The following is a 121,896-nucleotide window of genomic DNA, read 5'->3' as shown; positions in this document are numbered from 1 at the left end:
CACAAGGGTATTAATCATTAATCGTATTACTGACATCGAAATCAATCTTGCTGTCACGGTCTTACCAGACGCTGACGTAGGTGAAGCAAAACTTGCTCGACTATCGTGAGCCGCAGCTGCCTGCGGCATGAAACGTTTCACCTCGCCTTATCTCGGTGCATTACGACCTGTAAAAACGGGACAACACCACAAGTCGCAAAATGCAGTGATGACCCTTAGGCAAACGACGGCTCTAAAGGGAGCTGTTGAGGAGATGTCTCCGAGAAATTCGTAAACAGAGGGTTCATATCAGAAGAAGGGGATTCGAAAAACGTCTTCTCCTCATTACTCTTCAGAGAATACAACTTCCGCCGGAGATTCTTGATGGCTCGTGTATGACGCCATCTGACTGTAGGAGGGGACGGGGTGTGAAGGTGTGGGGATATAGGAGCCAGCAGCCACTGCGTCCCAGGCTGTAGTCGACATGTGGAACCCCATTGCTGTGCTCGCCATACTGCTGGCGGCTGCTCCTGCGAGCGTACTGTGCACTGGTAAGACTGACAGAACTCTTAGAAACCTGGTTAGCACCAGCGTAGCAAGTGAATGGTCTGATTAGGCGTGAGCCGTTTCAGAACCGTGACGAAATGTCACGGTTGGTTCTCTGAGTTTCCTCCTTTCCTTTTGAAATTCCCGCTTCGCGCTAGGCTGTTTTCTTACCCTAGCCAGAGGGCGCTGTGGCGTTGCTGCGGCCGGCTGCCTGCCGTGTTTGCGGGAGAGTGTCGTTCGGGAGGAGGAACTCTGATTGCGGACGTGTGGGTGCGTACATGAGGCCACGCCGTTTTGTTGATGGTTTGACGTGAATCGTATCGGGTGTGATGCATCGTTAAGGCCGTGACAGCAGCCTATGTTACTGTCTTGGTCGCAGGTGGATCCAAGGGGATGAGGCCTCGTTGTCCATTGGAAGTCCTATCCTACGGATGTCATTGGACTGAAAGTCAGACGTTTTGACCATTATTTGCGTCATTTGCAAGCAACTGGGGAGTCCGGCGTCTGCAGTAATTCGGCGAAGATTATTGGTTCCGTCGGTGTGTAAATGACTGAACAAGGAGCGATTTATTTAATGCTCACCTTATGCTCGTGTTCTGCGTGTGCTGCTTGCGAGTGTAAACTTGACTCTCACTTTTGTCTGTTGGTTTTAAGCGCAACGTCAAATACTGAATCCAAGTAGTGACTTACAGTTAATTAGCTGGATTCTTTTTTTCCTCGTCACGACGCGTGGTAAATGGCAGAGTAGAATTGTAGACCTGAACTTGCTACCTCATTTGTGAGGCATCAGTAACAGGCTAGTGGTAAACAAAGGTATTTAAGTATGTTGTTTTAAAACATTATCAGAAATGTGTCAATGATTTATGTTGCACTAGTTGATTCTAGGTTATGAACGGGAGTGTTGGCACTTCTGCAGTGTAAGGGAATCCTGCTAGTTTTGATTCTTTTGGAAACTTAAATTGAGAGAGAAACTAGTGTGCTTTAGTCCTGCCTTGGATTAAGGCTATATTCGGGTTCTGGCATTTGTGCTGCAAGCTGCAATATCATCCTGTTGTTTCATGGTTGTTTTGTTCTCAAACTAGGTGTTCGCGCTAAACATACTTTGGGCTGGGCGTTTCGCCCCTCAGCATCACACTTGGGGTTCAGCTGAGTGTTCAGTCTATTGACTGTCCATTGTACGCCACATAGGTAATGGTCAACCTGTCATCCGTTGATTTCGATACTGCAGTTAGTTGTAAATTAATACTGGTTCCATTACCTTCTGACCAGGGATCTGGCTCGACGCATGTCTTCAAATACGCAACTAACCTGGTTAGCGTATGTTGTGGCTAGTTTAATCACTGCTCAATAGCCCAACACAGTTTGTCGGCCGTCAGAAGCCGTGAGCCGTGTATGTGTTGTTTATTTCTATATTCTAGTCAATCTATAAGCATTCTATTCTTAATTTTGTTACTCTAGGTAGCCATTAAGTTGCCATCTTTAGGGTGGTTAGAAGGAGTGCGCCTCCTTTGAGTATAGGTTTGTCAATTTCCAATTTAGTGTTTTTCCACCAGTTTTTAATTGTGCTTATGCGCATATATATTATTGCTATTGAGCTGTACTCAATGTCATATTGTAAAGAAAGGAACTTATTGGATGTTAACTGTCGCCGTAAGGTGTTGTGGACGGTGCAGTCAATGTGTAAACTTGCTAGTTATTTTCCCTTTAAATGGAGTCTGGCTGCCATGATGTTATAAGTGACTGTTTCATAATCAGTTCTTTAACGCGTCTACGCGCATATTTATATTTATGGGAGAATTTAAATTGTGTTCGCCTATTGAACTTCAACTAAAGTGCAGAAAACTGAATCAGGTGTCTATTATTGTTCTAGTGCTATTATCTGTCAAGTGTAACACGCGTCATTTCCTTGGCCTGTTATCAAGTGTTACAATAAATGCAAATTGCAGTGAAGTGATACGCTATTTCAGATGTTCCCGCGATTTCCTATCTCCGCATATAATATTAAATTGTTTCATATGACTGATTAAGCCTTTGTAGAAGTATTGAAGTGAGGTGCGCGTGTCTCAGTTTGAAGATCGATGGCGCCACAGGATGTTACAACAGTGGGGATGGAGAAATGGGACATTGACAGCGCACAGGTTGATACATATTGCTGCTCTCAAACCTTTGCATAAGAAATCTGAAAGTAGTAAAGGTGTACTTTTTAGAAGTGATGAATTAATGACATGAGGATGATGACATGAGTTCTTTCGATTCTAATGAAGACTGATGCTCCCGGTGTTCTTGGGCTGTAGGATGGGAGGATTAAATACCATTGTGGAGCTGGAGGGGACCAAAAAGGAAAAATTTCTTACTACATGTGAAAGATATACAATGGATTTTGGGAAAGTAAGGTCCGATTGGGTATGAAATGGAAACCACAATGAAAATCCAATGAAGCTTTGCAGAAATGTGTTGGGCAGTATCTCTAGTATATCCATCGATCGGGTCACGTCGCTCTTTTCAGTTCAGTTTTGGGAAAGTAAGGTCCGATTGGGTATGAAATGGAAACCACAATGAAAATCCAATGAAGCTTTGCAGAAATGTGTTGGGCAGTATCTCTAGCATATCCAACGATCAGGTCACGTCGCTCTTTTCAGTTCAGTTCAAATGGTTCAAATGGCTCTGAGCACTATGGGGCTTAACATCTGTGGTCATCAATCCCCTAGAACTTAGAACTACTTAAACCTAACTAACCTAAGGACTTCACACACATCCATGCCCAAGGCAGGATTCGAACCTGCGACCGTAGCAGTCCCGCGGTTCCGGACTGAGCACCTAGAACCGCTAGATCACCGCGGCCGGCCTTCAGTTCAGTGCCCACAGTGGTGCCTAGAAAGTAGTTTCTCCCACCAAGTATGAAAGTCTGATGAGAAATTTCGCCTGATGTCATGCAGCCCACATAACATAACTGTCATGTGTTTTCTTCCTTATGCAATATTCTCAGCAGCAATCTTCAGCGGCAATGATGACGCTCTTGCAGAGTTTTCGATGGGAAGTGTTTGATCACCAGCAATGCAGCCAGTAATTGGCTCCCACTGAGTACCGTCTCCGCTCACATGACTCACTGGCTAGGAGGAAAACATTTTCGCACAGACAACGAGCTGTAGACCAGCATAGAGTACAGACTTCCTTGCCCGCATCTCGTGGTCGTGCGGTAGCGTTCTCGCTTCCCACGCCCGGGTTCCCGGGTTCGATTCCCGGCGGGGTCAGGGATTTTCTCTGCCTCGTGATGGCTGGGTGTTGTGTGCTGTCCTTAGGTTAGTTAGGTTTAAGTAGTTCTAAGTTCTAGGGGACTGATGACCGTAGCTGTTAAGTCCCATAGTGCTCAGAGCCATTTGAACCATTTTACAGACTTCCTTCTGTGACGAGGGTATGGGGAAGTTGGTGTAACGCTACGACAGATGTCGAATTCGGAGCGGCGACTACGTCAGGAAGTAGCTGGAGGGCTTAGGTAACTGTTGCGAGGTGATTTTCATAGTGATTTCCATTTCGCGACCGATTAGACCTCACATTCCGAACAGCCCTCGTATATGAGATGTAGGTAGGGGCACATAAAATGAGAGGTGGAGCGCCTGTCATTCGAGGATCATGAGGGAACAGTAAAATACGAGAAAAGCGTAGTCTATACTCTATTAGCACAGGCGAGAATGCATCAATTGCCATTTGCTAGTTAGTAGCTTCCGCTGTTTTTGAGTTGGGGTTTATATTATATCGTTACTGCGGTAATTCTATTCTGTATGTAATTGTAATTTACACCTAACTCTTAAGAGACAAATACGAGTGAGTTACTCGGTTGACTGTTAATTTATAACCGCGAAAGCACACGAAGTATGAATATCTCAGAGTGATCTCCTATCCTCACTGCCTCATGCCGATATTGTGAGCAATCCCTATGGTGATGTACTTCACTATGGTAGACAAGGCCTTTAAATACTGTTTACACGGGAAAAAGCTTTTGTTCCCTTCGAGTCGCTTTCAACCTTTTTATGTGCCCTAGAATCATTTGTTGTTTCTTGGGATAGAATAGCTATAATTATTCCCAAAATCATCCTGTGTAACAATTCTGGTTTTCATATATGTTAAAGCCACAAATATTATTAAAGATCATGTCATCTCGGGCGCAACATGCGAAATTCTTTCCTATGCTTCTGTAGGATTCTTTCTCGCGACCTTGGGGTAGTACTTTTTCTCCTCGCTTTCGCATTATGAATAATTCATAACACTTAGTGGCAAAGAGTGCTGAAAATGTTACGCAACGGTCGTTCACGTTAAGATACATGGCATCGTTGAGTTGTTGTCCCAGCGGTGGCAATTTGGCGGCAGTAGAAACCCGTCGTTTATCTTAATCACATGTCTCTAGTACGTCACTACAACACGGGCGCAGTGAATGTGCCAGGCTGGATTTTCAGACACGAAATCGGACATTAAGCCTTCGTCCAGAGTGCGCTAAAAGATAAAACAGATTTTTTATCTCGTCGTACACATACCGTGCCACAGAAAGTAATCAGAAGTCGAAAAAGTCTGATGTTTGGATCTCACAGGTTGTATAAAACATTCTCGGACTTCTTTCTGCGTCGTTTCAGGGTGAAAACTCGAGCTTTTGACGATTACCCACATCGTCTTCGTCGGGAGCAACTGACTGTCAAAACTGCTGCTCTGGTAGCCTTGTACATCCCCTTGACGCCTTCCGATTTGTCGGTAGTTACCCAATGCCACAACAAATGGTGTCAACGCCTGCGGTTTTAGCGCCACGATTCTGGCTGTAGCTGAATATCTCTGGATTTTCATCAAGAGCTCGTTTCCATGCATTGCTAAGATTATATCTGCTGTTACGGTTCAAGTGCTCTTCACAGGTTCATATTTATACAGCCTCATTAATTACAGAATCACAGTTTGTAGAAGCCTTGGACAAAACCTTTGTTTCCTTAAATAATATTTTATGGCTGTTCGTGAGGCTGTGCTAAGCAACAGACGATGTCTCCAGTTTTCGATTTTTTATATGCCGATGATGTTTTGCACAACGGTGGGAAACGGTGCGGATGGACTGACGGATGTAATCGCTTCCACACTCACAAGATACATTGAAAATCTCAGGAATCTTGAAGCGGAGACTATCCTTAACAAGGCGTAGCATCTCCATCGTCTTTTTAGGAGGTCGGTAAACAGGTCTCATCCCTCATCTCCTCAGGACTCTGCCTATTTTGCTGGATGTAGCGCCACAGAAACGAAGGAATGGAATTGGCGACGTTCGACTTGAATGTTTAACATACTCACGTTTCCTTTTCTTGGGGAACGCTGTCTTCATTCCACGTGACCCATAGCCGTTGTTTCGGAACGAATATATCAGGTGATTAATTTCGGAATTCAAGTGATCCCCGTCAGAAGAATTTTTGCTCTGTGTACTAGTGTACTTAAAACTACATGTATGTCTCTACATCTACATCTACGTAGATGCTCCGTAAGCCACAGTATAGCGCGTGGCGGAGGGTACCCTGTTCAAAGTGCCGTCAATGCGAACAAGAGGTGACCGAGACGTGTAACCAATGGTACCCCATACCATCACGCCGGGTGATACGCCAGTATGGCGATGATGAATACACGCTTCCAATGTGTGTTCACCACGATGTCGCAAAACACGGATGCGGCCATGATGATGCTGTAAACAGAACCTGGATTCATTCAGCAGGAGCTCTTGTCTGTGATGCAGCATCAAGGGTAACCGCAGCCATGGTCTCCGAGCTGAAAGTCTATACTGCTGCAAACGTCGTCGAACTGTTCGTGCAGATGGTTGTTGTCTTGCAAACGACCCCATCTGTTGACTCAGGGATCGAGACGTGGCTGCACGGTCCGTTACAGCCATGTGGTAAGATGCCTATCATCTCGACTGCTAGTGATACGAGGCTGTTGGGATCCAGCACGGCGTTCCGTATTACCCTCCTGAACCCACCGAAACCATATTCTGCTAACAGTCATTGGATCTCGACCAACGCGAGCAGCAATGTCGCGATATGATAAACCGCAATCGCGATAGGCTACAATCCGACCTTTATCAAAGTCGGAAACGTGATGGTAAGCATTTCTTCTTCTTACACGAGGCATCACAACAACGTTTCATCAGGCAACGCCGGTCAACTGCTGTTTGTGTATGAGAAATCTGTTGGACACTTTCCTCGTGTCAGCACGTTGTAGGTGTCGCCACCGGCGCCAACCTTGTGTGAATGCTCCGAAAAGCTAATCATTTGCATATCACAGCATCTTCTTCCTGTCGGTTAAATTTCGATTTTGTAGAATGTCATCATCGTGATTTAGCAATTTTAATGGCCAGTAGTGTAAATGCAGCCTCCGGTACTGGTGATCCACATTTTCCCAGATTTCTCCCATTAACCGAAATCGTCCATTTGCCTTCCCTACCACAGTCCGCACATGCTCATTCCATTTCGTATTGCTTCGCAACGTCACGCCGAGATATTTGAACGTCGTGACTGTGTCAATCAGGACACTACTAACTCTGTATCGGAAGATTAAGGGTTTGTTTCTGCTACACTTCCGCATTAACCTATATTTTTCTACATTTAGAGATAGCCGCGATTCGTCACACTAACTAAAAATTTTTTCTAGGTCATCATGTGTACTTCTGCAGTCACTCACCAATGATATCTATCCGAATACCTCAGAGTCATCAGCAAATAGCTGCAAATTGCCGTCTACCGTATCCGCCACACCATTTATTTGTACAGAAAGTACAAAAAATGTTCAAATGTGTGGGAAATCTTATGGGAATTAATTGCTAAGGCCATCAGTCCCTAAGCTTACACACTACTTAACCTAAATTATCCTAAGGACAAACACACACACCCATGCCCGAGGGAGGACTCGAAACTCCACCGGGATCAGCCGCACTACAGAAGGTAATAGCGGATAGAAAATAGGAGCGGTCGTATCACACTTCCCTGAGGCACGCTTGTCTGTCGTGAACATTCACCGCCGAGGACAACATACTGGGGTTTGTAAGCTAAAAGGTCTTCGAGCCACTCACATAACTGAGAACCTATTCCATATGTTCGTACCTTAGTTAATAACCTGCAATGGCGCACCGTGTCAAATGCTTTCCGGAAATAAAAAAGTGAGCAAGATGTATGAGACAGGCGAAATATAATAATTCAAATCCCAAAGAAAGCAGGTGTTGACAGATGTGAAAATTACCGAACTATCAGTTTAATAAGTCACAGCTACAAAATACTAATGCGAATTCTTTACTGACGAATGGAAAAACTGGTAGAAGCCGACCTCGGAGAAGATCAGTTTGGATTCCCTAGAAATATTGGAACACGTGAGGCAATACTGACCCTACGACTTATCTTAGTAGAAAGATTAAGAAAAGGCAAACGTACGTTCCTAGTGTTTGTAGACTTAGAGAAAGCTTTTGAAAATGTTGACTGGAATACTCTCTTTCAAATTCTAAAGTTGGTAGGGGTAAAATACAGGGAGCGAAAGGCTATTTACAATTTGTACAGAAACCAGATGGCAGTTATAAGAGTCGAGGAGCATGACAGGGAGGCAGTGGTTGGGAAGGGAGTGAGACAGGTTTGTAACCTCTCCCAGATGTTATTCAATCTGTATATTGAGCAAGCAGTAAAGGAAACAAAAGAAAAATTCGGAGTAGGTATTAAAATCCGTGGAAAAGAAATAAAAGCTTTGAGGTTCGCCGATGACATTGTAATTCTGTCAGAGACAGCAAATGACTTGGAAGAACAGTTGAACAGAATGGACAGTGTCTTGAACGGAGAATATAAGATGAACATCAACAAAAGCAAAACGAGGATAATGGAATGTAGTCGAGTCAAATCAGGTGATGCTGAGGAAATTAGATTAGGAAATGAGATACTTAAAGTAGTAAATGAGTTTTGCTATTTGGGGAGCAAAATAACTTATGATGGTCGAACTAGAGAGGATATAAAATGTAGACTGGCAATGGCAAGGAAAGCGTTTCTGAAGAAGAGAAATTTGTTAACATCGAGTATAGATTTAAGTGTCAGGAAGTCGTTTCTGAGTGTAGCCATGTATGGAAGTGAAACATGGACGATAAATAGTTTAGACAAGAAGAGAATAGACGCTTTCAAAATGTGGTGCTACAGAAGAATGTTGAAGATTATGTGGGTAGATCACATAACTAAGGAGGAGGTATTGAATAGAATTGGGGAGAAGAGGAGTTTGTGGCACAACTTGACAAGAAGAAGGGATCGGTTTTTAGGACATGTTCTGAGGCATCAAGGGATCACCAATTTAGTATTGGAGGGCAGCGTGGAGGGTAAAAATCGTAGAGGGAGACCAAGAGATGAATGCACTAAGCAGGTTCAGAAGGATATAGGTTGCAGTAGTTGCAGTAGTTACTCAGAGATGAAGAAGCTTGCACAGGATAGAATAGCATGGAGAGCTGCATCCAACCAGTCTCAGGACTGAAGACCACAACTACAACAACAATAACAAATAAAAAATATTTAATCTACTTGTTGCCCTTCATAAGCTTCTGTCTGAAGAAAATTGATTATATTCGAATATTATGCTCAGTTATTCTGTAGCAAACGGAAGTTACGAATATTGCTCTGCAGTTATGCTGGTCCATTCTTTGACCCTTCTTATGTATGGGAGCCACTTGCACTTTTTCCCCAGTCGCTTGAGACTTTGTGGTCGGCGAGAGATTCGCGATCAATGCAAGACATGTAAGGGTGTACTGACGTAGAGTACTCGCTGTACAACCGAACTGGGATTCCATCAGTACCTTGTGACTTATTTGCTTCAAATCTTTCAGTTGTTTCTCTAGGCTAGGGATGATTATTACTTGTCGTCACTACGGAAGTCCGTCCGATGTTCAAATGACGGTATGTTTGTAGAATTCTCCCGCATAGACGATTTTTTGAACGCGAAATTTAAAACATCGGCTTTCGTATTTCTATCTTCCACTGCGACACCAGACTGGTCCACAAGGGGCTGGATGGAAGACTTAGACACGCTTAATCGATTTTACATAGGATCACAATTTTTTCGGATTCTTTGCCAGATCTTTTGCTAAGGTATGACGGTGGTAGTTGCCGTATGCTTAGCGCATAGCTCTTTCGACAGACTCATCTCTAGTAACCTTCGCCTTTCTCGTTTGTGCGTTCTCTTTTGAATCGAGAGTGCAACAGCCTCTGCTAGCTCAGCATTTTCCGAATTTCGTTATTAAACCATGGTGAGACTTTTACATCCCTAATCCACTTACTAGACACATAACACTCCGAACCACGATATATAGTTAGCTTAAATTTCGGCCACCATTCTTCGACGTCCATCTTACTGTAACTAAATGATGCCAGATCCCCGTGTAAGTGAGACCCTAACAAATGCTTATCTGCTCTTTCTAGCAGAAGCACTCTCCTAGCCTTCTTGACTGATTTATTGTATTTAATAACCGTAGTTTCTATAATGACATCATGGTCGCTAATCTCCTTTTCTGTACTGACGTTGCTCTCTTCTGCACTGGATGGTGAAAACTCTGGGCACTGAGATATAAGTCACTGTGCGTCGGCTTGCTCCAAACTGTGTGAGCGAGACGTTCATCCGACTTTCGTTGTACAAAAATATCTAAAAACGGCATCTTTCCCTCTTTATCTGTCTCGAGGGTGGACAGGATATTTGGGTGCATACTGTTCGTACGTTCATGGAAGTCCTAAAGAGCTCCTGCACCGTGTGGCCAGGCTATAAACGTGTCGTCAACATGGCGATAAATTGAAGATTTCCATAGTCAAAATGGGGTGGAGCGCCATCCTGCATAAACATCGTACGTTCCAGCAGGTGTTTATCAGCCAAGCTGGGGATGATGCGATTCTGTAACATATCGACGTACGTCTCACCCGTCACGGTAGCAGTTTTACTTTCCAGCGCCATCTGTCGGACATTTTGTGAACATTGTCTTTTTTTTTTGTAATAAAACCCCATGTCATTCCAAGTATGTGTGTCAATTTTTTCCTCTCTGTCTACGTTATTCCGTGGTTTATTGAGTTTTCAAATTTATACTGACTTTTTGATCAGACGGTATATAAGACGAGAAACAGTTGGAATGTTTGATCCTTGGTGTGTGCGGAGTGAAGTTTGGCCGTCTGCATCTTGAAAGATCTAACAAAGCGTTCCTCTTCGCCGTTTCACTGTGGATGGAGCAGTACTAAAAATAGCTCTGAACACTATGGGACTTAACATCTGAGGTCATCAGTCTCCTAGATTTAGAACTACTTAAACCTAACTAACCTAAGGACATCACACGCATCCATGCCCTAGGCAGCATTCGAACCTGGGGGCGTAGCAGCAGCGCGGTTCCGGGCTGAAGCTCCTAGAACCGCTCGGCCACAGCGGCCGGCGAAACGGTGCACTGGTTAGATGGTGTATGCCATTGCGTTCACAGACTGTTTCAAATTCATTTGACGTGAACTGAGGCCCGTTGTCTGACGCTATTACTTCAGGTAAACCTTCAAGGCAAAAAATCGATGGCCGTCTGCAGTGGCCGAGCGGTTCTAGGCGCTGCAGTCTGGAACCGCGCGACCGCTACTGTCGCAGGTTCGAAACCTGCCTCAGGCATGGATGTGTGTTCTAGGCGCTACAGTCTGGAGCCGCGCGACCGCTACGGTCGCAGGTTCTAATCCCGTCTCGGGCATGGATATGTGTTATGTCCTTAGGTTAATTAGGTTTAAATAGTTCTAAGTTCTAGGCGACTGATGATCTGAGAAGTTAACTCCCATAGTGCTCAGAGCCATTTTTGAACCAAAAAATCAATGACAACACCTGAATTGTGCTACGTTACGTTGTCGAGTTCATTGGCACAGCGAAAGAAACTTGTTATATGAGTCAACCACAATCAACCAAAAAGGTCTGTGTGTACACGTTTCCATGGCGATTGCGACTTAGGCCAAGCAGAGAATTTTTGTGGCGGAGCGGACTGATGCCCGCCACCCATGTGGAGCACGTGTTGGTCTCACCGCGGACTTCTAGACTGAGCCACACACAACTGATTTCATCAAAGTGTACGGGCCTGAAGATGGCGTTGACGCAACGTCGAAACTAGTAGCGAAGTAAATAAAAAAAAGTAAAGCTGGAGGCATTTCATTTTTATTAAAAATTACCGTCTGTGACCCACTTTCATCCAGTGTAAATATGGACGTCCGAAGATTTAAAGTAGCAGACAATTTTTGCTATTTGGACAGTAATAATTCTGAAGAAGAAGAGTTTGTTAACATCGAATATAGGTTTAAGTCTAAGGACGTCTTTTCTGAAAGTATTTTTATGGAGTGTAGCCATATGCCGAAGTGAAACATGGACGACAAACAGTTTAGTCAAGAAGAGAATAGAAGCTTTTGAAATGTGGTCCTACAGAAGAATGCCGAAGATTAGATGGGTAGATGTTAACTAATGAGGAGGTAATGAATTAAATTGGGGAGAAAAGAAACCTGCCTAGAAGATGGGATCAGTTGATAGGATACATTTTGAGAGATCAAGGGATCCCCAATTTAGTATAGGAAGGAAGTGTGGGGGCTAAAAAACGTAGAGAGATACCAAGAGATGGATGCAGTTAGCAGATTCCGCAGGGCGTAGGTTGCAGTAGTTATTCGGAGATGAGGAGGTTTGCGCAGTATGGAGCAGCATGGAGAGCTACATCAAACCAGTCTTCGGACTGAAGTCCGCAACAACAACAGAACTGCCAGCATTTCGCATGCTGGGAGTCTCATAGCAAAATATTATAAAATTGTTTAAATCAAAATATTAGGAGACTGACTCAAGTAACAACATATCTAGCGGAAGAGAGTGTGAAATGTTTGATATGTGGTTTCTTATTGGCGGTGGCTCGAACATTTGATCTGATTGAACATTCGATACCTTCTGGCGGTATTTTCCGCAGATAGCTCAGAAGAACGCCGTTGTAACTTTACTCTTGGGCGTGGCACAACCTTAGTTCGATGTTTTGGATGGGACGAGGAGCTGTAAAATTCAGTCGGTCGCGACGCGGGGCAGTACAGACTCTTGGTCGTGATCTGGGGTGCGGAACCCGTAGGCCCCGTTAGCTTTTATAACACACGTACCGTCTGCAGTTGTTGAGGTTTCTGTCCGCCTTGGTAAGTTCTGGCAGCGGTGCGAGGCGAGATGCCAGTGATGAAGCCGGAATAGGTGTTTTTGGTTAGACATGGGAGATCTCGTCTTAAAAGACGCTCTGGTAGACGATGGCCTAGCCAGGACTCCGATATTTGCTTTCCTGTCCGTATGTACGTAATATCTCCCGAACGACGCAGTCGGTATGTCAGAAAAAGCTGTGCATTTAAATTACTCGAATGCTGCCGTGTGTAAGTTGCCAGATAAAGTTCTTGACCTTTCCGCTGACTTTGCCCCTCGCTTTCTGGCAAATGTGTAGTAGTGCCACGATTTACAAATCCGCAGTGAGTGAGTTCATTGTTACATCGTTTGTAGTGCTCCGATCTCCGTGTGGGATACTTAGTAATGAATCAGAATCACAATTATTTAATCACACTATTGCAAAATTATTTGTTTGTGTCAGTTCCACGTCGGACGTATACGAAAGTAAGACGTTAAAGAGAAAATAATTAAAAATAAATACGTACATCATCAAAAACTTGTGCTTAAGGCTCAGATTGGCCGTAATTATTGTGTCCGTCGAAGAATATCACATGGCTCAAATGGAATTTTTGATGATGGTTCACATGGCTCTAAGCACTATGGGACTTAACATCGGAGGTCATGAGTCCCCTAGACTTAGAACTACTTAAACCTAACCAACCTAAGGACATCACACACATCCATGCCCGAGACAGGATTCGAACCTGCGGCCGTAGCAGCAGCGCGGTTCCGGACTGAAGCGCCTACAACCACTCGGCCACAGCGGCCGGCTTATGACGATATCCCCTGTGAGAACTAATATGATTGTTTGTTTTAGTAGTTATCGCATACGCTAAGGCTTCTGATAATCTGTTTCAGATGCCGCCTGCTCCCCCGAAGAAATGGAGGATCCTCAAATCAAGTGCGCATGTGTCCTGAAAGGGTACGGCTCAGAAGAGGACAAAGCGCAGTGTTTGGGACGCGAAACTGTCGAGGGTAAGTCCGACAGCACGGAGCCGCATGTTGCTCTTTCGGCCTCACGAAATGTGTTTCCTTCAACAACACAGTATTAACACCTACGTTTGTTCTGCTAGAAAGAATAGAATTATTTTTTATGACAGCATATGTGGGCAATAGTTTGTAATACCTCTGACGCCAATATTTTGATTTCGGAGCTGTTCTCGATTTGAGGACGTCGTATAAAGAAGAAAACATCACAGGACTTTGTAGTCTTCCAACTGAGCATTTAAATACTGTCTCTCTACTACAAGAACATAATCTAAACCTGTTCGCATCATAAGATACTTAGTGTCCATTAGTCACTTTTTACTGGACTTGAAATTATCTACCTAGCGTAAAAACTGTCCAGCAACACCTGTAATAGTCGCACGCATCACTTTTAATCGATAGGTGGCAGCAGTTATTGTGTTATCTCTGTTTCTAACACACGCTAAAATGTTCCAACAGCAAGTCAGCCACTGGTTACAGACGATTTGAAAAGCAAATAAATCTTATTTTTGAGATTAATTTCACATTTTGAGTTTTTATCGACATTTTTAGAGGTTACAATTAAGTTGAAGTTAACTTAAATCTAAATCTGAAAAATTCTGGCTGAGGAAAAAAGATTCCAAGGCAGCTATATAGGTTGAAAAGTTAGTAAAAATGAATACACTAACACCTAGAATGGATGTACATACCAAAATAGTGCTGTGAGAATATCCATACAGAAAATGTCAGATTCTCAGTACGTAGGAACCGAGCGAGGTGGTGCAGCGCCTAGCGCGATGGACTCTCACTCGGGAGGACGACGGTTCAAATACGCGACCGACCATCCCTAAATCGATCCCGGCAAGCGTGGGAATGGTTCCTTTGATAGGGCACGACCGCCTTCCTTCTCCATCCTTGACACATTCAGAGTCCGCCTGTTTAGCTTAGTGGTAACGTCTTTGCTTACCATGCAGCGGACCCGGGTTTGATTCCAGCCCGCGTTGGAGATATCCTCCGCCCGGGGACTGGGTGTTGTGCTGTTCTCATCAGCATTTTATCCTCATCAACAGCACGCAAGTCGTCTAATGTGGCGTCGACTGAAATAAGACTTGCAACTCGGCGGCCGGACTTCCCCGGATGGGCCTCCCGGCCAACTAAGCCACATGATCATTCCATTTCATTTCAAAGTCCGAGCTTTTGCTCCGTCTCTAGTGACCTCGATGTCGACGGGACATTAAACCACAATCTTCCTTCCTTCTCAGAATGCAGGCCACAATTTAATATTTGTCAAATATTTGTAAACCATGAAAAGAAAAGAAAACAGTAGATTCTTCCCCAATACAGGAACAATACAAAACACTAGAAGAACAAAACATTTAGAGAAACACCTATAAAAGTCTACGTAACACTGAGATCCAAAATTTGTCGTACGAAAGCGATGCTTCGAGAAAACTGGGAAATTAAAGTGTTGGAGAGGCTTAGAGAGAAACTTCAGGATGATAATGCCTCTGAATAAGAGGAGGGCTTAACGTTCCATATACTATGCTGTTATTAGAGACTGTGTACAAGCTCGGAATGGAGAGTGACGGAGAAGGCAATCGAAAAAATAGTTCAAATGGCTCTGAGCACTATGGGACTTAACATCTGAGGTCATCAGTCCCCTAGAACTTAGAACTACTTAAACCTAACTAACCTAAGGACATCACACACATCCATGCCCGAGGCAGGATTCGAACTTGCGACCGTAGCGGATGCGCGGGTCCAGACTGAAGCGCCTAGAAACGGTCGGCAAGAAGGCGATCGGTCGTATACTTTACTATCGTGTTGATCAGCCGTAAAGTCTAAATTTAGCTGTACAGGGAATTGAACCGCAGTCCTCCAGAACAACAGTCCGGTGCCTCAATGGTGAGCCACCTCGTTTGTTGCGTCTTGTGAACTCGATGTTACACCACCACCTTTCTTCCTTCTCAGTACGTAGACTACTATGTAACATTCGTCAAATATTTGCAGACCATGAAAGAAAAGAGATACTTCAGTCCCAGTACAGGAACAGCGGACAGGTCACTCGCTATGTTTGCCAGGGTCACGTCTGTGATTTGGAATAGGCTCTGTGTATTCTGCTCTTTGGGCGCAGCTGGCTGCAAAACGCGGACCTGTCGACACAGAAAACTGCCTGAATCAGTAAAGACAGTCGCCATCACTAACGCATTGGAAACGCATTTCGTGGTCTGTAGCATTCCACCCTGAAACGACCGCTGGTGGGCTTAAACCAGGGGCTCAGACTTTCCTGCAGCGATCTGGAACACGTATTTATTGACATCTGTTATCTGACGTAGAGTTTTAGGAATCACCCCTCTCCCCAAAGTGACAAGTCACGATCGCTGGTGGGCTTAAACCAGGGCTCAGACTTTTCTGTGGCGATCTAGAATACGTATTTATTGACATCTGTTATCTGACGTAGAGTTGTAGGCATCACCCCTTTCCCCAAAGTGACAAGTCACGAATGTTTACTTGTGCAGAAAAATACGTCTGGTGTACTGACGTAGGATTTTTAGAATGAAAAAACCACTCCATTGATCCCATCAACAATTATTGGAAGAGAAAACTGGATGACTCATATTATTTTCACGGGGCACATTTACTCTGGGAGGTAAGAGAGAAAACGTAAATAAGTTTCTATTTAATTTTCTGGTATCTTTGTGTTGGGTCACTGACAGAAGAAATGTAGATGAGAACAATTGTCTTGTAGATGGAAGACTCGATCATATATAACAATTCCAGGATAATATAAACACATTCCACTCATAGCTAAAATTCATCATAGGAAACGAAACTGATAAAGAGGTAAATCTCTTAGATTTCACAGTAAACAAAGAGAACAACCAACATCATTTTTCAATACAGAAGAAATCCCTCGCCACTAGCACTGCCATTCAAGATCATTGTAACCACATATTGTAACCTCCCCCTAACTAATCACCCTATCCTGCTTGCGATATAAAATATGACCGTGGATCGTGTGTATACCTAATGGAAATTTTCTGATTGGATAAGGCTATCTTTCCCGAAGAAGTAATACCGATAAGAAGGGGGAAATTGTACAACCGATCTTTCTGATAGAAAAAGTCTACTAAAATTAAAAAAAGTAATTAGACTGAACAGGGCTACAATTTGGAAAAATGAAAGTTATTTTGTACATTTACTCACGAACAACACTGACAGATATGGGGTACCACTAATCATGACTCCAAAAGTTACACTAATGAACGAAAAGGAAATAATTACGGTCGCCTGCCGCGGTGGCCGAGCGGTTCTAGGCGCTTCAGCCCGGAACCGCGTGACTGCTACGGTCGCAGGTTCGAATCCTGCCTTGGGCATGGATGTGTGTGATGTCCCTAGGTTGGTTAGGTTTAAGTAGTTCTAAGTTCTAGGGGACTGATGAACTCAGATGTTAAGTCCCATAGTACTCAGAGCCATTTGAACGATTTTTTAATTACGGTCGCCAGCCCACTAGGGCGATTTACATCCAAAGTTCTGTAGAAGATGATGGGAAAGAAAAACATTTATTATTAAACACTGATGTGGCAACTGAAGGTTGTCACGTTTTTTGACACTAATTTTAAGTGATTATGGAATGATAAAGAAAACTGAGAAGTCACTTTTACGTTAAGTTTTTCATTGAATTTTGAAAAAGGCAATCGAGTAATGATTTGAAAATATCGACTTAAACTGTATGTTAGTATTGAACATCGTTACGTGAACAATAACTTTCAGAGAACTCAACATAACGTCATCAAAGAAATTTAGAGAAAGGCAAGTACTTTTTACTTTGCAGTTACTTAATTTTCAAATTGTATTTCATGTTATTGACTGAACCACTGAGCCTGTTTTACTGACTTGAACAGAGTTATATACTAGAATACGTACCAAACCAAACAGCCATGTGCTCCAAGCTATATGTAAAATAAATAAAACTTCAACAGTCTTAATTTGTGCATTTTCTTTAGATTGGGATTTTTTCCAGTGATAGATTCTCAAACTTTGGTCCGCATATAAGGAAAAAAGGGAACATGGACCATGCTTGGTCTGGGGGGGGGGGGGGGGGCAATGAGGACACAATCGCCCTGAATTTAACTGATTATTATTTAAATAACTTTCATTAATCAAATCACATTCAGTTGTGCTGCTGGGTTAGCCGTTAATACTTTCTACCAATGACCAGTCTTACTTCAGTGCTGTGCGTGCGACGAAACTCGGAGCCGACGACGAATCTGTGTCATTGGAACTGCTGCTGTTGTTGAAGACGATAGCATCTTATGGGACCAAGGCTAATTACAGGAACGGGCAATCGTAATTAATACAGCCTCTTCTGCCCGTTCATGGTCCTTCCTCCTGTTACTAGTCACCTGGCCAGCGCGCGTACATGATCCCGCCAAAATGGTACTCTCTACTGCGAGAGCGTTAACACCACAAGTGCGCACACCACAAGCGCTGGAACCAGTCTCTCGCTCCCTCCGCGCGCTCTGCTCTACAACCCCCTACCCAAAGATTTTACAATGCACAAGCACTGCTATTATCGTTGCTAGCCGATGCACATAACAATTCCTTGGTCGTCTTTTTCCCAGAGCTTATAAGTTTCACAGTAAAACACAGATAAATACAATAAAACGTCAACAGACTTCTACCTAAATGTACACATGCAGTGAAGCAATGTACTTACTTATTAAAAGAAAGCATTTAAATTACAAATATTTACATACAATTAAACGAATTATGTATCTGTAGCAGGTGCCATGCATCCTCCATTTTCGGTGTTACAATATGCTTGTAAACAATATGAATAAAATTTTTGGCGATGAGGATAGCAGTAAAAATGTGCTAGAGGCAATAAAAAAAAGAAAAGACAGCATGTGACACTGTTGACGGTTGAAACGTCCCCTTTTGAACAATTATACAAGACTGTGCTTAAACTGACACACAATATTTTTAGCGCAACGCAATCTGACTTTCAAAAAATCCCTACGAAAGAATGGCCCTGACTAACATTAACCTATGCCTTTCACAAATCACTTACCTCACAAAAATCTTCGTTACTGGAGCTACTGCAATACAGCGAGCGCCACTACTGCCAGCTAAATAAAAGATTCAAACTACGGAAGGCACTAACTACTGATAGGCATAGTTAGCAAATGAAAGATTTTAATAGAGAACAAACAATGTATTTACCTTAATAGTCATAATATATATATATATATATATATAGCAGTTCATGACAAATTACAAAACTCCGCCATCTCTCTCCCCACATCCACCACTGCTGGCGGCTCACCTCCAACTGCACAACGCTACGCGCTGTTAACAGCCAACAGCCCAAAACTACAATGGCAGACAACAATGCAAACTAGCCACATACTGCACAAAGCACAGCCAGTGATTTTCAGAGCGCTACGTGGCGTTACCAATATAAGAGCCTAAACAGCCTACTTACACGGTGATTCGTCCGCTGGATGGAGAAGTTAAGCTCTGCGGCCCTCTTGGATATTCGAGAGGAGGAGATTAGGTGCTGGCACCAGGTTTCACTCTCTACCATGTTCACCATCATCATACAACGAAAACATAAGGCCTACACCATACACGCGTCCATGACATTCAACTACACTTTACAATTATGCATATGATACAAACATTACATATCCGCAAGGGAAGGCATCTGTCTGTGCCACGATGATGAACTCATTTTCTCACCCCAAGGGATAACCCAGCCATCAGTGCCATACCACATTTACGCGAAATTTTCGCGGGATGAAAATTCCTGCTGAAAGTAGCAACATGGATTCCGCAGATTGTGATCTTGTGAAAGTCACCTCGCTCCATTCGTCCGTGACACGCAGTGCGCTGTTGATAACAGGGCCCAGGCCGGTACTGTTTTCTTCTTTCGGAAGATGTTCGATAGCTTTCCGAACAGTGTTTAGGAAACAAGTTAAGAAATTAAAAAATTAATGGACAGGATAGGTACCTCGATTCAAGTTCTTCTTGGTATGTGATAGGGCTGTTAGTGTTCACAATACATACAAATGATCAAGTATTCGCCAATTATTTGTTTCACGTATTGAAAAGTTGTTGCTCCCTCTGAGACAATGTTCTCGTTAATTAATTCTCAATAATCTACCACATTTGTTTTCCATAACAGAATGAGGTTTATTTATGAATGTACAGAGGGTGTACAAAAATATGAAAACACCTAAAACACTACACATTACCATGGCCGATGCGGTGTAGGGAAACCGTTACCATTCTAAACACCTTAAAGCCTTCACGGAATGGATAAATAAAGATCTTGTGTCTTTTTCAAGGGAACGTCTTTCCATTCTTCTTGGAAACTAGTGGCAATTTAACGCAGATGGAAGTGAATAGCGACCACGCAATATTCTCTCCAAAGTAGTCCGCAAAGGCTGAATACTGAGAAATGGTGACTGTAACGGACAAGGACACTTTATCTTCACAAAACCAGTTCTCGTCGATGAGAGCTGTGAACAGGGACTCTGCCGTCTTGGAATATAGTAGCATCACGATTGTGGAACAAAAATACTACCATGGGATGGATCTGATCAGACAAAGTTGTCACATACCAGCTGTCCTATTTTTCGTCTCAATCGTATTCAGTGATCATCGGTCACGAACACCCGAGACACTTTTATTTGTGGTGTGACTTAGCCGATAATGTTTTTCTGCTTTACTTGTATGCTGTATAAATTTTCAATTCTGTGCATCTTGGAGAACCGAACAGTTCGGCTACTTTGGTTAAGGACGTACTCACCATTCGAAGACCAATAACCTTCCAATGTTCGAATCAGTTGCCGCTGACCTACCGCACTCATAGCTACAATGAGCACTGTGATGACCACTATTGACGCTTGAAACGTGTTGAGGACATTCAACAGGCACCGTTCGCGGTCAGGTGCATCAGCGAAAAATTCAAGATTGGCTAGCATTTGCACATGTGATCAAGCACCTATTTCACGGAGTTTTTTCTTTTTCTTTTTTCCATTCCTTAAATATACAGAGTGATCAGAAACAGTCAGAAAAGCTTGTCAGTGTGTTACAGGGGAGGTTGTGCTGTGAAATAAGTGTTAGGAAAAAAATTCAATATGCAGCTCCGTTTCCGAACTATGTAGCTTGAAGTTATTCAATCAGGTCGTTGCGGGCGGAAATTCGAAACAATTGCACGCTCTAAAATGCAGTAATTGACAGACATGTGTGGGCCCGTGAGTTACCACTTGTTCAAATTCTTATTACCAGTTAAATTATGCCATATTCGGAAGTGATAAATTTTGGCTAGGTGAGCAAAAGGTACATTTGTTCGGTTTGAGGAATCAAAGGGAGGAAAATCTCTGTTGACACTCTCTCTGGAAAGCTGTCTGAATTTGCACACACGACGACTTGATACGATAACTTCAGTGTCGAATAACGCGGAAAAGACGCAAGATCGAATTTTTTTGTTAGCAATTATATTTCAGCAAACCTTAAAAACTTTTCAGACTGTTTCTGGGGGGCCCGTATACATATATATATATATATATATATATATATATATATATATATATATATATATATATATATATAGTGATCACACCCCGATAGGACCCAACGAGATTACTCTGGGACACCAACATGACCAGGCGTTCCAGACAGCAGTAACTTCTGGGTTAAGTGGATGACTCTCCTTGGATTAGCATCTTTTACGAACTAACTTTTACTAACAGCAAATATCGCTATAAATTCGCCGAATTAGGTTAGATACAGTGTGCCATCGTAATTAAAAGAATTTAAAGGAGTTTTGTTGAACCACGCGGAGTACAGTTAATTTGAGCAAGGTGGACAGTAGGTAAGACATTCCAAGAGGCATTTACTCGCTGTAATGATGAAAATGTGCAATGCGCCATTAGAGGAATGAAATGATGTCTTAGGACGAGCGGTTCTAGGTGCTGCAGTCTGGAACTGCGCGACCGCTACAGTCGCAGGTTCGAATCCTGCCTCGGGCATGGATGTGTGTGATGTCCGTAGGTTACTTAGGTTTAAGTACTTCTATGTTCTAGGAGACTGGTGACCTCAGATGTTGAGTCCAATAGTGCTCAGAGTCATTTGAACCATCTTACGGCGGGCCGAGGTGACCGAGCGGTTCTAGGCGCTACAGTCTGGAGCCGCGCGACCACTACGGTCGCAGGTTCGAATCCCGTCTCGGGCATGGGTATGTGTTATGTCCTTAGGTTAGTTAGGTTTAAATAGTTCTAAGTTCTAGGGGACTGATGACCTCAGATGTTAATTCACATAGTGCTCAGAGCCATGTCTTACATAAGGTACCACTAAATTGAAAATTATCACGTGGAACTGGGGAGACAGGAGCATGCCAGAGACAGTGAAGGAATAAACAAAGAAAATTCATTCACTCAGTAGTTCACATGTGCAGTAAGAGTAAAACAGAATTTTTCATCATGAATAGTAAGTACTCATGTATAGTGAACCCCCGTTCTATGAACAAGCTTGAGTTCGCAGGAAATTAAGTTAAGAGTATTTTTTACTTCGCATTTAGATGAAATGTTTCGTGACTGGATTTATAAAAAATTGAGAAAATGAAGTTGGTTGTTTCAATGCTTCACGTGTTTTGTGTTCTATATAGTCTGGTCCTCCCCCCCCCTCTCGCCCTCCCCTCCCATGCCTCACCATCTTGAGTACTACGCACAGAATGTTCTTAAAACCAAACGAAATTGTCACAGAAGTCGTTGTTTGGGATATCGTTCAACTTTCCCATCACATTGGCTTCAATGTCAGTTATGTCGTCAAAGCATTGACATTTCTTGTGAATTTATAGACATTGTCGTTTTTTGGTAGGTTCGTATTGACAATACGAAGTTTGGTCAGCAGTGATAATTTTTTCCAGGAAAAAAAAAAAAACTTTCCATGTCTCGCAATCCAGTCAGGTCTCGGTAGGGGCCCGTTCACGGGCCAATTTTTTGTTTTTTTTCCGGAATTCGAGGAGTTCGTGACAGAATTTGCACACACTTTTCTCTTCGTAAAACAAATTCCTTCTCAAGCCTAAATTTAAATTTAGCGATGTTTCTTTATTACGATTTGTAGCAGAACCACGTTGACATTTTACGGCCGCACATCTGCCAGGTACCATTGTTTTCTCACAACTGTTGTCAGGCCCGCACACAGGGATGGGGGGGGGGGGGGCAGACGACACGTGCTCTCCCCACCCTCCTCCCACTCCGAAATTTTTGGCGTTATACCACATACAATGGAAATTTTCTAGTACCGCATGTCTTTCTTCATATTATTCATTCTTGATTATGACTGCAAGTCAAGTGGCAGTAGTTTTAGATGTAAAGTAGTTGACGATGAACAGCAAAGGAAGATTCACGAAACTATATGAGGCTGTAACTCTTGTAAAGTAGAGCAGATGGTGATCACTTTCGTTACATTACTAAATCTGTGTTTGCATGAAGGTTTCTGTATAATTGTAAATAGATCACGCAAAGACAGGTTTTAGCTAATTAGTGTCCTTTGTCTGTAGTTTCAGTGCCATACGTAGCTACACAAGGGAAAATTTAGGTGCGACTTGGCTGTGTCTGGACTATTTCGGAACAGAACAGGATTGACTCGAGGTTCGAAAATATGTGCCAAGTACATACATGCCTTTCACGTAGAAAAAAGAAATAGCGAACCTTAGCAGGAAGGGTCACGTGGAATGGAATAGACCTATCACAGAGAGAATGCTCTTCAGGCACCTGTCCAAACATATGAAAGTAAGCACCTCCAACCGCGCAAAGAGGTGAAGACAATAGCTCTGAGCCACTTAACGAGGGATATTTCATCGATTCCTTCGATGACATGACTTTACTTTGTAACTTTCTGTTAGTTTCTATGGATTTTTGGATGTATTTGCTTTTCTACTGCGTACTACGTGACTCTGATCTGCATTTTTCAAAGTTGTTTGTTGGTGTTCATGAACTATCGCCGCTCTCTACATCTACATTACCGAAAATGCGTTCTTACTGCAAAGATTATGCTAATAGGTATTTCCAAATTCTATATCGAAATGGTTCAAATAGCTCTGATCACTATGGGACTTAACATCTGAGGTCATCAGTCCTTTAGAACTTAGAACTACTTAAACCTAACTGACCTAAGGACAGCACGTACATCCATGCCCAAGGGAGGATTCGAACCTGCGACCGTAGCGGTCACGCGGTTCCAGACTGAAGAGCCTAGAACAGCTCGGTCACACCGGCCGGCAATTCTGTATCCTATTTATACATCAGTACCTACTTAAAAAGGACATTGTTAATAAAAGCTACAAAAAATAAATTAATCTGATTTTTTTCTTCTTTCTTGTGGTGGACATGAAGTACCTCTAACCCCATTGATAGTTGGGGGAGCCGCGCGGGATAGCCGCGTGGTCTCAGGCGTCTTGTCACGGTCTCCTTGGCTCCACCCCGTCGGAGGTTCGAATGATCCCTCGGGCTTGTGTGTGTGTGTGTGTGTGTGTGTGTGTGTGTGTGTATGTGTGTGTGTGTGTGTGTGTGTGTGTGTGTGTGTGTTGTCTTAAGCGTAAGTTAGATTAGGTACTGGTTAAGTTTAGTGTCCGATGACCTCAGCAGTTTGGTTCCATAAGACCTTACCACAAATTGCCAAATAGTTGGTGGTACGCGTTACGGAAAATACGTTGGTATTACTGGAGGTAATTTAATTCAGGAACATAGAAAACGTTTAGTTGTTCAACGTATGAATAGAAGCTATTCTGCACTTGCGATCACACATGGTACTCACGAGGAAGCAAAATTCTGTCTTTAGAGAAGAATACAATCGGGAATAAATGTGTTCTTAGACAGACGCAGAAGACAAATGCAAGTCAAATTTTCGGACAAATGTATAGATTAGATCCCATTCAGTACCACGCGGTGAACCATCCACCACCATATTAAGTTTGCCGAGGTACCAGTGGTGCTACAGATTACATTTTCTTACGAACATTTGCAAATAAACCAATCAAACGGTCATGCATCATCGCTTTCATAGACGGACAAAAATATACACATACTAGATGGACATGAACGCTCCTGTCATTTCCAGAGGCATATAACCAGTGGTTTCAGGTAGCTTGGGGCCTACAAAACTGCAGGATCAACGCTTGCTTTATTGGCAGTAGTAACCCGATAGTTAAGGCATTGCACCCAAACACATATACATCCCACACACGTCATTTATAGAGTATGGTTTCTGAAATATTCTCAGCCAGCTCCGTTACCAAATGTTCACACAGGAAGTCATAATACACTGGCTAATAGAAAGCGTTAATCACTGCAAAGAGAAAGAAGAAACGAAATGCAACTTCATGGGTTGAGAGGCTATGTGATGTTACTGCAGTGATACATAGCCAAGTAAAATTTACATAGAACTTGGCAATATGAGCCCACGTATCAGTATGACGGTGCACCCACTGTGGCCTGCAGGCACCCACCGACTCCCTTGAGACAAACTGGGGCCGCGCGGAATTAGCCAAGCGGTCTGAGGCGCTGCAGTCATGGACTGTGCGGCTAATCCCGGCGGAGGTTCGAGTCCTCCCTCGGGCATGGGTGTGTGTGTTTGTCACCTATTCAAGTGATGGCTACGAATATCTTTACTGCACATCTGAAATTTGGAGATAGTGTTGGTCTTATATTGTAGGTATCGTTTAAGAAGAGACTGTTCGAAAGTCCTCTGCTAAATGGGTGAAATAGGAGACGAAAAAGCTTTTTGAAAATATGTCCCTGCTACAATGGCATGTTATCAAGATTTAAGTGAGATTGGACGTGGTATTATAGTCGGGGTACGATCGATGGGACACATCATCTCTGAGGTAGCGATGACGTGGGGACTTTCCCGTACGGTCATTTCACAAGTGTACCGTGAATATCAGGAATCGGGTAAAACATCAAATCTCCGACCGCTGCGGCCGGGGAAAGATCTTGGAAGGACAGGACCAACGGCAACTGAAGAGAATCGTTCAACGTGACAGAGTTGCAACCCATCCGCAAAATGCTGGGCCGTCAACAAGTGTGAGCGTGCGAACCGTTCAACAAAACATCACCGAAACCGGCTTTCGGAGTCAAAGGCCCGCTCGTGTACTCTTCATGACTGCACGACGCAGAGCTTTACGCCTCGCCTGGGCCCGTCAACACCGAGATTGGACTGTTGATGACTGGAAATATTTTGCCTGGTCGGACGAGTCTCGTTTCAAATTGTATCGAGTGGATGGACGTGTACGGCTATGGAGACAACCTCATGAATCCATGGACTCTGCATGTCAGCAGGGGTCTGTTGAAGCCGGTGAGGCTCTGCAGTGGTGTGGTGCATGTGCTGTTGGAGTGATATGCAACCCTGATACGTCTAGATACTACTCTGACAGGTGACACGTACTAAGCATCCAGTCCGATCACCTGCATCCATTCATGTCCATTGCGCGTTCCGACCGACTTGGTCAATTCCAGATGGACAGTGCGACACCCCACACGTCCAGAATTGCTACAGAGTGACTCCAGGAACACTCTTCTGAGTTTAAACACTTCCGCTGGCCACCAAACTCCCCAGACATGAACATTATGGAGCCTATCTGGAATGCCTTGCAATGTGCTGATCAGAAGAGATCTCCACCCCCCTCTTAATCTTACAGATTTATGGACAGCCCTGCAACATTCATGGTGTCAGTTCCCTCCAGCACTACTTCAGACATGCCAAGTCGTGTTGCGGCACTTCTGCGTCCTCGCAGGGGCCCTACACAATATTAGGCAGGTATACCAGTTTCTTTGGCTCTTCAGTGTATTAGCCGTATGGTTCGGTGATCCTTAAACCTGTTTGCTCCTGCCTTCAAAAAAATGTTCAAATTTGTGTGAAATCTTATGGGACTTAACTGCTAAGGTCATCAGACCCTAAGCTTACACACTACTTAACCTAAATTATCATAAGGACAAACACACACACCCATGCCTCCGCCGGGATCACTCTTGCCTTCACTTGAATCGTAAATACTACATTTTGCTTGAGATATTTGGTACTTTCACCTATCTCATATGCCTTGCACCTAGACTGAAAAGTTCTCTCATGGCTACTTCTCCGAAACGTGTCAGTAATTACGGTGGAATGTCTTTTACAACTGCTGGGTTGTTTCGTCTTAAGGTCTTTTTGTGCTTTGTCTAAATGATCATACGGGACGACATGTTAAAACATACATCTCTCTCTGATTCATAATATTGTCTTCAAGTTCATATCCCTTGCATAGAGTTCTATACGTACATTCAATTTGGATCCGTCTCCTCTTGGCGTTTTACATTGTTCAACACTAGACACATATTTTTCTGAAAGTAACCAAGAAGTGAAATATCAATTTTCATAGATTTAGCTTTAAAATTTTTTTAATATAACGAAATATTGTGTTAAAAGTTTTCAGCACCATATTTCACTCCTGAGGGTTTGAATTTCCAATGTGTATTTTTTAATTTCTAGCAAAAATGCCAAATGCCAATTTTCATAGATTTAGATTCAAAAATGCTTGCACAATGAAATATTTCCACAAAGAATTTCGTCTCCTTTCTCATCCCTAGAGGGATAGAATTTCAGTCAATAGTAACACAAGTATATTTATATCCAACCAAGAAGCCAAATGCAAATTTTCATAATGAAATAATTTCAAAAAACTTTACATCCGCTCTTTCTAGCCGTTAGGCGGCTGAATTTCCTAAAAAACTGGAACATGTATTTTTTACTTCCAGACGAGAAGGCAAATACTAAATTCATAGATGTAGCTTTAAGAAAGCTTTAGTAGTTCTTTAATTTTGAATTATTCGTAAAAAGACTTTCACCTACTATTTTACCCCTTTACTCCGTGAATTTCCAAAAATGCTGAAACATGTGCGTTTTTAGTGACTTAGAAACAAAATACCAATAGCTGTACCTTCTAAACTACTGTAATGGGACATATTTTCAAAAAGCTTTTCGTCTCCTATTTCACCCATTTAGCAGTGGACTTTCGAACAGTCTCTTCTTAAACGATACCTACAGTATAAGACCAACACTATCTCCAAATTTCAGATGTGCAGTAACGAAATTCGTTACCATCACTTGAATAGGTGACAGGCCCAAAGATATGTATTATAAGCATGAAATGCAAAGATAATTGCATAAAATTGGGTACACATACGTACATCTACATTCAATAAGCGTAAGACTGAAATGAAGCGCGAAGACGCTGAAGTTCTATTATTTTCATAATATTTAGTCAAAAGTCAAAGATATTAGCATAAAGTGCATATGAACCTCTTAATTTAATATGTGTAATATTGAAAGAAAGCGTAAAAAACTGTGTCAAGTTGCGTTATTTTCGTAAACATTACTTGAAAGTCAAACATATTTTTGTAAAACTATGTACACAAACATACCTGTGTATTTAATCAGCCAAGTTGTAGTATTTCCGAAGCCTTCTCTTGGAAGCCAAAGATATTTACATAAAAGTAGATACTGAATTGTGTACACATACACTCACACAAACACACACACACACACACACACACACACACACACACACACTCACACACACAAATTAATTTTTCCTTATTCTTGGGAAAATTATCGATCTGAATTATTACTGCTAAGTTAAAAAAGAACGTCATACTGGATCTTAGTCGTTAATAACACACACATCTCACAGACGTCAATGTTGAATGTTGCCACTTACTGTCACACACACACACACACACACACACACACACACACACACACACACAGAGGAAGAGAGAGAGGGAGAGAGGACGCATTTCAAGTCACGAATGTTACGTTGTGTGAAGCACAAACAGAATATTACAGTGGGCTAAAATCTCAGCCTGGAAATACTCTAAACGTGAAATTTACTACAACTTTTCTTTTTCATGTACTATATTTTACATACAATGCTTTTACAGTCAGTTCTATCACATACATTGTCTTTTATACCAGAGCATGTACGATGTATCAGCAAATTCGAAATGTATACATGAAAATAACGAGTAAGGAATATGTGAATTCACTTCAGCTACAATTTAATTTTTTTCATACACATTTGATGTGTTTATATTATATTCATTTTTACATGTATCTGAATATTTTTCAATAAAATCACCTGTCATCATTTTTCATGCAGTAATCTTGCCTTCCTTCTCAGGAAGTATCTAAACGTTTGTCATCTTGTGCAGATAAAACACGTTTATGTCATTTAAAAGTGGAAACAGCGTGTTGATAGATTGTTTGCACTTCTTAAACCAATACACATTGTCTTTGACGTCAGTGGTTAATCTATTAACAGAAGATTGCCTTATACCGTTCACTCTGCACGTTATGCGCCCAGACTCAGTCTTGTGAGAATAAATTCTTGCTCTGTGATCGACAAATTTTATAACGTGTAATTACAATGAAATACAGACCCTTAGCAGCGTACAGCCGTTGATAAATATCAACGGGCACAGGTGAAAATTTGTGCCCTAACCGGGACTCAAACCCGGGATATCCTACTGACATGGCAGATGCTCTGTCCATCTGAGCCTTTTTTCTTTGCTATTTTTTATAGCAAACGATCTATCCCACAGAGCCGTTTTTTAATTTTTTGTTTTTTTGTATTTTTTCTTTTTTTGGCTTTGTGAAGACTTTCAGTACCAGGCAAGAGGATCATCGTTATGTTACTTGAAATTGTAACAAATTGTCCCACAATGACAGTCAGTGGGCAGTGATGGTCAGTGGACAATGTTGTTCAGTTAACAGGTTGACCACCATTTCTCTGCACCCAAACGATCATGTTCGACAATCCTCTGGGGTGCATTACTTGTTCGTAATTACTCCATATGAGAGTACGTCCTGCATTGTCGAATATGACCGTGACGTCAGCAGCCCACGACGTATTCGTGACTGAATGCCGTGTGTGGGTGTTTTCCAGGACGCCAGCTGGAGCGAGTGAAGCGGTGGATCTTCCGAATGTCCAACAGCAACAGAGGCCAGTGCGAAAATTTTTTTTTTTTTTTTGTATTTTTTTCTTTTTTTGGCTTTGAGAGAAGTACCAGGCAAGAGGAGGTAAAGAGGGCAGGGGTGGAAGATCCGAGGCCTGTCCACAATGCCTCCCCCATACCTGCCACTGAGTGGCTCCATTATTATCATGTAGTTCCATATATGCGTTAAACCGTAGAACAAAACAGAAGTAATAAGTAACGTAAAATAAATAACAGATTGTCATTTCCAATGGCGTGGGAGTGCGTGCCAGGCAGTTGGCGGCAAAGAGGGAAGGGGTCAAGAATTCTGAGGTCTGGTCACAATGCCGCCCCCATACCTGTCACCCACTCACAATTCTTTTTGTATTTTTTTAAAGTCTGTCAGCACCAGGTAAGCGGAGGCAAAGAGGGCAGGGATCGAAGACCCAAGGCCTGACCACAATGCCTCCCCCATACCTGTACTGAGTAGCTCCATTATTCCCATGTATTCCCATACATGCCTTAAACCATAGCCATCGAGCCATCGAGGACACAGAGAATAGTGTGACTGCAGGGACTTACCTCTGGCACGCTCCTCGTGAGACCCACATTTCCAACTTAGTGTCCACACACTACATTCGTAATACCCCTGCCCACTATACTCATTACTCGCGGCAGTCAGTCGACCTATTCCCGCAAGAGTTCGGGCAATGTGAGTGCATCCGCACTGAAGAAGATCATTGGCTGGTAAGCCTTATCTATATGAAGATAGCACACGTGCTCGTTGAGATCTGAGACAGCGAACAAGCAGGCTTGTTTATTCGCTGAGTATATTCTCATTCCATGAGCTCTTCCACCTGTTATCTTCGATGCGGTCGCACGTTCTCATCCATAAAAGTGATGTCGGGGTCGAAAGGGTTCGAGAAAAGATGCATACAGGGGATGAACATAGTGTCACAATATCATTGGTAACATTGACTGGAGACTGACCGTGTTCAACGGTTTGGATGTCAGTACGCCCACGCAATATGCCTCCCCCAACAATAGCACTTGGACCACCCAAACGATCATGTTCGACAATCATCTGGGGTGCATTACTTGTTCGCAATTACTCCATATGAGAGTACGTCCTGCATTGTCGGATATGACCGTGACGTCAGCAGCCCACGACGTATTCGTGACTGAATGCCGTGTATGGGTGTTTTCCAGGACGCCAGCTGGAACGAGTGAAGCGATGGATCTTCCGAATGTCCAACAGCAACAGAGGCCAGTGCGACAACAACCAGAACAACACGGTGTCCTGCGCGGAGACGTCTGGCAACGATGGTGAGTACCCACAGCCGGGGATGACGAAGACTAGCCACATACTCATTCCCTGTCATTTCCTTCAACAGTGAGTTCTGTGCAAGTCATACATAAACTTTCGCTCCCTGTTACTTTCAAAATGTCAAGAATTGTGTTTTAGTTAATATTTTCAAAAGATTTCACTAAAATTACGCACGCAGCAAATATAGATTAGCTTTTTTCCTTAACCTATTTTCTAAGACACGTCGTAGGGTCAGATGGACGCTCGTTTTCTTATATTCGTCCACAACCAAAAAGCAAACTCCTTGAGTAACTATTTTACAACATTGCGTTATTAAAATCATGGGGCAGTAGTATCACACATGTAAACTTTTGTGTGCAATTTGAACAGAAAATTTTGTATTATTCTTGCAGATTTGGAAAGTGCTTGTGACCTATATAGCTTGCGTTCTGAACAAAACGGTTTTCTCGTGACCAGCTTTACGAAAGTTTTCAATAATTCGAAGGAATGTCTTTTACTGCAGGTGCACTGCTTCTTGCTTTGTCAGATTTTCCATAATATCATCCACGAATTCATATGCCTTGTATAGTCGTCCTATACATGCATTCCGCGTTGCAGCCGTCCTCTTCTTGCACGGTATTACACTACTGGCCATTAAAATTAATACACCAAGAAGAAATGCAAATCATAAACGGGTATTCATTGGACTAATGTATTATACTAGAACTGATATGTGATTAAATTTTCACGCAATTTAGTTGCATAGATCCTGAGAACTCAGTATCCAGAACAACCACCTCTGGCCGTAATAACGGTCTTGATACGCCTGGGCAATGAGTCAAACAGAGCTTGGATGGCGTGTACAGCTACAGCTGCCCATGCAGGTTCAAGACGATACCACAGTTCATCAAGAGTAGTGACTGGCGTATTGTGACAAGCCAGTTGCTCGCCCACCATTGACCAGACGTTTTCAATTGGTGAGAGATCCTGAGAATGTGCTGGCCAGGGCAGCAGTCCAACATTTTCTGTATCCAGAAAGGCCCGTACAGAACCTGCAACATGCGGTCGTGCATTATCCTCCTGAAATGTAGGGTTTCGCAGGGATCGAATGAAGGGTAGAGCCACGGGTCGCAACACACCTGAAATGTAACGCCCACTGTTCAAAGTGCCGCCAATGCGAACAAGAGATGACCGAGATGTGTAACCAAAGACACCCCATAACATCACGCCGGGTGATACGCCACTATGGCGAATACACGCTCCTAATGTGCGTTCACTGCGATGTCGCCAAACACAGATGCGACCATCATGATGCTGTAAACAGAACCTGGATTCATCCGAAAAAATGACGTTTTGCCATTCGTGCACCCAGGTTCGTCGTTGAGTACACCACCCCAGGCGAACGTCGTCGAACTGTTTGTGCATATGGTTGTTGTCTTGCAAACGTCCCCATCTGTTGGCTCAGGGATCGAGACGTGGCTGCACGATCCGTTACAGCCTTGCGGATAAGATGCCTGTCATCTCGACTGCTAGTGATATGAGGCCGTTGGGATCCAACACGGCGTTCCGTATTATCCTCCTGAACCCACCGATTCCATATTCAGTTAACAGTCATTGGATCTCGACCAACGCGAGCAGCATTGTCGCAATACGATAAACTGCAATCGCGATAGGCTACAATCCGACCTTTATCAAAGTCGGAAACCTGATGGTGTTGATTTCTCCTCCTTACACGAGGTATCACAACAATGTTTCACCAGGCAACTCCGGTCAACTGCTGTTTGTGTATGAGAAATCGGTTGGAAACTTTCCTAATGTCAGCACGTTGTAGGTGTCGCCACCGGCGCCAACCTAGTGTGAATGCTCTGAAAAACTAATCATTTGCATATTACAGCATCTTCTTCCCGTCGGTTGAATTTTGCGCCTGTAGCACGTCATCTTCCTGGTGTAGCCAATTTAATGGCCAGTAGTGTATTTTCAGTTTTGAGCTCTTAATACAAAAATAGCTACTTCTCTTTTCTGCAGAGGATTATTTACTTTTGCAGTAGAGGGCATCCATTTTTCACGCAGTCATCCATGTTTCTACAGACATGCATTTCTCCTCTAGCCGTTCCAACTTTAAGACTTTATACTTCCTGCCAATTTCAGTTTTAGGCATGTGTATTTCCTTTGGCCTTTTTTATTTCCTGCATTTTGTACTTAGCTTCTTTGACAATGCAGTTCACTACCTTGCAAGGTATCCAAAGATTCCTACATTGTCTTTGGGCTGGTATGTCCCTCTACTGCCTTCTGTATTTTGACTCATTAGGCTAGCTGTTCGTCTGCCATTTTATTCCTTCAGCTTGTGGTTGCCGACAGTTATCTAATACTCACTTTGAAGACTCTCAGAAACTTATGATCCTTTCAATGTGGCCACGTCCCATCTCTATGGTTTCCTACCATTTTTCAAGCCTTCCCCAGTTTGCAGTTTATTACGAATCGACTATGGTCAGAATCCACACCTACGACTAGAAACGATTTTGCAACTTAAAACCTGATTTCTGAAACTCTGTTTTATCATTCCGTGGTCCATGTGAAACCTTACTGTGTTTGCATATCTCTTTTATGTATATAGCATTTTTTGACGGTTCTTAAACCAAGTATTAGCAATGGTTAAATTATGATCTGTCCGTAATTCCTCTAGATGGTTTCCCTTCACATTTTCTCATCCTTCATTCTTCATCTTCCCGTGATATTTTTTCTTGTCATCCTTTTCCTGATGTCGAATTCCAGTCCCCTATGACAAACTTCGTCTCTCTTAACGAAATGAATAATTAAGGTAAGCAAATAAATTAGAATAAATGTATAGAACAGTTAAATACCTAACTACAAATATCTAACAAATATGAGCATATGAGCATACTGCATAAAAGAGAACTATGAGAAGTTGTGTAGGTTACCAGATAAGAAATTGGAATGGAAGCAGTATGTTTAAGAAGTACACGATATTCATATGGCCCATTCCGGATTTGACACTGAGAAACTAAAGACCTAGTAAAGAATGAAAAGCAAGTACAGTATACTGAAATGGAAAATGTCAGCGATGGAGACATAGACGTCGTTTTATATTAAAGATTGAAAGTCCTCGAAGTCACGATCGCAAATGACTCATTATTTTAATTATTAGTTTCAGATACACGCAAGCCATCTTCAGATCTAAGATATAAAATTACACATCGGAATACAGCAACGTACAATACTTTAAAGGAACCAAAATTACAAGTCCAGAATTGAAACTGCACTTAAAATTACAGCGAAGTTCGCAAGTTTATAGGAGGAAGTAATTATAGTTCACATACCATAAAAACATTCTTCATTGTTGTAATTCACATAACGGCTCAACAAATCGCTAAAATGTCTTTTTTTAATGAAAAATTCCTTACAGATTAATCATCATCAATCAAGTTGGAAAAAGGTCATAAATTTGAAAAATGTACGTTAAGATAAGGAAGTGGTAATGAAGATGAGACTAAATATTTACGTAAGCTAAAACTGTCCACTAGCATGAATATGTATATGGAAGTAATCGTGTCACCTAAGGCATTATGCTGTTAAAACTTAGTGAGTGACACGGTTTAATCAGTATTTGTATCGTCTCAGAGGAAAAATCGTTATGAGTACGTTATTACAACATGGTGCATGAGAGTACTATTGCAGTTGATAACCATTACAAGAATTAAGAAGTAAAACGTTTGAAATACACACCGTGTAAACATGTGTGGCCAGAGCTAAGAGTGAAGGATGGACAGGGCCATTAAGTTCGACAAGCTGTTTCAGGCGATGATCGCTAGATGGCGTTAGCAGTCAACAACAACAAAATTTAAAACGACCACAGGATATAAACGTGTTTATAGCTAAATTATTAACATCGGTACATTTCATCTTATAACTGAATGACCGTGGCTTTAATTGATAATAATGTGACATGATAATAATAGTGTACTAAATTTATAAGAGCCAAGCTATCCAAATTCATATAATATTCTACCAAACCGCAGATTTAAAAAAAAAAAACAAAAAACTGTATATAGCTCAGTAACTAGGTGCTGACCAAGTATTCACTGCCAATGAAAATGAACAGACAAAAAAATCCATCAAAATGATATTGGAAGGAAATACCTTGAAACAAGGAAATTTTTTTAAATATCTCCGAGATTTGGTGATAGAAATAGGAAGCTGTATAGAAGAAATTAGTATTAGAGTACGTACAGGTGAAAGGTTTCTTCAGAATGTGAAAGATCTGTTGGCAGCAGAAGGAATTCTGGTAACCTAAGAAAGGGATTAGGCAAGCGTTTTGTCTGGAGTGTAGCATAATGTTAAAAACAAAGAGGAAAATTACTTGGGCTGTGGTTACGGAGAAAATTACTCGAAGTGAAATCGACCAGCAGAATGACGAATGAAAAAGTACTCATAAGAATAAGAGAGGAACAAAACCTAATGAAAACCACATGGAAGAGGAAAAAACCTTGTTAGGATCATATATTGTGGAGCAACTGCTTCCAACGAAGAGTCATCTATAAAAGGTTGCAGGGAAAAGAGGTAGTGGAAGGAGAAGGCACGCTGGATTATATTGAAAGTGGACGACATTACCAACAGATTAGAGAATGTAGAAAAAATAGTAGGAAAGAGAAAGCTAGCGACATGTGAAATATGCTGCTTGTCAGGAACAAGCGAAAAGTCCGTAAAATTTCATTTTCACGCCAAGTTTTTACAGATATCGAATGGATTTTTTAAGACACCTATGGAAAACGTGCACAAAACTCGTAATACTTTTGAGCAGGGGTTTATCAATACGTTTGATGTCACACCATCCAACATCAGCATAGTGTTTTCGGGCAGACTGTATGCCATATTAGTGCCATTTGACCAGGGAAGGAACACAGGAAGGTTAGTTATTAAGTTTCGACTATCACCTCGAAAAACTTTAACTGCAATCTTGAAATCTGCTGATGGTGTTAACCCATTCTTCATACTCACCGTTCAATGTGACACATTTTTCCCAACGCTATATGAGTTGATGGAGACCTTGGTTGAAGATGTATGCACTTCGGATGTTCAGGAACAGTCTATCTACGCTACCATCTATACGTCACTCAGGAACTGCGTAACATTCAGTTGTTTGTTCACTCGAAGAAAGGAGAAGCAGTTACTGGGTGCCATTTTAGGTTAAAGCTGGGAGTGAAGCTAAATTTGGTTCTCCAAAGAGGCAGGTTGTGTCATCGGGTCAAGTTTCCTTAAACTTCGTCCGGAAATTTTCGTAGTGTGCCCCTGAGACAATTTTCCCGGCACGAACAGCCTGACAGTACTACCTCACGGCACTCCCAAAAACCACTCAGGATCACCTTGCCTTTTCCGCGAAGGTGAATCAACATGTTTCCACCTGTTTTATTCCTTTTTCTCTTCGGCGCCAAAGTGATACACACACCACTCTTGTGTGGTGATTAGGTCACTGTACCCATCATCTGGACAAGGCTGACAGAGGTGCAACATTTCCGGTGTGGACAGCTGTGGAAACAAGTTGGCACCGACCTTTTTCTTGTTCAAAATTTCGTGCACGTTATCGGAGACAGACTGATGACTCATTTACAGTTTTTCCACCACCACCTTGATTGATATACTTCGGTCTTTGAACATCAAGGCCTCCTCTCTGAAACCCTGTTTGTTCAAAGAAATATGCCCTGCCACTTCGTTCCAAGGCATACATACTTGTTTGACCAGTCTGGAAACGTGTGCGCAACCGTACCACTGTGTCTCATATCATAGGCGAGGTGGCCGTAAATTTCCACCAACTCAGTATGGATTGTTGCAGCGTTTTTCTCGTTCTCGTTCAAATACAGAAAACCATTCACTGTGCCGTTATGTTTTCACTGTTCTAGGGGCGAGCCACGGTATATGGCGTGGCAGTTTCAATGTGTTGCAGGATTATAGACATATACATACAAATAAACAGAAAATAAATCAAGCACCTTTATTTTTTCGAGGTGTTAACTGAAACTTGGTAAGTATCCTTAGTATTAGGACCACGAAAATCTTGCTCTACGCGTCTGGATGCTTACCTGTAAGCCCGCCGACAACCGACCTTTGGCTGGGGTGAGGAAGCACGCTTCTGACGTTTGAGCTAATTACAGCTATTGACACGGTGCACACGTACCATTTATTTTACATTTTATGCGAGTCTTTTGCCCTTTTGGGCGTTCTGTATTAATGTTGGACCATGCCTCTTTAGGCAGTTTGTAGTTTTAGTGTGTTCCGAAGAAGGCGTGGCTATCCGCACCGAAACCTAGGTCAACATCCGGTTTCAATTTGCAATCAATGCGGATTCTTTAAAATCATTACATTCATTTTTGAATCGTCAGTTTTCTCGCTGGTTTGATGAGGCCTGGCACGAATTACTCTCTGTGCCACCCTCCTGATATCAGAGTAGCACTTGAAATTTACGTCCTCAATTATTTGCTGGAAGTATTCCAATCTCTGCCTTCCTCTACAGTTTTTGCTCTCTACAGCTCTCTCTGTTACCATGGAAGTCATTCCCGTGTGTCTTAACAGATATCCAATCATCGGTGTCTTCCGCGTATTTCTTTCCTACGCGATTTTACTCAGAACCCCCTCATTACTTACCTTATCAGTCCACCTGATTATCAACATCCATTCATAGCACCCCATCTCAAATGCGTCGATTCTCTTCTGATTCGGTTTTCCCAAAATCCATGTTTCACTAGCATACTGAGCTGTGCTCCAAACCTTTGTTAACAGATGAAACTCGGATGGGACCAAGTCGGGACAGTATTGAGGATGATCGTTGACAGTGAACACAAATTGTCGGATTTCTGCACATGTCGCAGTGCTCAGGTGTGATCCGGAACTGTCATGCTGAAGGAAAGTGCTCTGTGTGTAGACAAACTCTTCCGCGTTTCGAAATTCGATTAGAGCACCCTGTTTCTCACGCACCGACATATTTATGTTACACACCGCCATGTGAACGCACTACAATTCGGAGCTGTGTGGCGGCAGACGGTTGCAACTTGCTTCAGCGAAGTAGAGAAGTCGACTGAGAAATGTTCGTGACATGCAGTACCCCAACTGACCCTAAGAAAGGAATAAAAAATGCGAAGAAATTATCTCCTAGCACGCCTTCACACAACGATTAGGGATGCGGAACACTGAGACTAAGGTGAATCAAAATCAATTACACAGCATAACTGGGAAACTTTAACTATGTTTTGGAAAGTGATTTTTACACCAGGATTATTCAATGGATTTAAATAACTGTAAGTAAAGCTTTCCAGTCGACGTTATGATCTCATTCTAGATACTTCGCAACATTCACTGCTTCACTATTTCGATTCTTACTGTCTTACCACTGCTACCTTCCACAACGCTATAAACAGTCTCTGAGCAATATACATCATATGATGATGAAACTTCCTGGCAGATTAAAACTGTGTGCCCGACCGAGACTCGAACTCGGGACCATTGCCTATCGCGGGCAAGTGCTCTACAAACTGAGCTACCGAAGCAGGACTCACGCCCGGTCCTCTCAGCTTTACTTCTGCCAGTATCTCGTCTCCTATCTTCCAAACTTTACAGAAGCTCTCCTGCGAACCTTGGAGAACTAGCACTCCTGAAAGAAAGGATACTGCGGAGATATGGCTTAGCCACAGCCTGAGGAATGTTTATAGAATGAGATTTTCACTCTGCAGCGGAGTGTGCGCTGATATGAAACTTCCTGGCAGATTAAAACTGTGTGCCAGATCGAGATTCGAACACGGGACCTTTGCCTTTCGCGGGCAAGTGCTCTACCAACAGTTTTAATCTGCCAGGAAGTTTCATATTAGCGCACACTCCGCTGCAGAGAGGAAATCTAATTCTGGGATCATCTGATGATGATTAGCTAGATGATCTGAAACTGGTAATCGTAAAGTAAAAAAAAGTGCACCATCATAAACGATCAGTAGTTCCAATGATGCCTGAAAAACCTTCACTACAGACATTTTATATTAATTTTTCCTTACATTTGTACAGTAAAAGTAAGTTCCTTAGAAAGACTGATTTTTTGTTCGTATGAGGATTGTTCGATTGATTACCAGGACACTGACCCCGATGCCAGCTCACGACGTATTCCTGCCTGAAAGCGGCGTGTTGCTGATTTTCAGGAACACATGAGCAGCGGCCCAGTTTGGTGGACCGGGTTTGCGAACCCGGGAGGATCTTCATGCAGGACTGCAACACGTGCCAGTGCAACACCCAAGGCACCGCAGCTATCTGCACGCAGAAGGTGTGCTACGAAAGTGAGTATCCACGACCTGTCTCTCCGGGAATAAGTAAAGGCAAAAATTACTCCAAAAGGCAGATGCTCTCTAATTCAACGACACGAACACAAAGTGACACCCATTTCCACCGCTGTGGTGTAGGCCGTATCCGGAACGTTAGTAGACCGTTCCGTGCCGTTGCAACGGTAGGTCTGTCGACATTGGCATTCTCCTGCCGCGGGACACTTTCGGAACCAGATTGAGCCGAACTATTTGAAACAGTTAATGCAGAACAGGGAATCAGCGATCATAAAGCAGTTACAGCATCGGTGATTTCAGCCGTAAATAGAAATACACTACCGGCCATTAAAATTGCTACACCACGAAGAAGACGTGCTACAGACGCGAAATTTAACCGACAGGAAGAAGATGCTGTGAAATGCAAATGACTAGCTTTTCGGAGCATTCACACAAGGTTGGCGCCGGTGGCGACACCTACAACGTGCTGACACGAGGAAAGTTTCCAACCGATTTCTCATACACAAGCAGCAGTTGACCGGCGTTGCCTGGTGAAACTTTGTTGTGATGCCTCGTGTAAGGAGGAGAAATGCGTACCATCAGGCTTCCGACTTTGATAAAGGTCGGATTGTAACCTATCGCGATTGCAGTTTATCGTATCGCGACATTGCTGCTCGCGTGGGTCGAGATCCAATGACTATTAGCAGAATATGGAATCGGTGGGTTCAGGAACGCCGTAATACGGAACGCCGTGCTGGATCTCAACGACGTCGTATCACTAGCAGTCGAGATGACAGGCATCTTATCCGCATGGCTGTAACGGATCGTGTAGCCACGTCTCGATCCCTGAGTCAGCAGATGGGGTCGTTTGCAAGACAACAACCATCGGCACGAACAGTTCGACGACGTTTGCAGCAGCATGGACTATCAGCTCGGAGACCATGGGTGCGGTTATCCTTGACGCTGCATCACAGACAGGATCGCCTGCGATGGTGTACTCAACGACGAACCTGGGTGCACGAATGGCAAAACGTCATGTTTTCGGATGAATCCAGGTTCTGTTTACAGCATCATGATGGTCGCATCCGTGTTTGGCGACATCGCGGTGAACGCACATTGGAAGCGTGTATTCGTCATCGCCATTCTGGTGTATCACCAGGAGTGATGGTATGGGTTGCCATTGGTTACACGTCTCGGTTACCTTTTGTTGTCATTGACGGCACTTTGAACTGTGGACATTACATTTCAGATGTGTTACGACCCGTGGCTCTACCCTGCATTCGATCCCTGTGAAACCATACATTTCAGCAGGATAATGCACGAACGCATGTTGCAGGTCCTGTACGTGCCTTTCTGGGTACAGAAAATGTTCAAATGCCGCCCTGGCCAGCACATTCTCCAGATCTCTCACCAATTGAAAACGTCTGGTGAATGGTGGCCGAGCAACTGACTCGTCACAATACGCCAGTCACTACTATTGATGAACTGTGGTATCGTGTTGTAGCTGCATGGGTAGCTGTACCTGTACATGCCATCCAAGCTCTGTTTGACACAATGCCCAGGCATATCAAGGCCGTTATTACGGCCAGAGGTGGTTGTTCTGGGTACTGATTTCTAAGGATCTATGCACTCAAATTACTTGAAAATGTAATCACATGTCAGTAATGGTATAATATATTTGTCCAATGAATACCCGTTTATCATCTGCATTTCTTCTTGGTGTAGCAATTTTAATGGCCAGTAGTGCAGTAAAAATGGTAGGAAGATTTTCCTGTTTAGCAAAAGGGACGAAAAGCTTATTTCAGAGTACTTGACGGCTCAACACAAAAGTTTTATCTCAAGTACAGACAGTGTTGAGGATCAGTGAACAAAGTTCAAAACCATCGTACAATATGCATTAGATGAGTATGTGCCAAGCAAGATCGTAAGAGATGGAAAAGAGCCACCGTGGTTCAACAACTGAGTTAGAAAACGGCTACGGAAGCAAAGGGTACTTCACAGCAAACATAAACATAGCCAAAGCCTTGCAGACAAACAAAAATTACACGAAGCGAAATGTAGTGTGAGGAGGGCTATGCGAGAGGCTTTCAACGATATCGAAAGTAAACCTCTATCTACTGACTTGGCAGAAAATCCTAAGAAACTTTGGTCTTATGTCAAAGCTGTAGGTGGATCAAAACAAAATGTCCAGACACTCTGTGACCAAAATGGTACTGAAACAGAGGATGACAGACTAAAGGCCGAAATACTAAATGTATTTTTCCAAGTTGTTTCACAGGGGAAGACTGCACTGTAGTTCCTTCTCTAGATTGACGCACAGATGACAAAACGGTAGATATCGAAATAAATGACAAGGAATAGAAAAACAATTAAAACCGCTCAAAAGAGGAAAGGCCGCTGGACCTGATGGTCACCAGTTCGATTTTACACAGAGTACGCGAAAGAACTTGCCCGCGCTCTTGCAGCGGTGTGCCGTAGGTCTCTAGAAGAGCGTAGCGTTCCAAAAGATAGGAAAAGGGCACAGGTCATCCCCGGTTTCAAGAAGGGACGTCGAACCAATGTGCAGAACTATAGACCTATATCTCTAACGTCTATCAGATGTAGAATTTTGGAACACGTATTATGTTCGAGTATAATGACTTTCTGGAGACTAGAAATCTACTCTGTAGGAAACAGCATGGTTTTCGAAAAAGACGATCGTGTGGAATCCAGCTCGTGCTATTCGTCCACTAGACTCAGAGGGCCATAGACACGGGTTCCCAGGTAGATGCCGTGATTCTTGACTTCCGCAAGGTGTTTGATACAGTTCCCCACAGTCGTTTAATGAACAAAGTAAGAGCATATGGACTATCAGACCAATTGTTTGATTGGATGGAAGAGCTCATAGATAACAGAAAGCAGCATGTCATTCTCAATGGAGAGAAGTGTTCCGAAGTAAGAGTGATTTCAGGTGTGCCGCAGGGGAGTGTCGTAGGACCATTGCTATTCACACTACATGTAAATGACGTTGTGGATTAGTTCGGAAGTTCACTGTGGCTTTTTGCGGATGATGCTGTAGTATATCGAGAGGTTGTAACAATGGAAAATTGTACTGAAATGCAGGAGGATCTGCAACGAATTGACGCATGGTGCAGGGAATGGCAATCGAATCTCAATGTAGACAAGCGTAATGTGCTGCGAATACACAGAAAGAAAGCTCCTTTATCATTTAGCTACAATATAGCAGGTCAACAACTATAAGCAGTTAATTCCGTAAATTGTCTGATAGTAGGCATTAGAAATGATTTAAAATGGAATGACCATATAAAGTAAATCGTCGGTAAAGCAGATGCTAGACTGAGATTCATTCGAAGAATCCTATGGAAATGCAGCCCGAAAACAAAGGAAGTAGGTTACAGTACACTTGTTCGCCCACTGCATTACTGCTCACCGGTGAGTGATCCGTACTAGATAGGGTTGATAGAAGAGATGGAGAAGATCCAACGGAGAGCAGAGCGCTGCGTTACAGGATCATTTAGTAATCGCGAAAGCGTTACGGAGATGATAGATAAACTCCAGTGGAAGACTCCGCAAGAGAGACAGTCAGTAGCCCGGTACGGGCTTTTGTTAAAGTTTCGAGAACATACCTTCACCAAAGGGTCAAGCAGTATATTGCTCCCTCCTACATATATCTCGCAAAGAGACCATGAGGATAAAATCAGAGAGATTAGAGCCCAACAGAGGCATACCGACAATCTTTATTTCCACGAACAATACGAGACTGGATTATAAGGGAGAACCGATAGAGGTACTCAAGGTACCCTCCGCCACACACCGTCAAGTGGCTTGCAGATTATGGATGTAGATGTAGATGTAGATGTAGAAGAATTTTGTACAGTTTTGCGGTAGGTTGACAGACACAGCAGTCAACTCCAACAAAGCAGGTCAGAATCACAGAAGAATGGCGCCTAGTGCGAATAACGCAAGCGGTATTCGTGTGTATTAAAACGCGCTCATATGCCAGGCGCAACGCGAGCGTGTATGTCCCGTTTTACGTGGTTTTCAGCGTCATTGGTGAGTACTCAGGAGCCACTTCGCAGAACGTGCTCGCCAACACAATTCGTGACCACTGACCTCTCTAGTGGTTACATACACCGCATGAAGCTCATATCTTCCAACAGTTAAAAAGTCTGATATGACTGTGATATCCTCATTAATGAGTGTTGCAGGGCACGGAGAAAATCCCGATGATCGTTGTGTAGGTTGTACTGCCCTTGCGCTATTCAGTTTTATTTCAATAGCGGTTATGGGCTGGTTCAAGCGCCATTTTGAAGGTAACGATGTAATTTGATACCAGAACCCTCTAGCCGGCCGGGGTGGCCGAGCGGTTCTACGCGCTACAGTCTGGAACCGCGCGACCGCTACGGGCATGGGTGTGTGTGGTGTCCTTAGGTTAGTTAGGTTTAAGTAGTTCCAAGTTCTAGGGGAGTGATGACCTTAGAAGTTAAGTCCCATAGTGCTCAGAGCCATTTGAACCAGGAGCCTCTAGGTTAACTGCGTTTGTTAATTCAAGGTCGCTATGTAATCTGAAACTTGTAATGACCTTCCACTCATGCCTCTATGGCAATTACTAGACTAAAAAATAGCGAGAAAATGAAGATTATCATCTATCCCATCCATCCACGAATCCAGGATAAAAGAATGACGTAAAAAAGGCAGGAAACCAAGTCCTCCTTCCCCCTTTCCATTTCCTCTCTAGCACAGTCGTGTGAGACTCCTCATTTGAGGTGTGCATCGTAGTGAAAGGATCAGAGAGATGAGCCACCTGCCCTAGGCCTAATAAAAAGAAACTGGCCAGTGTAATATAAGTACACTGCAGGACAAAGTAGAAAATAGCAACTATGCACTACGAACGAATTATCCAAACGAGACTGAAATCGGAGATGTGATGTACATGTACAAACAAATGTTTACAATTTCAGAAAAATAGGTATGTTATTCAAGAGAGATCCAGAAGCTGATGAAGTCAGTAACACGTTGGTTTACCACTGGCCTCGAGCAACCAGTGGCGCTGGAACGGACTGACGGAGTTGTTTGATGTCCCCCGAGGGACACAGTGCCAAATTCGGCCCGACTGGCGCCGAAGATCGTCAAAATCCTGAGATGGCAGATAGGCCTTGCCAATAATGCTGGAAACGTTCTCAATTGGAGACAGATCTGGCGTCCTAGGTGGCCAAGGTAGGGTTTCGCAAGCTCGAAGACAAGTAGTAGAAACTCTCGCCGTGTCCAGGCGACCGTTATGTTGCTGAAATGTAAGCACAGGATGGTTTGTCATGAAGAGCAACAGAACTGGGCACAGAATATCGTTGATGTACCGCTGTGCTGTAGGTTTCCGCGGAAGACAGCGAAACGGGTCTTGCTATGAACCCAGACCATTATTCCAGATAATCGGGCCGTATGGCAGACAGTAGTTAGGTTGGTATCCCACTGCTCCCTGGGGGATCTCCAGACCCGTCTTCTGCCTGGACTCGGGTGGCCTGGAGTAGCATTGTCTTCACTGATGAGTTTCCATTAGAAATGAGGCCCGACGACCAGTGAAGATATGTCTGGAGTCGCACGGGACACCAGCCTAAATGTCGGTATCTACATCTACATCTACATTTATACACCGCAAGCCACCCAATGGTGTGTGGCGGAGGGCACTTTACGTGCCACTGTCATTATCTCCCCTTCCTGTTCCAGTCGCGTATGGTTCGCGGGAAGAACGACTGCTGGAAAGCCTCCGTGCGCGTTCGAATCTCTCTAATTTGACATTCGTGATCTCCTTGGGAGGTATAAGTAGGGTGAAGCAACATATTCGATACCTCATCCAGAAACGCACCCTTTCTAAACCTGGACAGCAAGCTACACCGCGATGCAGAGCGTCTCTCTTGCAGAATCTGCCACTTTAGTTTGCTAACCATCTCCGAAACGCTATCACGCTTACCAAATAACCCTGTGACGAAACGCGCCGCTCTTCTTTGGATCTTCCTATCTCCTCTGTCAACCCGACCTGGTACGGATCCCACACTGATGAGCAATACTCAAGTATAGGTCGAACGAATGTTTTGTAAGCCATTTCCTTTGTTGATGGACTACATTTTCTAAGGACTCTCCCAATGAATCTCAACCTGGCACCCACCTTACCAACAATTAATTTTATATGGTCATTCCACTTCAAATCATTCCGTACACATACTCCCAGATATTTTCCAGAAGTAACTGCTACCAGTGATTGTTCCGCTATCATATAATCATACAGTAAAGGATCCTTCTTTCTATGTATTCGCAATACATTACATTTGTCTATGTTAAGGGTCAGTTGCCACTCCCTGCACCAAGTGCCTATCCGCTGCAGATCTTCCTGCATTTCGCTGCAATATTCTAATGCATCGTCCGCGAAAAGCCGCATGGAACTTCCGACAGAATCTACAAGGTCATTTATATATATTGTGAAAAGCAATGGTCCCATAACACTCCCCTGTGGCACGCCAGAGGTTAGTTTAACGTCTGTAGACGTCTCTCCATTGAGAACAACATGCTGTGTTCTGTTTGCTAAAAACTCTTCAATCCAGCCACACAGCTGGTCTGATATTCCTTACGCTCTTACTCTGTTTATCAGGTGACAGTGCAGAAATGTATCGAACGCCTTCCGGAAATCGAGGAAAATGGCATCTACCTGGGAGCCGGTATCTAATATTTTCTGGGTCTCATGAACAAATAAAGCGAGTTGGGTCTCACACGATCGCTGTTTCCGGAATCCATGTTGATTCCTACAGAGTAGATTGTGGGTTTCCGTATCGCTCAGGAATACATCCAACAACTCTGGAAAATCAATGCTAAGCGGAATAAGGGCTTGCATAAGGACCAGAGGTGGACAAACGTACAATTGAATTTGTGAAGCTCTTTCTCTTGGATAAATCATCAAAATTTTCTGAAATTGTAATCGTTGGTTTGTCGGTACCTGCACATCACATCTACCGATTTCCGCCTCATTACAATATTTCTTTTGTGGTACGTCATTTCTGTTTTGTCTTCGAGTGTCTTATTAACACCTTAAGTGTCATTAATATGTTTGTTGAAAATGATGGCATTTTCTGTAAGCACTCCTGCATATGTCCGACTGTCATTACTATGTACGATTTTGGTATAATATGCACATCTTCTGACCGATTTTTCCCACTCTTCACGATTGTCAACCAGAAACACATATAAATACTGTTATTTAAAAGCTTAACAGTTACCACAATATTTATTTAAACAAATAAACTATGGCTACATTACAATGTAAGCATCTTGTCCCTGAATTATTGTTGTGTGATGTCATAGTACGTTAAAAACAATAAAAGTATCTGTAAATACTTCAATGTATGACCACCTCCTAATGCTGTTTATAATTTTGGGGTAAATTATTACATTATTTAACCAACTTTTTCCCACATTTCGGGATCATCAACCAAACACCCACCTAAATGCTAACCTTTAAAAGTTTAGTAAATAGCACGATGTGATAACGAATACAGCGATATCTCACGCAAACAGAACAGTGCGATATTTTAACAAATACACCAATTTCCATTTTAAACACTTATCATAGTGCGATATTTTATGAAATACACCAATGTCGTACGTTAAGCAACTAGCACGCAGAAAAAAATGCGGTCTATCTACTACCAAGTCGTCAAGCAGCTTGTCCCTATGTGACGTCACTTTCATGCTACCTTAGACGTTCTGACACTCTAAGACTACAGCAGGAGATGGGCGTAGGAACGTTTCTACAGACAATAAACCGTTAAAATTACGCTGTAAACACTTTGGCACTGGGGAGGAGTGGCGGATAAATGCGTTTATTTATTTTTTTGACGAATCTTCCGTTATCCACTCCATAAATGCGCGTGGCCTCTACACTGCCCGTCTGCGCCTTACGGCCAGGATCGCATTCCTTCTACTACAGTGTTAATTAAGCTACTGGAGTGCAAACTAGACGAGCAGTGGACAACGGCCTACACATGCGACAGGTAGTGAGATGGAGAGACTGAGTGAGATGGAGAGAATGGTCTCTTGGATGCTCTCTGCCACAACGACCAGCAACCATCAAAAAACCACCCACACGTGATAGAATCAGTGATCAGAGATGTTGGAATAACCCAAACAGAATGTCCATTCCACTTGATGTTAAGGCACCCTGCTTTCGGATACCCAAGAAAATCTAAGGATATGGCTGCTTAAAATTCAACTGAAAGCGCCTCAAAAATGACGGACTTCGGTAAGGTGGTAATCATTTTGGCTACAGTAACGTCTTATAGCAAAAGTCAACAGATTATGTTTCATAACGAATGTCAAAGAAACTTGTTCATTTTTGAGAATGTACTAAACCGGTGACCAATTTTGCATAGTGTGATTCCTAATTTAGGATAGGGTTGTTTCAGAACGAAAATTTAAGACTTCAGAACTTACGGAATTTTTTGCTATTACAGAAACTAATTCTGAGAAAACCCCAATTTGATTACAATAGTGATACACTTGCCACTACATTGAAACTTGAAACATTATAGATGATTTTAAGAGCTGCATTTGTTCATTTCCAATGGCTTGCATTGCCTTCCTCATATTTTACTGTGTCGAAACCTTTCTTTCCTCCCCACGGATCTCCTGAACAACAACAAAATGCAAAATCTTTAAAGGGGCCCCCTTCTCTTATGGCCGATGTTACCCTGTCAGCATTCGAAATTAGGCATCTGTACCATTTGACGAATATGGCCGCCCTACCAAAAGATGTATCAATTATTGTATTTAAAAACTGCTCACAAGTTTCGTTAAAGTGATATATCACTAATAAATAAGACTAAAATGTCAAATTACTTACCCTACTACTTTGATGCTTACCTTTTGTCTACAAAACCTTACATTCGAATGCAAAGTATTAAGAAAAAGACAACTGCGAGGGCAGAATACAAATGATGCACTTGACACTAAAATGGCGAAAAAAACAAGGTGATTAACCAGTTTCCGCATTGGCAGTACTTCCCAGGGAGCAAATATACATCTCTTCGGAATTAGGTCACCATCCGAAAATAAGGTGCTTTACGCTAAATGGATTTCTTCTGTTTCCTCGAAATGTATTCTAGCGCTTTTTTGCCAGTTTTCCCCAATATGCTGTTTGATGGCAGTGTATTACTACTGTGTATTGTAAACGGTATATTCGTCATGACACCTTGTCAGTAGTGCGACTGGTCTTTCCCCTATTAAAGTGCAAAAGTACAGATATGCGGCATCATTTCTCTCATATATCCAGTGATTACATTAAAATCCCGTACCTTCTGCCAGAAACAGCAACTACTCCCAGTGTATAATGAGTTTTTCAAGCATATCTGTCTAATCAATGTAATATTGCTAAAGTAAAGCATATGGATCCAGCCAGTGAATTATAACTAATACGTTACGGACAGTTGGTGTGGTGACAGAATGAGGTATACTTCCTTGCAATACATCCCAACACAGCATCAAGTCACAGATTGCTTAGTCAAGTGTATATGTTGACTCTGGAACGCAAAATAGGCCTTCCAGCGTTTTGTATCTAAAAGCGAATTGTACCTAAAAGTGACTGCTACAGGGATCTTGATGCAGGTAAATACAATGTACTGTAAATAAAAAATAAAAAGGTGAAGAGACCACTATTGTTCTATTACATTACTGATGATAACTCATTGATAAACAACAACCTTGTCTTACACCTCTTCCCAGTTCAGTTTCTTTGCTGATCACACCTCCTATTCCTACTCTTGCTCTCTGGTTCAAGTATAAATTTCTAACTAGCCGTCTATCCCTCCATTCAACTCCTTGTTTCCTTACGACTTTCATCAGTTTGTTCCACCTGACATAGTCAAAAGCCTTCTCAAGATCGATGAACATAACATACACCTTCCTTTACTTCTCCATGTACCTCTATCTGAAGGAAATTATTAATGAAAGTTTTGATGGAAGGAGAGGAGTTTGTATAGGGGGTCGGAGTGTTGAATGCATAAGGTTTGCAGACGACATGGTTGTGACGGCAGAGAATGCAAGAGAGATGGAACGAATGTTATATGATCTTAACACAAAATTAGAAGAATATGGAATGAAGATGAATAAGAAGGAAACGAATAGCATGGTAATTGCAGGAAAGAAGAGGAAATGCCGTATGAAAACAGGGGGAGAGGAAATAGAGCAAGTGAATAACTTCAATTACTTGGGAAGTTTAATAATGGATGATATGTATTGCTCAGCAGAAATTAGGAAAAGAATTATAATGGGAAAAGAAGGATTCAAGAGGAAACATAAATTACTTTGTGAACCACTAAACAAAGATCTGAGGAAAAGACGTGCGAAATGTTACATTTGGAGCGTTGAACTGTATGGTGCGGAGACCAGGACGTTGAGGAAGGAAGATGAAAGAAGATTGGAGGCACTAGAGATGTGCATATGGAGAATAATGGAAAAAGTGGATTGGGAAGACCAAGTAAGGAACGAAGAAGCATTAAGAAGAGTTGGAGAAGAAAGAAACATGCTGAAAGTCATCAGAAAGAGAAAACGGAACTGGATTGGACATTGTTTGAGGTGAGACTGTTTATTAAAAGAAGGAATAGGAGGAATGGTGCAGGGAGAAAAGGGAAGATGAAAAAGAAAATATCAAATGCTGGACAATATCAAAGGAGACAAATATTCAGAAATGAAAAGACGCGCTATGGACAGACAAAAGTGGAAGAGGCTTAACCCATGACACGACCTGCTGTAAGGCAGAATACCATACTACTGCTCACTGATAGCTTCTGCTGGGGCTGTGCTAATCATGCTGCACATGCACAGAGCAATTCTCTCTACTCATACCCAAACACCTCTCTATTAACGGAATTCTCGCGGTTAACGTCAGTGTGGCATTCATATGCATTTCGTTTTATGGAATCATTTCACTTTAGATTGTTCAGATGGTTACTTCAAAATATTCGAAGAGCTCATAGGTCTTGGGAAAGTATATCACTGGAATCAGAATCAAGATAAGGAGAATTTGACAAATTACATTCCACAGCCATGAAGCCACTTGAGGAACAACTTTTGTGCCTGTGCTCTTATGTATGGAACTTGAGTTTCAGCACTTTAGCATAGCAAAGAAATAGGTGCCAACCAGTTTACACTGCAGTAGACCACTCACCTTTCTTGTGTCGTTATTCCCCCATTCCACCCCCCACTCCCCGAATGTGGTGACGTAAATTATAATTCAGACTCGAACAGATGCAACATGTGTTATACATAATTATGTCTCACATTAATGCCAGAAAAACACGTTTTTCTGGATTCAGGACGTTATTCTCCATAATATCATAAAATGGAGATATTACCGCATTAGGACTGGTTACTACAAACAATGATATCTCACAGGTCTATGGACAAATAGCAAAGGATTTCGAGAACATAAAGTATATGTACCACCAATGTCACTCTGAAGTTTTTCCACTGACTAAGAAGAACACTTGAAGGGGATATGCATGGAAAAGTTTACCTTCCAGACAATCAGGACCAAGAAGAGGTCATTAAACTATGTTCTGTCTGCCTAGAGATTTAAATTACTAGGTAATATTTCACACATCCGATCCCATTGTTCTACTGGAAAACTCGATATTCGTTGTAAACAAAATGCATTTCAAAATTAGAAGGATAGAAAGTGGGGCTGTATATGATTTAGGAGGTACAGTTTGTTAATGGATGGAGGCAGCAACACACAGTGCTATTCCACTATGATGAAAGAAGTGTTAGTGGGGCTTGTGCTTTGAGGATTTCGTAGAAAAGTTATGTATATAGATAGTTCGTCTCTAGGTTTTGGAGAGTGAGTTTGTATCAAAATAAGTAACGCAAATGGCCATATCTTTTGACTACGTAGACTTAGAAACTTAAATGTTTTGCACTGTCAAGGAACCATAGACTTTAATTTTTGACAAAAATTTCAAATTTTTCTGACAAAACGGGGTCTTAACAGACGGCCAGATCTTTTGATTGCATTAACACAGAAATTTAAGTTTCGTACATCGTCAAGTGACCGTAGATGTTAATATTTGACATAAATTTCAGCTTCGTACCTTTATCCGTTCCTATATTTCACATAAATTTCAGCTTCATTCTTTCATCCGTTCCTTAGAAGAAGGGGTCTTAAAAGATGGACACACAGATAGATGAACAACAACTAGTCAAAGAAATGTTTGTTGTGTGCCATAATTACAGAATAACAATTTTCAGTCTATGTCGTTTAGTTGCACAGTAAACCTTCCTTTCTGCCAAATTTCATGGTTCTAGGTCGTTGAAGTGCCCTACTGGTTCTGATAAATGAATTTGTGGGTATCAAAAACGACCGTTTCTTTTGATTACATTGAATTAGTAGCTTAGATGTTTTTGCGTCGCCAAGGGACTATGGGCTTTAGTAGCTGCATAAGTATCTAGTTGATATTACCCGTTCCTGATAAAAAGTGGTTATAACAGATGGCCAGATAGACGGGTGGACAACAAAGTGATCCTAAATGGTTTCTATTTTTATTGAGTGAGGTATCGAAACAAGAAATGTGGACTGACAGTCCTATTTTAGACTATATCATAGTGTAAATCTGTGTGGTGCATCAGATTCCGTTACTGTGTTGGAGTACTAGCTATTAGTCGTAAATAAAAAAAAAGGTTTTCAAAATTAGGAGGATAGAAGTTGGTTACTTACTCTTATATGTCAGAATACTGCCGTTTTAATGGTACATTTGGTAATGGTTGTGCCAGTATCACACACAAATATTCTACTAAAAGGAGAGCTGACAGCTGTACAGAATGCAAGTTTTAGAATTTGTGAGATACTCTACTAAGAAGTGAGCTGACAGGCGTGATGGAGAAGTTTGTTAACACAGACTCCAACACAGAAGACATAAATATTGTACGTAAATTCTCTATTAATGCTGTTATCTGTCACGTGCAGGTGATTTTTGAGGGTTGGTGGCTGGTGCGACAGAGAGCACACAAGAGGCGTGTGGGCGCTTGGCCATTGCCCATATTATTCGCGTTCGAGCACCACAATTAATACTGTAGCGGGACTGTGACCTCGGCAGTAAGGTGGACAGTGTGCAGAGGCCACACGCACTTGTGAAGTGGATGACGGAAGATTTCTTTTCTTATTTTAAATAAAGTGCATTCCTCTGTCATTCCTATCCAATGATAGCGGTGACAATGGTAGAAGCACAAGGGGGAGGGGTTGTTTATAGTGTAATTTTAACGATGTCCTTCTGTAGAAACGTTTCTACATCTACAGTATTTACTTCTGTTTTTGTACAAATCTAATGTAATCTTATAGTGTCAGAACCTCTAAAGTTGCCAATTAGTGAGTCACACAGAAACAAGGCACTTCTGGACTTGGTAATAGTGGGATATTGGTGCATTTGTTAAAATACTGCACTATGCTAACGATTTAACGTGGCGTATCAGGTTATTGGTGAAAGTATCGTAATGTGCTAATTTTGAGCGTGCGCTTTTGGTGCAGTTATTAAAATATCTTACTGTTATAGTTATAAAATTTTTAAAGTCTATTATTTATGCGTCTCTTTTGTTGATGATATTGGGAAGTGGGACTAAATTAGTCAAATAGCGTAGCAAACTACCCCAATGTTGTAAACAGCATTCGGGAGTGAACATACATTGGAGTATTTACTGAAAATGTCCTTGTTTTAACACACCGCGAAGTTCAAATGGTTCAAATGGCTCTGAGCACTATAGGATTTAACTAATGATGTCATCAGTCCCCTAGCTTAGAACTACTTAAACCTAACTAACCTACGGACATCACAAACATCCATGCCCGAGGCAGGATTCGAACCTGCGACTGTAGCGGTTGCGCGGCTCCAGACTGTAGCGCCTATAACCGCTCGGCCACCTCGGCCGGTCACTGCGATGTCACACATTAATAATCCCTCATACACTTGCCATGTAGCAGTAATTTACTTGTTTAAAAATAACCACTGTTGGTATAGTTAAAGAGGAAACCAGTACAAAATGTGCCATATTATCACAACATTGTAAATAACAATGGGAAATGGTCATATGCAGGAGTGCTTACAGAAAATACCATGGTTTTAAACATATTGTTACAGTAATAAAGGAAGGACTTCATGATACTTAAATTCTGCTGTGCAGTTTCTTTACATTATGCCTGTAAGCTGTAGCTGATCTCTTGGAAGATCCTTTCACAATAGTGCATAGAGCTCGAATGATAGTCACACCATTAGATTAGAAAAAAATGGCGGAGGGGAAATTTCCCGCATTTTTGAGTCTTTCTATTGGCCTAGATCAATTTGGGGAAGGGGGCGGGTTAGAATACAGGATGGAAGGATGACCTTCATTTTCCTGCCACTTTTTGATAACACAATTGCCCTAAAGCGTAGGTAGAAGGTTGTTTTGACACTTGACAGGCATCAGGTTACATAAAAGCCTTGAATTCACAACATGGAATTGACGCAGAGGCGGTTGGCTGGGGGTTGGGGGTGGGGGTGGGAATGTCAGGTTAGACCGTGACTGGAACCACTACTTACTTTTCCCGCACAACAATGCACAGTTTTCGTAAATGGGAAATAAGTAATCTATACTTACAACAACAAGTCCTGCAACCCCCAGTGACGGTATCGTATTGTTAAACTAGAATATTTATGGAGATCTGAATTGAAATTGATCTTTGTCCAATTAGGTCAACTATGTTCTTCATAGGTTTGTGTAAAAGTAAAAGGAAATTATTTGCATCTCAAACGAAACCAGAGCAGCTTGTATCTGCGATTCAGTTAATATAAAATGCATATATTTTGGTTCATACTCTAACCATATCTGTTTAATATCTTATACTATACCATAGTTTAATGTAACAGTACAATTTTCGGTTTTAAAACTGAAATTTACGAAATACTGACATTTATGCTTTCCTTTGTTGCCTCTCAAATTACCATGACAAAGATACACCAACTTGCTGGTGAGATGTACAATGAAAATGAGTGTGATTAACTTCTAAATATATCTTTGATTTATTGTGGAAATGTTATCTATTTTCACGTAATTCAATATTTTTCTTTAGTCGACATGTGTATCTCTCATTTCCTAATAACGTCGTATGTAAGTATCTGACTGAGTTTTACAGTAGTTACACTTATTATCGTGTTTGAAAGTTATCATATCTTTCTATGTGAAATACATGTGTATTCCTTTTCTTTTGACCCCTAATTTTCATGTAGAAAATATTATTCCCTGCTTTCAAAAATATGGATTCTCCATTCTCGGACCACCAGCAGCAGTTAGGTGCACAGACCAAACAGCAGCAGCAGCAGTAGTAGTAGTAGTAGTAGCTTTATTCATCTGTAGATCTCTTGTAACAACGATATAGGACATGTCAAAGTATTTACAAGTTTAGACCAATTTAAAGTAAGCTAATTCGTATACACATACATTTGCAGACTTCCAGTTAGAGACAATCATTAGGTTTACTCCTAGTACACAATACGTTTGTGCAAATAACTCCTTAAATAGTGTAATACCACACTGGTCAGTCATATCTCACTATCAGTCACTGTACACACTATACACACATTGTTTTGTAACACTTCATTCACTACACACAGACACACACACACACACACACACACACACACACACACACACACACACACACACACACTCACGGTGATCTCTGGGTCACTTTCTGTACCACAACTTCCCATTTTGCTATCGAAAAAGCCGAGTCAGCATCCCTCTATAATGAGAGAGATGTTGAACTCAGAAACAGGAAGAGGTGTTAGTGTTGTGCTATGCATAGCTTGGGGTTAAGTATTTATAGAAAAGGAAAAAAAAAGAAGGGAAAAAACATAGTGTGAAGTTGTTATGTGGAAAGTAGGGTGTTTTAAACCATTATTATTATTCATTTGTATAACATTTTTTTTTTACCAAACCCCCACACTGTTTAATCTAAGTAATCCTCGAATGTATAAAATGTGTTGCATAACAGGTACTTTTTAGCTGCCTTTTTAAATAAGTGTATTGTTGCAATTTCTTTAATCTCTTTTGGTAATTTATTGTAGGGTTTTATTCCTTGGTAGAAAATGCACAGTTTTATGTTTATTTTTTCGTAGTAAATGTAAGTTGAGTGTAGCTCTTGTTCCATGGTCATGGACAGAGCTGTTTGTACAATAATTACCAATGTTATTTTTTATGTGTACAACTGATTTGTAAATGTATTCACATGGACCAGTTAAAATCCCTGGTGCTTTGAATAGATTTTTACCATGAGCTCGACTAGTATTTTTGGTAATTATTCTTGTGGCTCTTCTCTGGAGTTTGACAATTGTGTTCATATTTTGTGCATTTGTTCCCCAAAAAAGAATACCATAGCTAATAACTGAGCGTACATATGAATAGTATATAACTAGAAGACACTGATGATAGGATTCTAAGGGAATAACATGCTGATGACATTCTGTTTGCAAGTACATTTGGATGTTCACACCACTTCAACTGAGAATCAACATTCATTCCTAGAAAATTTGCATTTGTGACACAGTCTATGGAGATACCATCTCTATTTAATTTAACATTGTCATTTTCCCTCTTCAAACTGAAATTCATGACATTAGTTTTCTTCATGTTCAATGTCACTTTATTGCTCACTGACCAATCGTAGACTTACTTGATAGTTTCATTTGCTTTCTCTGTGAGGACTTCTCTTGTTTTCTCAGTGGCTATAATATTGCTGTCACCATCGAAGAGAATTTTTTGACCATGAGTAACACTACTATGTTCTACGAGTCGGGGCGTGGAATGTCAGAAGCTTGAACGTGGTAGGGAAACTAGAAAATCTGAAAAGGGAAATGCAAAGGCTAAATCTAGATATAGTAGGGGTCAGTGAAGTGAAGTGGAAGAAAGACAAGGATTTCTGGTCAGATGACTATCAGGTAATATCAACAGCAGCAGAAAATGGTATAACAGGTGTAGGATTCGTTATGAATAGGAAGGTAGGGCAGAGGGTGTGTTACTGTGAACAGTTCAGTGACCGGATTGTTCTAATCAGAATCGACAGCAGACCAACACCGACAACGATAGTTCAGGTATAGACGCCGACGTCACAAGCTGAAGATGAACAGATAGAGAAAGTGTATGAGGATATTGAAAGGGTAACGCAGTATGTAAAGGGGGACGAAAATCTAATAGTCATGGACGACTGGAATGCAGTTGTAGGGGAAGGAGTAGAAGAAAAGGTTACAGGAGAATATGGGCTTGGGACAAGGAATGAAAGAGGAGAAAGACTAATTGAGTTCTGTAACAAGTTTCAGCTAGTAATAGCGAATACCCTGTTCAAGAATCACAAGAGGAGGAGGTATACTTGGAAAAGGCCGGGAGATACGGGAAGATTTCAATTAGATTACATCATGGTCAGACAGAGATTCCGAAATCAGATACTGGATTGTAAGGCGTACCCAGGAGCAGATATAGACTCAGATAACAATATAGTAGTGGTGAAGAGTAGGCTGAAGTTCAAGACATTAGTCAGGAAGAATCAATACGCAAAGAAAGTGGATACGGAAGTACTAAGGAATGACGAGATACGTTTGAAGTTTTCTAACGCTATAGATACAGCAATAAGGAACAGCGCAGTAGGCAGTACAGTTGAAGAGGAATGGACATCTCTAAAAAAGGCCATTACAGAAGCTGGGAAGGAAAACATAGGTACAAAGAAGGTAGCTGCGAAGAAACCATAGGTAACAGAAGAAATACTTCAGTTGATTGATGAAAGGAGGAAGTACAAACACGTTCCGGGAAAATCAGGAATACAGAAATACAAGTCGCTGAGGAATGAAATAAATAGGAAGTGCAGGGAAGCTAAGACGAAATGGGTGCAGGAAAAATGTGAAGACATCGAAAAAGATATGATTGTCGGAAGGACAGACTCAGCATACAGGAAAGTCAAAACAACCTTTGGTGACATTAAAAGCAACGGTGGTAGCATTAAGAGTGCAACGGGAATTCCACTGTTAAATGCAGAGGAGAGAGGAGATAGGTGGAAAGAATACATTGAAAGCCTCTATGAGGGTGAAGATTTGTCTGATGTGATAGAAGAAGAAACAGGAGTCGATTTAGAAGAGATAGGGGATCCAGTATTAGAATCGGAATTTAAAAGAGCTTTGGAGGACTTACGGTCAAATAAGGCAGAAGGGATAGATAACATTCCATCAGAATTTCTGAAATCATTGGGGGAAGTGGCAACAAAACAACTATTCACGTTGGTGTGTAGAATATATGAGTCTGGCGACATATCATCTGACTTTCGGAAAAGCATCATCCACACAATTCCGAAGACGGCAAGAGCTGACAAGTGCGAGAATTATCGCACAATCAGCTTAACAGCTCATGCATCGAAGCTGCTTACAAAAATAATATACAGAAGAATGGAAAAGAAAATTGAGAATGCGCTAGGTAACGATCAGTTTGGCTTTAGGAAAAGTAAAGGGACGAGAGAGGCAATTCTGACGTTACGACTAATAATGGAAGCAAGGCTAAAGAAAAACCAAGACACTTTCATAGGATTTGTCGACCTGGAAAAAGCGTTCGACAATATAAAATGGTGCAAGTTGTTCGAGATTCTGAAAAAAGTAGGGGTAAGCTATAGGGAGAGACGGGTCATATACAATATGTACAACAACCAAGAGGGAAGAATAAGAGTGGACGATCAAGAACGAAGTGCTCGTATTAAGAAGGGTGTAAGACAAGGCTGTAGCCTTTCGTCCCTACTCTTCAATCTGTACATCGAGGAAGCAATGATGGAAATAAAAGAAAGGTTCAGGAGTGGAATTAAAATACAAGGTGAAAGGATTTCAATGATACGATTCGCTGATGACATTGCTATCCTTAGTGAAAGTGAAGAAGAATTAAATGATCTGCTGAACGAAATGAACAGTCTAATGAGTACACAGTATGGTTTGAGAGTAAATCGGAGAAAGACGAAGGTAATGAGAAGTAGTAGAAAAGAGAACAGTGTGAAACTTAACATCAGGATTGATGGTCACGAAGTCAATGAAGTTAAGGAATTCTGCTACCTAGGCAGTAAAATAACCAATGACGGACGGAGCAAGGAGGACATCAAAAGCCGACTCGCTATGGCAAAAAAGGCATTTCTGGCCAAGAGAAGTCTACTAATATCAAATACCGGCCTTAATTTGAGGAAGAAATTTCTGAGGATGTACGTCTGGAGTACAGCATTGTATAGTAGTGAAACATGGACTATGGGAAAACCGGAACAGAAGAGAATCGAAGTATTTGAGATGTGGTGCTATAGACGAATGTTGAAAATTAGGTGAATTGATAAGGTAAGGAATGAGGAAGTTCTACGCAGAATCGGAGAGGAAAGGAATATGTGGAAAACACTGATAAGGAGAAGGGACAGGATGATAGGACATCTGCTAAGACATGAGGGAATGACTTCCATGGTACTAGAGGGAGCTGTAGAGGGCAAAAACTGTAGAGTTACACAGAGATTGGAATACGTCAAGCAAATAATTGAGGACGTAGGTTGCAAGTGTTACTCTGAGATGAAGAGGTTAGCACAGGAAAGGAATTAGTGGCGGGCCGCATCAAACCATTCAGTAGACTGACGACCAAAAAAAAAAAAATACCTAAGGACACCACACACATCCATGCCCAAGGCAGGATTCGAACCTGCGACCGTAGCAGTCGCGGGGTTCCGGACTGAAGCGCCTAGAACCGCTCGGCCACCGGAGTCGGCACTGAATTTGTAGTCACTTGAATTTGATACACTTGCTGATATCGAGTTCCACTGTAAGAGAATCCTACCTAGGCCTCGCTTACGAAAGTCTTTTTTATGCCACCGCACATGATCCCTGCCACTGATACATGAAACAAACCTTCATCACTTGAGGCACTGACTTCTTGTTAGCTACTCATGCAATATTTGTAACAGTTAAAATGGAAATTGGATTTAGGTTATTCTTAAGTGACTAAAAACAGGGTAGGCCGTTCCTTTTAATGGATTCGTACAAGCGCACATAACTTACAGAGAGTTAGATCAAATATAATTTTAGTTTAACTCCCCAATGTTCGGCAGTAGTCCTTGCTACATCAGTAAATGTACTCTGTCTTGAGTACCCACAGCAGTTCCACAAGTGCTTCCCGCAGCAAATGTCAGAAGCCACTGTCTATAGATATGATAGGGCACAGAGCAGCTTCTTCGCACTGGGAATCAATCGGAATTTACTCCTATCATAGTTGCCTATTGTACACTACTAATAATTTAATTCGAGTTGTTACTGACGAATTGATCAGTTTATGACTATCAGCGGCTATTTCGCTCTAACTTCTCTGCTAATACAGGACCTTTATGCAGACAGATAATTCGAATTCCGTTCATCAACTAACTCCTTATTGTAGAATGTTGTTCATTAAGTAGTAAACGAATGGATTCCAATTTACTGAGCCTTTTCCTGGACAAAGTAATGAGGAAATGATAAAATGAACTGAAAATTCAAGGACGCTGGAAGCGAACACGACTAGGGCGATCCCGGGACAAGATAGAAATTTCAAACCAAGCTTTTGCACACGATATGGCCATAATCTTGGATAACGAAGCAATAGCAACAAAAATAGAAATACTAAAAGAATGTGCAGAAAAGGTTGGTCTACAAATCTCTTTCCAGAATCTGAATTCTTCTGCTCGAAATTAAACATACAAATCTTAGACACAAAGTACAGCAAGGTAAACAGAGTTATACATTTCAATTATGTAGGTGTAAACCTCGAACCAATAGGAGAAGAAAACAAATCGCAGGACTGGACTGAAAAAAACGAACAGAGCTTATGGCAGATCTTATGACACATATAATAAGAAATGCATGTATATTGAAACAAAGATCAGACACTGCAACACAGTAATCAAGTCTGAAATGCTGTACACAAGTGAGACACTAGCACTCGATACGAAAAGCAACATGGAAAGCATACTGAAGGAAAAACGCAAAATCATGAAAAAATTCTCGGCCCAAAGCTGACAGAAGAGGGACAGAGATTACTGTCTAGAAAAACCACAGAGAGGATGTCAAACTTAGCAGTAGATATCAGTTCTCTGGGTACATCAGCAGGTTACCAAGAAGACTCACCAATAGAATTCAGACATATATACACGGAATCAAGTCAACAATACCATGGATCACAGTAGTCGAATTTGAGCTAGTAAAAGCAAGAATCGATCCAGTAGAAGGTCAAAATCGAAATGTATACAGAGACAAAATGTACAAGTGGAATGTTGGGTCATGGAATGAAACCCAAAGAAACCAGGAACTAAATTGACTGAGGATGGAGACTTCATGGAGAATAAATAGAGTAGTCGAAGATCAGAAAGAATGCCCAAATGAGGAAATTGAAATAAGAACACCGTGAATTCATTGTCCCAGGAAGGGGAATCTTTATTGACACATTCCTGGGGTCAGATACATCACATGATCACACTGACAGAACCACAGGCACATAGACACAGGCAACATAGCATGCACAATGTCGGCACTAGTACAGTGTATATCCACCTTTCGCAGCAATGCAGGCTGCTATTCTCCCATGGAGACAATCGTAGAGATGCTGGATGTAGTCCTGTGGAACGGCTTGCCATGCCATTTCCACCTGGCGCCTCAGTTGGACCAGCGTTCGTGCTGGACGTACAGACCGCGTGAGACGACGCTTCATCCAGTCCCAAAAATGCTCAATGGGGGACAGATCCGGAGATCTTGCTGGCCAGGGTAGTTGACTTACACCTTCTAGAGCACGTTGGGTGGCACGGGATACATGCGGACGTGCATTGTCCTGTTGGAACAGCAAGTTCCCTTGCCGGTCTAGGAATGGTAGAACGATGGGTTCGATGACGGTTTGGATGTACCGTGCACTATTCAGTGTCCCCTCGACGATCACCAGTGATGTACGGCCAGTGTAGGAGATCGCTCCCCACACCATGATGCCGGGTGTTGGCCCTGTGTGCCTCGGTCGTATGCAGTCCTGATTGTGGCGCTCACCTGCACGGCGCCAAACACGCATACGACCATCATTGGCACCAAGGCAGAAGCGACTCTCATCGCTGAAGACGACACGTCTCCATTCGTCCCTCCATTCACGCCTGTCGCGACACCACTGGAGGCGGGCTGCACGATGTTGGGGCGTGAGCGGAAGATGGCCTAACGGTGTGCGGGACCGTAGTCCAGCTTCATGGAGACGGTTGCGAATGGTCCTCGCCGATACCCCAGGAGCAACAGTGTCCCTAATTTGCTGGGAAGTGGCGGTGCGGTCCCCTACGGCACTGCGTAGGATCCTACGGTCTTGGCGTGCATCCGTGCGTCGCTGCGGTCCGGTCCCAGGTCGACGGGCACGTGCACCTTCCGCCGACCACTGGCGAGAACATCGATGTACTGTGGAGACCTCACGCCCCATGTGTTGAGCAATTCGGCGATACGTCCACTCGGCCTCCTGCATGCCCACTATACGCCTTCGCTCAAAGTCCGTCAACTGCGCATACGGTTCACGTCCACGCTGTCGCGGCATGCTACCAGTGTTAAAGACTGCGATGGAGCTCCGTATGCCACGGCAAACTGGCTGACACTGACGGGGGCGGTGCACAAATGCTGCACAGCTAGCGCCATTCGTCGGCCAACACCGCGGTTCCTGGTGTGTCCGCTGTGCCGTGCGTGTGATCATTGCTTGTACAGCCCTCTCACAGTGTCCGGAGCAAGTATGGTGGGTCTGACACACCGGTGTCAATGTGTTCTTTTTTCCATTTCCAGGAGTGTATATATATATATATATATATATATATATATATATATATATATATATATATATATATATAAAAATCGAGAAAAATACATTAACCTGATCTGATCTTACTCAATTGGTACCCCACAGTACAGCCAACTACCCAAGCGGAACCGTCTTAAGAAATTACTGTCATGCGACTGCCTTACGCAAATTCCAACGTGGAACTGACCTATGCAACGGCCTTATGCAAATAAGATCCCCCAATTGCACTAGCAGGCCTCTCTTAAGTAATTGCCACTAAACACTAAACCGTAATGAATCTCAGGAACCATTAAAATCTGACAAACGAGCGCTGCTACTACTACATTTAAATGATTAGTGAACTTTATTAGAAGCTTGCACCGGTAGGAATTTTTCTCTTAGTATACTCTCGACTGCCACGAGGTTTCAGCATAGCTGACTACCCCAGGCAGTAACTCCTTGCCGCATTTTCTTCCTTTCCCTTTGTTTAGTACATATTTTGTACAAACTTTTAAATCAAGAAAACACGAAGAAGGTTCATAACCATTTAATTCACATGTGTATCTTCCTCCACTCACTATTGGTCAATGAACAAGGTTAGGCGACAGTTTTTCTCGTGACGCCGTCACGCAAATTTTAGCACGTTTCAAGTTGTCGGTGGATTGAAAGCCGCCTGATAATTGTTAATGAGATTATAAAAGAATCTGAATGTGAACCGATTTCGGTAATGGTACGCTTTAAAAGCGGGTCGAACGCCGTTATCGCATACTTTTGTGGACCATCTGCCTCAAGAGCTGTAGTGGCAAAGAGTTTCCGAGGACCTTGGAGAGTATCAGTAATTTTTTTTATCTTTACATTGTAAAAGGGACGTACTTCAGTCTGTTTGCTGCAGAATCGAAGAGTCATGCGATTAAAACTAATGGGAGAAACAGAGATTCGTGTAAAATTGTTTTATAATGTTTTATCTGAAAATTACTTCGTGAAGGTGGTTATAGAACTGACTTGTAAAGGTAATGTCATAGTCTCATAATAAGTAAGAGACCCGAACTTTCCTAATTGGTTAATGCAGAAGAGGACATTTGTGACCATAAATCTGTCACAGCGTCAGGGAAAGGTAGGAAAATAAATTTACTTAGCAAAAGCGATAGGGAATAGATCTGAAAGTAACTGAATGGTCAACACCAAACATTCATCTCTGAAAACGAAGGTATGGAGGAAAAACGCATTAAATACAGAAACATTCCTCAATAAACCGTAGGCAATTGTGTCCTGAGAAAAGTTGTGAAGGATGGTGAGACGTAGATGATACAGGGATACTTTAGACAGGTGTCCAGGACGGATTTAAATCTATACGAAAGAGAATCACGTTCAGCGAAGAATCCTACGAAGGCTGTGCTCTTTTCCATAGGGAGAGGCAATTCCAGCCATCGTGGTTCGTAATAAAACAGAAACATTATATCCTCGGAGTATATGTCCAAGTCAATACTCGAGAAATGGCGTTTTATAACTGGCTTTCAACACTACATCCTGCAGGAGCATTAATCCAAGCAAACCCAACAAGAAACCTGACACTGACAGATAATGTTAAAATAATAAACGCAGTCTCACTGTCTAAATGTTCTTACACACCCCAAATTTTCAACCTGTCCAAAGAAATGGGACGAATCGTAGTATAAGCTAGCCCCTGGATGCAGTGGCGTGGAGGCGTATTTGGCGTTAAATACACAGCATTCACTCTAAAGTCAGCAGGAGACTTCGGCCTGATTGACTTTATCTCAAAGTGCTGGCACAAAGGACGTTCAGAACCCTAGAAAACAGCCCGGGCAGCCACACGGCAGCCTTGCTCGACAAATACCGGTACAGATCAGAGTTCGTGACATGGACCGCACAGTGATTCCATATGCACTCGGATACATGCCACAATACTACATGCTGGACAGCTACTTGACGGCGTCAGACTCAGATGACGGCAACGGAACTACACGACAGTGTCAGAGGCAACGAACAGAAGAATATCACTGAGCCTGAAATATCCGCAGTATCGTTGGAACATTGCATTGGAAAATGTTTCGGCGCTTTTCAAGCCACCAGAAGTTCGCAGAACATGGTACAAGGTTGTAAACAGGACGTTGTGGAACAACGAAAAGCTGTGCAGGCATACAACCAATCTGGACAGACTCCTGCGACACGTGCAGTGAACTAGATACTCTACAACGCAAACTTTTGTGTGGAACTGTGACAGCTTTTGGTAGACAAGTAACAAATATGAATAAAATGTTATGACGTTTGCAGCAGCGTCAACTGATAAAAATTACACGAGTTTTCGGCCGTTGTTCAGATAATAAGCAGACCTAAGAGTGTGCGCTGTTTGCGACTGTGCCTATCGAAGTCTCTTTGAATCGAGTACCCCAGTTTTTTGTGACGTGGTCGAGTTTTTTGGGTAAACTCTTATGTCTTCGTATTTTCTTTGCAACGGCCACTGTTACGACCAGACGGACGGCTTAGCCCGTTAGCTCGTGCTGTTGCAAACCTCTTAATGGAGAATTCTGAGGATAAATCCTATTTGTTTCTTTCGATTAAGTTGACGACAGGTTCGTCATTTGGCCCACGGACGTGACAAACTAGACGAATTCTAGGAATACCTCAGTTGCATGAACAGTAACATCCAGTTGACTGTGGGGTTAGAAAAAAACAGTGCATTGCCCGTCCTTGACGCCCTCCTCTGCCACAGAAGAAATGGATGTCTTTGGCCAGAGCGTCAAAAGAAAGCCCACCCACAGCGTTCTGTACTTGCACGCCATTGGCCATCATCACCCAGCACAGAAGCGCTTTACAAACACTGCTGCATAGTGCGAGAATGATCTCGGACGCTGATAAGGTGCCCCACGAGGTGAGCCACCTACGCAAGGTCTTTAGGAACAACCGCTATGACCGCAATTAAATAAATTGATTGTTCCTAGCAAGAAAAACAGTGAGACCACCGATGAGGAGCAGGAAAGGAAACTGGCTTTCTTGCGTTTCTGTGGCTCCGTGTTGTGCAAGAAAACCCAGCTGCGGAAAGATACAGGATCAAATCTATCTACAGGACTCCGACGAAAATCTGTCAGTTACTCTGAGCAGTTAAAGACCTGGCGTCTACAAGATACCTTGCGAGTGTGACCAGTCTTACGTCGGACAAACAGTATGAGCTGTGGAACAACGCAGGAAAGAGAACAAGAGATTTTATCGCCTAGAGAAATACGCTTTGGCTGAGCTTGCTTCAGAAAATGGCCACCGGATAAAGTTTGACAAAACCACTATCGTAGCTCACTCTAGCGGCTTCTGAGACTGTGTAATTAAAGATTCCATTGAAACAAAAATCACCTGCTGCATAGCACGTCCTGCAATCCAGCGATTGCCCGGTTAAAGCGTGAGCATCCAACGCCAGATCAACGTACGCCCGTATAATCGTAGGCACCAGTGACGTCACAGACGACTGCTAGTACATATGAGGGACATACCAGCAGCTCAGTGGCAGCCGTGCAACTTGACAATGGCCAAGAAGTGCTTGACAAAAAGCTCGTGTAATTTTAATCACTTGGCGAGGCCGAAAACCCGAAAACTTTTTATTCAGAGTCATCGCCGCGAAACGCTATATTCTTGCAAGTAACAAGTACTCATTCTGATCATCATAACCGAACAGAACCCCTTTGACGCAATAATAAGCAAGGCAGATGACTTTAAATCATTCCCTGCATTTGAAGGGACAGCTTACCGAATGAACAGTCGCCCACGGAGCAAACTTCGTCTTCCACTTGGGACCAACTTGAAGAGAAAGCGAAAAAATTGTCAAAAAAATGAATCCTTACGAACCTGATAATCATTGCATTAAACGAAACCTTCTGAATACTATGGTGAGTGTCAGCATTCAAATTCGCCAACGAAATGATTGAACAACAACAAACCGATGGGTTTCTACTAATATCAAGACGCAGCAACACAGCACGTTAAGGCCTGGGGAAGGAGAAAGCTTGAGTAGTCGGACAAACAAGGTGTCATTCTGCAATGAGTCCACTTCCTGGGAACACCAAGGCGCCTACAATGGAACTCCAACTGCGAACTAAATGAACAGACAAGAATCATACATGTGGAGATCGACAGCGTTCTGGATTGGGTTGGGTTTTGTTTGGGGAAGGAGACTAGACAGCAAGGTCATCGGTCTCATCGGATCAGGAAAGGATGGGGAAGGAAGTCGGCAGTGCCCTTCAAAGTAACCATCTCGGCATTTGCCTGGAGAGATTTAGGGAAATCACTGAAAACCTAAATCAGGATGGCTGGACGCGGGATTGAACCGTCGTCCTCCCGAATGCGAGTCCAGTGTTCTAGCCACTACGCCACCTTTCTCGGTGATAGCGTTCTCATAAGTTGTTTTTATAATGCGTATAATGTGTCAAATAAATTTCATTTTAATAAAACATTGAATTACCTATGTAAATTCGTAAGATAATAATAATAATGGAAGTATTTACAACAAGAAATCTCTGTCCACCTGCACCAAAATTCGTCACTACAACACTGTAATCAAACCTGAGGTGCTATACGCCAGTGAGATACTGATGTTACACACAAAGGCCGACCTTGAGAACATTCTCACACAGGAAAGAAAAATCATTACGAATATTGCAACTAACGTTATTGGGCCAAAATTCACGATGGATATAGGCTTCACTCCAGGGACAACACAGAGACGACGAAACATCAGCATGTTATTTAGTTCCATTTCGAAATATAAATTAAATTGTCACCTACACCTAAGCTAATTTCGTCGACCAGTTCTCGCGATTTTCCTGGAGATGAACCACCACCAATTCTACTTGCAGCTAGCGAACTTGGTGTCCATTTTAGTTTAGTTTCATACCTATACATTTGTCAAACTCACAGAAAAAATACTGGATCGATATTGTGCTAACAAAGCCTTAGTACTTAAATTACGTAAGCACTATAAAACTCTTGTGGTGACCAAATCAGATAATGCGCTTTTCCCCAGAACTTACATGGAAATAACACCAGTAATTTTGCAGCACATTCTTTCACAAACAGGCTTCCTGACAAGTAGCGCGAGGTGCTCTCTAGCGGCATATTTGCAAGCAGGTAACTGGCTACTATTAAGTGGAAGAACCCTAAGGAAATACGGGTCATTAACGAAATAACTGTCTTAGAAGTCACTTGTTCGACCGACTCTTGAATATTGTTCGTCACCTTCAGACCGTCACAAGGGTGGATTAATAGAAGAGATAGAGAAGATACACCAAAGAGGAGCGCATTTCGTCAGGAGTTCGTTTGGTTTGCGCGATAGCGTTACTGACAAGCTCTGTGAACTCCAGTTACACAATAATCGTTTTTTGTCACGGAGAGGGACACTGTTGAAATTCCAGGAGCGTAAGCTGGAAGAAGACTCGGCAATATATTATTATCTCCAACGTAGATTAACTGAGCAATAGTATCTGGATACCCACAGTACGGAAACGACCACTACAAGTCACGAGAGGCAACGGGGAGTATTGTGTTGTCTGCAGAGATGCAGTAACAGGAGAATGTGTTAGATAGGAGAGCTCAGTGGCTTTAAACGTGGACTAGTCACTGGATGTCAGCTTTGTAACAAATCCATCAGGGACATTTCAACCCTTTTAAAGCTGCCCGTGATGACTGGGTGTTGTGTGATGTCCTTAGGTTAGTTAGGTTTAAGTAGTTCTAAGTTCTAGGGGACTGATGACCTCAGAAGTTAAGGCCCATAGTGCTCAGAGCCATTTTTTTAAAGGCTGCGTTTTACTGGCACAACACTTAAGAAATGAAACAGATCTACTAAAAACACTACCTACAATAGTCTTGTCCGTCCTCTTTTGGAGTACTACTGCGCGGTCTGGGTTCCTTACCAGATAGGACTAATGGAGTACATTGAGAAAGTTCAAAGAAGGACAGCACGTTTTGTATTATCGAGAAATAGGGGAGAGACTATCACTGACATATTACAGGATTTGGGGTGGACATCATGAAAACAAAGGCGTTTCTCGTTGCCACGCAATTATCTCACTAAATTTCAATCACCAACTTTCAGTTCCGAGTGCGAAAATATTTTGTTGACGCCGGGAGAAAGGATTATAATAATAAAATAAAGGAAATCAGAGCTCGCACGGAAAGGTATAGATGTTCGGTTTTTCAGCGCGCAGTTCGGGATTGGAACAATAGAGAATTATTGTGAAGATGGTTCGAAGAACACTCTGCCAGGCACTTAAGGGGGGTAGGACGTCAGACAGGCCGACTTGGAGCAGGAGAGGCACCACAGGACATTTTGATTTCCACTGTCTATACTTCTACAAGTAAATTCATAAAACTTTGTCAGCATGACCAGGAAGGATTCAGGATTCACACTAGTAGCAGCGGAAGTTCAAAAACATAACAAAAAATTTTTTTTACATGTGAAATTTAATCATTTTTTCACTTACTATTGGCTGCATTTGTTGCTATAGGTACACTTTTCTTCATAAGTAAGAGAGACTGGTTCAAATGGCTTTGAGCGCTATGGGACTTAACATCTTAGGTCATCAGTCCCCTAGAACTAAGAACTACTTAAACCTAACTAACCTAAGGACATCACACACATCCATGCCCGAGGCAGGATTCGAACCTGCGACCGTAGCAGTCCCGCGGTTCCGGACGGCAACGCCTAGAACCACACGACCACCGCGGCCGGCAAGAGAGAGTGTTCGATGAATTTTGCACAGCATACAAACCATACTTAGAGGTGTCTGAAACTCTAGAATCTATTTAATTTATGAAAAAATGAATGAGCTGTTACGTATGAAACTTTATGTTTAGAAAAAAAAGAAATCAATTTTTGTAGTTAATTATCTCAATTTTTACTACCGTTTTTAATAGATTTGGAAAATTCTAGAGTTTCATACACCTGTAAGTATGGTTTGTATGCTGTGCAAAATTCATCAAAGAATCTCTCTTACTTGTGAAGAAAAGTGTGCATATAGCAAGAAATGCAGCCAACAGTAAGTGAAAAAATGATGAAATTTCATATAAAAAAATTATTTTGTTATGTTTCTACAGTTCCACCGCTATGAGTGTGAATCCTGAATCCTTCCTGGTCATACTGACAAAGTTTTATGAATTTATTTGTAAAAGTATAGACAGTAGAAAATAAAATGTCCTGTGGTGTCTCTCCTGCTCCAAGTCGGCCCGTTTGACGTCCTACCCCTCTTAAGTATGATTTGCAGAGTATTCATGTAGATGTAGATGTAGATGTAGATTGTGTACCGCCTTCAGTAGGGGAACAGTTGGGAGTTGATGATTCTTTGTATCATGACAGTCCACCCTATCATAAAACAGAATTTGTGCGGAATGGTTTGTGGACAGAAACGTTTCTCATATGAGCTGGCCTGCCCAACGTTTCACTGTTGGGGGTAAGTTACAGCGGTCGGCTTCGCTCCAGACCCCAGCGTCCAGTATCTCTTCCTCATCTCGTTTAGGAGGAAGAAAGGTCCGTCATATCTTCACGGACATTCAGATGCCTCAGTGTTCCCAGCATGTTCAAGCCGTAGTAAACGCGAAGGGTCGACATGCTCCATATTAATTGGTTCAAATGGCTGTGAGCACTATGGGACTTAACTTCTGAGGTTATCAGTCCCCTAGAACTTAGAACTACTTAAACCTAACTAACCTAAGGACATCACACACATCCATGCCCGAGACAGGATTCGAACCTGCGACCGTAGCGGTCGCGCGGTTCCAGAGTGTAGCACCTAGAACCGCTCGGCCACCTCGGCCGGCCCTAAATTAATGTTCACAGATGGGTGTCCGGATGCTCCTTAAAAGATACTGTACATCTCTCGAAATGACCACGACAACAAAATCTGAGAAATGAGGGGTCATACGAAATCTTATCGACAATCGAGCTGCTCATGAGCTATTAGGAAAATGAAGAGAAAGGGGGAAAGTAGAGAGTGGAAAATAATAGTGTTATTAGAGGTACCCTCCGCCACACGCTGTGAGCTCATGGACACAGATTCAGAAGTAGATTTTGTCGGAGACATGTTGGAAATATCAAAGTATTCAACATCATCATAAAGAAACTGTTATTCACAACATTAGAAGAAGCAACGAACTGATTAACTTTTATGAAGAGTGAAAAAAATTCTACTCACTCAGTTGAATGTAGATCCCGAAATTATGCAATGTTGAAGACGCTGTACACAAACAAGTGACAATGTTCTTGAAAGTATTAATTTTCTGTCATGTTTGTCTCCGTACTTTCGCCTCAGTTTAGTGTAAGAAAACGGTACCATACCATACCATAACGTACGAAAAATCATACCATATTTTCCCCATATTACTAAGAAATCTTACCCTCTCCCCAGATTTAACGAACTCGTACCAAAAAAATTTATATACTGTTTTCAAGTCTCCGAGGCCTCGAAACAGTCTCTTTCCGCATTTTGTAGATTCTAATACAGAATGCACAAAATATACCTATAGCTTTCTGAGCCTTGTGATGGGTGCTGGGTTCGGACTGTGAGTTTGAAATCGATATTGCGTCTTATTGGTTCACACACTGTCTGTGTCGGGTAGGATTTAATGTGCCTTTGAGGGGTGGGAATTTTTGGCAACGTGAAAGCAATGTTGTGACGTCACAAATCCCACCCATGCAAGCTTGCAGGCCTCACGTGTGAGGAAGTCTTGTGAGATCGCTGTGATGTTTTTGTTTCTTTCTGTTTGCAGAGTGCCGTCCTGGAAGCATCAAGTTCGTTAATTGCAACGTCTGCTTGTGCCACCCGTACGACTGGAAGTGCACCAACATGAAGTGTCCGTCAAAGGGAAAACCGACGCTCTGCCCATCGTCAGCTGTCAAGGATCACCCCGCCTGCAGACAAGGTCCTTCATTTAACCCAGCATTAAGTTTATAGTAAAGGGATCGTGAAAGGCAAGCGTGCGTTATTCTGGCGCGAAAGCTCACCGTGTCATACGATCGCCAGTTGCTTAGCTGTAAACTACTGTTGGTTTCCAAACTGGTGAAAAGTTAGAAACCAATGAGTGGAATTCAACCCAAGCGTGTATTTCCGACAGACAGCAATGCCTTAATCACATTTGTAGAAGCCGTGACACGCAACCAGTAGAAGCTGTTTACATACAGAGTGTAACAAAAATCTACGACACAAATTGCGGGATACATTCCTCATACGTAGAACAAGAAATTATGTCATATGAACATGGGCATGGAAACGCTGCGTTTCTACGTTAAAACTCATTTTCTCCAACTCATTAATCATGGGAAACACACGAACAGAACGCACCAGCACGCCACATGAACTCTTTCTCACAGGAGATGTTCAATATCCCTTCTGTGGGCACTGACACATTTATCACCCCGTCGTAGCAGTGAACCTCGGATAAGCTGATGTATCTCTGGAGTATTGCGTATGGTTTCGCAGCCTTCCATAGTGCGGTCCGCCTCGATAGCTGAGTGGTCAGGGTGATGGAATGCTCTGCAAACGGGCCCGGGTTCGACAACCTGCTAGGTCGGAGATTTTCTCCGCTCCGGAACTTGGCGTTGTATTGCCTTCATCATCATATCATCCCCATAGACACGCAAGTCGCCGAAGTGGCGTCAACTAAAAAGACTTGCACCACCAGTTCTTTTATGGCCACAAGATGCAGAGAGGTAACTCCAGCAACATCTCAGAGTGTAGTGTGAAGAGACGTAGAGTACTGGAGACAGGATTACCAAGTGAGTAACTAATTTCTATTTTGAGTGTGAATCTTCATGTTTTTGTTAAATTCACCTTATTAATTCTGTCTCCTCGTTGTAGTACAACTCGCGGATTTTGTCCTCGAGTGTGAGGAGAGAGGGGAGGGGGCTGCACCGCAACAGGCTCTGGAAATCCAGCCTCCTGTGTTGGGTGCACAGTCGGAATTTCCTTGTGAGTATGATTTTCGTTGTAATTTGTTCTTATTCAATAGTAGCCAATCAGAATTTTTTCTAATTTCATAGTCCCTTTTTTTTCTGGATTACCTGAAGCAAATGCAAATTCTGTAGGAGGCAGAGCTACAGGCTGTTCCACGTAGCGTTGCTGCTGCTGCAGTAGATAATTGTTTCCAGCATCAAGCTGTAGATAACCGACAACAGCACTCACGTAAGTGTAGAGAAAAATATCCATGTCTGAGCTTTCAGTGTAGCTTGACATTCAAAGTAAATAAAATTGTCTCATCCTGTTACCGGAACAGCTCTGCAGGACTTGGATTTGCTGGACAGGCAGCTGGAGGCTTTTCATCAGCAGATGCAGCAACACCCTTCAACAAATAATGAGATGTCCAAGCAGCATACTAGTGAGTTAAAAAAAAAAGAAGATTACCTGTCTTTAGTAGTAGTAGTGGTAGTAGTAGTTTTTTGTTGTTGTTGTTCTAGGTGAGGACCTACACGACAATTATAATGATTTTTTGTAGGGTGCGGTGGAGTCACCTGATCAGTTGTTTATGCCCTGCACTCACTCACTCTGCTTATAATCATGTGATTTATTCTTTCACCGCGCCAGCAGCGGTAAACAGTGTACTTCACCATTATTTATTTTATCTCTTCTTCTGCAGCGGTTGCATTTCAATATGGTGTGGCACATACACTGTGGCGGCTGAACCGTCCTCCTCATAAAAGCGGCGTCCGGAAAGGCACGCCTCTCTTATAAGGGCGCCGTTAAGTCACCGCGCGGGAAGCGTCCGACGTCCACCGCTTCCCCGGGCCCCAACCCTGCCCCGGCCGCTGCAGCTGCCACAGCATCATTGTGGCGTCCATGGGCCACCCTCTCACAGTGGACCGATTCCGCAGCGTCTCCTCCTGTGCGGTCACGTGAGTTACAGCGAGATATAGACACTTGTGAGAAGCACAGGGTGTGTCGCAAATGCTGCGCCACTACCTGCTCGGCCACTACCTGCTCGGCCACTACCTGCTGCTGCTTGGTGTGACTGAGCGCTCGGCTTGTGCCGGCCTGGGCAGCTGCCGAGCTGACATTCACACTCCTCCAGTGCAGCCAGGTTACATTACCGCAGGATTTTTTTGGGCAAGGAAGAGTGGCCTTAGTCATATTGGAAATCGGAGCTGATTTTGCCCCCCCCCCCCCTCTCCCCCCCTGATATCATGTCAACCATTAGTTGCAGCACAATTATGCGTAAGACCTTTTTAATTGGAATTTTTGTTCTGGATAATCTTACATACGGCATAATTTTCGCTCAACTCCATACTTAATTACATATTTTACAGAAACTATAGAAGCCGAAAATGTTTTCCATCTTTCAACCCGTCACCTAAAATTTGATATGATAGGAGTGGGCAACCTTTTACCATATATTAAGAGGAGCCAGCCAAGGAATTTGATTCTCGGTAGAAACTTTTATCTTTAATTATTTCGAAATAAATATCAGTTTTCCCGTACCACGCAGGGAAGCTTACTGAGGTGTAATGTCAGTCCTGCTAGCGATTAGCGTTAAGGAATGCAATTTATGTATTGAAATAAGATGTATTCATCGTCCACTCAAACAGACATCGTTTCTAAAATTCTCTACACAAAAATGCTGATTGTGATTGTTAGAAATGCTATGACTTTTCGCAGTTCATTAGTGAATCTTTTACAATTTGCAAGAGACATTTGACCGACTTTGTGTCGTTTCCCGGGAACACCACAAGGAGGTAATTTCTCTTCGTCCCCAATTATATTTATTTACAATATTTACAGGATGATGATCTATTTACAATTTTTACAATAGGATGATCGACGTGAACTGAACCCCTTTTCAATATGTACTAGTGTTGCTGTAGCTTCAGCCATTTCCTTTTCATTGTAATTTCTGTGCACAGGTCATGCAAGTAAGAAATTGTATTATATTGCCGTCAACTAGGAGTGTTGTAATGGCCTTAGAAACTTTCTCATCTGTCTCAATTTCGGACTTCTTTCTTCTTTTCCTACCTAGATTTAAAACTAGTCGGTCAAAGTGGTGCCCATGATATTCTGCGTCCTCTCTGAGAATTTTTACTAAAGAGCAAAAATTTGGATGACCTTCGAAATTAATGTATATATCCTCCGCCTTCCTGCGCACCACCAATAACTTATAGCTTCATTGTTGGTATATATACACTATATACTGGTAACCGTTATCATTAGAGGCTTCCCTTTCGTTGTCGTGGTGAATTCCATCTTTACAACAGCACTACTGAGCTGCGGTGCGCTACATGTTTGGTGTCCACAGCAGTACTGAACTGCGGTGCTCTACTTGTTTGGTGTCCCTGCAGACCGCCCGCTACCTGTTCGGCCGGGTCGCCTCACAAATGTCGGTCCTCACGACTGTCGCTCCTCACAAGTGTCCCAACTCTGAGGTACAGGACGCACCCATGTCTACCTCGCCAACTCCATTGACAATTTCTAGTTATAGTATTAGCATTGGAGCAGATCCTGTTGCTAATGGCAGTTCCTTCCCCTGTCCTTTTAGTGATGGACCCCAGGTCAGTGACACCATACCATAGTTGGGTGTTTGCCGACGCCTGTGAGGAGCGAATCTCGTTCACCAGGATCGACAACCTGGCAGGCGAGCACCGCGACCCTGTTGGATTTCTAAGCACGTGCATTCCTGTCGTGAAAACGGAGCTCCTCAAGGTAGTCAATGATCCGCAGTATCCCACCATTAAATGCAATGCTGTGGATTGCACTGAATTACCACCCCCCCCCCCCCCCAAAGTTGAGTCTTGTGTTGAAGAAACGAGTCTTCATTATCTTTGGCGGGAAAATGGCGTGATAACGCGGAACACATTAATCGCTGAGTGGTTTCCACGTTGAGTACTATATTGGGCTGGTTTTCTGAGATGGAAGTGAGAGGCTCAGCTAAGGCACTCAGCAGAATTCTGTACCTGGGCATCCATAAATATGGTAAATATGGATCCGGTAAATGAAGGATCGAGCTATATCAAGCTCCCTAAAGATACAGCTAACAAGAGGGCATGAATTAATGTAGAAAATAGAAAGGATCAGGATTGTTTTGCATAGTCAATCCTGGCTTGCTAAAGGCAGTACAAGTACAGAGATCATCCTGAGCGTCCCAGTATATGCCATGTAGGTGATAATATTCATTTGTGTTATAACGATGGTATAAAGTTCCCCATCAAGATCCAGGGCATACCTAATTTTGAGGCACAGAATACCGGCATATTAGTTAATGCTTATGGGCTGGAGAAGAAAAGCAAATCAGATGAGCAGGACTAGCATATCGTCGTTGGCCCCCTCCATTTCTCAAAATTAGCAGGTGAGAGTGAGCTGCATGGAAACATGCTGCTCTTCTCCGAAGGTGATAATTATCACTATGTTTGGATCAAAGACATATCCCGACTCCTTTCCATCCAGATAAATAAACATGAACACAAGCAAATTATTTCCTTAATGTGCCTCGGTTATTTTCCCTCAGACAAGTTATTAGCAGCGCATCTAGTAGACTGCACTTCCGCTGTGAAGGTGACCCTACAGCCTCACATACCACCTTTACAGAAAAAACATGTATCATATTTGGCAGTGTACCAAATTGTATCGTCATATGATTCCAGTCTTAACCACTACAAATCTTACATCGGGGACCGTCATGTAGTTTGGTTGTTCACTGAGCTTGAAAACTTTTCACGGGAGGTTGGTAAGCTATACAGCTGCAACGTTCCCATGACCGAATCAGAGGCGAATGAAGATGTGTTTCATAATGCGCTTGATTTTCATATTTGTTGGCTGCCGTTAGACACAATAGAAAAGCGGAAACTTCTCATAGAGACCACTGTCATCTTACGGGGAAGTTCCATGGCGCAGCTCACAACGCGTGCAGTTTGAAGTACCAGCTACCTAGACACATATCCGTTTCCTTCCACAATTTAAGTGGCTATAACGCTCACTCTCTAGTTGAGCACTTGGCTGATTTCGGTTTGGAGAACAATCAGGTCAGTGTCCGACCTGATAGCGTTGAGAAGTGTATTTCATTCTCTAAACGAATGACGCCAAGAATTATGCTCCGCTTCCTTGATACGCTACGTTTTATGCAGGCACCACTCCAGAAACTTGTTGAAACTCTACCTCGGGGGGGGATACGCACATCACTCGAGCTGCACTTCCCGCCAAGGAAAAGTTTCAACTTATCACTAGGAATGAGGTTTTCCCTTATGAGTATGTGCATAGTATGGCGAAACTCAATGAAACAAGGCTACCTGACGTAACTGCTTTCTCCAGCAACCTTACAGGCGATGCCATAATGGATGCAGAGTATGAGCATGCCATGAATGTCTGGCGGGAATTTAATATTTCCACCTTATGAGAGTATGCGTGGCCTTACATGGGCACAGACGTGTGCTTGCTTGCGAAGGTTTTTGAGAAATACCGGAGTCTATGTATGACCACATATTCACTGGATCCCATCTTTTATTACACGGCACCTGGGTTGTCTTGGGATGCAATTCTCAGGCAAATGAACTGCAGCATCGAATAATTGACTGATCTGACATGCTTCTTTTCTTTGAGCGAGGGATCTGTGGGGGACTCTGGCAATGTGTTCATTGGCACGTGAAGGCAAATAACCCACGAATGGGTGACAGGTTCAACACCTAGCTTGATTCAAGTTGTATAATGCCCCTCGACATGAATAATTTATACGGGCACGCCATGCAGCAATCACTGCCGATTGGCGAGTTTCGATGGGTGCCCAAAGACGAATGCAAGGGATTAGGTGGAAAAATCATGGGGGGGGGGGGGGCGATGGTATCTGATTCTGATGTAGGGTATGTGGTGGAGGCAGAACTCACATACCCTATTAGTTCGCACGATGCGCATGCTGATTTGCCGCTGTGTCCCGAGCAACTAGTTCTTAGTTCTGTAAGGAGTCTCCACACCAAAACCGATGACAACGCTGGGGGATAAGCAGCCCCCCCCCTCCCCCCAGCTTGGGTGGGGGCTGATTAGAATCACCCAGGCTGTCTCCTTAGCAGTCACCCTGGTTGAAGGAGTATAGTGATTTGAATATGAGACAGAGAGCTTCTGCGACATGTGACTTTGAGAAAGACTTTTATAAATTAATGAATAATTCAATTTTTGGTAAAACAATGGAGAATTTGAGGGGGCAACGTGAAATTTTTACTAGAACCACATGGGATGGGCGTTATGGCGCACAAAAATGCACTGTCAGACCAAATTTTAAGCAGGTCACCATATTCAATAAGAACTTTGTTGCTGTGGAGATGGGGAAGACTGCAGTAGAGTTTACGAAACCTATTTATGTGGGGATGTGTGTACTAGACCTATCCAAACTCCACATATACCGCTTTCGGTATGAGTTTGCAGAAACTCATTTTGCACCTCCTGAATTACTTTATATGGATACAGATAGCTTCATCTATAGGGTGAAGAACTGCGATCCATATGAAGTAATTAGGTGCCATGGGAGTGAATTCGACACGTCCTCATACACGGCCGATAATTCTTATGCTATCATTCTGCAGAACAAGAAGGTTATCGGTCTTATGAGGGACAAGGCGAATGGATTGCCGATTGTGGAGTTTGGTCTACACTCAAAAATGTATGCGTGTCGGGCGTGTCGGACATTGGAAGGTGCCACCCAGAGGTGGTCTAAGGGTGTGAGTTCTACGGCATCGAGAGCCCTCTCTATGGAAGACTATTTGCGGTGCCTGTGCAGTGGCGTTTCCGGTGCTGCACTGCAACCACTGCATATGGTATGGCAGACCAGTATTAGATCGAGAGGACATGAGGTGTACATTGTGCTGTAGTCTAAAATCGGTCTGTGACATTTTCGATGACGGGATTGAAACACACTACGGCATAACACAACTAGTTCTTAGTTCTGCAAGGAGGCTCCACACGAAAACCACTCACCTGTAGCGAGAGAAGGGTTGGGGGATTCTGACTGAGTGATACTAAGAGAGAGAAAGAGAGAGAGAGAGAGAGAGAGAGAGAGAGAGAGAGAGAGTCTGCAGAGTACTAGTATGACCCTTTTATCGTAGTGTAGGTAATTTTGTGTGTGTGTGTGTGTGTCTGTCATATGATTATTTTTGTGAACTATGTACACATGTTTCATATATATATATATATATATATATATATATATATATATAGAGAGAGAGAGAGAGAGAGAGAGAGAGAGAATGTGTGGAAAAAAAAGAAAAAAATATATTTATATCTGCACCCCATGTGTGTGAAAGAAAGAATGAAGTATAAACTAAAAAAAAATGTTAAAAAAGCAAAAAAATAGAAAAATTTATATGTTGATTTGTTCATATGCAACGTATGTGTAGTGTGGATATATATATATATATATATATATATATATATATATATATATATATGCACCATGTTATATTGTGAATAGAATAGCTTTTAAGTTTTTCACCGTCTGCTGGCCATCCAAGTCAGAATAGTGTTTAAGTTTATATAGCTCACAGTCCATCAGAATTGTTATTGTAAAAACCTTTGCTATAGTGGACTGTTGAAATCAGATTCTAAGTGTGCACAGTCCATCAGAATTATTGTAAAAGCTATGCTACTGGGAATGTGGAATTTAGTTGTAGTAGTAAAGAAAGTATCTCTGCATTAGTTTTTGGCCTATCTTTATAAAAAAATATTCCTACCAGTGTTATTCTTGTAGCGTGTATGTTAAAAAGTATTTCTACATTGGAATAGCACAGTCAATTTGTACCTGAAGGATACTACATTGTACCTCAAGAATACTATATTGTACCTCAAGAATTATATTGTACCTCAGTACCTATATTGTGTTTGTGTGAACTGAATAAACCAACAAAAAATTTAGGTACCATACATCTTTGTAGTTATTTACAGGGAACCCTATCCCATATTGAATTATATATATATATATATATATATATATATATATATATATATATATATATATATAGGCTGTGCATGTCTCAAATGGCATTAGTTTTGCTGAAGTGCTGAAGATGAGTGCGATGAGTGCTATTAAGGATGTGAAGTTTAAGATGGGAGATAATAAAATAAATAGAATGGTTACATGGAATTATGCATATCGAGCAGCAGGGATTGGGTCGTGGGAGCAGGAGGCATACGACTGTGTCTGCTTCCACAGATATATAGCAGACATGTCTAAAATTATATCTCTGGTGCTTAAAGAAAACAGATATCGCATGTGGTTAAAAAACTGTACACTGTCACAGCGGTAACAGGGTTGAGAAAGGTTATTTCTCAACCAACTTAAAAGTTATTTTACATTCTCGTAAGCAGACAAAGCAACACTTTTTTCACACATGTTCTTGAGTCGATAAAGAAGAACACCTGTAGAATTCTAGGTCTTGAATAGCAACAAACTTAATGACTCGACCCATCTATGAGATCTTCTCCTTCCCCTCCATATAGATGATGGTATCCGTGTGACAGAATAACTTAAGCGCCGTCACCACATCTTTATGAGGTATGCCAGGATCATCCCAGTGAATTCCATGGTAGAAATGTGTTAGCCACTTTGCACTCTTCCGTGTCTTAGCACACTTCACATACTTGAAAGTCCTACGTGATGCAATGGTTGTTGAGAACGTCTCTATTATTCCAGCTTCTTGTGTGTACGCTACAAATGCTCATACCTTGAGACGTCATTGTGAAATGCTCTAGGTATCGTGCAGCACCTGTTCATTTATACAGCTCGTTGCACAACACCGGTGAATGGGCAGTAGTTGATAACGCGGTCGTGTAGAACTGGAGCATACACGGAAGTGTGTTCTGGGAAATTTGTTGAAGATTCAAATTCATTTCGCACATCTATAGGTCCAGATTTAATTACTCATTCTGTTTCGAGAAGTCTATTACAATGATCGGTGAAAGCTGCTTGATCTTACGTGGACTGAGTAGACACCCTCCTCCCTCTCCTTCGGCAGTTTCTTAGTAAGAAGCACGAAACGTTGCATACATGTTATAAGCTAGACTGTATACATTTTGATTTCACTGCAGATATAAATTGTCATATGGGTAGAATTCTGAATTCCGGTAGACTTTGGCATTAGTTAACTTGCATTTGTTGAACACTGAGTTTGCTATATTACCTCTTCTATCAGTCTGAAAGTATGATGAATCTAAGTGTCTCTAGCTGCGAAGAGATTTCAATAGCCCATGATTGTCTGTTCGCAGTCGGTAACAATGGGTACTTGAAAACTTCCCACGAGCAAAATGTCAGTGACAGAAATGTACTGGAATTCAGGACTTTTAAAAGCTTCAAACTCTTCTCGACGGATACACTGATGTGAGGAGCTTTCCATATTATCTTGCTGATTGTGATCATATACCTCTCCTGAGCTCCCTGAATGTGTGAGTTATTGTCTTTCGCACTCTACACCAGAATGAGTTCCTGTTTAGCGTTCATAACAATACGTCTCATGTCCTCAAAGTACCCCATAAGCATTTTTAGAGGTACGTGTGCAGTAAATTGCTTGTTCTGTGCAACTATTCTATCCTCTGGATCGTCTATGAACCATCCCGCATTTTCTAAACTATGCAAATCTGCAGGTGATGCAGAGACATATGTTATAAGCGTTGATGTTATGCCGACATTGCGCGTACAGTCGAACTCAGATCCATTGAGTTCATAGCGTATCTCTTGGAACAGGAATGCTAAAGCATTGCGTGTAAGCGTGGATCCCACTGTGTCACTGCCGTGGGTTTACTTCAATGACCCTATATATCCAGCACCATGATGCGCTCACGTTTCCATGCAAGGTATATAAATATATCTGAAACTCTTGCTTGGAAATGTGAGCGCATCTTGGTGATAGTCTGCTCGTAGTTCGCAAGTGTTATCACTTTGCTGTTCGGTAGCAAAGTGACATGCTGTGGATTGCGTGCACTTGTTTCATACCACACGCCCATCCTGCCTTAGATGTAATCGTACAATGATTTCCTCACCATGAAAGTCAAGAAATTGATTATTCTGGTCCATAATACGCAGCTCCAAATAATCCAGTGTCTGAGCTTTCACTGGAAGGCATATTGCATTCCCAGGGGTCTCAACAATCTTATAACCTGTTGCAACTGAGGGAAAGAATCCGCAAATAGAATGAATCAGACTATCGTCGAGATAGGAGTTCGTGGCAATGTTACACTCGACTCGGATTGTGCTGACTGAAAACATGTCCACAGTCTGATCTGACTCTTAAAATTTACTTCGATCCTTCTTCAAAACTGCCCACAACCCAGTAGGCGCCCTACTGAACCGTTCTGCTTAAAGTCAGTCTTTGCATTTACAGTCCTTATTTCAGATTTACACTGATGTTTGCACGTAGTTCAATACCTTTTCCAGGCTGTTTTATGACTTCATTTAAATCGTCGATATCGTATGCACCAGGTTCTATTTCCACAATATCTTTTTCACCATCAATATCCATATGCAGTTTGTTGTTAGTCTCAGTGATATTTGGGATGCTGTCGTACGTCTCCAGTCTAATATTTGTAGAACACACGTCTTCTGTGAGTGCAGTATCGTTATAATTCTTCTGGCGGTTGCAGGTCACCAAATGAGTCGAAATAGTAGACGGTATCCGCCTTTTACATAATATATGATACCCATGGGTGCCAGGGCCTCTAGCAACATCTAAATTCGCAATACCACAGTCATCAGTTTTCCACGTAGTCTTTGTTAATGTATCCCGCATAAACACACCACGGAATCCTGGTATGTTGAATTTGTTTCCAACAAACTTAAGAAGATCACTATTTGTGAGTGGTCGATCTGGTAGGGCCGCTAATGGGCATTTTTTTGTGAATAGACCAAGCCCTTTCCTGTAAGGTTTCAAGTATAGTCCTTTTCCGATGGCTGTGGCTTCCATGATGCGGTTATGTCTTCTTGCCTCTTCTAACTGCGCTTGGGAGTTTTACGCGTTCTTGACCGTTAGCTGCAGCACCACCAGCGAGGGAACCTACCGCCGGGAGTGCGGAGAGAGCTGGAATGAGAAATGGAATAAAACTACCAGGTGTCTTGGGTATTGGTAGAACTCGAGGTGCTTTAACTTATCCCTTACTGCTTCCCAAATCTTTATGATTCAGTGCGTTTTTAGCTGCATTCAGCGCTGTCAGCATACAGTTCTGCAAACAGCTGTGCTTATCGCCCTTGTCCTTCTTGTTGTTTAGTGCCGAACGTGCAGCATTCACAACTCGCTTGAAATTCGCCACTCCTAAACCAAACTTAATTTTTCCTCACATGCATTTATCAACTGCAAATGCTGCGATGCTTTTACTTATACTAATATCCTTCCTCCTCTGTATCGCCTTAGCCTTATCGGCTAAAATCCTGTCTGCAATGTGATGACCTGATAGATCTTTATTTGCAGCATACGCAATGGCACGTTCCATACAAGCTTCGTCAAGCAGATTAACCCCCTTATCACCTCGTGCCAAGCGTTTTCCCAGGTCCACAGTAGTTATACCCAGGATGTGTAATTCCACTGGCAGTTTGTCTAGAATACCATCACCTCCTCTAATGCGTCTCCTAGCACGCATGTTATGCTATTGCGGTGGTTGTGAACTATGCGCCCCCATTATATAGCAAATCGTCGGCATCAATCCAACTGTTTTGCGTAGCAGGAAAACAAATCCATTTGACCAGTGCTTTATTTCCACGACGTCTTATGACTCTCTCCACGAGAAAAACATCCAATGCTGAGAATTTCTGCTACTCCTCGGTGTATAAGCAGCCTGCAATTTCTTCACTTTCACTGTCCTTCAATATATACGTTCTTGGATTCGTTCTTTGCACCTTTGATATCTTAGTTGACTAGTTCGGTAGGTATGATTTCTCAGATGCCTTCTTGTGTTTTGAGATACATACCAAATCATGTACATTAAATCTCTGTCTGCGTGGATCCAGCGTTTTAATTCGATAGTACACCGTATCGATAATTCCATTATCACGAACATCGATTGGTCTCATTTTTATTGTGGTATGTTTAGTTCGATTAAACTGTGCTATTATTTCTGGGAGGATATCTATCCATTTGTATGAGCCGCGAAGGTTAAAATGCATCCACAGTCGACCTTTTATTGTTCTGTTCAGACAGTCCACGATTCTTACCTTCAGGTGAGCGAATGTTGAGTACTGATGTATTCCATACCGGTGCATCATGGTCTTGAAATACCTATTGTAAAACTCTCCGCCATGATCAGTTTAGAGGTTATCTGGTCATAGATTCTTCCCTGTCTGTAGCAAACGCTCAAAAACAACCTCGACATTTCAAGCCGTTTTTGTTTTAACAGATAATAACCAAGTAAATTTGGAGTATGTATCAATAACCATTAAAATATATTTGAATCCATTATTGTCATGTGACTATTCCTCATAGCTACAAGATCAGCTTGTCATAAGTCATCTAAAGCTTTAATCATATCATGCCTACGAGGGTATGTTTTGTGTGTTGGTTTGTGCAGTTCTCTAACTAATGTCTCCTTACTTATTAGAAGATATCTCTCTCTCTAAGCTCAGAGATTATTGAAACAAACTCATTTGAATGAGCTGTATTACCTGCAGCAGCTGATGGCAAGAGCAGCCATAGTCGATCTATTAGCTCGTTGGGGTCGTCAAAATATATATACTGTGGGATTCGATTGTTCACTGCTTTATGCTCAATGTCTGTACCATTACCGCTGCTGCTGCTGCTGCTGTTGTTGCGGTTTTCGCCACCAGGTATTGGTTTTATAATGGTTTTATACTTTTTGTTGTTCAGGCTTCTCGCGATCTTATGTACATCAGTCATGTGCAGTATTTCACAGTACGTTTTCCTATCATTAACTGAATAATTTATAGGATTTTTGGTAGTTCTTGGGAAAATAAGATTCATTAATTCAGGCGTTCTCTCAAATCGTCTATCACCAATCTGTATTGTGTCATCAGTTAGAGTTATAGGATGCGTGCCCAACATGTACGGTCTTCCCCTGCTAACGTCGAATGCTCTATCTGTCTCACCAGGGGCGTGACGGATAACGAATTTGTCAATGGGAACACTATCGTCATCGTGTGTTTTTGTTTTTGCTCAGAGCTGTCGGAGAGATTCAGTAACCACTTAAAGGTCTCTCTTAGTGTTTGCTGTCGATCCATATGTCCTAACCTCAGCAACCATAATTCCTCACGAACTACTTTCCGCGTTTGAATCACTTTCTACTTCGTTGATATCTCGGTGTTTACTAATCCAGATTCTCCACAGCGTTAGGCTTTATATATTCCCTCATCTTCTTCCTCTTGCTATGTACCAGCTTCCCCTTCTCAACAAGAAGGAACTCTACATCTATTTTCCCCTCAATAGCTTTGACCTTTTCCGTTAAATCGGCTACTTTCTTGCTGACTTCATTAACTAACTCATTTAACGCATTCACCATTCTCAGAAGAGTCTGGTAATACGTCTATAGTTCCCTGCTCATATCTCCAACTTTATGCCCAATAGCCTCAATTTTCGCATCCATGAACAGGCGAATGTTCTGTGTGTACACCCATTCTCTGGGGTAGAGAGCTAGACATACTCGCGAATTTGTCCGTGGCGCAGCGTATACTGTTGTACTAACGTCTCTTACCATGCTATATATGCAAAACTATTGAAAATTTCGCCTGTACCTACCATCACTCAGTTTTCTTGTTTTATCAATAGCGAGAAACCCAAACTTTGAATGATTCCAGCAATCTGCACATATCTTTACAAAATCATTCAACGACAGGTGAGTTCCGACATGTGGCTCGTAAATGTGTTTTAAATTCAGATTGTCTTGTTTGAAGACTATAATTGTTGCGGGGTTGAAGCGACAGAAAGCACGGCAGGACCCGCGGAGCACCCCGTGAACAACAACACAACGGGAGAGGACGGACACGATCAACGAAGGACATAATGAGCAACAACAAGATCGAAACAACGGAGTCCCAAGAATACCTAACAACCACGTCCACTCGTACACAGAACATGAAAGTAAATAAGCTGTCTAAGGTGAGGCGATGTGTCCAGAGATGTACGCAAGGTTAGACTGGCTGGCTGAGTTTTTTTTTTCATTTATTGAATTTCAATTCCCCCCGAAGGGGGCGCGCTGGCAGCAGCTTAGTACGCCGCTCTTCAGCCGACAGATTTTGTGACAAAGATCAAGAGAACAAATAATAAAAAAAACAGGCGATAAAATCGGAGACTTAGAGAGGAACAAGGCGAAAAGAAATCGTGGAACTTAAAACAACGACACAGGGATGATGACGCTAATAAAAATACATACGAAGCAGACAGGGAAAACAATAGACAATTAAAAAAACACGGCGACAGTCTGGATTCTGTTCGCAAAGGACATAAAATTCACACCGAGCGACAGCATGGTTTCTGTTCGCAACACGAGAAAGACAAACAACACTGAATAGTCACGGGAACACTGCACTAAAAAGTTGGCAAATGTGACACCACAGTCGAGAGCAGGTGGGGGGCTGGCTGAGTGAGAGGCAGGTGCTTAAGTACTGTATCAAGGCGCCACTATTGGCCGCTGGAACCACGTGTTCCACTATGGCGCCCTCACACTAATTGCTGGCCAGGAGGTGCGCGCCGCAACAGCTTACGGCGCGATGGTGCAGAGACCTCCAGGGGTCTTTGACGTCCATGACGTCTACTGGGGATTCAAATTCTTCGGCCCGCAGTACTAGAATAATGAGGTTTACATTATCCCTAACCAACGGTTTCTGGATTCCGGAATGTGTTTGGCTTAGATAAAATACATTAGCACCCATGTGACGACTGAAACAGAAATATTTTGGAATTTGGTCTTGGTTTTCCACAGCAACATTGTCAAATATGAAGAAAGTGTTCGGCTTTGCTCTTTCAGGTGGATGCATGTCACCATTTTCACTGAATGTCATGTATGTAACACCATCTACACTGTGCAATATCTCCTGTAATAGTTGGTACTTGGGTTGAAACATTGTTTTTGAGAATACACAAACATGTTTAAATAGGACTCCATCCTCATGTGCTAGCAGCATCATGAGAACGTTAGTCTACCCACAATTGGATGGAATTAAAATAATTGCTCGTGTATTATCAGGAAGGAGAATTCTGTTCTTCTTCTTCTTCTGGTCTTCTTTTGCATCTTCACAGGACCAGTCACCAACAAGAAAGTCCTTGTAATGAGGATGTTTCACCCACCGTAACATTATACTAACTACGCCAGGTACTGACAAGTAGTTGACATATATAGAAAGATACACTTGAAGGGATGGTAATACTATGTGTAGCCCCTATAGCTCCATCACTTAAGCGACTGAGCTATTGGCTACTCAGAGAAAACAACTATATAACTCATGAAGAGTAACGTGATCGTTCATTATGTCAATAACTGGTATAGCATTGAAAAAATATTAATAAGCGAATTACTTTTACTATAATGAGCGAGGTATAAAATAAAACATATAATACATTATTTATTTAGTTAACTATCATGCATATGATGTATATCATACATATGATGTATATGTATTTCAGGGAAAATCATTGCACTCTTAATGTATCTTCTTTCTCGCACCTATACAGTATTTCCCAGACAAAGCTTTCTGATATGCAATAATTTCCGCGCGTATCTCACTCAGACCAATGGATGCCTCATAGTACTCAGGTTTCTCACATGCACATTTAATGTTTCTCTTTCGGTTCAGTGCTCAAGTGCAAACAAAGGGGCTGCTTCAAATCATCAACATGTACACTATGCACACGTAGGGAGTTTACAACATCATTGTATACAGAGTCTATGCTTGGCAACCAGTGGCTCAGTCTCTCCAATGCAAGACAGAGCTCAATATACAGATCGCTTAACTTCATAACTGAGGCGTGCCTTAGATAAACACAGGTGTCCTCCGATTTCACACATAGTGCATAGTCAACATACACTGTTGTAATAGAAAGTGTCACAATAGTAAGGCAAATTCCTAGGGTAGAACGAGTTGGATAATACTCCTTAGTCATCTGCTGACTGATGTAGCTCGGAATTTGGCACTTTAACACCCTTCGATAAATTTTAAATTTCGATTCTCGCATACAAGCCCCAGATATGATGTGCTTCTATACCAATGTTTAAACGTTTCGTTCCACTGGGATATAAATTGTATGTGGAAGTGAAAAGCATTGGTACACTCGATGCCTTTTTATCCGCAGCATCTGCACTCTGTGGTTGCAGTATCACAGGGATGTTCTGCTGGGATGGGTCATATGTTGATGACCAGTACTGTCCTCCATCTTGATGTTTAGGACCACCAGCAGCGTTCGATGTGTCAGGCTCAGATCACATGTCATTGCACAAATCGATGAGTGGGACAGACAACAGCAGCTCCTCATCCTGCTCCAGCAAGCGGGCTATATGCGCTACTGGATCCCACGTGGTCACTGCAAGTTCAGATATGCTGGAGGTCGTTGGTGTTGCAGGTCTAGAGGCGCTGCGGGTATCGAGAAGATGGCAGCCGAGGTTGCTACAAGTCCGGACATGTCAGAGATTTGCCTGTTGGCACTCGATCCTGCTGGCTAGGATGCATCGAGGGCTACTGCTGAACAAAGACGAGGAAGCATTATACATGGACCAATATGCAGAAACAATGAATAGTAGCAGTAATAACAATAATAATAATGATAATAGTAATAATGCTAACCACAGAGAAAGATGAGATATGGGATACTTACTTTTTCGTTTCCTCCTGTTCTGAAGGACCATGTTGGATTGTAACTGCTGTTGATGCTTCATGGTTCTTCTTCTTCTTCTGCTGCTGCTGACTGACTGACTGAGCAAGACTGAGGCCCAAGAGCTGCTGAGACAGCCCTAAATCCCCTCCAATGATGTTACCAGAAACTGCCATCCTACTGGCTGAAGTCTAGCACGTGACTCGATTAAGGGCTCCCATTGGTTCCCACCATTTTCCCCCACCCCAGACCGCCATCTTGGATTACGGAATGGGAGGCTGGCAGCGCCCACTGGTGGTGGTACTGTGTACCAGGACCAGACCTCGTGGTGAACACACTGTTTACCGCCATGTTCCCCCACCCAGACCACCATCTTGGATTATGTCATGGAACAGATGACAGTGCCCTCTGGTGGCAGTACTGTGTACTAGGCCAGCTGGAGTCTGGACGTCATGGTGAACACACTGGATGACTGTACTGCCTCAAATTGTTTGAATAAAGACTGAATGCAAAATAAAGACTTATGTCTAGTAAAGGCTGAGTCCTCTTCCCAACAGTTCCTAGGAGGAGGTGGCTTTCTGATGAATTAGGTTAGTGAGGTAACTCAAGTACCCTTTCTTTCCTGCCATTTTCTTAGGTTAGTTGTGATAGCCCAAGTGGTCTTACTTTACCACCAAAATTGAAATTTCCCTCCAATCCCTAGGAAGAGGTGGCGGTCGGATGACTTAGGTTAGTGGAGATAGCCCAATTGACCCATCTTCCCACCATTTTCTTAGGTTAGTAGGGGTAGCCATGGTGTGTTGCATTGTCCTGATGGAATTTGAATTTCCTGCCATTTTCTGGGAAGGGGACAAGACGGGGGTTAGGTTAGTGGATGTAGCCCAATTGACCTTTCTTCCCGCTAAAATCCGCCATCTTGGAAGGCGTCATGCACTGTTGCCAAGTCTACAGGCCGCCATCTTGGATGATGTCATCGCCACCACCTTCGATAAATCTGGCAACAGTGGAAAGTGGGATGACACTGGCCTAGTTCCACTACTAATAATAAGAATGGTGATCTATGTTGCCATATTCTTCATGAACAGGATACCAAATGACATGTCCAAGAATCTTTGAGTGTCCAACTCGAGTTTGTGGTCTTTGTCCACAGAGCATGTGTGCGATGAGATGGATGGATATACACTTTCACACCTGCCTAGAACTAGCATTCTACATGAAATAAATCTGTGTGCATTATATTCAATGACTATTTTCTTCCATTCAACAACTGAATACAAGAGAGTATTCATGCTGGGGGTGTCACAGCTCATACTTGTCTTCATCCTCGGGTGGAAATGCAAATTATTACTAAAGAACCAACACAATGTTGCAGAAGCACGAATTACTATGAGAAAGTTAGATGCCAACAGTAAAGAGAGCTTTGGAGACAAGAGAAGCAGCTGTATGAATGAGAAAACTCATATGGCAAATCAGTAATTAGCAGAAAAGGGTAAGCTGAAAGGATTATATAAATGGACAATAGACGTGGCACAGAAGCTTCTCTCACAAGCATTAAGTTCAGACTTCACATTCACACAATTAACCTGTGTTTACCCCATACCAAAGACATATCAGACCAAAAATAATGACTACAGATATTCCAAAACTGAATTTAATTCAACTCGACATTCCGTCAAAGTTATTGTTCGCGCTGTATCTTACTTTCTTGTTTAGAATAAGACTGATTCGTAAGGAAAGTCAATATAATGCGCCTGGCGGATTTGGCACTGTACACTTCATCACTCCCCTTGCGTTAGCAAGACCGGTCACAGAACCTGTTGGTGGTATATCGTCTGAACTCGGTGAGGTTACTGGTGGAGACACGCACGCCTTTCATATCTCGCTGCAGGTACCTGAAATCACCGATCCACGTGTTTCAGATGATGATGTCCCCTCTGCACATTAGAAGCGCTGGTCATGGATTCGCCGGACCCAGGATCAGTATGAATGGTTGTAACGGTGTAGAATGGTGTGAAGTCTGACACGAGTAAGTAGTCGAAAACGGCGCGCACGTTTCTTCAGGGATGCCATTTTTAATTCTAGTAATATCCTTTTTGGTGGTTTCCAAAACACGTATACACAATGACTTATCATCCATATGCTCTCTATACGGAGTACAACGGCGTATCGCGCCAAAAGAGTCACACTGCGGAATTATGCGACGATAGTTACATTTGACAGACTCTACAAACAGTTTCACAATTTAACTGATAAGGCATGTATAGATTAGCGGATCTATGCCCAACACGCAAGCTCTTATCACCGCCGTCCCTTCACGACTGCCGCTTTGTTACCTTGTCACGGGGTAGGAAAGAGCCCTCTTGTGGTTTGGGCTACTCAGAGCCCTACGTTGGTTACCTGTGTACATGTTTCCTTCTGGGGAAGACCAATAGCCATCTTCTTACGTGGCTAATGTAATGCCTCGTCACCAGGAATGCTACACAGGTTTCTCTCTGTATCCCAGGCTCCCAGCTTATTTACACTCCCCCCCCCCCCCCACTCCCACCCGTCTCTTACACAATCCAGTAGCAACATATTGCCCAACAAGGCTTTGTGTTAGGTATCACTCATTGAGCATATCCTATTCACCAAAGAATAAGCCAAATTCTCACAGCTCACACAGATAGGAAAAACCGCCTACTATGCTGTCGAATCCAAGGTTCTGCCAATGGCAAACTTTCTATACACGACATTCTACACACATTATTGTTCCGAGACATTGTACTCTACTGAGCACTATAGTCTAGTAGGTGTACCAAGAACCCTGACAGGTGACAGCGCGGTAGCAATCTCTCGACTGTGAAATGCAAGCGGCTGGAGGAGAAATGATTAGTCTTCTAGAGCTGCGCAACAGTGGGGCGTTACCCTAGAGATGTTAACAAAATCGTGTTACGTGACTGGTTAACGTTGGCGCACGAAGCTGCCGCATCCAGCCAGCTGCAATTCTGAAGCTGACTCGACTCTAGGCAGCATATCTTTTCTCCTCGGAAACTTTCTTGCGAATACTGCCACCTCCTCCCCCATCCTCGGGAAACGTAGCTTGTCCAAGCTACCTAAGCTTCTAGAGCATGGGGTCATTCATGTTTCGTCTCAAGTTTACATCAGTGAGAGCTGTGTCCTCGGTGCCGTTTCGCTGTTGCTCATAGGCTGGCAACGGTGGTAGGTGAGAAAATAAACAACGAATTTATAGCGCCGAAGTTGAAGCAACTGTCTAGTTTGATATTCTTAAGGGTGCAGATTTGTGATTTTTGTTTCGTGTTTTCGTGTGATTTTCAAGTTAGTGGTTATGCCGGAAGCTAAGAGTACAGCTTAAACTGCTGCGTGTGAAACGAACAACAATCATATTTATAATCTGCCTGGTTATTACTTTCGACGTATTGAGACATTCACGTGAAAGTCTCATATTTCTTCGCATGTGTCTGCTACTTCCTCATTGACTGCATGCAACGAACAGCTGTGCTTACTTCCCTTCGCATGTCACTTCAAGTGCTGACAACATTACTGTATCAAATACGTATGTAGTACCACCCGGTCTATTCAAGACATTTATCCACATTTCTAGTTAGCTAGTACTGGCACAGATCTGTGCCAGACAACCAGCATTCTAATTGTTCTAATAAGATCAGGCTTTCTCCCTCTCAGGGGTCTACAGGCCTTATTACAATTAATTAGCCAATTCTGAAGTTAAATAGAAGAGTAATAAAATTAATATGCAGATATTCTTATCTGTTGTTTTCTGAAGCAAATCAGTTACAGTCTTTCTTTCGCTAGTGTGAAAGATGGTTGTTCTACAAATCACGTTTGTACCAGTTGCAGTGGGCTACTTACAACATAACTGGATAACATTTATTCCCATTCCTTCACTCATATAATTAATAACAATTACTTCATTTAACTGCACCAAAAATTCATTTTCTCATTCACTTTGACCTAAGTATTACGTAGTTTTGACAAAAATCCAGAATAGACGAAAGTGCATATGCCGTTAAATATACCGGGTGATCAAAAAGTCAGTATAAATTTGAAAACTTAATAAACCACGGAATAATGCAGATAGAGAGGTAAAAATGAACACATATGCTTAGAATGACATGGGGTTTTATTAGAACCAAAAAAAACTATTGCTAGATGCGTGAATGATCTCTTGCGTGAGTCGTTTGGTGATGATCGTGTGCTCAGCCGCCACTTTCGTCATGCTTGGCCTCCCAGGTCCCAGACCTCAGTCCGTGCGATTATTGGCTGTGGGGTTACCTGAAGTCGCAAGTGCATCGTGATAGACCGACATCTCTAGGGATGCTGAAAGACAACATCCGACGCCAATGCCTCACCATAACTCCGGACATGCTTTACAGTGCTGTTCACAACATTATTCCTCGACTACAGCTATTGTTGACGAATGATGGTGGACATATTGAACATTGCCTGTAAAGAACATCATCTTTGCTTTGTCTTACTTTGTCATGCTAATGATTGCTATTCTGATCAGATGAAACGCCATCTGTCGGACATTTTTTGAATCGTTGTATTTTTAGGTTCTAATAAAACCCCATGTAATTCCAAGCATGTGTGTCAGTTTGCACCTCTCTATCTACATTATTCCGTGATTTATTACGTTTTCAAATTTATACTGACTTTTTGGTCACCCGGTATATGTATTGCAAGCCAGCTCAGCTGCTCTTTTGTCGGGACAGGGCTATTTACAGAAAAAGTACGTTACTACAATCCCTCTGTGGATAGTATAAGCTATGAAAGTATCAAAACCTGACTAAGTTTACTGTGTTTGGTGGATTTGCATAACTGAAGAACTGTTTGAATTTACAGTGCTGAAATTATGTATTAACAGAGAGCTCTTAAATGTGAAGTTACTCCATGAACTTCATCTTCATATGATGTCTTCATATAATGATTAGAAAAGGAGATGTAAAAAGCAAAGGCGAGTGGTTTTGTAGAATTCGTGCTGGACATTGACAAGCGTTGCGCTGACCCTGTTGCGCCAGTTCGTAGGAGTTACATAGCGTGGGAACCTCAGCGTATCTATCCACTACGTTGAGAGAGAGGATGACATTCCCTGGGAATTACTGAGATCCTTGGCAGAGCCAGTCACAACAAAATTGTTCCACCTGGTGTGCGAGATATATGGAACAGGTGAAATAATGTCATACTTCACGAAGAATGTGTAATTCGAATACTAAAGAATAGTGGCATGAATGCTGTGACAATTACAGATCAGTCAGTTTAATAAGTCATTATTGCTACATACTAACACGAAGTATTTACAACATAATGGGAACAGTTTGGCTTGCGAAAAAATACAGAATCACCCGATGCCACTCGCAACCAACGATTTATCTTTGAAGAAGCACTGAAGAAAGCTAATCTTACGTTAATAGCATTTATAGATTTCGATAAAGCTTTTGAGGACGTTAAGTGGACTACACTTTTTGGAATTCTGAGGGAAGCAGGGATAAAATACTGGGAATGAAAAGTTATAGAAGGCACCAAAGAAATTGGTATAGGCATGCGATTCAAATACAGATATACGTAAACAGGCAGAATACGGCGCTGCGGTCGGCAACGCTTATATAAGACAACAAGTGCCTGGCGCAGTTGTTAGATCAGTTATTGCTGCTACAATGGCAGGTTATCAAGATTAAAGCGAGTTTGAATGTGGTGTTAAAGTCGACGCACAGGCCACGGCACACAGTATCTCCAAGGTAGCGATGAAGTGAGGATTTTCCCGTACGACCGTCTCACGAGTGTACCGTAAACATCAGGAATCCGGTAAAACATCAAATCTCCGACATTGCTGCGGCCGCAAAAAAATCATGCAAGAATGGGTCCAACGACAACTGAAGAGAATCGTTGAACGAAACAAGTGTAACACTTCCGCAAACTGCTGCACATTTCAATGCTGGGTCGTCAAGTATCAACGTGCGAACCATTCAATGAAACATCATCGATATGGGCCTTCGAAGCCGAAGGACCACTCGTGTACTCTTGATGACTGCACGACACAAAGCTTTACGCTTCACCCATCAACACCAACATTGGACTGTTGATGACTGGAAACATGTTGCCTGGTCGGACGAGTTTCTTTTCAAACTGTATCTAGCGGATGGATGTGTACGGCTAGGGAGACAACCTCATCAGTCCATGGACCCTGCATGCCAACAGAGCACTTTTCAAGCCGGCGGAGGCTCTGTATGGTGTGGGGCGTGTGCAGTTGGAGTGATATGGATCCTCTGATACGTTTAGACACGACTCTGACAGGTGACACGTAGGCAAGCATTCTGTCTGATCACCTGCATCCATTCATGTCCATTGTGCTTTCCGACAGACTTGGGCAATGCCAGCAGTACATGTGACACCTCATGCGTCCAGAATTGCTACAGAGTGGCTCCAGGCACACTCTTCTGACATTTATGCTGGCCACCAAACTCCCCAGACATGATCATTATCGAACATGCCTTGCAACGTGCTGTCTAGAAGAGATTTCCGCCCCCTCGTGCTCTTAAGGAGTCATGGACAGCCCTGCAGGGTTCATGGTGTCAATTCCCTCCAGCACTACTTGAGACATTATTCGAGTCCATGCCACGTCGTATTGGGTACTTACGAGTCCTCGCGAGGCCCCTACACGATGTTAGGGATGTGTACTAGTTTCTTTGGTTCTTCAGTTTATTTACAGCTTGTACAGAAGCCAGATTACAGTAATAAAAGTTGAAAGGCATGGAAGAAAAGCAGTAGTTGGGAAGGCAGTGGGACATAATTGTAACTTATCACATGTGTTATTTAATCATTACATTGAGCAAGGTGTGAATAAACACAATGAGAAATTAAGAAAGACAATTAAGGTTCATGGAGAAAAAAAAAGCTTTGACAACATTATGGAATGTTCCATCGGTAGTTGAAGGAATATGTATATATGTATCCTCTTATCCTTAGAAGCTAAAATATTCACTACGTCATTATATAATATTTCTTGTTTGGTACCTGTTCCTAAAGCTAGCATTGCTAATTGTAATTTTCGTATATGTGCACATTCTTCAAAAAGTCACATGTCTCCCGAAATAAATTTGTACAGCTAGAATGTCTATTTTTGTGTGGCCTGTAGTAAGTTGTTCGAAGTTGGCTTTTACTATTTGGGCAGTAAACTCCATATACTGTAATAATATCCGTCCCCGGTAGCTCAGTGGTCAGCGCAACAGAAAGTCAGTCCTAAGGGCCCAGGTTCGATTCCCGGCTGGGTTGGAGATTTTCTACGCTCGGGGACTGGGTGTTTTGTTGTCCTAATCATCATCATCATCATTTCATCCGCATCGACGCGCAGGTCGCCAAAGTGGCGTCAAAATCGAAAGACTCGCACCCGGCGAGCGGTCTACCCGATAGGAGGCCCTGGTCACACGACTAATATTATAAACGCGGAAGTAACTGTCTGCTACGCTTTCACGACTAAACCGGAGAACGGATGTTGACAAAACTTAATGCGGACATAGCTTGAACGCTGACGAAGAACATAAGCTACTTTAGAAATTTGTACTTTTGTGAGAATTATTAGCATTTTTAAACATGGTATACCTGAGTGACATGCAGACGACACTGGCACCATGTTCGGCGACTCTTAGTGTCTGATGGTTACTCCGTGACAATGCAAAGCCATTGTAATTGTGCGCGTGGTTTACGATACTGAGTTCCTACGCTACCTGCCATAGCTGGAGAATTTTGGTGGAGATATAACAGTAAAGTCGGAGGATAATCCCGAGTACAATATTTAAAAGAACTATTATAAGCCTCACAAACTTAAGTGTGATTTAGCGCGTAGTAGTAAGAGCTCAAGCTGTGAAAGTCACTGGAATCTAGCAACTCTCAGAGCAATCCCATGTCTGCCGGAGGTCGGATGCAGAACGCCAGGTGGCATAAGAGCTACAGAGACAGTAGAACAGTCACAACGTGCCCGTCGCATTTTAGACGCCGGGCGTCACGCGACTGTCAGTTTACAAGACGCTTCAAGACTCCCAACAACGGCGTCATTTAGAGGCTGCACGACAAACAGAGAGTCCTGCGTTTACACGTGGAACGCGGGAGGCTTCTGGTGAGGCTGCGTTTGATTACCATGTATTAAGTGACTATGTTTATCATACGTTAGTCATCATACGGGGGACGGATCCAAAATGTAGGCATCCATAACGCTTTAAAACGGAAGGGAGAGACGAGTGGTACGTGTTGCTCTGGTGGCAAAATCTCACCTCCAGCGCCAGGTGAGCCAGAGAAACCCCTAAAAACTCTACTTCTGCACGAATGTAGTGAATCGAGGGATTTTTAAATATAAATTGAAAATATAATGCATGCTTTCAGATTCGACTTACAGTAAAATAATAGAAACACTTCATTATGTACCTACATACCAACACTGAGAACATTTTTTATGCATACATGTCTACACCACTATATAGATAGACAACACGTAAAATTATTAGCTTACTTATCCACCATCAGTCATCATAACAAAACTTCTGGTATGCGATAGAAGCAGTGGGTAACCGCTAGTTTCTGATAATCGTCAAATTGGAGAGGATATAAAACGGACACTATCAATAACGAGGGAAACCTTTCTTAAAAAGAGTGATATAAGAACATCGAATATACAGATGTTAGGAACTCGTTCCTGAAGGTATTTGTGTAGATTGTAGGCTCGTACGGATTTGTAAAGTGAACAATAAGCAGGGGGGAGGGGGGTCAAGGAGGGATAAAATTGTGAAAGGTGACCAAGGTTTGCATATACACTCCTGGAAATGGAAAAAAGAACACATTGACACCGGTGTGTCAGACCCACCATACTTGCTCCGGACACTGCGAGAGGGCTGTACAAGCAATGATCACACGCACGGCACAGCGGACACACCAGGAACCGCGGTGTTGGCCGTCGAATGGCGCTAGCTGCGCAGCATTTGTGCACCGCCGCCGTCAGTGTCAGCCAGTTTGCCGTGGCATACGGAGCTCCATCGCAGTCTTTAACACTGGTAGCATGCCGCGACAGCGTGGACGTGAACCGTATGTGCAGTTGACGGACTTTGAGCGAGGGCGTATAGTGGGCATGCGAGAGGCCGGGTGGACGTACCGCCGAATTGCTCAACACGTGGGGCGTGAGGTCTCCACAGTACATCGATGTTGTCGCCAGTGGTCGGCGGAAGGTGCACGTGCCCGTCGACCTGGGACCGGACCGCAGCGACGCACGGATGCACGCCAAGACCGTAGGATCCTACGCAGTGCCGTAGGGGACCGCACCGCCACTTCCCAGCAAATTAGGGACACTGTTGCTCCTGGGGTATCGGCGAGGACCATTCGCAACCGTCTCCATGAAGCTGGGCTACGGTCCCGCACACCGTTAGGCCGTCTTCCGCTCACGCCCCAACATCGTGAGCCCGCCTCCAGTGGTGTCGCGACAGGCGTGAATGGAGAGACGAATGGAGACGTGTCGTCTTCAGCGATGAGAGTCGCTTCTGCCTTGGTGCCAATGATGGTCGTATGCGTGTTTGGCGCCGTGCAGGTGAGCGCCACAATCAGGACTGCATACGACCGAGGCACACAGGGCCAACATCCGGCATCATGGTGTGGGGAGCGATCTCCTACACTGGCCGTACACCACTGGTGATCGTCGAGGGGACACTGAATAGTGCACGGTACATCCAAACCGTCATCGAACCCATCGTTCTACCATTCCTAGACCGGCAAGGGAACTTGCTGTTCCAACAGGACAATGCACGTCCGCATGTATCCCGTGCCACCCAACGTGCTCTAGAAGGTGTAAGTCAACTACCCTGGCCAGCAAGATCTCCGGATCTGTCCCCTATTGAGCATGATTGGGACTGGATGAAGCGTCGTCTCACGCAGTCTGCACGTCCAGCACGAACGCTGGTCCAACTGAGGCACCAGGTGGAAATGGCATGGCAAGCCGTTCCACAGGACTACATCCAGCATATCTACGATCGTCTCCATGGGAGAATAGCAGCCTGCATTGCTGCGAAAGGTGGATATACACTGTACTAGTGCCGACATTGTGTATGCTCTGTTGCCTGTGTCTATGTGCCTGTGGTTCTGTCAGTGTGATCATGTGATGTATCTGACCCCAGGAATGTGTCAATAAAGTTTCCCCTTCCTGGGACAATGAATTCACGGTGTTCTTATTTCAATTTCCAGGAGTGTAGTATGTAGATCCAGGAAGTGTGACTTGCACAGTTTAGGCTAGCTTGGAGCGATGCATCAAAGCAGTCTTTGGACTGAAGACAAACAACAATATCAACAACGTATGATGAACTTCTCGACAATATTTGAGAAATGTTGGACTGAGGTTTCGTGCTAGACATTCAAGATCCTTTCGTGCAGGTGAAATGCACTAAAATCAATGTTTTCTAACTGACTGTCATTATTGTTCTAGGAGGAAGATACAAGAGAGAACTACGAACAGAAACATCCATCAAGTCTTACGTGTGCTTGGGCGAAAAGTCTCATCTCAAGAACTGCAACACTTGCAGACCGCCAGGCTGCCGGCCAAATGTAGACATACCAAGTGAGTATTTTCGTTAGACATAGTACACCTATAAACGTAAATACAACAAATGATTTCAAGCTTCAAAAAGACACCAGCACAGCTAACAGTCTACAGCACATTGTGCAGCATACTTGGCCATACTTACTAAGCATCTCTGAGTTTTGCTCGCTTTCTTCCATTTCTAAGGCCCGGGCACCACACACACTGCGTCAAGCCGGCCGCTGTGGACGAGCGGTTCTAGGCGCTTCAGTCCGGAACCGCGCGACTGCTACGGCCGCAGGTTCGAAACCTGCCTCGGTCATGGATGTGTGTGATGTCCTTAGGTTAGTTAGGTTTAAGTAGTTCTAAGTTCTAGGAGACTAATGACTTCAGATGTTAAGTCCCATAGTGCTCAGTGCCATTTGAACCATTTGAACCACATTGCGCCGAATGTGGTGAGCAGTCAAGCTGTTTTCTCGGGCACATCTCATGGTTGCCTGTGCTTCAGTTCCTTATATAAATCCTACACTAATTCACTCAAACAAGAAACACTCATAATCGCACTGTGTCGTCCTAAGAGTTATCCCTTTTCTCTCTGATCTAAAGCTGTTCATTTTAGAAAATAATCAATTTTTTCCAGCCTTCAATTGCAAGGTAATTTTTACTCGTTTACCTAGGTTTCGATTCCAGTAATGGAATCTTCTTCAGAACAAAAAATTAAATTATTTTGAGAGCCAAACACTGGCCATGTCACAGATTAAAAATTAAAACAATAAGGACGCATAATCATAAGATTATGTCTGTCAAGATTAAAACCATTAAGGCGAACGTAGACAGAGCTACGCCGGCCAAAATAAGAACCACATGTGAGTGGCACGGAAACTCATTTAGTAATACACTTACGTCACTCAACGGAACCGACGTCTACGGAGCAGGTGGTGGAAGGTGATAAGAGGAAGACACTTGGTTTGCTTGTGCACCTGTGGTGGATTTTTTTTTTTTTTGTGTTACTGGTTTGATGCGGCCCGCCACAAATTCCTCTCCTATACCAACCTCCTCATCTCAGAGTAGCACTTACAAACTGTGTCCTCAATTATTTTCTGAGTGTATTCCAATCTCTGTCTCCGTCTACAGCTCCTTCTAGTACCACATAGTATCATGGAAGTCACTCCCTGATATATCATACTTTCCTTTCTCTTCGGCAGTATTTTCCACATATTCCTGTCCTCTCCGATTCTGCGCAGAACCTCCTTATTCCTTACCATATCAGTCCAACTAATTTTCAATATTCACCTGTAGCACCACATCTCAGATGATTCGGTTCTCTTCTACTGCGGTTTCACCACAGTCCATGCTTCACTTCCATCCAATGCTGTGCTCCAGGCGTACGTTCTCAGATGCTTCTTCCTGAACTTAAGGCCTATGTTTGATACTAGTAGACTTCTCTTGATCAGGCATGCCATTTTTGCCATTTGCCATTTTGCCATTTGATGTCCTCCTTGCTCCGTCCGTCGCTGGTTGATAAGCTGCCTAGGTAGCAGAATTACTTAACCTCATTTTCCTTGTAACCATCAGTCCTGTTGTTAAGTTTCTCGCTGTTCCCATTTCTACTACTTCTCATTACTTTCGTTTTTCTTCCATTTACTCTCAATCCGTATTATGTACTCATTAGGTTGTTCATTCCGTTCAGCATATCATGTAATTCTTCTTCACTTTCACTCGGGATGTCTTCAGCGAATCGTACCATTGATATACTTTCACCTTCAATTTTACTTCAACTCCGAATCTTTCTTTTATTTCCATCACTACTTCTTCGATATAGAGATGGAGCAGTAGGTGGGAAAGACTACATACCTGTCTTATACCCATTTTAATCCGATCAGTTCGTTCTTGGTCGTCCACTCTTAATATTCCTTCTTGGCTGTTATCTCTCCCTATAGGTTACCCCTATTTTTCTCAGAATTTCGAACATCTTGCACTTTTTAACATTATCGAACGCTTTTTCCAGGTCGACAAATCCTGTGAACGTGTCTTGATTTTTCTTTATTCTTTCTTCTGTTATCAACTCCAACGTCAGAATTGCCTCTCTGGTGCCTTTAACTTTTCTAGAGCCAAACTGATCGTCATATAGCACATCCTCAATTTTCTTTTCCATTCATCTGTATATTATTCACGTAAGCAACTTGGATGCATGAGCTTTTAAGCTGACTGTGCGATAATTCTCACACTTATCAGCTTTGCAGTCTTCGGAATTCTGTGTGTGATATTTTTCCGAAAGTCAAATGGGATGTCCTCAGTGATGTGTCAGCACAGCAGGGAATTCAGCCTTTTACACGACGACACAAGTTCAGCACAATAGGCTGTGGGGTGGTAGGACCGGACCAAGTGACACATCAGGCTGTCACCATCGACAGTGGCACTGAACGTTTATTTGGCACATTTAAACAAGACAAATAACGAATAAAACCATCAACACATTTTTAAAATTACCACACATCTTTAAATTTACCATTTAGATGAGAGCCAGTTACTTCAAAATTTAAACATTCATAAAGCACGGCACTTATGACCTATTACACATTTAGTGAAATGAGTTAAAAATTATTTGCTCAAAAACTATGATCAACCTGAAGAACAATTTGCTAAAATTTAACGAGAACATGTAGTGTATCGTTACTGCAGTGACTGTCATTACCAAAGTAATTTCCGCGCCGAGTAGCCGAGCGGTTTGGGGCGTCATGTCACGGACTGCGCGGCCCCTCCCTTGGGCATGGATGTGTATGTGTTTTTCTCAGCAGAGGTTAGTTAAAGTTAATTTAAGTAGTGTGTAAGTCTAGGGGCGGATGACCAAAGCAATTTGGTCCCTTAGGAATTCACACACATTTCTGAACCAAAGTAATTCAAGTAGAGGCAACAACAAATCAGATACCATGACACACAACCATGTTACTTAAATGGCAGGCACCTTACAGTGTAGGATATAAAATATAAAATTTCATGTGACCAAGCAACCTCGTGGGATTCAACAAACTACCCCCAGTAGCGGACGCACGCTCACTCAGCTCTTTCCAATACAGGCTCGCCATGGACCCCCCAAACGAGAGCAGCAACGCTCACGAATAGGCACGAAAAATCCCAGAACTAGTGGGTATCTACAACAGACTGACATCTGCCTTAAGTAACTAGAAACACAATAATTCATTACAGCACATCATCCGTAGAATTAATCAACCTATTAATGAACATCAGCTAAGCACTACAAATCTATTATCTTATGTGCACAAGGCCAATTATACATTAAGCCGTGAGCGAACTAGACACACGTCCAGCCGGAAAGCGCTGGCAAAGGGGGCGGAAAATACACAACAGCACAAGCAGGACACAACCCAGGACCCCACAACCACTACCAAGACAAACAGCAGAAGTCCCGGTAAAACGAAATCAAATGCAAGTAACACCCCCCCCCCCCACCCCCCACCCCCACCCCCCATTCCGACACAAAACACAAGGTGACTTACAGCAAATAGCCACATTTAAATTTCTGATTAAATCAGAATTAATTACAATATACACATACTGTCACTGAAGGAATCCTTGTACTTTCATTAATAGAATCAGTTTCAACCTGTTTGAACACAGAATAACAACTGGCCTCTCAGTAAATCGTAAGAATTTATGAAACTTCTCACTTAGAATTAGACACGTGTCTCTCAGATAGAAACGCAACAGGAATGTTACTGCAATTCACGGCAAAATATATCCAGGAAAAATTTTATCCATGTATATCTATAGCACTTGTCCAGCTAAACTACGTTTGCGATATAAATACTTTAACCATGCGGCACTTAGGCAAGGACCAACCAAACTGTTTTTCAATGACGTTTAAACATTGACAGTAGCAACCTACAAACAGAATGTAACAGCACTCCAGGCCCTAGTAAATGTTAATCATCACATCACACACCTCTCAATAGAACATTGCGTGCTAAGTAAGTTGAAATTAAACACATTCGAGGACAGATTCAGCTGGAGTAGCAACGGCCGACCAAGAAAATGAAGTAAACAGCACAGAACCCAGTAGCCGATTCCGGCCACAACTTACAGCATAAGCAAGGCCCTTACCCTCTTGTTTGTTCGATGGAGCCAACCGCCGCAGATCCCGGTGACAGGAGACGTATAGCAAGCGAAATACACCAACGGCTTGACCCATTCCGGCGGCGGGAACGTCGCTGATCGAGCCACACGGCTCACTCAAATACATTCTACATACCAAGGTGAATAGCCGGTTTGCTGCCACTTCTCCCAACGACTAGAAATTGTGAAGGAATGTTATATACCCCTTCTACCTTATTAGATCTTAAGTCTTCCAAAGCTTTCTTAAATTCTGATGCTAATACTGGATCCCCTATGTTTTCTTAATCCACTTCTGTTACTTCTTCTATCACATCCGACAAATCTTACTGTTGCACCTTAATGTTACCACCGTTGCTTTTTGTGTCATCGATGGTTGTTTTGACTTTCCTGTATGCTGAGTAAGTCCTTAGGACAATCGTTTCTTTCTGGATTCCCTGACTTTTTTATGCAGCCATTTCGTCTTAGCTTCCCTGCACTTCCTATTTATTTTCATCTTCAGCGACTTGTATTTCTGTATTCATTAATTTCCCTGAACATGTTTGTACTTCCTTCTTTCAGCGATCAAATGAAATATTTCGTCTGTTAGCCATGGTTTCTTCGCAGTTAACTTCTTTGTGCCTATATTATTCTTTCCAACTTCTGTGATCGTCCTTCTTAGAGCTGTCGATTCCTCTTCAACTGTACTGGCTACTGAGCTATTCCTTACTGCTGTATCTGTAGGCTTAGAGAACTACAAGCGTGTCTCGTCATCCCTTAGTACTTCTAAATCCCACTTTTTTGCGTATTGATTCTTCCTGTCTATCCTCTTGAACTGCAGCCTACTCTTTATCACTACTACATTATGATCTGAGTCTATATCTCCACCTGGGTACGCGATACAAAGTAGTTTCTGATTTCGGAATCTCTCTCTGACCATGATGTAATGCAACTGAAATCTTCCGTGTCACCCGGACTTTTCCAAGTATACTTCAATCTCTTGTCATTCTTGAACAGGGTATTCGCTATTACTAGCTGCAATTTATTATGGAACTCAGTATTCCTCCTCTCTCATTCCTTGTGCCAACCTCATATTCTCCTGTAACCTTTTCTTCTGCTTCTTTCCCAACAACTGCATTGCAGTCCCCTATGACTATTAGACTTCCATATCCCTTTAGATGCTGTATTACCCTTTCAATATCCCCATATATTTTCTCTATCTCTTCATCTTCAGCTTACGACGTCGGCATGTGTACCTAAACTATTGTTGTTGCGGTTGGTTTGCTGTCGATTCTGATAAGAACAACCCTGTCACTGAAGTTTTCACAGGAAAACACTCTCTGCTCTACCTTCCTATTCATAACGAATCCAACTCCCGTTGAACCATTTTCAGCTGCTCTTGATATTATCCTATACACATCTCACAAGAAGCCCTTGTCTTTTTTCCATTTAACTTCCCTGACCCCACTACATCTAGATGAGCCTTTGTATTTATCTTTCCGTTGATTATTCAATCGTCTTCTCATGGTCACCTCCCACCTGGCAGTCCCCTCCAGGAGATCCGAATGGGGGTCTATTCCGGAATCTTTTGCCAATGGAGAGATCATCATGACACTTTTCCAATTACAGGCCACATGTCCTTTGCCAATGGAGAGATCATCATGACACTTTTTCAGTTACAGGCCACGAGTCCTGTGGATACGCGTTATGTGTGTTTAATGGAGTGGCTTCCATTTCCTTCCGCACATTCATGCCGTTGATCATTGCTGATATTTCCACCTTTAGGGTCAGTTTCACACCCCAAGGACAGGAGAGTGTCCTGAACTTCTGTCCGCTCCTCCACCCTCATTTCACACAGCCGTTGGCAGAACGTGGTAGGTTTAGAACTCGGGACCGAGGACGTTTTGTTTACTAATCAAAGACGCTACCTGTAGTCGACAGGTGCATCTAATATTGGTGTAAGTGACAAATGATCTTTATTTCTTAGAACATAGTTAGTTGATAGAACACGTTTATAGAAGGCCAAGACCAAGTATACAAACAATGAATCATTACCAAAAAGTTAAAAGTTATTCCATGGTTCCTCTAACACAATGACTGTGTAAAGACTTTGCAAATGTACTCCTTTGGAGAGGAAACTAAGGAGATTGTTAGGAATAAGAGAGAAAAGGTGACTTTCTCTCACATAACACGAGGAACATGCTTATCTGCTAGTTACCGTACACAATGACAAACGTTGGTGACAGAGGAAAAAGTACAGACCTAATGTGGAACTGAAAATCCATGGTACTTTCGTTAAATTCAAAGCGATTGTGGGGTACAAGAACGACGCCAAAGAGCTCTGTGGCTCAACTGAGTCAGACAAACGTAGCCAAACATGGAAAAATCACAGTCCTAACACGACCCAACATGTCACTACCAAGAGCGGCAGAAGCGCTCTAGCGATCACGTCCGTGTACTTACCTCTGTCCTGCAGACTCCAGCGAGTGCCCACCGTTTACGGCCCTGGAAGCACTCGTCAAAGTGAGGCCATTCCTGCTGTTGCTTAGAGTGGGGGAAGGCCAATCTATGTCAAATTTGTAAATGACCAATCAAAATCCCTCCCTTCCGTCGTAATTTTACCACTCTTGGCTGATACTATTCCCTACTTTATCGTCTCCATCCCTGAACTATTGCGAGAGCAACTCTCGCATCGAAAAGTAAGGTGGAGGGGGGGGGGGCAGAGGGGGGAGGGAATGTCGTTAGATTTTAAAAATATCCAATTATCCGTCCGTTTGTATGAGACTCTGCGTTCCTCTGTCTCGCTCGCCGCTTCATCGTCCTTGTTGCCTCCGAAATGGAGCTCCGTCTCAGGTAGCAGGCGAAGAGGTCCCTTAGATTTAGAGAACTTTGGCTATGGTCCATTTACGACTATGCGTTTTGCTGCCTCATTCTCGCCCTGAACTTCTCTCTCATTTCTAAACTGGCGTTCTGTAACAAGTGATGCCGTGAAACACGTAATAAAATTTAAACAAGCCAGTGATACTCTCGTTTAAAGTTCGGCGTTTTGCCATCTTCCTCAACCAGTGCACCTTTCGGTCACGTCCAACGTAACACTCTCTTTTGAGGTGTGGGGACAAGTTTTCGTTAAAGTTTGAAGAACCAAGAGCAAGGACCTATATGTAGTGCTACTCCGGTCAATGTGCACAAAGGGTGAGAAGTCATCCGAAAACAATCTAAAATTGTCGTATCGAACGGACTGAAAATGTTTTGCTCATCTGGTCAACTGTGAAGAAGCCAATATTGATATAAATTTTATTCCAGTTCATTAAATGACAACAAAACTTTCTGGTATTTCTAAAACGAATCCATTCCGTATTAACAGTGCTGTAATATTGTCAGAATCTTTAGAAGTGATCATGTGGTCTCATTCTTCAAGAGATCGTTATAAATGAAAACGGAACTAACGGAATGCACCGATTTTGACAAAATGTTATTACGTAAGACTGTACTTCGATACTATGACAGAGGAGAGTATCGGGCAGGTAGAAAAATACAAGGTGATATCGGTGAAAAAATTAATTATGCTGGCTCAGAGACATCCATTCTTTGTCTTCTCCGCTCACTTGTTTTTCGATCCAAAATGTATAATATTGGACAAAATATTTTTAATGTAATTCAAAGGCACTACTGTATCAAGTACAAAAGTTCTGTGAAAAATGCACTTACTGCCGGCTGAGGGCAAAACCACAAGCAAAAATATATTTTGCTCGACCTCAACGGGTATATTGACCTGAAAATACCTACAGTTGCTACAGTATATCGGTGATTTGGGTGATGATTGCACTGATGAGGGGTCAGTAAGAGCTGCAAATAAAAGATTTTCGAGTAGTAGGTATTCTCTGGCATATTAGGGCGAGCCGTCAGATCTAAGATCCGGCATACGGATATTCGGGCGAAGTTAAAAAAAAAAAACGGCTCTGAGCACTATGGGACTCAACTGCTGAGGTCATTAGTCCCCTAGAACTTAGAACTACTTAAACCTAACTAACCTAAGGACATCACAAACATCCATGCCCGAGGCAGGATTCGAACCTGCGACCGTAGCGGTCTTGCAGTTCCAGACTGCAGCGCCTTTAACCGCACGGCCACTTCGGCCGGCTCGGGCGAAGTCGTGGAAGGAGTCTCTCGTAAATAAAATGCATCCGTAACTGACATGCTACTATAATGATGTCTCATATGTTATCAAAATTAATTTCATAAGTTTTCTTAACAAATTTCTCGGTGGAAGTTTCTGTGAGGTCCAACAGTATTGGGAACGCAGGAGAACGGCATAAGTTGTCTCAAATCAGAAAAATTCCCAAATATTAGCAATAAAATGATATTGATTAAATATGAAGAAATACTCAATTTAAATGACGCTTCTTCTTGTGAAATGTCGAGCACAAACAGGCGTTTGAAATTATTACAAGTTCTCTAAGATGCTGAAGTTCTGTCACTGTGCCTCTGAGTCATTTCTACATAGCGTCCAGAGCTGACCTATGATGCCTACGTAGTCTAAGTCTCAGAGTTGATGGATGAACACTGCAGCTTTTAGACTCAATGGTAACTAGGTACTGTACAAACAGAACGGAAATTCATCAGCGACGACTTTTTTCATTACACAGCTGGAACAGATCCACACTTAAAATGTGTACACTTGCAGCTATGAATTTTATATATTGTTTTCAGTCCAAATAGGGCAATGGTTCTGTATTTTTTCATAGGCTGAAGTAAAAGAAAGCATTATTCTTCAAAATTAATTGTAATGCCAGTTTTTATTTGCTTTTTTCTGTAGCAGTTGGCAAGAAAAATGCTGCAAGACTGTGAAATGACATTAGGTGCCGATTTTCTTGACAGCCGCTGTAGTATAGACTACCCTTCAGGTATTACTACTATATGCATCCGGCATATGCGGGAGCCAGTTAGCCACCCTTGGCCACATGCACCAGTATAGTACATTACCAGCCACGTGACTGCTCATATACCGGCTGTTTGCCCACCCTACCCCCTAACTAAAGTGTCCATGAGTATTCATCTGCCCCACATAAGCGAACTCGAGCTGGAACAGCCTGGTACAAACGTTTCTACCTATGTGTGTAATTTCGTTATCTGTATGACTGCATTTCTGCACTATCACATATAGTGGGTGTATTAGGTTGGTGAATAGGTCATAGCGTTTTTGATTTGCATGTTGGTCTTCTGGTTGGCATGGGTTATTTATCACTTGCCATTGTTTATTGGTAATGCACTGTTTAATATTACATATTGCCATTTCGTCATGTGAAGTGAGTGAAGCTGTGGGCACTAGAAAATGAAGTGGAGAAAGTGGAACATTTCCTGCATGTTCTTCTGTCTGAGTTTAGTATAGGGGTGACAATAGCGGAAACAGTCAGAAACATTTGCTCCACATACGAGGATAATGCCACACGACAGGGTATGGAAAGAAAACGGTTTTCTCGTTTTAAGGAGGATCGTTGGCGCTCCATATTCACGAAGAACTTCGGACTTTGATGAATATCATTGACGAGCGTTAATCCACAACGATCCCCATCACTGTACTCAAGAACTTACAAATGTGATGATCTATGATCATACTACTGACGTCTGCACACAATGGGGAAAGTTCAAAAAAGTGGATGTGTGGATACCAACTCTAAGCCAAAATCACAAGAACTTATGGTTGCTCATCATCAACTGGCTCTTGAGCAATACCGACCATTCCTATCCTGTATCACAACTGGTGACCTGAAATTGTGTCTTTATGCCAACATAAGGAAAAGAAAGCAATGGTTGAGCCAAAACTAAGAAACAGCTATGCATACAAGGAACAGTGTGCATGCTTGAAAGATAAAGTTATGCACCTCGCTCAACAGCGATGGTCTGGTGTACTACAAATTCATCCCCTGAGGTTTAACCAACAGAGTTGACATTTGTTGTTAATAACTGAGACATCTCACAGTTACAATCCAAGAACAACAATCAGGAAGACAGTGTGAAGTGATGCTAGTCCACAATAAAGTGTGCCTGAATTCTGGCAGACTGACCAAAAGCAGTACACCCGAAGTTACGTTTGGTGGTCATTCAGCACCCACGTTATTCACCTCTACCAAACGACCTTCAGATGGTTCAAATGGCTCTGAGCACTACGGGACGTATCATCTGAGGTCATCAGTCCCCTAAAACTTAGAACTACTTAAACCTAACTAACCTAAGGACATCACACACATCCATACCCGAGGCAGGATTCGAACGTGCGACCGTAGCACTCGTGCGGTTTCGGACTGAGCGCCTAGAACCGCTAGGCCACGGCCACCGCGGCCGGCTAACGACCTTCAAAGAACTTCCTTTGCGGACAAAAATGGGCAACGAGCATGGCTCGACGATTTCAAAACCAAGTGATATCTAAAGTCACGAAATCGAAAAGTTAGCCCAGCATTGGCAGACTGCCGTAAATAGCGAAGGAGACTATGTTATAGATGACTAATGTCTCTGTTACATGTATTCGTCGCCTTTAGTAAACTTGTGGATAAGTGCTACAAACTTATGCACCAAACCAAAAAATAGCAACTGCTTTGTTCCGTGTAAAATCCACAACAGACCGAATGACAGCTCACATTCCTTTTGGCGTCCTCAGCGTATAAGGCTACTTGTGTGAAGGAAAAGGACGACTTCCCTGTCTGTAGTACTTGAAGAAGGGTCACTAATTGTTGTATTCATTTCAGAACCTGTCGCTACAACGGTACGAACGCAGCCAGTCTGCCTACCGGGGAAGTCGTACCTGAAGAACTGCAGCACCTGCCGCTGCCGCGATGGCTCGGACCACCCCTGTAAGGCGGGCAGTTGCCAGCGGGGCGTGATGCTGAAGCCGGCCGGTCTGCGGCCCAGTCTGAGGCGCAGCGCCCAGCAGCGCCAGCCGCAGCCAGAACCGGAGGAGGTCCACTACTCACAGACACTCGGTAAGGGCCGCGCGCAGCTCCAGAGCGCCGCGAGCAGGCAGCCGGCAGCGCAGTGGGAACCAGAGTAGCGTGCTGTGCTCGCATGCAATTCTCTCTCATATGCACCTTCCAGTAGCTAGCCATTTCATGAGCTCCTTCAGCATAGGTACATCTGCCAGTTAAATTAGTTGCAAATGATCGAACACCTTCATAATGGGAATAATGTGTCCATGGCAATCACTCTGGAAGAAAGACGACCTTTACTACACACTATTCAGAAGGATGTAGGTTGCAGTAAGTACTGGCAGATGAAGAAGCTTGTAGAGGATAAAGTAGCATGGAGAGCTGCATCAAACCAGTCTCCGGACTGAAGACCACAACAAAGCAACCTAAGGTATCAGTGGCATTTGAAGCTGTTCAGATTGCACCCGCTAAGCCCTTTCACATCTGCCCAGTGACAGAAACTATCTGCCAAGCAGCAAATTTTTGAACATAACCTAAAATCATTTTTCTTGAATGAGATTTTCACCCTGCAGCGGAGTGTGCCCTGATATGAAACTTCCTGGCAGATTAAAACTGTGTGCTGGACCGAGACTCGAACTCGGGACCTTTGTCTTTCGCGGTCAAGTGTTCTACCAACTGCGCTACCCAAACATGACTCACGCCCGGTCCCACAGCTGTACTTCTGCCAGTACCTCGTCTCCTACCTTCCAAACTTTACAGAAGCTCTCCTGTGAACCTTGCAGAACTAGCACTTCTGAAAGAAAGGATATTGCGGAGACATAGCTTTGCCACACCCTAGGGGGCGTTTCGAGAATGAGATTTTCACTGTGCAGTGGAGTGTGCTCTGATATGAAACTTTCTGGCAAATTAAAACTGTTTGGCGGACCGAGACTCGAACTCGGGACTTTTGCCTTTCGCGGGCAAGTGCTTTACCAACTGAGCTATCCAAGCAATCACGTTCTGGAAACATCCCCCAGGTTGTGGCTAAGCCATGTCTTTGCAATATCCTTTCGTTAAGGAGTGCTAGTTCTGCAAGGTTCGCAGGAGAGCTTCTGTAAAGTTTGGAAGGTAGGAGACGAGGTACTGGCAGAAGTACTGCTGAGAGGAGGGGGCGTGAGTCGTGCTTGGGTAGCTCAGTTGGTAGAGCACTTGCCCGCAAAAGGCAAAGGTCCCGACTTCGAGTCTCGGTCCGGCACACAGTTTTAATCTTCCTGGAAGTTTCATCATTCTTCTTGTTTAACTATTTTTGTTCTATCGACGAATTTTTAGGTAAAAGTGGTAAAACGTCTAGTTAAAGGAAATATTTTTATCACGAAATACCAATACCGATTAAATAGTCAGTGGGTACTTAAAGGAAAACTCCCCATCGCACCCCACCCCCTCATATTTAGTGATAAGATGGCGCAGTGGACAGCCCGTCAAAATCTGGGCACAGATGAAGCATGAAAACAGGAAGAAGGTTTACTGTACTGTGAAAAAAAAGCAAAATAGAAACAGTGAACGGTGCAGAAATATACGGCACACAGTCGCAGAAATGGCGTCGTGGGTATGTGGTCATGGCGTTGGACTGCCAAGAGGGGGAACGGTGTTCTAAACTCTCTCGTACCTTTTTTTCTATTTTTTAACGACATAATGAACTGTCCGTTCGGTCACGGGAATGCTTATTCTCTTTCTGTAGTCTTGGTAGTTGCCATACTGTACATAGCTGATAGAACACGAGTCATGTGGTAAGAATATGTTACCGTCGCAAGTAAATGTGATGAATAGTGAGGGCAGGCGAGATACCAAAAAAATGGTTCAAATGGCTCTGAGCAGTATGGGACTTAACATCTGTGGTCGTCAGTCCCCTATAACTTAGAACTACTTAAACCTAACTAAGGACATCACACACATCCATGCCCGAGGCAGGATTCGAACCTGCGACCGTAGCAGTCGCGCGGTGCCGGACTGCGCGCCTAGAACCGCTAGACCACCGCGGCCGGCTGCGAGATACCACACAGACATCTCACAGAAATGAGACAAGCAAACAACACGGATGCGAACTACGTTACCACAAAGGAATTCAAGAGTCAATACTTCGTAAACGGAACGCAACTTTGGAAACGTTAAAAACATACGTTTTGACAGAGCACAGAGAAACCGTGTTATTGTGAAACTGTTGCGTTCATTTGCGGCATCTTATGTGACAATCTATTATGTTTTCATAATTTCCTTGGGAGTGATCACAGTCACATTCATACGAACGCCTATATTGGGTAAGGAGGCATATCTCAGTCACTTACAAGTCAGACAAATTAGGTGCGTCGATAAGAGATTTGTGTCGTACGACACACGTACTGCCACCAATGCCGTGTGTGACACACCAGACGCGTTTTTCGGTGGAAGATTCGGTTGACTTGTCGCCTTGTCGTCAAACTGTTATTATAGGTCCCTATCTCATACCTCTCAGTTGCAAACGGACGACACAGGCACAAATTTGAATAAAGCTAACAGCGAAAACAAGAAAAAAATTAGCTCGAGGGAGGTTTAAATACGTCTCGCTTGTTTGGCAGTCCAACACCGTAACGACTTTACCCATGAAGCCACTTCCGTTCTCTGTTTCTCTTATTGCACTTCTTCTTTCTTGAGCGTTCACTGTTTTCAACTTGCTTTTTTTCGCAGTCCAGTTCGGCTTCTTTCTGTTTTCATCCTTGACCTGTGTTTAGCTTTTGCCGGTTTGTCCACTGGACCTTCTTACCACTAAATCTGAGGGGGGGGGGGGGGGGGGCGATGTGATGGGAAGTTTCCCTTGTTAGTAACCTACGAACGGCAAGATCGTAACCACTAGCTACGCCTTCATTTCCATAAAAATCGCACAGCTTATCTACACAGCATGAAATCAACAATTAACTAACTACTGTAAATATGTAAAACAAATGACTCTTCTTGGGATGGCTGACGCTCCTTCAGTATTACGCCAAATGAGACATCTTTTGCGCATCACACCTCAAGAAATGTGTACGGAGCGTTCGACAATTCCCGTTACAAACTTCTAGGACTTGTAGAGGGGAGTGAGTACATAATAGTTTGAACAGGAACCCATGTCCGTAAGCATACCGTTTCTCTTCTACGAAATTTTCAATTCATGTGTGTAACGCCTCCACATCTGCTGTCGATTAGAGGAAAGTCTCAGAGTTGCTTGTCCTGCTGTCCAATAGGGTAGGCAGGATGACGTGCGCTATGTGAGATGGCCACCTAATGTAACTTAACGTCTGCCTTCCTGCGAGACCCATTCAGTGCCTGTGCGTATCCAGTACAGTAAACTTGTTTTCAGAGCATGCAGACGCGTTTATTGCATACGGCGAGGTTCGATGTAACGGGAGAGCTGCTAGTCGGCTGTAACACGAACGTTTTTCGGAACGTAGCTCGCCACCGAACAAACTTTTACCCAAGTTAAGCAGCGGTTCCGAGGAAAAGGTACCTTCACAATGAGAACGTAGGAATATGGTGCCCCATGGCAACGCCGCAGGCTCGAATTTGAAGAAGATCTACTGCATCACGTTGGAGATAACCAGTCGACGAGTACTTGCGCAGTTGCGTGTTATCAATTCGTGATCTTCTGGGCCGGCCGCAAAAGTTTTGTATAACCACCTACTCTGCTGAGGGTAGTTTTTTAAGCCATATTTATTTCTGACTATTATTAATGTAGTGTCAGAACAGGATCACACAACTGTTACTACGAAAATAACAACGAAACAACATGGTCAGAAAACAAGTAGACAGCAACAGAATCGACGATGTTGCACGGAGTTGAAAACGTGTTCACGATCATACCAGTATTATCCATTATAGTGCGTTTAAAATTAGTTGCGACTTTTGCCTTTGGCTGACCAGAGAGGAACGTGACGCCGTTTCCCAGGCAACACCAATGGCGAGCCTGCTTTCCTTGCCACGCCGCCAGCGGTCCGGCTGGTAAAGCGCCCCTGTTGCCAAACCACGAGTAAACATTACCATGTGGTGTCACGCAGCAGATGCGTCAACGTTCGTCAGATGTTGTTGTACAGTCGTATTTTATGGCACTGAAATGTTCTGCAGTCGTCATGTATCGTGAACAAGCGTTTTGTGATTGCGTTGCATTAATAGCAACAGCGCATTATATCTGAATAAGAGATTTGCAATAAAAATGTCGTCCAGGGTCACCTTTCACCAGCTGGGAAGATACCATTGTGCTGCAAAACATTTCTCGTAATTCGACAATAGTAATGGACAGAGCGCCATATCACACTGTTGCGATTCATAAATTTCCTACAATGCAGTGGAGGAAACGGGATGTTTTACTCTGGCTACAAAAAAATGTTTCATGAGATAAAGTTGCACCTAACACCTATAAGGCGAAGTTAATAGAACTTGTAGTGCCCTACTACAACTTCATGCTACCAGGTCGGCGAACTGGCTAAACGTGAAGGGCATATTTTAATCAGGCATCTTCCTTATCATGATCATTTAAATCCGACAGAGTGCATGTGAATAGGTGAAAAGTAATGTGGCAAAACGCAACGAGAAGCGTACATTCACTGAGATTGAAATGCTGACAAAAGAAGCCACGGCAAGTGTTACACGACAGGACTGGTCTTGATTTGTCAGCCATACCGAGAAGGTATTTGAGGAGACATTGATTCATGAAGGACTGTGAAGAGTTTTGACGAATACGTAACCTCTCTTGTTGCCACATTAAAATCTGCTTCTTTTGTCAAAACACAGCAAAGTTCAGAAATAATCATCTCACTAACATTCTAACGTAGTTGAACTTGCGACAGAATCCTGAAATGTTGTGTTATTAAACTAACAACTGAGTGCCAGTCAGGTCAATAGTTTATGAAAAAGCCCATTCTTAGTACATGAACAAACTTGTAGCTCCTTCACTCATACTGTCACAAAACCCATACCAGTTCTCGTTTCAGCAGCTACCGATGGCTCTCAGGAACTACGAGGGTCACTCCAAAAGAAATCCACACTATTTTTTTGGACACCCATCTTTTATTCTACATGTTTGAAAGTTTTACAGTGTGTAGATACGTCCTTTAGAAACAATATTTTCATTTCTCCACTTAATTTCCATCCCTCTCAACTGCCTTACGCCATCTTGGAACCACCGCCTGTATACGCACACGGTAAAATTCTGGACCAACCTGTTGGAGCCACTGTTTGGCAGCGTGCACAAGGGAGTCATCATCATCAAACATTGTTCCACGAAGAGACACCTTCAGTTTCCCAAAGAGATGATAGTCACATGGAGCAAATTCAGGACTGTAAGGCGGGTGTTTCAGTGTTGTCCATCCGAGTTTTGTGATCGCTTCCATGGTTTTTTGACTGACATGTGGCCATGCATTGTCGCGCAACAGCAAAACATCCTGCTTATACCGATATGGTCGAACACGATTCAGTCGAGCTTGAAATTTCTTCAGTGGCGTCATATATGCATCAGAATTTATGGTGGTTCCACTTGGCATGATGTCCACAAGCAAAAGTCCTTCGGAATAGAAAAACACGTAGCCATAACATTTCCAGCAGAAGCTGTGGTTTTGAATTTGTTTTTCTTGGGTGAATTTGCATGATGCCACTCAATTGATTGCATCTTCATCTCCGGTGAAAAATGATGCAGCTGTGTTTCATCACCCGTCACAATATTTCCAAGAAATTCATCTCCACCATTCTCGCACTGTTCCAAAAGTTCGCTGCATACCGTTTTTCTTGTTTCTTTGTGAGCCACTGTCAACATCCTGGGAACCCACCTGGCACAAATCTTTTTTAACGCCAACACTTTCAGTATTCTGCAAAAACGTCCTTCCCATATCCGAACATAGCGTAACAATTCGTTCACTGTGATGCGTCTGTCAGCAGTCACCAGTTCGTTAACTCTCTGCACATTGTCTGAAGTGTGTGCAGTACGAGACCTGCCGCTGCGAGGACAACCCTCAATATTGCCGTGCCCGCTTTCATCACGTAACCTGCTTGCCCACCGTCTAACTGTACTGCGATCGACAGCAGCATCTCCATACACCTTTCTCGATCTCTTGTGGATGTTTCCCACTGTCTCGTTTTCACAGCACAGGAATTCTATGACAGCACGTTGCTTCTGACGAACGTCATGTGGGGGCCATCTTGAAGACATGCGGTGACAGCGCCACTCACGGGAACAGGTTGAACTAAGTTTGAAAACAAGTGGGAAGGATGTATCTACAAACTGTAAAACTTTCATACATGCAGAATGTAAATTGTATTTTTACAAAAATAGTGTGCATTTATTTTGGAGTGACCCTTGTACATTATTTAAATGAAAAAATCTGTAGTCGCGCGAATATCGCGGTAGATAAGGCTGTTCCGCATATTAATCATATGGCAAAACACTCTCGTCTTTGCGTGCTACCATTTGCCGAAATCTTGTTTAGATATCTCAAACCATTTATGAGATATGAGGAATTTGTGAATATTTAATTCTTCGTTTTCACCGACGCACGAACTCGTGACGGAGCACTTTACATACATTGCTTTTCCAGACAGCTATCCTTCAAAATTTAAATTCAATACAGGGTGTTACAAAAAGGTACGGCCAAAATTTCAGGAAACATTCCTCACACACAAATAAAGAAAAGATGTTATATGGACATGTGTCCGGAAACGCTTAATTTCCATGTTAGAGCTCATTTCAGTTTCGTCACTATGTATTGTCAATTTTCACAATCAACATGTGTGGGCTGACGAGAATCCGCACGCAATTGTGCAATCACGTCATCAGCACAGATTTTCTGTGAACGTTTGGGCAGGTATTGTTGGTGATGTCTTGATTGGGCCCCATGTTCTTCCAACTATGGTCAATGGAGCACATTATCATGACTTCATACGGGATACTCCACCTGTGCTGCTAGAACATGTACCTTTACAAGTACGACACAACATGTGGTTTATGCATGATGGAGCACCTGCACATTTCATTCGAAGTGTTTGTACGCTTCTCAACAACAGATTCGGTGACCGATGGATTGGTAGAGGCGGACCAATTCCGTGGCATCCACGCTCTCCTGACCTCAACCATCTTGACTTTCATTTATGGGGGCATTTGAAAGCTCTTGTCTACGCAACCCTGGTACCAAATGTAGAGACTCTTCGTGTTCGTATTGTGGATGGCTGTGATACAATACGCCATTCTCCAGGGCTGCGTCAGCGTATCAGGGATTCCATGGACGGAGGGTGGATGCATGTATCCTCGCTAACGGAGGACATTTTGAACATTTCCTGTAACAAAGTGTTTGAAGTCACCCTGGTACGTTCTGTTGCTGTGTGTTTCCATTCCATGATTAATGTGATTTGAAGAGAAGTAATGAAATGAGCTCTAACATGGAAAGTAAGCGTTTCTGGACACATGGCCACATAACATATTTTCTTTCTTTGTGTGTGAGGAATGTTTCCTGTAAGTTTGGCCATACCTTTTTGTAACACCCTGTATATTGCCTACATTTAATACACTGCAAGATGCAACCTAACACTCACAAAACACAAATTCACAGTGACACCTATTTTCCACTGTAAACCAAGAATTTCTTACAGGAGTTTACCTACTACGGATATATAACAATAACTATGACCATTAATGAAATGATAGATGGTCCATCATCAAACTTACGAATTAAACTGTAAGCTGTGCGAGAATCAGAATTTTTTTCCGGAGTGGTTTCTCTAAAGTCGTTTTAGAAAAATCGCAGATCTGTCTGCTCGTTGTTCACGCAGTGAGGTGACCCTGCCAGGTTCTGCGCCGAGTAGGCCTGCCATTATACTGTGGCCATCTGCTGACGTGCCCAGCACACGCTGGTAATTATGCTTCTCTCCACTCGCTTCGTACTGAACTGTCAAAAAGCGCAACTTAAGTGAAGCGCACTATGGTAAGTCAAATGTCACGTAACAGACGTACCAAACTTCACAAAGTCTTATATTACAGATAACCTGATGATGGCTTGTAACCCGCCCTCTTACTAACCGGCCTATCCTGCTTGCGATATAAAAAATAACCGTGGATCGCGTGGCATGCCTAATGGATTTCTTCTAATTGTATAAGGCTATCTTTCCCAAAGAAGTGATATCGATAAGTAGGAGGAAAGTCTACAACCGACCCTTCTGATGGAAAGTCTACTAAAAATAAAAGTAAATAAACCGAACAGGGCTATAATTTGGAAAATGAAAGTTATTTCGTGCATTCACTCACGAACAACACTGGACAGAAATGGGTACCACTGATCTGAATCCAAAAGTTACACAAATGAACGAAAGGAAAGTAATTAACAGTCGTCAGCCCACTAGGGCAATTTACATCCAAAATCCTGTACAAGATTATGTGAAAGAAAAACATGTATTATTAAACACTGACGTGACAACTAAAGGTTGCCACGTTTTTTTTAATTTTTTTATTTTTTTTGACACTGATTTTAAGTGAGTATGTAATGATAAAGAAAACTGAGAAGTCACTCTTCCGTTATGTTTAGCATAAAATTTTGAAAAAGGCAATCGAGTAATGATTTGAAAATATGCCATTAATCTGCATTTAGTACTGAACTTCGTTACGCGAACAATGAGTTTCAGTGACCTCAGCATAACATCATCAAAGACAATTAGAAAAAAAGCAAGCACTTTTCACTTTGCCATTACTTATTTTGCAAATTGCAATTTGAAATTTCATATTATTGTGACAACTGAGCCTTTTTTACTGATCTGGACAGAATTAAATACTAGAAGACGTACCAAATCAAACATCCATGTGCTCCAAGCTATATGTAAAATAAATAAAACTTCTGCACTTTTAATTTGTGTATTTCTTTAGATTTGGATTTTTTCCAGTGATTGATTCTCAAACTTAAAAAATGAAATTGCTTTACTTTAGTCATATATTGAAGCTTCTGTTGTACAACAGCTTATTGAAAGTAGAATGAGGTTAAATTCTCAAAAGAGAAATTATTCATTAATAAACTGGCTTAACTATTCAATTTGTTTCTTATGACACTCAGTTACCATATTAGGAAAAAAAGGAACAAGGATCCTGCTTGGTAACAATGTCTGGGGTCATGAGGACACAATCGCCCTGAGTTTAACTGATTATTAGTTAAGTAAGTCTTATCAATCAAATCTCATTCAGTTGTGCTGCTGGGTTAGCTGTTAATACTTTCTACCAATGAACAGTCTTACTTCAGTGCTGTGCATACGACGAAACTCGGAGCCGACGACGAAACTGTGTTGCTGGAACTGCTGCTGTTGTTGAAGACGGTAGCATATTGCGGAGCCATGGCTAATTATAGGAACGGGCAATCGTAATTAATACAGCCTCTTCGGCCTGTCCACTGCCTGTACACTTGTTCTAGACATCTGGCCGGCGCGCATACATGATGCCGCCGAAAATGGTACTCTCTACTGCGATAGCGTTAACACCACACTTCCGCATGCTACAAGCGCTGGAACCCAACTCCCCTCCCTCCGGGCGCTCTGCGCAACAACTCCCTACCCAAAGATTTTACAATGCACAAGCACTGCTATTATAGTTGCTAGTCGATGCAAATAACAGTTCCTTTGGCTTTTTCCCAGAGCTTATAAGTTCCACAGTAAAGCACAGATAAATACAATGAAACATCAACAGGCCTCTACCTAAATGAACACATACCGTGAAGCAATGTCGTTACTTATTAAAAGAAAGCATTTAAATTACAAATATTTACATACAATTAAAAAAAAGTTATATATTGGTAGCAGGTGCCATGCATCCTGCATTTTCGGTGTTACAGGCTGTATCGCTGAAATAGGCCTATTGTTCAAACAAAATAAAAAAAGGGGGAAGAAAAGCCATAGCAGTGTAAGTGGTTATACAAAATTTATGAACTGCATATTGGACACAGTATCGTCTGGAACTTTCTGCTTGAGCAATAATTATATATGTACAAGTTCCAAAGGGTACACGCTACGGGTCCAGCAGATCTCCCACAACACATTGACTACTGCACGTTGTTCATGCCACTGCATCTACTAAAACCCTGGTTTATACCTTGAGTTTTGTTCACAGATGAATGTAAATTCACTAGGGTCTGTGTTCTGAATTCGTGAAACAGCCATGTCTGGGTAGAAGAAACCCCTCGTGCCATGCATGTTCAGTGATTTACACACCGGTTTGGTATTAATGGGTGGGCAGGTATTCTGGACGGCCATGTGATTGAGCCATACCTATTTCCTCTTAAGCAAATTGCTACTGCATACTAGAACTTCCTGTAAAACGTATTGGACCCGTTCCTAGAAGTCGTGCCCCTGAATGTCCGTTAGGACATGTGGTTGCAGGATAAGGATGCACCACATCGGTTCACACCTGCAGTTCGGAGACATCTCAATAGACGATAGGCCGAGATGGTCCAACCGCGTGACCGCCGCGACCGCCGTAATAAACTCCTATGGACTACTTCTCGTGGGGTGGTATGCAAAGTTTAATTTACGAGACACCTGTAGAGACAGGGGAAACTTTGCCGGCACGGGCTCTGGCCGCTGCACTAGAACCTGAGTAGACACCAGATGGGATGGAGAGTGTGCCCCTGAACATGCTTCGTAGGTGCAAAGCCTGTATCAACTCTGGTGGTTTCCACACCGAGCGCCGGCCAGAGTGGCCGAGCGGTTCTAGGCGCTTCAGTCTGGAACCGCGCGACCACTACGGTCGCAGGTTCGAATCCTGTCTCGGGCATGGATGTGTGTGATGTCCTTAGGTTAGTTAGGTTTAAGTAGTTCTAAGTTCTAGGGGACTGATGACCTCAGATGTTAAGTCCCATAGTGCTCAGAGCCATTTTAAACCACATCGAGCGGCTCTTGTAATGGATCAGTACTGTTCTGTGCCTACAGCAGGCGGGGTTTGTTTGTGTTTTGGAATAATGTAAACACGTAATGTTTAAGTGTTAATACAAAAAAATGTGCCGAAGTGATAACTGAGTGTTTCGTTTCGAGTTGCTACCTAATAATTGTACTGCGTCACGCCTAATTCAATTCCTCAAGCACAAATTGATTAGTTAAACATCTGAATCCAAACAGTCGTAGAACGGAAGCGGTATGTTCCCGAACGTGGGTTACAATTACGCACTCACTCCTCTCTAGACGTCCTAGAAGTCTGCAACGGGGATCTCCGATCACCTTGTATATTTGACAAGAGGTGTCAGATCTCTGTTACCTTTTCGTTTTGGTTGTGGCAGAGAAGCAGTCATAAGAGCTAACATTAGATGAGTTATTTGTACAATTTCATTGTGACAGCACTGTATTTCCCTATGCTCCTTTAGGTAGGGTGGCTTCCCTGTCCTAAATATGGTTTTATGAATCTTGCCAACACCAGAGAAATACCTACATAAATAATGTCGGCATGCTCCTCAGTTCGCGAAGTTGCACAGACAAGTAGATTTTCATGAATGACATAACAGGTGCTATCACAAAAAACGATGATCACATTTACCATTATCTATTGATTTGTTATTGGTGGCAACTAAAGATACGATTATAAGGTTTCAGTATTTACTAGACATCAAACATTAATGAAACTCAAGACGCCAGATCCCGGAAAAGTTACACATGAAAGTTGCACATGAATATACGAGGGTCACTCCAAAAGAAATGCACACTATTGTTTTTTAAATCCATCTTTTATTCTACATGTTTGAAAGTTTTACAGTGCGTAGATACATCCCTTAGGAACAATATTTCCATTTCTCCACATAATTTCCATCCTTCTCAACTGCCTTACGCCATCTTGGAACCAGCGCCTGTATACCCGCACGGTAAAATTCTGGACCAACCTGTTGGAGCCACTGTTTGGCAGCGTGCACAAGGGAGTCATAATCTACAAACCTTGTTCTACTAAGAAAGTCTTTCAGTTTCCCAAAGAGATGATAGTCACACAGAGCCAGGTCAGGACTGTAAGGCGGGTGTTTCAGTGTTGTGATCGCTTCCATGGTTTTTTGACTGACATGTGGCCATGCATTGTCGTGCAACAGCAAACATCCTGCTTTTGCCGATGTGGTCGAACATGACTCAGTCGAGATTGAAGTTTCTTCAGTGTCGTCACATATGTGTCAGAATTTATGGTGTTTCCACTTGGCATGATGTTCACAAGCAAGAGTCCTTCGGTATCGAAAAACACCGTAGCCATAACTTTTACAGCAGAAGGTGTGGTTTTGAATGTTTTTTTCATGGGTGAATTTGCATGATGCCACTCCATTGATTGCCTCTTCGTCTCTGGTGAAAAATGATGGAGCCATGTTTCATCACCTGTCACAATTCTTG

The 121,896-nt window shown here is 42.7% G+C and overlaps 1 protein-coding gene across 1 annotated transcript; it reads left to right on the top strand.

Moving 5' to 3' along the window:
- Nucleotides 1-463: 463 nt before the first annotated feature.
- Nucleotides 464-71,143, top strand: LOC124712090. Its single transcript, XM_047242386.1, has 5 exons — nucleotides 464-530; nucleotides 13,579-13,695; nucleotides 30,921-31,037; nucleotides 39,210-39,344; nucleotides 70,959-71,143. Exons 1-5 carry the CDS (start codon nucleotides 464-466, stop codon nucleotides 71,141-71,143), a joined length of 621 nt encoding a protein of 206 aa, XP_047098342.1.
- The last annotated feature ends 50,753 nt before the right edge of the window (nucleotides 71,144-121,896 follow it).

Source organism: Schistocerca piceifrons, chromosome 8, assembly GCF_021461385.2.
Source record: "Schistocerca piceifrons isolate TAMUIC-IGC-003096 chromosome 8, iqSchPice1.1, whole genome shotgun sequence".
NCBI lineage: Eukaryota > Metazoa > Arthropoda > Insecta > Orthoptera > Acrididae > Schistocerca > Schistocerca piceifrons.
Note: the sequence above shows the minus strand (reverse complement) of the source record. Positions and strands in the feature narration are given on the sequence as shown.

Excerpts from the sequence above, each read along its gene's own strand:
- LOC124712090 (XM_047242386.1), top strand. The coding sequence starts at position 464 with ATGTGGAACCCCATTGCTGTGCTCGCCATACTGCTGGCGGCTGCTCCT. Across the intron at positions 531-13,578 it reads TGCGAGCGTACTGTGCACTG|ATGCCGCCTGCTCCCCCGAA; the intron begins GTAAGACTGACA and ends AATCTGTTTCAG. Across the intron at positions 13,696-30,920 it reads GGGACGCGAAACTGTCGAGG|GACGCCAGCTGGAACGAGTG; the intron begins GTAAGTCCGACA and ends GGTGTTTTCCAG.